At 35.6% G+C, this 115,021-nt stretch overlaps 2 protein-coding genes across 5 annotated transcripts in view; one reads left to right on the top strand and one right to left on the bottom strand.

The window, feature by feature from the left end:
• The window catches only part of LOC136754875 (solute carrier family 28 member 3), a 12,257-nt gene extending 10,581 nt beyond the window's left edge, over positions 1–1,676 (bottom strand). Inside the window, exon 1 of one of the 2 annotated variants that reach the window (XR_010817601.1) lies at positions 1,305–1,676. Coding sequence is in view for 1 of the 2 variants with exons in the window: in XM_066711074.1 (XP_066567171.1) it covers positions 1,305–1,376 (72 nt within the window). In the remaining variant the exon portion in view is untranslated. The remainder of the gene's footprint in view (positions 1–1,304) is intronic. The other variant, XM_066711074.1, reaches the window with a different exon arrangement.
• Positions 1,677–22,231: 20,555 nt separating this feature from the next.
• Positions 22,232–94,654, top strand: ntrk2a (neurotrophic tyrosine kinase, receptor, type 2a). Of its 3 annotated transcripts, XM_066711072.1 has the most exons (18): positions 22,232–22,458; positions 22,995–23,587; positions 25,134–25,208; positions 25,305–25,376; positions 25,766–25,834; positions 26,384–26,532; positions 31,358–31,494; positions 32,262–32,397; positions 32,616–32,915; positions 33,512–33,541; positions 39,561–39,607; positions 40,183–40,282; positions 59,540–59,728; positions 69,907–70,037; positions 72,407–72,579; positions 73,771–74,017; positions 88,613–88,771; positions 89,506–94,654. In XM_066711072.1, exons 2-18 carry the CDS (start codon positions 23,388–23,390, stop codon positions 89,689–89,691), a joined length of 2,400 nt encoding a protein of 799 aa, XP_066567169.1. In that variant the 5' UTR covers positions 22,232–22,458; positions 22,995–23,387; the 3' UTR covers positions 89,692–94,654. The 3 variants fall into 3 exon arrangements, with proteins under 3 accessions (XP_066567169.1, XP_066567170.1, XP_066567168.1); XM_066711073.1 differs by lacking the exon at positions 22,232–22,458 and having other exon boundaries at positions 22,910–23,587; positions 73,771–74,011; XM_066711071.1 differs by lacking the exon at positions 22,232–22,458 and having other exon boundaries at positions 22,910–23,587.
• The last annotated feature ends 20,367 nt before the right edge of the window (positions 94,655–115,021 follow it).

Here is a 115,021-nt window from a genome sequence, read left to right as displayed (position 1 = left end):
GTGGTTCTGCGTGCCGATGGATTGTGGTCCGGGGGGGTGGAGGGGTGGGAGGGTGTTGGTGATGTGCGGTTCTGGGTATCTACACGGGGCGACCGGCCCACAGAACTAAAAAATGCACTGGCCCTGCTGGCATTTGCCTATGATATCAATCAATAATCAATAGTGGTAATACTAATAATAACAACCAAAACAACAATAATAGTAATAATACTCTTAACCATTACAAAATATTTTTCTTTATATTAAAAAATGTATTTTAAAGATAAAAAGAACATAAAAAAGATATTGCTGCAGTCAAGTCTACATTTAACAAGCAGTTACATAGCTTGAAATGTTTTCTGGTTATAAATCAATATTTTTGGATGATACCGGATAACAAAGCTCAAGCAACCTATTGTTAATGAGTCAGAATCACTTTACGAAATTTTGCATGTCTTGCGCAAAGGCTATGGGACAAATAAGTGATTATCTGAATGTAATAATAATCCATCCATTTTAAATAACCGCTTCAAACAGGGCCTACCCTGGTGGACAGAGGGTGCAAGGCAGGGAACATACACCCTGGATGTGACACAACTCCACCGGGGAGCAGCACTAAATATGCAGGGCAGTTTAGAGTAGCCAGTTAACCTAACCATGCAGCATGTCTGTGGGATGTGGGCTACTAAAGAAAACATCTATAATCATTTTAATGTTTATTATTATTAGGCTTCCATGCACAAATTGCATAAAGTGACCATTATGTATTTGTACAGTAAAATAAGGTCACTTTGTTTGGCTGCACTCTAATGTCAGTCCCCCATGTACTGGTTACTATGCCATCTTAAGCAGAAGTAGAGAATTTGAAGTGCATCACACTTTACCATATTTTTACCACTGTTAATCACAATACACTTGACTGTGATTTTACAAGGAAACACTACATTGCACTTGACTGTGTTTTTACACCATACACCACACTACACTTTACTAGTCATTATATCAGGGTACACCACAGTACATGTTACTGTGTTTTACCACATTGTTATGAATAAGAATAAGAATAGTATAGTAATAACATTATTATTATTATTATTATTATTATTATTATTATTATTATTATTATTATTATTATTATTATTTAGAAGAACAACAACAACAATAACAAAATCCAATTTTAAAACTTAATTGTCACTTTTCACTTAATTGTTTCAGTTTTCTGTGAGGTGTCTGTGATCATTAAAGCTGTCAAATCATAAGACTATTCCTGCTTTCTAAATAATAGTTATAATAATGTGTACACAGAGAATCCACATTTTCCTTACCTCAAAAGCAGGATTGGTGGCTCCCTGTTTTTGATTGCTGTCTTTGGAAGGGGCTGCTTCATTAAGCTCCATGGCAATAACTTGAATAAAAAGAAGGAACAGTTCCCGAGAAACTTTATACCATGTAGAAGGGAGGTTCCAGCTTCACAGTGCCAACGCATGTAAACACAATGTGTGTGTGTGTGTTATTGTGTAATGTTGTTCTGCTTCCTGGTTCAGCTGAAAGATAGAAGTTATTTATTTAAAGGATACAATCCTCCCAAAAATAGAAAGGCTAAACATGGAATTAATCATTCTGAGGAGTTAAACTGTATAATGTAAAATTAATGGATTTAGTTCATAATCTAGAGCACCAGCAGCACGTGTATGCCCTCATCTTCATCTTACACAAGTTAATAGTTTACCAAATCATAGGTTGTCTTACCAAGACCGGAATATAGCTAGCTGATGTTGTAACTGTTGCAGTTACTGATTATAATTGCAAATTTTTTTTTAAAGTTCTTCTGTTTATTGCAGGCAGAGCAGTGCAGTTCACACTGAGCACACTAGCAAGTTTGACTTTGATCCAATTACTGTGTTTAGAGCATGTTGTGCTGACCTGAACAATTTGGAGGGAAACATTTTACTATACAGCACAGTACATAGTGCACAATGTGAATGGATGCAAAAGAAAAGATGGAAAGTGAGTACCTATTATAACATAACAAACCTTTGGAAAGAGAAAGGACGTAAGGAGCCTTTACTCTTGTATGAACCAAATTCTCTAAAGTGAGTGATATGAAAGTTTGGTGAATGTAAAGATTGTATATTAACAAAGTGGTTAACTTGGACAAAGTATCTCCTGGGAGTGCGGCATGGATAGGCGGCCAGTTCAAATCACATTTTGTTTGGTCTTCCTAGAAAAAGGGACATAGCTACTAACAGCGTATAGAGAGGGTATGGGTCACATCAGCTGGAAGAATCCATGACTTACTATGTCCAGCCTGTTGATGGTTTGGGACTTGTACTGTATGGATTGAAGACAGGAAATGGTGAGTGTGGCTCTGGGAGGGGGGAAGGAGTGCCAAACGTATTGGAACATAGCAAGCATATCTGCTTAGGAACTAGGGGATCCTAGGGATCATTGTAAAGGGTGCAAAACAGATCTCATTTGAACCATACACTGTCGCTCTGCAGAGACAGAAGCACCAGTGAGATGGATAAATTAATTGCAGATTATTTGGCAAAACATGGCCCTAAAGAGGATATATTTGAAAAAAGATGAGAAGCGGAGGAAATGGAGGCTGGAATATCTGCAAGATGTAATGCCCATCTACAACAACACTCCCCATGGTATCTCTGGATACACCATGTTATTAATGTTTGGAAGACACGGACAACTGTCCCAGGACCTAATGATGGGATTGCCAAGAGAATGTCTCCTAATGAATGGGTACAGCATCACTGTGAGTGCCCCAGTATACTTACAAGAAAGCATTGGATCTACCTGCCTGTTTAAGGGTTCTGGTTCCTGTGCTGCCATTGTGCCTGTCTGTACTGCTAAATGTGTCCCTCTACTAAGTCTCCACAGGAAACTTAAAGGAAGGAAAAAGTGACACATCTACAGGAAAATTAAGAAAATTATGATTTTGAATTCAACTCTTTCGGGATAATGGAAATAAAAAGAACCTATCTGAAAGGTGGTGCCTTCAATTGTGTAGTATACAGTGAGGGAAAAAAATATTTGATCCCCTGCTGATTTTGTATGTTTGCCCACTGACAAAGAAATGATCAGTCTATAATTTTAATGGTAGGTGTATTTTAACAGTGAGAGACAGAATAACAACAAAAAAATCCAGAAAAACGCATTTCAAAAAAGTTATAAATTGATTTGCATGTTAATGAGGGAAATAAGTATTTGACCCCTTCGTCTTAGTACTTGGTGGCAAAGCCCTTGTTGGCAATCACAGAGGTCAGACGTTTCTTGTAGTTGGCCACCAGGTTTGCACACATCTCAGGAGGGATTTTGTCCCACTCCTCTTTGCAGATCCTCTCCAAGTCATTAAGGTTTCGAGGCTGACGTTTGGTAACTCTGTTTTCTGTGTGAATGGGTACATCCTGCAATTTGCTGGCATTCAAAGTCAGTGTGAATGGGAGTTCAACAGGAAAAAAGCAGGTAAATGTTGTGTGGGACTTTAGTTAATGTGTCTATCACTACAAGAATGTATCTGTATCCTCCTTTTGAGGAGGATAGGGGGCCTGCATAATCCATTAGCAAATTAGTCCAACTCTTAGTCACAGAATTTAGGCAGTGTGTCTCAATGTACTTTTTCTTGTTTGGCCATCATAAAGTACTACAAAGCCTATCCCATGTCTTTTGTATACTCAAACAACATCATGGTCCATATACAAAAGCTTAGACCGGAGAGAGTCAGGGGTGACTCACCACACATCACCAAAAAGTCCAAATACCCACATCTAAGAAAATTCTAAAAAGTCTAAAAACCACAGTAGGGATCAGGCAATTGCTCCTGTTGTCAAATGTTTCCTTCACAAGAGCCGAAGCAGGATCCAAAGCTTGTGCTGACTGTACATCCAAAGAGGATGGTGTAGCTGCTCTTACAGCACTCAGACTCTCAACTATAGGCATGCCACCCCCCGTTGCTTGATTTGCCAATAGTGTTGCAAGCTTAAAAAAAAGGAAATCACAGAAATTCTGCTCTACGTATGTCACGTACTGTAAACCTACTTCCATTTAAATTACTCAGATCAAGTGTGACCACACTGGAACCACACTGAACTCATCCAAAGTTTATCACAACTTCCTCATCTTACCACCTACTTGATAAGTTATTTCTGATCTCCTTAAATGTTTTGAACATGTCTGAAGCTTCTTCAGCAGACTGTTTGGTGTAAGGCGTGGGGTGTAAAGAATTTAAGATTTGTAGCTACAGTGAGGGAAAAAAGTATTTGATCCCCTGCTGATTTTGTACATTTGCCCACGGACAAAGAAATGATCAGTCTATAATTTTAATGGTAGGTGTATTTTAACAGTGAGAGACAGAATAACAACAAAACAATCCAGAAAAACACATTTCAAAAAAGTTATAAATTGATTTGCATGTTAATGAGGGAAATAAGTATTTGACCCCTTCGTCTTAGTACTTGGTGGCAAAGCCCTTGTTGGCAATCACAGAGGTCAGACGTTTCTTGTAGTTGGCCACCAGGTTTGCACACATCTCAGGAGGGATTTTGTCCCACTCCTCTTTGCAGATCCTCTCCAAGTCATTAAGGTTTCGAGGCTGACGTTTGGTAACTCAAACCTTCAGCTCCCTCCACAGATTTTCTATGAGATTAGGGTCTGGAGACTGGCTAGGCCACTCCAGGACCTTAATGTGCTTCTTTCTGAGCCACTCCTTTGTTGCCTTGGCTGTGTGTTTTGGGTCATTGTCATGCTGGAATATCCATCCACGACCCATTTTCAATGCCCTGGCTGAGGGAAGGAGGTTCTCACCCAAGATTTGATGGTACATGGCCCCGTCCATCGTCCCTTTGATGCGGTGCAGTTGTCCTGTCCCCTTAGCAGATAAACACCCCCAAAGCATAATGTTTCCACCTCCATGTTTGACGGTGTGGATGGTGTTCTTGGGGTCATTCCTCCTCCTCCAAACAAGGCGAGTTGAGTTGATGCCAAAGAGCTCGATTTTGGTCTCATCTGACCACAACACTTTCACCCAGTTCTCCTCTGAATCATTCAGATGTTAATTGGCAAACTTCAGACGGGCCTGTACATGTGCTTTCTTGAGCAGGGGGACCTTGCGGGCGCTGCAGGATTTCAGTCCTTCACGGCGTAGTGTGTTACCAATTGTTTTCTTGGTGACTATGGTCCCAGCTGCCTTGAGATCATTAACAAGATCCTCCCGTGTAGTTCTGGGCTGATTCCTCACCATTCTCATGATCATTGAAACTCCACGAGGTGAGATCTTGCATGGAGCCCCAGACCGAGGGAGACTGACAGTTATTTTGTGTTTCTTCCATTTGCGAATAATCGCACCAACTGTTGTCACCTTCTCACCAAGCTGCTTGGCGATGGTCTTGTAGCCCATTCCAGCCTTGTGTAGGTCTACAATCTTGTCCCTGACATCCTTGGACAGCTCTTTGGTCTTGGCCATGGTGGAGAGTTTGGAATCTGATTGATTGATTGCTTCTGTGGACAGGTGTCTTTTATACAGGTAACGAGCTGAGATTAGGAGCGCTCCCTTTAAGAGATTGCTCCTAATCTCAGCTCGTTACCTGTATAAAAGACACCTGGGAGCCAGAAATCTTGCTGATTGATAGGGGATCAAATACTTATTTCCCTCATTAACATGCAAATCAATTTATAACTTTTTTGAAATGTGTTTTTCTGGATTGTTTTGTTGTTATTCTGTCTCTCACTGTTAAAATACACCTACCATTAAAATTATAGACTGATCATTTCTTTGTCCGTGGGCAAATGTACAAAATCAGCAGGGGATCAAATACTTTTTTCCCTCACTGTAGCTACAAATCTTAAATTCTTTACACCCCACGCCTTACACCAAACAGTCTGCTGAAGAAGCTTCAGACATGTTCAAAACATTTAAGGAGATCAGAAATAACTTATCAAGTAGGTGGTAAGATGAGGAAGTTGTGATAAACTTTGGATGAGTTCAGTGTGGTTCCAGTGTGGTCACACTTGATCTGAGTAATTTAAATGGAAGTAGGTTTACAGTACGTGACATACGTAGAGCAGAATTTCTGTGATTTCCTTTTTTTTAAGCTTGCAACACTATTGGCAAATCAAGCAACGGGGGGTGGCATGCCTATAGTTGAGAGTCTGAGTGCTGTAAGAGCAGCTACACCATCCTCTTTGGATGTACAGTCAGCACAAGCTTTGGATCCTGCTTCGGCTCTTGTGAAGGAAACATTTGACAACAGGAGCAATTGCCTGATCCCTACTGTGGTTTTTAGACTTTTTAGAATTTTCTTAGATGTGGGTATTTGGACTTTTTGGTGATGTGTGGTGAGTCACCCCTGACTCTCTCCGGTCTAAGCTTTTGTATATGGACCATGATGTTGTTTGAGTATACAAAAGACATGGGATAGGCTTTGTAGTACTTTATGATGGCCAAACAAGAAAAAGTACATTGAGACACACTGCCTAAATTCTGTGACTAAGAGTTGGACTAATTTGCTAATGGATTATGCAGGCCCCCTATCCTCCTCAAAAGGAGGATACAGATACATTCTTGTAGTGATAGACACATTAACTAAAGTCCCACACAACATTTACCTGCTTTTTTCCTGTTGAACTCCCATTCACACTGACTTTGAATGCCAGCAAATTGCAGGATGTACCCATTCACACAGAAAACAGAGAATGCTGGCACTGTAGCCTTGGGAACCAGACACTACAGAAGCATGTGGATTCAGGAGAGGAGACACAGACCCATATTCTGGATGTGTTTGTAAAAGTGCGATCATTTCCCCATTTTGCCAGTTTCCTTCCATTGTGTTTACTGGGCTATTGGTTCTAACCAGGGTGGCGGATTGGTTCGGACTCACTAGCAAGAACAAATAGTCAAGAGGGAAACTCAAATGATATGTAAATCTATGGTGCATTATTGCACTATGCCCACTTCATCAGGCTGCATGGTTGTGTGTTTTTGTGGTGTGGTCACTGGATCCAGCGGTCACAGATCATTTGAACCACCTAACCCAGTATGAGAATCGGCTCTCAGTTCATGGTCGCGTAACGATTGTTTGGGGTGTTGACAAAATAAATGAGGAAAAAGCATGACATTACATTGTGTGTATATCTATATCTACCAAATGTCTGGGTGTGCAGATCTGCAATTGATTGATTGCTCAGAACAACTTTTTATTTTTCATTTTTTAAAGTTTGACATTGCTTTTAAATCAATTTAAATAACTCAAAACAAACTACTGTCAGTGTACACTGTAATGCTGTCTAACACGTTTGCCTGTATAGAGATATTATATTTTGCATTATTTATTGGTATATAACTTCTGACATGTGTGACAATTGATAGCATTACATACGCCAACCTGTTGGTTCATCAATAACACTCAGAATTGCTGTGACTACATTATTTTCAACCTCTGCCATTATTAACGTCCCAGTCCATTTTTCATTACGGTCACAAGTTCTTGGTCAAAGGTGGCTTAACCTTGTTGTGTTGTGGTCAAAACATGAAAATGTGCCCCTATTCTGATTGGTTACTTCAGTTAGCTGACACATCGACAAAGCAAGGACGTGACATGTCATTTGCTGGCATTCGTTTTCCTGCTCCATTCACACAGACCCGTTACCAGACAGTCTAGACTAGGACCCAAGGTAAACAATTGCTGCTCTCTAAATACAGGCATAAACCCATTCACACAGACCTTGCCGACAACAAAATGCCACCAAATAGCATTTGTTTCAGTGTGAATGGGGTATAAGTGGGTCGAAGCCATTCCAATTAAATCAGATACAGCCAAAGTCACTGCTAAACTTCCTATGGGAACAAGTCTATATTGTAGACTGGGGACTTCCAACTCTGGTAAGTGAAATAGGAACTAATTTCACTGGGCATATTCCTGGAGAGCTGTCACATGCACTCAAACATTTGCTTCACATCGCGCACCATCCTCAGTCTTCTGCCATGGTGGGGTGAATTAATCGGACTCTAAAAACAGCATTCAAAATAATTGGCCATTTTTGAACAGAAATGCAACAGATCGAGTTGTGTTCAGCTGCATTTCATCATTGAAAGTGACAACTGGTCATCTCAACTTTTTACAATGCAAAGATATAGAAGACAGTCAAGCCTCATAGAAATATCACTCTTGTTCCACGTGGCTTTGAACTTTGTGTCTTTTGTGTGTGAAATGTAATTTTATAATGTCTGTGGAATGTGGTAAACAATACCATCCAACTAGTGTTTATCATTAATTTACAGCACTGCATTCAAGTTGTTAACAAAGTTATATAGCAGCTGTTGAGAAACAAAAACTCAAGAGAAGTGCTTAGAAGTTGCCAAAGTCAGATACAGGACAGATAAGAGAGAAAGCTATTTTGTTGTGTTTCTACTTTCAGAATGTTAATTCAGTCCAGTTGCTGTGTTGGTTAAAGTAACTAGATTGAAAGAAAGGACACCTAATTAAGGATTTCAAAATCATGAAAGGCATCAAACACATCAAACCAGAGGAGCTTTTCCAGATCAGCAGGGACACACAGACCCGGGGACACAAATGGAAATTGGGCTTCAAGGCATTCAAGATGGAAAACAGGAGACACTTCTTCACACAGAGAGTCTCACAATCTGGAACAAACTCCCCAGCAATGTGGCTGAAGCTGAAAATTTGGGAACATTTAAAAATAGACTGGAGAGGATCCTTGGATCACTTGTAACACCAAACGAGCACGATGGGTTGAATGACCTCCTCTCATTTGTAATTTTTTTTACGTTGTTTTCTTATGTTCTTATAGTTTTAAAGCATCTCCTGAGTTTTGAAAATCAAGTGTTCTGTAAAATGTCTTCAGCGATTGTAATATGAAAAGATAGCAGAACCCACATACAGGTGTGGAAAGTAACGAATTACAACTACTCTCGTTCCTGTAATTGAGTAGCTTTATCGTGTACTTGTACTTTTTTGAGTATTTTTCAAATTTGGTAATTTTACTTCTACTTAAGTATGTTTTGAGTGAAGTATTGTACTTCGCTACTTTTAAAAAGGCATTCGTTACAGAGCACAAACTGTGTGTCATGTGAAAAATAAATAATGTGGATGACAGACAAAAAGACCAATAAATGAAGAGCAATACATTAAAATGTCCAGCATCCCATGCACAGCCCTCAGCAGGCCAATCACAGTGTGTGTGTGATGTTAATAAAGATTTGAAGTCAGTCCTCCAGTCCAGCTTCAGAGAGGGGGGTTAACTGGCTATAGCCACGAGTATCAGTCAGTAGGGGTGTACATTTTTTAAACGTTTCATTTCAACCATCAAATTTAAAGATGGGGTTGTGATTTATTTATTTTTCTTTGCCAAACTAATCTTAACTCAAGTATCAGAAAAAAGAAAAAAAATTACAGCAGACAGTAAATATAATGGTGTTGATTCCTGAAACGCGACATTTGACATTCCAGATTTATATGAAAAAGCAATATATATCAATATATATATCCATTTTAGCCAATCAGCATCGCGCTTGTTTTGCAAATAGCACTGATCTTTGAATCAGTGACGCTCACACGATCACAATGACACATCATTCAGACATGTTGACGAAGTATCAGACAATATCACAGACTACAAACACGTACTTAATAGCAATTTGATTTTTGTAAAAAGATATTTCTGTAAAATACAGGGGACAGAATAAAACGAATGACAAAACGGAATGTCAATTGACTATAATGGGGAAAACAGAAGGACAGTCTATATCTCCAAATCCCACACAGGAATCCTAACATCTTGAATATTTTTCTTTAAAATAACCTCATGTGAAAAATAAAAGTATAATGACAGGCCTGGAATACTGAAAACACATGATAGGATTGTTCTCTCTCTCTCTCTCTCTCTCTCTCTCTCTCTCTCTCTCTCTCTCTCACACACACACACACACACACACACATTGATTTACAAGCAGGTCTCACAAATGAAATACTTTGGAAGTTGTATGGTTTGTTTAAAGGCAGCTCCATGATACCACTTCCTGCATTGACAACAAAGAACCCTCTCTCATTTGATTGGTTCATTTACTTTCAACACTAAACAAACCTTATCAGCAAACAAATGCACAATACTTAATATTTTATTTCTTAAAACCTATTGCTTTAATATTAAAATGGAATAAAATAGTAATTACATATTGCATGTCAATTACTGTGACGAAATGGATTAACATAATAATTATTAATAATAATTAATTATCATAATTCTGTCCATGTCTTTATTGCTGTTAATTGCTTATTAATATTCTTTATTAATAATATTTTTATGTAGACACTTTATTAAGGGTTATTTACAATTGTTTCAAGATATTGCATTATTTTACATACAGTTGCCCATTTACAGTTTATTTTTTCAGTCAAGGTTGAACTTGCAGTGTACATAAATGTAGATGACAGATGTATGTATAGGCAGTCAAACCTATTTGTGCTGTTTTCAGTGCGTTTTCGGTATTCCAGGCCTGTCATTCCATAGAAAGCAGCTGTCATTCCATGTCATTCCACTTTTATTTTACATATGAGGTTATTTTAAAGAAAATGTATTCAGGATTTTAGAATCCTAGTCTACGATTGGGGATATTGACCACCCTTCTGTTTTCCCCATTGTAGTCAATGGTCATTCCTTTTTAGTCTTTCCCAAATACGGCCTCCTGTCCTGACCAGTGAAGTTCCCCACAATAAACTAACAATAAAGTTATATCATAATTTCTTTGTGTTCTAGGTATGTTGGTATTGTGATTTTATTTATATGTATTTATTTAAATATCAGCAACAGCCATTTATTATTTAGAAATAATAATAACACAAACTTTAAAAAAATCTATAGAACTGTTACTTTATTGTTACATACCTCTACACTCTGACCATGATTGAGAAAAAAAATGAAAAATACATAATAATATATATATACACTCACCTAAAGGATTATTAGGAACACCATACTAATACTGTGTTTGACCCCCTTTCGCCTTCAGAACTGCCTTAATTCTACGTGGCATTGATTCAACAAGGTGCTGAAAGCATTCTTTAGAAATGTTGGCCCATATTGATAGGATAGCATCTTGCAGTTGATGGAGATTTGTGGGATGCACATCCAGGGCACGAAGCTCCCGTTCCACCACATCCCAAAGATGCTCTATTGGGTTGAGATCTGGTGACTGTGGGGGCCAGTTTAGTACAGTGAACTCATTGTCATGTTCAAGAAACCAATTTGAAATGATTCGACCTTTGTGACATGGTGCATTATCCTGCTGGAAGTAGCCATCAGAGGATGGGTACATGGTGGTCATAAAGGGATGGACATGGTCAGAAACAATGCTCAGGTAGGCCGTGGCATTTAAACGATGCCCAATTGGCACTAAGGGGCCTAAAGTGTGCCAAGAAAACATCCCCCACACCATTACACCACCACCACCAGCCTGCACAGTGGTAACAAGGCATGATGGATCCATGTTCTCATTCTGTTTACGCCAAATTCTGACTCTACCATCTGAATGTCTCAACAGAAATCGAGACTCATCAGACCAGGCAACATTTTTCCAGTCTTCAACTGTCCAATTTTGGTGAGCTTGTGCAAATTGTAACCTCTTTTTCCTATTTGTAGTGGAGATGAGTGGTACCCGGTGGGGTCTTCTGCTGTTGTAGCCCATCCGCCTCAAGGTTGTACATGTTGTGGCTTCACAAATGCTTTGCTGCATACCTCGGTTGTAACGAGTGGTTATTTCAGTCAAAGTTGCTCTTCTATCAGCTTGAATCAGTCGGCCCATTCTCCTCTGACCTCTAGCATCAACAAGGCATTTTCGCCCACAGGACTGCCGCATACTGGATGTTTTTCCCTTTTCACACCATTCTTTGTAAACCCTAGAAATGGTTGTGCGTGAAAATCCCAGTAACTGAGCAGATTGTGAAATACTCAGACCGGCCCGTCTGGCACCAACAACCATGCCACGCTCAAAATTGCTTAAATCACCTTTCTTTCCCATTCAGACATTCAGTTAGGAGTTCAGGAGATTGTCTTGACCAGGACCACACCCCTAAATGCATTGAAGCAACTGCCATTTGATTGGTTGGTTAGATAATTGCATTCATGAGAAATTGAACAGGTGTTCCTAATAATCCTTTAGGTGAGTGTATATAGTGTTAGTGTTTGCTTGGAGATCGTGTGACAACGCTTTGTTAAAAGTAACTATGTAACTTGTACTCCAAGTACTTTTTAAATGAGCTACTTTTTACTTTTACTTCAGTAGTTTTCTGTACCAGTACATTTACTTCAACTTTAGTAAAATTTAATGAAAGTAACAGTACTTCTACTTGAGTAGGATTTTTCAGTACTCTTTCCACCTCTGCCCACATATAGCAATGTGATATTTTCTTTTCTTCTTCAATGTGCAATCCATTTACAGTAACAGTAATGCCATCTGCAGCAGTCAGATCTTCAAGGCTTTGAATATGAAAACACATGGAAATATGAGCTCTGTTGCCAAGCTTACACTGCCCATTTTTATTAGATGTCTTTATTGGCTGTGTAAAAGCATGGGAGTGGTGTAGAGAGCTCTCCTAGGGCCACCCCATCCTAGATATTTATTCTTTTCTTTCTGGTTACACTCCTGATTAGTGTGTCTGATATAGGGGAGTTGTGTAAGAACCACCAGAAAACAATTAACAATTACATGCAGCACATTAACGCAATCCCTCCAAATGGGATGGAGTACATTTAGAAGAAACAACATGCTGTTGAAAAGAAATCTACCCACTTACCTGAAGAGAAAAGTATTTGAACAATACATAGTACCAGTGCTCACTTGTTGCTGTGAAACCTGGTCACAATGCAAAAATGATACGAACTGCAGGTGACACAAAGTAGCATGGAAAGATGTCTGCTTGGAACAACAAGAACAGATGGAAAAAAATGAATGGATCAGAGAACTAACCAAAATATGTGACATCATTAACAGAGTGAAAATGTACAAATGGCAATGGGCCGGACACATAGCAAGAAGAACAGATCAAAGATGGACAAAGAAAGCTTTTGAATGGATACCAATAGACATGGAAGACGACCATGTAAAAAGGATGGGAAGATGAAATAACACATTTGCAGGTGTGACATGGAAAAGAAAAAGAGAAACTATATTAAAGTAAGTAGAAAAATCTTATATATATATATATATATATATATATATATATATATATATATATATATATATATATATTATAATAAGTGTGCATGTGTAATATGTAAGGGATATTACAATGCAATGTACAAAAGTTCATGAGATGCTGGGAATAACAGCTTTTGTTGTTGTTGTTGTCATTTAGTGACCTCTAGTGGATGTTTAAATGATAATCAATCTATTCACAGCACATTAACTGTATGGACCAGGGTCTCAAATTCAGGACCTTCTGTCTTTGTTCCAGCTACAGGTCTCACTTACTTAATTATCCTAGCTATTGGACCAGTTAAACATTCCTAAATGTATTTAATAGTTGAGTTTTTTATTGTGTGCTAGGTGTACTACCTACAATTATCTGAAAACGGAGTTTTACAACCTTGGAATAGACTGAAATGCTGGTACACTCTGAAAAGTTCAGTGAGGAAAATACTAGTAATAGTATGCATGCATAATAAATACACTGATTACTGTCTAATATTGGTGTGATTTGGCAATTGTTTATTCTGTCAAGCAACGGAGCTGCAACACTCAATACACAGTATATTATTAAAACAATTCACTTTGTGGACTGTAACAATGCTAAATGTTCACTTGAATCTACTGGAAACACATTGCATGTCTCTGGGAATGACTACAGTTATGTTTAACATAAAAATGTCAAGTTATCTTTTGGAGTTAGAATATACTTTATTTAAATAATGGAAGGTCTAATGCTTTCTTGTAACTATTAGAGATCCTTCCCTTTTTGTATTATGTCAGTAGCTTGAAAGGCCGAAAGCTATTTTTATGATTGCAGACAAACAAATGTATTTTCCTTCTCAATAATTCAAACCTTGTTCATTCATTTTTTCCTGTCTGGAAAGTGTTGTATTCCTAATTTAACAGGGCTGGTCCTCATTTAAGTATTGCATCTATATATTTTTTTCCTAACTACAGTAATGTAAGAAATTTAAATAATAATAATATTAATAATAATAATAATAATAATAAGAAGAAGAAGAAGAAGAAGAAGAAGAAGAAGAAGAACATTGAGGTCACTTGTAAACATTAGATCATGAAAACAGAAAAAGCGAATTATATATTATAATATAAACCTTGTACAGAGATACTTATTTAAATATGTTTGCCATGCTTCTGTCAAAATAAAACAAACAAATGTTATTATTATTATTATTATTATTATTAATAATAATAATAATAATAATAATAATAATAATAATAATAATAATAATAATAATAATAATAATAAATTAATTAAAAACAAATCTGAATATTAAAAAAATATTAATATTGCATCAGGCATTGAAAAACAAATCCTAGGAAATGCTATAATAGTCAATGAGCACATGCTCTTGTTGAAACCTTAATACAAGAAGAGAAATTAATGTTCCTGATATATTTTATTTCTGGAAATGGTCTCAGCTATGTATATGGTTTTATTATTTATACTTATTGCTTATAGGTAAGGAATGCATTGTAGGAATTGTATTTGCAATTGTATGTTACGAGTTAGATTACCTATAGAAAACATTTGGTTGTCGATCAGTGGTAGGGTTGCATGGGATAGAAGTTTGACTTAATAAATAGATAATACCCACAACCAAATTCTAGCCAACAAGAAACATCGAGGCCACTGACAATTGAGTTTTACCAGTAGAATTGCAACCCTAACACTTATGAAAGTCTAGGTTTGCTAGGTAATCTAGCCCTAAATCTGTCATGAAGCCTTACAATTAGATTAGGCAGAACAAAATAGACTTCTAAGAGTTGTGTTTCTGTTGGCAAACTGAAATATGACGAGTGGTGGATTGGAAATACCTGTTGGTTGTGGCTAGAGTTGGGTTTCTGGCTATTGGCAAGTTAGTCAAAACCAATGTGAACCTAAGCCTAATTCTGTAAATAAAGACCATAACTTTAATCTTCCAGAGGTGTCATATGTAATATTTATATTGACCCCAAAATTAAAGAAAAATATGAATATGTAAATGAAAATGACAAATTAGATCAAATATCTATTGAAATAGAATAACTTGTATTTGTCTATGCACCAAACAAAACCACTTAAGACATATGCTGTACATCTTTTGGATTTTTTGCTGCATCTTTTATAAATGAAGATGTGCGTTGATGAAATAACTCAACATATACATTATTTAAATGGCAGTTTTCTTTTGGTTGAAAGTTTCATGAGCAATTACTTTAAGAAGTGCTCTGTCCTGACTATTGCGATTACAGAAAGACAATAGTGAGGATGCTGTTAGCCTTCTATGAATAATAGATCAACTTCACTAAGAGAGATTTGAAAGCATGCAGGGTTGTGAGCATCCTATATGTCTAGTGCATGCGTCACTATAGTGTATTTTGGTCCAGTGAATGGAGTGCGCTGGTTATTAAAAACATAAATGCCCACATTTACGACTTATGCTCTATTTTCTTATTGATTTCAATGGTACGTTTAATGTGCGGTTAAGAAGTGCTTCACATTCCTGGTCATATCTTAGAAATGATTAAAAGTATTTGCAAGGATATCTGTAGGTCAAACATCCTTATTCTTTATTATTCACATCATCGTCATCAGTACTAAGGAAAACTAAATTGTAAAGCTAATAATGCAAAACTTCTAACCTTCCTTGAGAAACATAAAGTTTATATATGCTAAAGTGCTTTTATTAAGTGGGTAAAATATCATTTACCACATCCGATTGCTGCACAGCTTTTATTCCAAGGACATTCAATTTGATGTACGTCATTCTATATTTGAAAAGCAGAAATAATAGTCCTCGGGAGAGGGAGAGGATTGAGTTGTTCTTATAAAGAAACAAACTACATTTTGGTTCACTCTTGACACTGTAGGACACTGAATCTTAATTTTGCCTATACTCCTAATCCATAGGAATCGCAGGTACTTACGCACTGGTGGATAATCACACTGAAACAGCTCAGAAGGGATAATCAAAATAAACTTGATATACATGGTGAGATAAGTGCTTGCATTTCAAGATCTGTGGTTCTTTTTATAACTCAATTAATCACCAGGTTGCCTTCAATGCCTAATATTGAAAAATACAGTGAATAGCGCCGAAGCTGTAGGACATGTTTTTGGAGTTCCGTTACCTCCGTAATTATGTTGTACTCTTCTCTGGCACCTGCTATACCCCCCTACCCCTGGCCGTCGACATGTTTCTGCCTGTATCGCAATCCCTTTGCACAACTACATCCTTCACTACCTCAGCAGAGAATCGTCTTTGTGCTATTGTAAGATATATTATGTTAAATATTTCGCAACAAGCAAACATTAGGCCCTGGGTGCCCGAGACACGATTGGCCAATGGGTCTACCTTGTACATTGGAGAGTTTTAGCATCACAGTACGTCATTAGAATATATACCCAGGCCTGGTCAGTAGTGAAATACTGCTTTGATTATTCCCATTCTTTGGTAACTCTTTCTAAATTAGTAAGGAGTGTATATTTGCTTTATAATATACATAGCTTATCATGGCTATCCTATGCTACAGACATGTAATTACTTTTATATATTCAGAATAGTTCTGTGTATTTGCACTGCCAGGCTGCAGCAGTACATTTTTTTCGCCAGGCTTGTATTGTACTAAATAACAGAGGAACCAGATCTTGGAGGATCTCTAGAGATTTTTTTGTGACGCTTGAGGCAAATCTAAAGATATGAAATTTTCATGCATGAGAATTTCAATGAGATCAGCTACATTTGAAAGGGGATAATGTACTCCCTATGTGACTGTGCTGAATGGTACAGCTCAGACTGTAATGAAAATTGTGTAGCCTAAAATTATGCATGTTTTCTTTTCTTAAAAGAGGGTAGAAAGATGTAAAAGAGGGTAAAAGAACAATGTTTTAGTCAGCCTGGATTAAGGAAAGAGAGTTTGTTTAGTTAGCTTGTTTGGCCAAGCTACTAAATATTGCTAGAGCATATGGTAGGATATATTTGGATTTTGATAAAGTTTCTCATCAATGCTTTATTCTCAAACTGAAAACTTTAGCATGCAGTCTGTTGGAAAGTATGTATATGCTATTGACAGTTGGCTATGTTCTTATACTATGATAATGTTTATGTTCCATAAACTCAAATTAAAGTATAATTTGAAAATAATTATAATTTCATAATTATATACAGATGGGAGACAAATTAAAGGAAAAAACAACATAAAGTGTCTCAGTGTGGTGTTTGGCCACCAAGAGCCACCAGAACAGCTTCAGTGCTCTTGGCACAGATTCTACGAGTCTCTGGACTCTACTGGAGGGATGAACACCATTCTTCCAAAAGATATTCCCTCAGTTGGTGTTTTGATGGTGGTGGTGGAGAGCACTGTCTAACACCGCTGTCCGCAATCTCCCATAGGTGTTCAACTGGTTTGACACCTGGTGACTGTGAAGGCTACTGACCCCTTACCTGTCTTGAGATATTCAGCTGTTACTCTTGTGGTATTCATATGATAATGCATTCATTATTTGGACCCTTTTATTGTTTGCCAATTTGCATTGCAATTACATTGTTACATTGGCTGCCCCCTTTCAATATACAAAGGTAAGTGGCACTGCTGTCCTGTCCTGGAGTTTCCTGGGTGAGTGACAGGAGTCCTGGGTACAGAGGCAGACAGGGGCCTGGCCTTCTCACTTCACTAAACTCAGACTATGCCTATGACAAACTTAGTGCTGCCCGATGAACTCCCAGTGGTACAGCAGTCTCAAGTTTTATATTACTGGGAGCCTGTTCAAATGATGCTTTGGTTTGTGGTATTCAATTTTTCATTGTCAGTTTGAGGCAAGTCCAACACTTAATGCAAGTCAGCCTTTTGCAAAAGAACTTGCCAAATTCAGAGTCATTCTTTATAATAACATAGCCCATGCATTATTTACTGCATTTGGTTTTACTTCATTATCTGTCTAATGTGCCGTTCTCAGTGAGACTTAAAACTATGAACACAAAATCACTACAGGAGCAGACGGAATCCTGAAAAATGAAGACTAATCCACAGTGAGGGGAAGAAATGTGAAAAACAGATGTTTGAAGATGAACTAACATTCATAGGAAATCTCTTCAATTTGCTGAATTGTAAACACACTAGAATGGTGAGGGGCATTGTCAGGTAAAAAGGTAAGCACGTCACATTTTGATTAACAGAGTGACAGCAAATAGCAAAAGCTTCAAAAGCCTTGTTCATACTGGCAGCTTGAAGTCACTCAAATGCGATTTATGACTCATAACTGACTCAAATCTGATTTGCTTTGTGCAGTCTGAACACAGGCATGAGCCACATGGAGTCAGGTATTTCAAGTCACATTTCAAACCACATTCATAGGTAGATTAAGTCCGATCCTAGCCATGGGACTTGAGTCAAAACCCTTGTGATGTTGATGCAATGCACCTTCTTTAATATAATTAGTTAAACAGAATATTATTGAGCGAAATACATTATCAAGTGATTCCCATTAAGCTAATATGGGCTGCACTGCTGATTTTGCAAACCTTGAATGATTCATCTACAAACAAAACAGGATGCAATTCTGTGAGTCAACCAGTGTTAAATATACTTCTGTTAAACAGCAAAAGCCATTTTCCAATTACAGCCATATAGTCATATTGTAGGTGCTCTTTAGGAACCCCTTTACAAAACAACATGTTCAGATAACAATCACACTGTGTATTCTTCTATATGCTTGTAGGTATTCAATCTTTGGTGAACACATACAATTACAGGTCAAAGATGGTAACTACGAGAATATAAAATTTTTAGACAGAAAAATACATCAAATCTCATTCATCATTTGGTTCAATTTCTGGAATTCTTTATTACCCAGGTTCAGAGCTCAAGTCCAATCTCTCACATAATGTGCATATGTTTGCTGCTCAGGATAGGTCAACCTCAACATTACCCCCCTAATGCACTGTTATTTCTCATGAGACCTTTCTTCCCTGTGTAACCCTATTATCACAGCACATGGACCTTTTCATGTTGAATAATCACATTTCCACAATAAATTAAATGTTGATTTATTTTTCAAATCATAATACATTTAAGTTTTCATAATTGTAGTCCTTCAGTGTTTCTCAGAATTATATAGTAAACAAAACATGTATTTATTTGTTTTCATATTGGAAATGCTTCTATTACTGTTAAATAATTACAGCGATGACCACTGCTTAATAAAGCTAATGCTATTATAAGATTGCAGTTATCTTATATGGGAACTGATTACGATATTGGCAATATCTTTGGTTATATTCATAGTCAAGCAGAGACCAATACAGTTTTGCTAAATCAAAGCTGGATTATGGCTAAGCATACCAGAACTTACAAAGCAATAAGATAATACATAAGAGCAAAATCACATTTTCTTGGAAAAGTTAAAAAAAATATTTAAACCTGCTATACAAGCTTATAAACTCAAACAGCCAATATCTTATCTATTTTGTGTATTTTGCAGACACAATGCAATGTGCTGTCTTTGGTTTAATATGTTCAAGTTTGATGATATCATGATTTTTCACCATTCATTATACAATCAGACATATTGTGACTGGGCTGTATACTCAGTATGTTATACATAGCTGCCACACTGGTGTGTGTATATATAGTATATATACATATCATGTGCATATGTATATATAGGGTTTCTAAAAAGGCTGAATACTTTCTCACAGTTTGGATATGTTATATCTGGGGGCCACCAACTACACTTGGTCTTATAAACAGTTTATTCTTTTTATTAAACTTATGGAGCTATAGCTTGTGACAATTTGCAGTTTGACAGACTGGATAGCACTTGAAAGCAATGCAAGATTAAACGCCCCCTTGTGGTAAACTCTATAAATCAGAATGACTGTGTGCACACACTTCATTGCAAATGAAATGTTTACGATTCTGTAGGTATATGGCAAGCCAAATTATCATTTAGAGATATCTCTAAATCATTTAAAGATATCTGCAAATATTTAAAGATATCTCTAAATCATTTAAAGATATCTGCAAATGAATTAGAGATATCTGCAAATCATTTCAAGATATCTAATTTAAAAGTACATTTAGACATATCTCTAAATGATTTGCAGATATCTCTAAATCATTCAAGATATCTGCAAACCATTTAGAGATATAACTTCCTGTATGTAGCCCAAGATTATCACTTCCTGTTAACTTGTTCATTCATTTCTATGTAACTGAATCAGGAAACAGGAAGTGATAATCTCAGCCAAAATACAGGAACTCATTTGAATATATCTCTAAATGATAATTTGGCTTGCCATTGTAGGTATCACGAAAAGAAGGAATCAAGCGCCTTCAGTGTCAACCTCTATTAACAAACAGAAACAGCAACATTAAAGAGAAGGACAACATTGATCAGCTTCATTTATTTAAGAGGGAGAATAAGTCACATAAATCTAAACACCATATACCTACTGTTCAATGCAGATTAGTTTCCAGTTGCTCTGTGGGATTGAGTTCAGTGCTGAGCAAGCAGGCAATCAATTGGACAACTGAGGTCAACTTCTCTGTTTATAACATGGCTCATTATTATTGTATGGCTAGAAGCTGTACATTTCCATCCATTTCTCCTTCCAGCGCCTCCCGTGAGGACAAAGATACATAAGAACACCAGGGATATAATAATAATAATAATAATAATAATAATAATAATAATAATAATAATAATAATATTTTCTCTTGTATATGTTAAAACAGTCGCTAGGTGTCAGGGCAACACTTGAATGGTCCTGCAGGCTTATCTCTCTCCTCTGCTAAATGACTGCGGTCCGGCGTCTGGAGCCGCAAATGAAACGGCGCATTCCCAGAAAACACATCCTCCTCGCCTTTTGGCAACCGCTAGAGCCATTAACAACAAGTGCTCTTTATTTTCGTCGTGAGGTTGGAAAATAAAGCTTGGTTTACAAGTTATTCATTGCCAAAAGATGGACAAATCCCTGTTGTATTGCTCTGAATAGAACAGAATACATTACCTACCAGACAGGGAAGTCTTGGTCTTCGAAACGTCTATCTCTCCATCTGTCCATACATCTATCTATCTATCTATCTATCTATCTATCTATCTATCTAAAGTGTGTGCTTTCCATGCGAAATGTATGAGATGATAAGCTAGATAATAAATGAAAAAGGAAACCAGTCAGAGATGTTAGATATAATATTTAAGCATATAATAATAATAATAATAATAATAATAATAATAATAATAATAATAATAATAATACAATATCTTGTACACAAAAACAACAAAAACAACAAAAGTCAAAACAACTAAAACACACACAAAAAAACCAACAACAAACAAGACAGAATGAAGGGGTTTATTAAATAGATACATTGATCAGGACTGTGACATAGGCAGTTATGTGTTGTCCTCAGACTGGTTGATTGGGACAGAAAGGGGTGCAAGACTGGCGGCCAGTACCGGTCTTGTACGTTCATCTGACACTTTTGCAGTAATGTGCGTTATTTCCACGCCGATGACATGAAAATCAAACACCACACAGGCTCTTAGCTGCCATTGCGTGGCGGTCAAAAGCAGAACTTTTAATATAACCCAGACACATGTCGCAGATGTCTTACGAGTATATGCATGAAGGTGTTAATAGGTAGGCAATACATTTGAACAAAAGCAAATCTCCACATGCACCGTTTGGGCTCTTGGTATTAGTTTTCCTGGGGCAGGTGATATTACAATTACAATTAATGCACAATGCAAATGATTAGAACTCGGAACACGAATAATGGAATCTATCAATCTATGTATGTATGTATGTATGTATGTATGTATGTATGTATGTATGAGATCCAGATGCCTTTCCACACATGAGAAATGATCGCGCTTTATCCTGTTGGCCACAGAGAGGGGATGGCAGAGGCAGTTTGAGTATATAGGTAGTGCAGTGTAGGCTTTTGTTTAATAATTATTTCCTTAGGATTCAGCCCCTCTTGTGCGTCAAAAGTCACGTCACTTTCACAGCTATTGGGCTAGGGGAGTGAGGGTGCACAACCCCGCACGATCCGCTCCTCGGTTTGCAGGACTGAGTGACTGACAGCGTCACCAGAGGTCTCATAAAGCAGGTTTTTATGGCAGCATTTTCTGTCTTCCAATCCACCGGATCAAAAGCACAAACAAACACGGCGCATCTCCCCATGCAAGGGGGCAGTGCTAGGACGTGCAGTGCGATCGGCATGGGCACCGGTTAGCAATCACTTAATCTGAGGTAAATCTGTGCGGCACCATCCGGGTTTAGCATACGGAGGTGTGCCTGGGTCTAATAATAATATATGTTGTGTGTGTGTGGGGGATGTGAGATACATGTATACCTGCACACGTTCCATTTCGATTCTGTTCGTCCAGTCTGTCCCATGCTTTTTGTTTTTGCATGCATCATTGCCTTGTAAGTGATGAGCACGTCTGTTAAACTGAAAGGCATCACTCTCCCTTGTCTAATGATCGGACACAAACACGCATCTTACCCGCGCTGCCGATGGACAACTGCATGCAGGATATGTCCTAACGGGGTCGTTATCATTCCAACGCATGGACGCAGGGGACGTGTCATGCGGGACCCCAGGGGCACACCGCTGCGGCGCCGGACGTCACCTGGGTGCGGGGGGGAGCACGCTGGCGGGGGGTCCTCCTCGCTCGCGCTCTCTCTCTCTCTCTCTCTCTCTCTCTCGCGCGCTGCCTCTGAGCCCCGCACAGTCGCGCGCCGCAGCCTGCCGTCTCATCTCTGCTGTTTTTTTCCTCCTCCAGCCCTGCAGCAGAAAAGGAGCAACAGCAGCAGCAGCAGCAGCAGCATCCTTTTTTTTTTCTTCCGTAGCGTTTGCACCACTCAGATCCACCAGCCAACCCCGAAACCTCCTTGGGGACTGAAGACAGCGAGAAGGAAGAACCGAGAGGGGGTGAAGGCAGGCGTCCTGGGCACGTTATTCACAGCTTTTCAAATTGAATGTGGTGTGACTGCCTTACTGCGGAGACGGGGGGGGGGGCAAACAAAAAGAGACAGATCTACCCCCAAACCCTCACCTCTCAACGAAAGGATTATCTGATGGTTGTTCCGCCCGCGTTTCTGACCGTGCTGCCGACAGGTTTATAAGGACGGGGGATCGTTTGACCAGATCTGGCTTGGGCAGCGAGGGATCCACTATGATCTCCTCTTGGAGGTGGCGTGGCATGGCTCGTTGGGGATTTTGTTGGGTTTTGCTGGGGCTTTGGAGGCTTAACGCCGCTTGTCCTGCGGCTTGTACCTGCAGCACCTCAAGAATTTCTTGCATCGATCAAGAATGGGGGATCGTGGCTTTTCCGGTGCTAAGCCCCGATTTAGAAATGGAAAATATTACAGAAATGTGAGTATCGTCGTGATCATACAGCATACAGTAGTGCTAGGGATATTTACCCAGTTGTACTTGAATTATTGTAGGAAACAGGGCAAATCTTACAAATGCTAATGTGCAGTGAATGTGTAGCCTGCTGTGCAGTGTTAGGATGAACCTGTATTCATGTAGCATCATCATAGGCAGCTGTATTCCTTAGTTATTAGTATAGTCATGAGAAAACGCATGCAAGCCGATGCTAGATGCGTGGTGCATGCCAAAGGGACGCAGAAGGAGAACCATTGAATCGATGCATTGACAGCTCCTTTACAAACTGCTTTTATAATCATCTGAAATGTGCTTAACGTGTCATGGTGCAAATACACTGAAGCGCAAGTGGAAATTGTCCCATCTGTGGGTCTGACAAATGTAGCGTTTCATATTCTAAATACAGAACATCATCCATGAAATGCAACATCATAGCAACACGTCTTATGTGTTCAAATATGTGTTATATATTTACATATAATGCATTGTGTGTCACAGTTCCTCCCTTTGAGGTGCAATGTGCCGAAATGTAGCAGAATGACAGTATGGATAGGCGGGTTGGCCAGAGGCAGCAATGTAACAGAAATCGCTTTGCATATCAATGACCAGTTTTTCAGACCCTACTATACCTATTCACGTTTGGGTACTGATATTTTGGGATTTACAGCTCTGACTCTTGGTTGTAGTTTATTTCATTTAAAACGACACATATGCCTAATATGAGCAAAAGAGTGGGATTATAATAAAAGCACGTTTTACATTAAAAGTGAAGTAGGCTATGGTAGTATTCAGGATGGATGCGTTACATATAAAACCCAGACTGTAGGAGCAACAGGCCAACATAAGAAACAGATTTCCAGATTGAAACCATTCTTTATGTTTCTAATAACATTAATACGCGAACCGTTGAGTAATCTGCCATAGTTTAGCATGGGATAGTCCAAAAAACACGCTCACATTCCCAATTGGTTTCACAATGAGGATGTCTTACATCTGTCAATTGACTCTAATATTAACCCCGTGTTGGAACAGGGAGACGCAGTGCAAATCTGGACCTTATTTTAAAGTTTTCACTTCAGTTTTAAAGATATTGTCAGCCTGTGGCGCAGATAAAAGGTGAAACATGGCAGCACTGGGGTATGTGAATCTCTGCCATGTATCAGAAAGCAGCAGCAATAAGTAAACGTGCTAGTGTCGGATTAATGAAATCCAAAGGTACAAAAGATAGATACATAATATAATTTAGATTTAGATAGGCAGCCTTCTATACCTTTTAAATAACTACTAATAATGACGTGTAGCCCGTTTACCACAGTTAAAGAATAGGCTACTAGCGTTTGTGTAATTCACGGTGAACAGCTTCCTTGATATAAACGCATTTTGCCGTGCGTAAATGTGTACGGATACTATTATAGCAATATATTAATATTAATATGAATTCCTCCAGTGATAATTAAGATTTCTACAGTAAAAATATCAAAATTCATCAAAGTCTTAAAACATGTCTAACGTTATTCTATGATTTTCACAGATATATTGCAAATCAAAGTAAATTACGCGCCATTAATGATAAGGATGTGAAGTTATATAGAAGCCTCCGAAATTTGTAAGTATAATACTATTTTCCATTATTATTATTAATAATAATTATAATAATAATAATAACAATTATAATAATAATACACATGTTTTCTTCTCACAGAACTGTGACCAACTCAGGACTGACTTATGTGTCACGTCTGGCGTTTCAGAACAATTCCAAACTACAATATCTGTAAGTGTCTTATTCTCAACATTATGTATTTATTTATTTGTAATAAATGAGTAATGCATATGTGTATTTTTGTGGATTAAAAAGCACATCAAAATGGGGTATATCTATGTTCAAAATGTGTTGTATTTGTGTTTGTATAATTAATGGAAATATATACTTTGTTTTCAATAGCTTATGTGAAAGGTGCCCTTACCTTCTCAATAAATATGTATGTATATATATTTTTTCCAGACAGGAAATATTTACATTATATAATCTTGGGCTCAGTAACTAAGTAGGCCTTCTTATAAGGTGTGTTTACTAGGTGTATAGCAGTAGAACATAATTAGGAGGGTTAGACAACAATATTCCTCTTAATATTTGTATTACTTTTTTAATATATATTTCAGAAATCTAAAAGACAACAAGATGTCTGCATTGTCTTGGAGGACTTTCCGGCATTTAAATTTATCATCTTTGTAAGTGTAATTGCTTTGTTCGTTCTTATATTAATCTGCCTATTTGCCTGTACAGTTATTATTTTATTATCCAAATGATGTTTGACTGTTTATAGCTGGGCACTGTTTATGGGGATGGCCAGTATGATTTAGCATAGATTATCTTTTATGGCAAACAGAAGCATAACTGCTACACAGACACTATTCTGTACAGGTTCAGTTTAATTATACAGTGATTCAAATGTGAGATGGAACAATTGCATGCAGTAAGATATAGTTACGTGGGTTATTGCTATTCATTCAAATTCAGTGTAAAATAATCAGTGAAAAAAACAGTAAATTAGTTGTTGTACATGTTGATCTTGAGCAGTATGATGCACAGATACATGACAATTGCTGTGATCCTTAGGACACAAATACATCAATAATGCCCCTTGAATGAAGTCCAGTCACTTTGGGAACTAAGCTACTTTTCCTGGTCAATGTAGAGCTTTTGTCTTTACAGCATGTAAGATACAGTACATGTATGTACAAATAGTATTTTAATTAAAAAACAACTTTGTGATTTAGCATCCTTACAGGCAATCCTTTACAGTGCTCCTGTGAAAACATGTGGATCAAACTGTGGCTGGGGGATGAAACAGAGAGCCAGGAGCTAGTGTGCTTGGATGACAAAAATAGAAAGAAATCACTTTCCAAACTGTCCTCTCCAGAGTGTGGTAATTACATTTTAATCATTCCTCTTATTAAAAGGAATACAGTGTTAACGGCTTAATGTTTGTTTAAACCCTGTAATGGAAAGATATTTGAATATACAAATGACAAATACAACATTGATTTCAAACTAACTAATAGAAGGTTTTCTCTGAAATATGAAACCAACAACAGGGAGCCATGGAAAGATAATAGTTCTAAATTAACAGAGAGCTAAAACAATAGTTGATTGTTGAATAGTTGAATAATAGGTTTTATATTGGATGATATGTAAAGTGAAGTAAGGTTTGTGGATGTTTGTGGAATCCTTAACCCATGATAATTATTTAGAAGATAATGTATTTCAATGTATATGTCAACTTAATTTATTTATGAATATACTCAGAATTAACTACAGTGAAGGTAGTGGAATTCATTTCACAGGATAAATGCTGTTATCCGTTTCAAAGCTGCAAAAACATTATTTGTTTAAGCAAGTTACTTATGATTTTTTTAAATGCGTAGAACACATTACAGTTTTGTGTTCCATCACATTTAAAGTACTATTTTATGTATAGTTATCAGCTGACAAGAGCATTATCTTAGGGAATGAGCATCTGCTTTTTTCTTTTAACTAAATTTGACCTTATTTACATTTTTATGTGTTACAAGTCTATAGCTTTATTATATTATAGCATTAAGAAGTGGTTAACAGTCAAAAACAAACACTACCTCCAAACACAATACCAAATAAAATAACTTGAAGTGAAATAAAGGTGAAAATTACATTTATTTATGCAATTAAAATGAATAAAATAACATTTTAATTGTATAATATTTCTAAAATAAGCAAAATTGGAAAACATATTCACACACTGGCATACTTTGCCATACCTTGGTCTTTATCCTGCAGTGTGCAAAATATGTTTTTGTAGTGTTGAAATGGATATCAGTATTTGTCCTATGAAATTAATTCAGCATTCTTAACTGGTAGCTTTCTTCAGATACTCCCATAACATGAAAACAGGATTCCGGCCAGGTAATTGCAAAGACCATTCTTGTGCTTTCATCCTTTCTTTTTAAGGAAATGATATTGTTGGCTTTGCTTTGTGATTTAGACTTTTGTTATGCTGAAATACAACTTCAGTTAGTGGTATGACCTGTTACTGCATCATCAGGATTACTTTCAAAGACTTATTCTCCTATTCAAAAAAACATGTCACCAAACAGACAATGAAACAGAAATAGACTCCAACAAAACAAAACAAAACAAAACAATGTTTAAGGAAAATATATACATTTTATTTATCTTTCCCACCTTTGTTGCATTTTGCTAGACTTTTATTCAGGTATAATCAGCGCCTAAAGTGCTTTTTTACCAAAATAGTTTTTTCCTTTATAATTCTGGCAGCAGAATTTCCCCCCATGTACATAAAGCTCAACCCCAAGCCACACAACCAACCCTCCCAGAATTCGCTTTATACTACGTTGGTAAGATGACTTGAGACTATATCAAGGGTAAACAAAATACAAGTTGGGTACCGATTGCAAGGAGCTTTATCTGATGGCTGGTCAATTCTTCACAAATAAGGACAAAAGTGTTTAATTCACTGCTCAAAATGATAGGTCCACACATATGCACTACAAATAGAGTCTGTAATTACTTTAAACTACAGAAGGAAGGAAAGTACTAGTGTATTATTTAATATTAGAATATCCAGAGATTTAATTACACTCTAGTAGAAGAATGTATGAAAAGGCTTGAAAATATGTCCCTGTTTGACTACAGTGTCCAATTAACAAGCATCTCTCAGATGTTAACTATGAAGGACACCTCTGACATTGAAGTCTCATGAGATCGTGTAAAAAGTAAAATATTTTGTTTTAAATTGATATTGATATTCCATTCCATATCTTTTGTATACATTTGCTGCTTTTGTATCACTCTTTTATATGCTATTGTGGGCTTTGGATAATATTCTAAAATCGCTCTCATTGTGCTATTAAAGTGAAGGTCCCACTAGTTCTAAGATCACTGTTTTATGGGTCTTTATGTGTTGTTATAGTGTATAAGTAAGATACATACCACTTTTCCAGATTGAGTCCATCATATGAGCAACTTTAAAAAATGTAAAATGTTAAACTTACAAAAAAATGGCGGATGTCAAACTTGAGCGTATAAGCTCTCTCGTTAGAACAGAAGTGTCGAGTCATAATATCCTGGATAGCGGAAAAACTACGAAACACCAGATTTGTCTTCCCCAAGGCAACTGATATTATCATGTAAATCCAGTCAATTATTTTTTTACCTCCAACAACAGAGGAGATTGATCTACTGGGGGGATTGCAAGTAAGCAAGCATGCATTCCCCCCAAAAGAAGCGAAGCAATGATATCTACAAGAAATCATTATGGTGGTCATCTAATTTATTATTATTATTATTATTATTATTATTATTATTATTATTATTATTATTATTATTATTTGTATTATTATTGTAGGTGGCATAGTCACCTCAGACTGGAGTGTTGGGACAGTGTTTATCTTAAATGACCCTTGTCTTAAATGACCTAAACATTTACATTTACCTTGCGAACACACACAGTAGCAAAACTTACTGTGCATTAGCTAATTCATGCAAACCAGTATTAGCAATCAAAGTGTTTGCTGCAGATTGCATCGTTAAAATTTTTTTTTTTGGAATGTGATTTTCTTACTTGCTTAACACAGTCAAAGGATTTCACAATATAAATATGAATTAACAAGAAAATAGAAGGGTCCAGTGAGAAAATGACAAAGTATTGTAAATAGATTTCCATTGCAACGATCAGTGATGGTGTGTCCTTTTGGTTTTTCCAGTCAAGCCTTATTTGGAGTATGTTAGTAAACACTGGAAATGTGAGAATTTGAGTTTGAATTTGACTTTTGGTTTGAGAGAACGAGAACATTAGCAAGTATCATGCTGAAACATTTTACTTTATGCAAGTATTTACATTTCTTGACCCATGTCTCCTCTGAAGAATTTCAAAGATGCTCTAACAAAATATTATTGTAATATGTTATTATATTCAAAGTATAAATCAACATAATTCTGTGATTTATATATATATATATATATATATATATATATATATAATTATATATACCTTGTTAGCTGAGTTTGGCTGTTCCTCACCCAGTTTTATTCCTCCTACACAGCTGTTTCTGTTTCAGTTAATGATTGTGTTTCAACCTACATATTGAATTGATGAACATTAGCACCTGTTTGGTATAATTGTTTAATCAGACACCAGACTATATGCCTACAAAATCCCTGACTTTGTGCAAGTGTACCTAGAAGAATTGATGCTGTTTTGAAGGTAAAGGGTGGTCACACCAAATATGGATTTTATTCTGTTCACTCACTTTTCATTTAGTTAATTGATAAATATAATGTATTAACATGTCTATTTTTGAAAGCATTCTTACTTTACAGCATTTTTTCACACCTGCCTAAAACTTTTGCACAGTACTGTATATATATATATATATATATATATATATATATATATATTTCTGCTTATCAGTACCATACTGGATTTGAGCTAAATGAAAAAGGTCTCTTTTCTTAGAGGTGGCCTATTTGTAATATGAACAAAATAAAATTGTACCAGAGATGTGCTAAGTATCACCAGGATTCACCAAATGTACTTGCATAGATTAATTTCTCTCCATTGGAATCTCCTCATCAGATTTTTCCTTATTTCTAGAAAAAAAGCTTTAGAAAATAAAGATCTTATTAAAATGCATTACAAATGTATGTCTCTTTGCAACATACTTGGATGTCTGAAGACCTTGCCTGGCGTATACTACCATAAATCATACTCGCTCAATCAAGGTCAGCAGGCTTGTGCAGTGCTTTAAATTCAAGTCTTTAGGCCAGTGTTTCCTTTTCACTCCCCAAGGCTTTTAGTATCATCATATCAACCTCTGTCCCATCAACCCGTTACATTGATGCAGTCTCTAATGTTTCAGTCCAAGGAGTTAAGAATGAATAATGAATAATTTCCTTTTAATCACTATAAATATATCTTAATGCTAGCTGCTAATTTGTGTAAACAGCACAAGAAGGGAGGCTGTACAGTGAAATAGAGGAACATAGATATAGACAAATGGAGAACAGCTGCATTACTTGCTTGCAATTATTAATAATACTTTCAGTATTGATCCTGGAATGTATGGCTGGTTAATAATAGTGTTGTGTGTGTTGTGTTCAGCATTAGTGTAATTATGTAGCGTATAGCATTCAGGAAGTATTTTATGAAGTGAAAAGAAATGTGTTGAATCCTGTTTAGCCCCTTTTCTATTAAACACATCTAAATGGAAAGAACCACAGAACGTTAAACAAGGAAATAATAACCACATAGAAATGAAAGCTAGTTATTATTTCAACAAATGAGTGTTTTACATTTTACATGAAACTTCCAAAGTTAATTGACTGCTGACAGGATGTGCTGACTGTGTGTAGAATACTACGGTACTGAAGGAAGTGCTGATAGTTTGGGGAGTTGGATTGTATTTGGAGAGAAAACACTTCAATGTATTTTTTTTTTTCAACAGCAGAATACATTGTGTTTATCCAAGTTACCTTAGATGCCCCTAAACTCTTATTAAACTTTTTTGTGCTCTTCGTTTAACTGTTAAAGCTGATGTTTCCCGTTCAGTGTACAAATGCACATAATGTGATTGCAGAAATGGAAAGCTGAAAGTCTGTTTGAATCAGTTAGAGATATTGATGTTTGAATGATTTTCTAATCAGTTATGTCATAATTTCTTTACATTCTTTCTCTGCTGTTCCTTTTAAACCTATAGTGCCTCCTGCTGTGGTTCTCAGATACTCTAATAACACTGTACTTGAAGGGGGCAAAGTGACACTTGTGTGCAACACTACTGGGGCTCCCACACCTGAGCTCATCTGGCATCGCAACCACTTAGTTTCAAAAGCTGAGGTAAAGGATCTACTACTTTATTTAAGAAATACCTGCAACCTACTTTTCTGTTGTTATTGTTAAATATTTGTCTTATTTGTTTGAGAAGTTATTGGTGAAGTGTAGCATACTAGAGTTATGGGGCATTATTTTACTTTCTGAACTGTTGCATTTGTTTTTCATTGAAGGCAAAGCCACTGTAAAATTAGTTGTACTAGGCAGGATCTCAACTGTCAAGGGTCTGTAATTCTCATAAACCAATATCATGACTGAATTATAGTGCAGTTCAAATATCTTTTACTTGAAAAATCAATATTATTAGGATTAGGATACATATTATTGGGAATACAGTGTTACAGGACACACGTTTATAGTGCAGTGCATAGTGTCCAGAATATGATTTAAAGTATTTATACATATAGTGGATATTGCTAAACTAATAGGTCATGGAGAGTATTTTACACACACTTCTTAATTGAGAATTTACACAATTGGGATATATTGCATGTGGAGTCATTTTATTTAATAAAAGGGCAGTATTTATATAATGCACATATTGGGTTTGTAATGAATTTTACAGATACCTTACACGTGCACCATATTTTGATACAGTTTAAAAGTCTTTTAATGCCCATAGATATACTTGTATTTGATAAATTATGTAATATATGACCTTGTTTATTGATGCATTGTTATCCTAATTCAACATTTTCTCTCCTATAACATTTTTAAAAAATATATATTGGGTAGCAGTTTTTTATTGAAATATTGTTTTTTCCTTTCCCCAGCAAGAAAATATCTCAGTGCAACATTCAATAATTAAACTGACAAACATTTCTTCGGATGACAATGGCAAAAAGATATCATGTAGAGCAGAAAACGTGGTTGGGGAAAAGGAATCATCTGTTGTTTTACATGTTCTCTGTAAGTAAGACATTCCTTGTGATGTTATATTAACTGTGTTTTTATTCAATTTCTGGGGGTATTTAGGAGTCTGAATATTTATTTTTTATATACCAGTTTTTGGCTGTTTAAACATAAATACATTTGAAAAAAATGATTTGGATTCTAATTAGATATATTACTTTCTAATGGAGTATGAAATCATCACAACTAACTTAAATATTCCCCCCCATGTTTAGTTCCACCCAAAATAATCTTGCTAGCTGAAGCCATGGCAGACCATCACTGGTGTATTCCCTTCAGCGTGCGAGGAAACCCCAAACCTAGTCTGCAGTGGTTCTATGAAGGAGCTGTTTTATTGGAGACAACTTTCATCAAGACAATGATTCACGAGACGTCAGAAAGTGAGCACCATGGATGTCTGCAATTGGACAGTCCCACGCATCTCAACAATGGACAGTACACCCTGTTAGCCAAGAATGCGTTTGGAACGGACAATAGGACCATTTCTGCTCATTTTATGCTTAACCCCTGGAGTGGTGAGTAAATACAGAGCTTTAACATATTTAAACAGTCAGTGAAATTATGTTAAAAAGTTAGAAAAGCTAACTGTGCAGTGCACTATACTACCTTTGGTATTTCATGAAACAGTTTGATTTAGGGGTAAAAGCAGGGGGGTTGGAATATGTCCTGTTGGCACACAGGTTATTAGTACAAACCTTCTTTTATCATTTGAAAGTAATAAATAATAATTATTATTTATATTGTTATTAATAATAGAAAACACTTACACCTATTATTACAATACATTAAAAAAGTGTTACCACTGAAAGATGTGTGGTGTGTAAATTATTCTGACTATTGTTGGTAAATGTTGAAGGGCAGGTTTTGGCAACACAGAGCAAATATTTAACTTAAGGCATGAATGTTCTATTTATGTAAAATTTATTAGTTTATTCTCATGTATAGTATATTTTCTTCTCTCATGCCATACTCTCCATTCTGGATTCCTCACTGCCAGTCTGCCTTGCCACTGGGTCAATCATTTAATTGTATGTGATAATTCTGTTGGATGTACATGGAAGTTTAGAAACCATATGTAACTATATATTTTTTATTTTTTGCTGTGCTATAGATGGACCCATTACAGACCCTTATTACTATGGTAGGTTTCTATTAAATGTTTCTTTTTACTGAATTGAGGCAAACGTATTAAGGCAATAATAGCAGTCTTAAAGCTGTAAAACAGATGCTTTTTTTAACAAAGCACCAGACAAAACAAAATTGAATGTTGTGTTGTGAGCAGTAACTTTATTTTCTAGATACAATACCTTATAGTTCCCTTTATATGTTGTGTTTTGTCATGGAAAATACTGGTTGGTCGTGATAATTTTTATAATTGCTCCTCATTACTAAGCAACAATTCACAATTAGCCCCTAGTGGATGTATGTACTGCTTAAATAGTCACTAGATCAGCTTAGTTAAAAAGAGCCTTGACTGAGAACTTGAGGTGTGACTGAATGCCTAGCAGTCAAGTCGTTTGAAATCAACCATGAATTTAAGTGAGCCTTATTCTTGAGGATTTATTCTCATTGCAGAAAAGTCTCTCTCCAAGGTGCTGAAGCAGTCTGCATGATGTGTGAATACAAAGCAAATAAGCTCTGTACTATTATAGAATATACTATAGTATACTATAAGTGCTGTGACATCAGTGTGTTCATTTGTAGAATTGATTAATGTTATACTGGTAAACAGAATCAACAAAATGGAACATATTTAGGGGAGGAGCCAGTACCCTGCACCCAATAAAAACGTGCTACATATAAATAACAATAAGAAGGATTAGTAGGACATGCAAATCAACAGATTGGAAGTTAAAAGGTTACACAGTCTTAACTCAGATCCATCATCTGGACTCTTTAGAGTTTTCCCTAGGCTGAATCACTGTTCAATCAATTATTGATACATAAGTATGAACAATATTTATTAAACAAAATTAATCACCATATAACACCATAGTTTCAAATTAATGGTGAGAACAATTAAAAATACAGACGTTCCCCCGATATGAATTTTTGTAACTCATGGGGCCTATGGGAACATTTAACATAATGTTGAAGTCAGGTGTTACGTAACCCAGGGAGCACCTGTACTTTTATCTGTATATTAAACAGAGTATGTTTAAACATTTTACAATTTTAATTGTTGAAAGAAATGAAAAAATAAAGTGTGTGTCAATGAGGCACTGAAGTTTAGTCACTTAATCTACACACCATCTTATCACTGTTGTCCACAAAACAGCAGCAGCAAGTTTATCTCTGTCATTGGCTTATTAGAACAGACCTGGGTATTATCTTTGACTAGTTATTTATTTACTGTAGGATAAGGACTTCATATGCTATAGGCTTCTTTTTAATAACGGAGGAAAAAAGTTTATCCTACAGTGATAAAACACCCCTGGACTGTATACATTTTTAGAAGATATGAGAAATACTCACAGCTATCACTTTCCTTGTAAAAGGATTTTGGCTGGACTGTCATGAACCCAGTTTTATCATCTCTTACAATTATTCTTGGGGGTAATTCCTGCCTCCATTCATATAAATAAATATCCTGAAAATGGGGAATTTACTCTATGTGTTAGATATCAGACAAATGCAGCTTGAACAAGTAACAACTTCTTACTGTAAAATACATCTACATATATCCTTCCTATAAAACAACAACATCAAAATTAAAAGACAAGTATTTTGATAGATATTTTAAAGGGAGAGCACCTTCAACAATATGAAATTCACTAGCTCAGACCATTATTACCCAGATGTCACAAGTAGGTCATAATAATTCCCAATAAGTCATATGTTCTCAGCTCTTTAAAATATTGTAACTCATTGCAACCTGCATTTTATTCTTAAAATACACAGGTACAATGAAAATAATTACGATAATAATAATAATATTATCATTATTATATAACTGACCTATGATTTTGTTTTATATTCTTTTTTATGACTTTCCTTTTGCTGTGGATGTTATTCCTGGCGGCTCACTTTCTTGTGATATGGGTAAAACTGACAGAAACCACGGGTATGTGTTTTATTTTATATTCCTTACCTCAATGGAACAGTGTATCTGTACAACGGCTCCATATAGCCATAGAACAATTTGACATATCATGTAATCTGTTATGTTAAATTTGTTTTAATTATCTAAATACATTTTCATATATTTAAAAAAGAATTAAAGCCAACATAAAACAAAGCCTCACCTCTCCCCCTGCTATCACATATGGTGTTTGCAGTCTGACATGCAAAATATACCACAATGGACACAGACAAACATGTTCGCTGAGTAACCCCAAGCTACAGCAGCAGGTCAGATAGATTCAAATACAAGATCAGCAACAGAGATTTCAAGCTGAACATGTGGGCCAACTAACAGGAGCTGTCAGCGCCACCTCTACCTGTTGTTCCTCCGGGAGCCAAACCCTCAAGAATCTCAACAAACTGAATCCAGATAATGAGGGCAGTCCCCTAACCTGTGATCGAGCAGCTGCAGTTACACTGTGGCCCAAGAAGTGCTGGGCCGCACATCTCAATGCTTTTCCATCACAGGAGCACTGGCAGGCTATCGGGTTCTGAGTAACACTGCTGGGATCAGTGAGGAAGTCAGTGGCGCTTCTTCAATGTATGGGTGTATCTACAGAGATCTATAGCTGCAAGTTCAAAAGTCAGGAGTTCCAGACTGGAATGAGACATTTGTTTGTAGAACAGTGACTAAAATGCCTCTGTCATTACTAGATATGACTGGAAAACAAGACCTGATCATAATTGACTACACTGCAAGTCTGTTTGCGGATCAGTTCTTTATGATTTTAGCTTAATTCCTTCAGGAATATTTTAAAGCTTGAAATACTTCCGGAAGCTAACCATCTTATCTGAGCAGTCTTTGGATGCAAAGACTCTCTGTTTGCTGGATAAGGTAATAGGTTTGTAAACCGAATTACTGGATGATCTGAGAAACCTGCAGGAACTAAGGGCAGGATTAAATACAAAATGTTCACAAGTTGCGAGCACGAAAAGTTGCGGAAGAGTCGCTGGATGGAATCTCTCACCGCAGCTTCTCGCTGAATTAAATCTAAAATTTAGATTGAGATACGTGTTTTGCTGGTGTGGCTTCCGAGATGGGAAGGCAGTGCGAGATGCACCGTGAGCCAATCACAGTGTTTGATATTGAAGATAAATATGAGTAGATTACAAATATGAGTAGACGAAAAATAAATAAAATAAAAACCGAAGCTGCCATTGATGACAGCTGAGTAGTTATTATTATTATTAATATTATTATTATTGGCAGATGCCCTTATCTAGGCATTATCTATTTGCGGGTGGATTAATGGTGATGTGTTGGGTGAATAAGAGATCAATGTAAATCTTTTATTCAGTGTCCACTTGTAGCAGTGTAGTTTAAAAACAAACGGTAACGCACTGGCTACAAAATTCATAGTGGTTACATTTATCATTGGAAGAAACTAGCAACTAAAAAAATAAGCCACAACTGTTTACAATTGTGTATTTCTATTGCGTGTCGAAGTGTTGATGTAATCCGAGCCCTGGACACGATGTTGTGATATACTTGTAATATGTCCGGCTGTGTGTGTTTGTGTATGTGTCTGTGTGTGCACGGTCCGACTGCCCACCGAACCTGCTTCGTGTACTGTGTGTGTGTCAATGTAACATGTATAGTTATCCCTTCCACTTCATATACTGTGCCTGGTATAAAGACAAAACGTTGACCACCCCCTAGAAGATTATCTGTTAAAATAGTTCTTATTTTTCTAAGATTATATTTTTTTCCAATCCTAAATGTATCTGCTACATTGTGCAAGTTTGCCTTTAGAAGATTATTTATTTATGTATTCATTAATTTAATCCACCCAATCTGGAGGGCACAAACCTTATACACTGGATGTGTACTGGCTTGCAAGTTATACATCCATATATGCCTGCAACTATATTCCATACATATCATCCAGACGTCTCTATATGCGTTACCTATACGTCTGAATATTCATAATAACAATTATACTGTATGTTTATGCTACAGCTGCTTTGACAGCAGTGTCATTCAATGTAGTGTTCATCTCTTAAAAGTTCCCTTCAGACCATATAGAGAGAGATGCATGAATTATTGAAAACCTGATCCAAACTTTGGTTACACAATACATAAATTAGAATACACACTGAATCCGTGGTGAGTGTATTACTTTACGTGGTTCTACAGTACAGATACACTGTAAGAAAGTATACTTAGATGGATATCTAGCTGGTATCTGAATGTGGCAACAGTGAATGCTCAACTCGAGAACTGCTGTTATGCTGATATCTTTTAACAACAATAGGTATGCTAACCTAACATAAACTGATACTGGCCGGCATTACTGCCCTTCTGTTGGATAAACCCCGTCTTAATAAGCTGTTTGTTCACTGGTGAGGGCATTTTCTCATTTTAAAATTGAACACAGCCCACCTTTTCTGTTTCATGTAAAACTTTAAACTAATGCCAAATGTATCAAAGTTTATTTTCACACCTTATTCGTGCTACTGATTTGAAGCAGCTTGGCTGTTCAATGTTTGGAATTTATCCTTAATATATTCTGTCTTATGAAATGTTTCTACTTGATATTGTAAAGTATATATGGAAGAACTGTCCAAGTGACATGAAAAGAATTGACCAATATGGTTGCATCCAATCAGTGCATTTGTTAAAAGGGACGTTTTAAAAGAAGAAGGAGAACAATAAATAAATAAATAGGTGAAGCAGTGTGAATGTAATTGAGGTGACCTTGTATTGCTCTTGTTAGAACAAGACACGGCCCATATGAAGTCCTCATCAAATGCAGACCAATGGACTATGAAATCAACCAACCAGACAAAAGAAAGGAAACACATGTGTATCCTATTAGTCTCTTGAAATCTTTGGAGAATTCAGGAAAACGTTATGCGTATGCATGAGTTACCTGACACAGACCTTGGGCCCCAAAGAAATGACAGAATTTCATATGCCAATTGCTAAAGAGAGATTTGAGGTTCACAAAGTTAAAGTATTTCAAGATGTTCTCTCAAAATGACCTGGACAACCTCAGCTAATAGAGCAGGATACAGAGTCAATGGAAAAGTCAGGATATAGGACCTTGCCATCTCCTTGAGAGTTCAAACTGAAATTGAAAGCATGCAGTAACTCACAGGGAATGATCAAGCCCCAGTTGTGGTGGTCCTTTAATCTGTTGTATCCATGAGGATTTGTATCAAGAAGTAAAAGAAAATCCAACATCATTTCTGAATTTGGTGCCAGTGTAATGCTCACATTCATGTGTCCTGCATCAATGGAGAGGAGCTGTGGAGCTGCAGTGCATTCACAATGCCCATTTCAAGTGAAATTACAGAGCATACTTTCTAATTGGTTACTTCATTTTTTAATAAGTATGGACAAAAATAATTTGCTTGTATTTGAATATATATATAAAGAATATATATATAATCATATATATATAGTTTGGTTTGTATAAAAAAAATGAAACAGAAAACAAAAGGATGCTAAGATGCATAATTTCCCTTGCTTGCAAAACCTTACTAATTGTCCTGTCTGCCTTTTCTCCTTTTCACACATATGCCAATAAAAAACATAAAAAGCAGTCCAATTTTCTCACTACAAACCTTTGATGTTTGGACAGTGAAATAGCAAAAATGTTAAAAAAATCAATAACAAGGTCCAATTCAACATCATGGTAACTGATTGCAGAATGATTAATTTAAGAGGAAAAAATGCAGAATGTTTTCTTTAAAAAGGATAGTGGAAACTGGAGCCTCGTAAGTGCCTTCATGAGTCAAGACCAAGGCAATTTAGTTTGCAGTTCACACTGTTCCCCCCAGAAATAACAGCTATTTACAGTTACATAACAGCAAACAGCTCTTAGATAGCCTCTTTGTGAGAAAATTATGATAGAAATGCCACAAGTTAAAAGCTGTACTCACAGGTTGTCTTAGGTGTCAAAAGTCATTTGTATGACTTTCTGCAGTGACTATGATTCGTTGTTCATTTCTTACATATACAAATAATTATGATGTGTTATATTTTTCTCATGCTCAGAAAATGTAACACAAGATTGTCTTCTTTTATGTAGATTATACTCCACCAGTTGATCCAGAAGTAAATGAAGAGAGTGTTGCAGTAAGTAATTATTTACATTATTTATTGGTTTGAAACATTATACATTATTTGTTAGGGTTTATTTAATGACCCAAAGAAGAAGGCCACCATGCAAATAAAGCATTAACACCATACTTGTAGGAACTGGCAGAATTATTCTGGTCTCAGGCATTCAGTCAACGCTACAAATCTGACAGGCTTCCTTTTGTTTGTTATGCACTTTGGACCTGGTGAAAGATTAAAGGAACTTTAAAACTATAGCACACCACTCTATATACTCTAAAAAATAACAAGCCGATTGATGTACTACAAATCCCACAGAAAATATTGGTTTTATGGCATACCTTTTAAGAGCTGTTCTTTAATTGAAGATGGAAGATGAAACAGGTAATGCAACTTGCTTGCCTCAACCTGAAGAGTTTTTTTAAATTATTTATATATAAATCAATGTCATATATATATACATATACATAACATAGAGGGTTTCAATATGTAAAATAATTTTGTGATTTTTTTTTTATTGTGGGACAGCCATTGAAATATATAAAGTAAAACTGTAATACCTGAAATTAATATTCTACTATTTCTTTCCTCAGGTGTACGTAGTAGTGGGAATTGCTGCTGTGGCTTTTACAGGATTTGTACTGATGTTAATCATACTCAAATTCGGAAGAAACTCCAAATTTGGTATTAAAGGTAGGAAATGTTTTCACCTTTTTAATTCCTGGGTTTTGTTTAAATACATGACAGATTAAGTTGAAAATTGAGTGGAGTTCTTAAATTAAATTAAATACATTTGAAGCACTATTAAATGCAATTGAAGCCAACAATTTGCCTCTGGGCTGGCAAAAAATAAAATAACAATGTAGTGATATTTTTTCTTGAACTTCTTGAAATATTAATGATATTTACACAATGCAGCTCAGTTCAGATAAAACAAAAGATTAGACATTTTTAATGTGGCTTTTAAAAAAAGTCTTTGATTTATTAAACATGTCTGTGTTATATTTTCTAACAAAATATTTACTAACATCATTTTTAATATATACTTTGAATTATGATTTCATAATTTCCAATTTCATACTACCTTAGATGCCAAGATTCAGAACCTGACTACTTGTTGAGGTCTGTTTTAGCTTCACAAGTTAGATGTTGAAATTAGGATATTTCATTATTCAAACAAAAAAGTAAGGTAGTCTGTCAAAAGTTGGTGATCTCTAATGAACCCAGTTTGATGCCATAAAGTTGTGTTTCTGCCTCAGAAAGAGTAAAAAAAAAATTCTGTGTCAGTGCTAAGCACTTAGTCCAGTGCTGTGATATTTAGGATGCTGCTATGCTGACACTACCATGTCCGTGAAGAGAAATTAAAGAACAAAAGGAATCTTCTGATTGGGGTTTATTTAAATAAACAGCAGTTGATAATATACACTAAATTAATCTGGGTAATAGATGCCATCATTATGTTTTGGTCAGTCAATTCAAACAAGTATCTATTTTAACAACACCCCCCCCTTCACCAGTGATTTGAAATGGAACTAGTAAAGGAACTGGAAAAGGGATTTGAAAAACTTGTGATGAGGTGTTATGTATTTTTTTAAATGTATCTATCTATATATGTTATTGTAACAGATGTTTAGCATTGAATCATAATTCTTTCACAGTAAGAAAAAACAGGAATGTTTTAAATAGTACAACGAAGACAGAGGGTGTCAAAACCCCTGCGGCCAACTTCCGCCCTCCCCCTCGTGTCAGGGGAGCTTGTTTTGGTGTAGTGGGTTTATTGCTTGTTTGGGTTGTGTGGATCAGGCGCTTGGAGGTGTACCTGAGATGGTAGTTCAAAGCTGCGGTCTGACTGTTGAAGCCACATTCGGCATATGTGATTTTACAAAATTGTTTTACTAGTCCGTGGTGGATGTTTCTGTTTTTTTGAGTGAACTTTTTTTTATTTTTTAGAGCTGCATAACTATTAATTTGTGGTAACTCTCTCTTTAATTATAATTTCATTTTCAAGTGACTTTTGAAGATTTAAATTATTTCAATATAGGAGTATCTTTGAGGATTAATTTGGAGTAAGTCCATCAGTGTTTGTCATATTCATTTTTAACTGTACCTTCTAGATTTCTCTTGGTTCTGTTATTTTAATCCAGTTTTTCTCAGACATTTATTTTGTGTTTGATAACATCTTCCCAAAAGGAGTGTAAGTGATTTTATTTCTTATTTACATTAGCAAACCTATTTGAGTATCTTTGTTAAGGGGACTATAAGGAATTTACATAAAATAGTAAATTATATGTACTGCTTCAGGCATATTTGAAAAGCAAATCAGATGCTTTAATCCCTGGTTGCAAACAATCTTAAAGGTTTCCAGAATGGCTACATTTTAATGGTTTGGTTAAGTGATTTATTTGGACTGTTCAGATTTGTTCAGATACAAAAAAGGAAATCAAGGCTTCCAAAATTGTCATCTATAATTTCTCTTATAATTTCAGATGATGTATTTTTTCCTCTTTATGTTGGCGTTAAATGGACAGATTGTCTGTTAAATTTGAAAGTGAAAAATGAGATTTCAATGGAGCATCAGGTTCTATTTTTAAATGCATGTCTATACAGGCCACTTATCAATTCTATCAGCAGAAGCCCACAATCCTATTAGAGCCAAGCACTCTTTTTGTTGTGGCTGTGTAAAGCAATCTGGATTAGATTTCACTAGCACTAAGAAATTTTCACCTTGAACTAGTAGATTTACTCCCTCTAAATTTACTTACAAGGGGAATGACGTACTAAATGGTTTGAACAGCACGGTCTGTTTGAAGAATATTGCTTCCATTGAATGACCTCTCATCAAAATGTGTTGCAATAGGACAATTAAGGGCTTTGTTTTAAAAAGCTGTGACATAAAAATAGGTGATCTTTAATTTGTATGTAATAATGCATATACACAATGTACAGCATCTGTTTAAATACAGACAAGCTCATCTGATCTCATTCTAATTTTAATAAAATGTTACAAATGTTCCCAACGATCTAGCCTCATATTATCAAACTCCAGCCATTTATGAAGGAATGCAGGGAAGTGAGAAGAACAATCCTCCAACAAAACAGCAAGGCCTAGTTAATATCAGAAACATTATTTATTTTAAAAAATAATATTTAAATCCATCAAACACTAGATCTTATATTGTACTAGCAAGATAAATAAGGAATGAGCTTCCAAAAGCTGTCCAAACATTTCTCATTTTTTTGTGGAGCTGTTTCTCTCTTCCCTCATTTATCTGTGTTCTGGAGGACCTGTGTTATTTGGTCTCATTGTTTCAAAGACAATAACTTGACAGTGGATTAGAGGAATGAGACCTGCTGTAATGCATTAGACAAAGTGCATTTTATGATCCAGCATTTTGCCAGTATTTTGTTAGTACGACCGGGTGTGTGGGTGTAAGTCTGGACAGAGGGTATTGGAAGTACACTGGAGTGCAGTAGAAGCATTCTTATTAATGATTCAGGAGGACTGGTTTCAGTTTTCCCTCTGTTCGAAGGAGTGCTGGCTGATCAATAAATCACTTTCAAGGTCACAAGCGTCTTCACATGTCCCTCAGTGTCTTCCAGAGCACTTTAGTACTTCACATGGGTAATGGTTTGGATAGGTTTTCATAGGAGCGTGACAGAGTCTTTGCATTCTGCAGAGATGAGAGGTTCTTTACCTTAGGTGAGCAGAAAAGCAAATACTCACTCATCTGTTTTTATATTGCCATGATGATTTACTGTTTTAATGATACCTTTTTTTCATGTGGAACAAGGGGCACCTTCTACACTCATTTTCAGGCTAGATTTTATCACACTTGTATTTTGGATACTGTGAGAACATCTACAGGAATGCTTTTATAGTACGTTAGAGGAGTCACAGGGCACCTCACAGCTATGCTTAGAAAAAGTGGCTCCTTAAGAGTTGATAGTGGTCAAAGTGTTTTCTGAGTGTTATTGCAGGGTAAGGTGCATAAGGCATGGTCTCCTGTCTGGAGTTTAATCTGTCATTCAAAGCACATCCATAAAATAATGTGATACAATATTGCAAATCCACAGTCACGTCTTATGCTTTCCTCATGCTTTCTCAACCTCCTTATATTACTTAAATATGTTTTTGTTTGTAAGGTTACTTTTTAAAAACTGAAACTAGTCAATTTTCTATAACATTTTTTTTTTTATAAACTGATTAATTTAGGATTATGTAAAATGGAAAATAATGTAGTAAATGAATCTTACCAACTATATAATTATATATTTTTAATCTTATTAAGGGCTATGTTTATGCTTTCATTTATTTAAATTGAGTATGCTTTCAATATTGCCTGCATGGTTGATAATTTAAACATGTTATTAATTAATTTAAATATTCTGGATAATCTTACTGCATACTTCTTTTTCTATTAAAACAAGATATGAAGAACATTTGTTTGGATCATACAAGTCCAGTCTGTAAAGTGGTGCCTTTTTCTAAACATCAGAGACTTGCTAGATAGTTACATTGATTTCTCTCCATGCCAAAAGTGGCATTTCCAAGGACATTAAAAGTACGTGCTCATCTTACTAAGTAGAATATTTGTAGCAATACAATTCATATTCTTTTTCATAGTACTAAAGCAGATGATTGTCTTTTTTTTGCACCAAACAAATCTCATAACTGATTTGGAATTTAAGCAGTGTATCAAAAGCTAATCTCCTGACATTTTGCCATTAAATAGTACCTATTGGTCAAGCCTTCAGTTTCAACTCACTGTGTTTAAAAATAGACCGATAACTAGCCTGGGATAGCTTTTCCCCACCTCAGCAAATATATGAAGTGAGCTGTACAACTGATGTTAAGTTACAAGCACATTTTGTTCTACAAAGCTCTTAGAATGTAATTAAGTGAATAGCATCTTGCTTACGAGCTTTGACTTCTCAGAGACTTACTGGAAGCCATAAGCACACATTACTGAAATGTTTGATTGAGCCTTAGTCATAGTCAGACAAAAGGGTAGCGCCGGTGCTGAAATCATCAGAAAGCAGGAGAGATGGTTAATCATCTTCTCTTCCTATTCTGGAAATGTCAAATTATGGCTTACTTACTGCTGCAAGTGAAGTGTGTTATCCAATGTTAAACTGACTTCATACGTACTACATTAATGTACTAAAAAATGTATTCGGCCACTGTTTATTTTTGAATGAATCGTCAGGTGATTGCATTATAATTGCTTCTCAAGTGCTTCTCATGGCTATTTCTGGAAAATACCTGTATAGGCAACAGTGTGGAACTGATACACACATATATATATATATATGTGTGTGTGTGTGTATGTGGTTAAGTCACAACTAACATATCGTTTACATATACATGCATAAATGCAATTTCTATTTTGTAAAAAAAAATCCCTGAGGAGAAAAAGCATATCAACTCTGCCTCTACTTTGTCTTAGCTATACTGGATTGTAGATAAAGTGTGCCCTTCATCTTGTATATATTAATGTCTTTGTGTTCATGTGGTTCTCAGCTGTTCCTGGGCCCTTTTCAATAAACATCTAATGAGCAGTGCCCCTGAACAAAGACTAAATCTGACACCCTGTGGGCTTCGGTGCTGCGCTCTGTACACACCTCTGCACACCTGCATAACTTGAGCCCTGGCTGGAGGGATATAAATCATTCCTCAGCATTCAGTAATTAAGTAACATAGTTGAGATAAAACACCATTTGTTCTTGGGTAGCTGGTTTAAAAGATGAATACTAGATGGTTTGAAAGATTGGTAAACCCTGTTTGTTCTCATTGTCAGAATGCACAAGAAGGTAAAAGCTCTTATTCAGAAACGGATATGTGTACCTCTACATTTAAGGTTTTCTTCCCTTTTCTTGAAATGCACTGCTCAAAATAGCTGCTGATGTTAAAATTATTAAAATTCTGAATATATAATTTTATTTTGTACAATGAAACTCCCAAACCAGCAGTACAACATCTTAAGTTAAAACACTTCCAAGAAAAGTCTTATAAATCAATGACATGAAACACTACGGATAATAAATCAGAGTTGTGCAAGATTTCCAAAGACTTCCAGGAAAATTTACTAAGTTGGATCATTCTGAAAATTAATTATTTAAATACATTTGAACCTCAGTCCTCAGCGTAAATACAGCTGTTGTAGCAGAATCTGTTTTTAATAATAATAATACTATTAATAATAATTTGATATAATTGTGTGCTCTGCAGAATATCTCAGTGTAATGCAGCACATGACATGCTTGTACCGAATCACAAACTTTTTCAGGGCCGTATAGCCACTTGATATTCATTTACTTTACCATCATCTGGTTTAGTGAAATATTATTTCAGCATAACTTTGATTGACAAGGGACATCATGAACCATGTGCCCACTATCAACTTTTTAAAATGCCTTCTGTTGTCTTCTGTTTAAAAAAAATACATCAAATAATATTTTGCAGTTTATTGTAAGAGATACATACAATATATTTAATAAACAAAATATATGACCAAACTAACTTTCTGATTACTGTAACAGAGTGACTTAAAATGATCAAAATCAAAGAAAAGAGTTAGCTACAACATTGACAACTTGACTTACACTTACAAATTAGGGCAGATTGAACAGTGTGCCTCCTGATTACTTCACTCACTGAAGGAAAGGAAAAGGTGTCATGAAGTTGCTCTTTAACCTTCAGTTGGTTGTGGGTGTGTGTGTAAGTGAAACAGATGTATTTTTTGTCCTGTTTAATAAGCAGCAGTTACCTGAATGATAAACTTCAAAATAACAGACTGACTCACACCAGCCGAGTCCATCGTATGTCTTTCAAAATACCCGTAGTGAAAAAAGTTAGACAAACAGAATAGATTAGATCAGATTAGACTGAAAGGATCTACTACTCAGGGCTATATTTCTGCTATACAGGCTTAATCTTCAAAGGTCTTCCTTATCTAGAAGCACTGTACAAAAAACAAACAAAAGCAAAAATATATTTGGGAAATCTTTTATCCCCTGGCAACTTATTTTCCCCAGAGGCAACTTTTTGCTACGGTTTAGTTTTGAAACATAGACCTCTGTTACTTCTCTTAAGGAAAACACAGTCCTTTTGACTATCTGGCCCATGGTCCCTTTCTAAGGAAAAGACTGTCCACTAAAGATGACTTAGTTAAACTATATAATACCATACTGGGTTGTCAGCATTTATCTTGGTATTGGACACAACATGTTGAGCCTTTGAAAATATAATCAGCTACAGTTTATTATTACAGTAAGAAATACATGTGAACTGTGTTTGTGCTAAAGACAACAACTTAGGAATCAGGAATAGGTCGTGTGCTGAATGAGATAAACCATGTTCAGTAGAATTCATGTAAACATGCATTTTTGAAGGTTGTCTTGTATATGGTTTTTAGAATAACTTAGGGTCATGATGCTATGTGGCAAACATAAGTAGAAATGCAGTTCTCTTGAGCAACAGGGTTTATGGTTCGGTTTGTCCTTGTTCAACAGAAATCAATATAGAAACTGATAAAGCACTGCAGCCCTGCAAGGAGGAAATATCTATTGAGCATTCTTGTGGAAGCCACAGGGATAATGGATTAGTACAAGATGCGTGCAGTGCATCCCTTCAAAACAGCCAGCAATAAAGGTATTTCTCATACTAGATATAATAATGCAGTAATAATGAAGCATGTTCTAAATAACACTAATAACGCATGATTACTAACACTAATACACTAATACAATCTACTAAAAATACAGATATTATTAACATAGGTATCTTCATAAAGAGAAAGATTTCAGCAATGCTTAAATGACAAATCTGTATTATACAGTACTGTAATGGAGAGTGGGGAGTCAAGGTTTCACTGGCTGAATCTTCAACATCGGGCTCCTCCAGTGAATTGAAAATCCGTGTTTTACAATGAACTGTCATGTATCATGCAATTTTACACAGGAAAAGCGAGGGTTAATATGGTACTTGCTCTATGGCCAAAGTATCTTCTTTATTATGTTATTTTCTCCTATGTTATGGACAATGGTCTGGGAATCAGCATTCACAGACTATACTGTTGAGTGAGGTAGCGCACAGTAAAGGATTTGAATATAGATATTTTGCAATTGACATTACTACACACACTTATTTGTGTTCCAATATATATTAGTATATATCTATCTATATCTAGTTATCTGTATCTCTATATAATCATCATCAGCAGGAATTCAATCCACTACTAGATGAAGGCCTCCCCAAGATGTTTGCAATTGTTTCAGTCTATAGCTTCTCTTTTCATCTCTCTCTCTCCCTCTCACTCTCTCTCACTCTCTCTCTCTCTCTCTCTCTCTCTCTCTCTCTCTCTCTCTCTCTCTCTCTCTCTATATATATATATATATATATATATATATATATATATATATAAATAGTTAGTTTACATACAAAATATAATTAATACAGAACAGTTTTTATACAATTAAAGAAATACTACAGTCACTGTTTTTAAATGGTGATTGATGACCGTTTCCAGTAATTAATGACAATCTCTAAAGATGCTGGAAATCCATACGCAGACGCATCATCATTCTTGTCAAGGGTAGGCACAGACAAATCAAGTGGATGCTATATATGAAAACAGCAGTACAATGTCAATAAAGCTGATGTTGCTAGTCTCTTCAACAAGGCCTGAAAAAACAGACAAAGGAAGAACATTTTTCACTGTTTACAGCAAGCTGTTGCCATGGTTTTCAGCTTCATTAACAGCAGAGAACAAATGTGAATCATAACCTATATGTGTGATTATGAAGTTCTAGCTGGTTGCCACTGGATAAGGAAGAAAAACATTCTCACATCACAATTCCTTGACTGAAATTAAAAATCTTTATATGGAACATTGATGGTCCAACTTACAGGGCCATTTTTTAACAATACTGATACCTTACCAAGAAAGGTAAACCATTTGCTCAAGTATATGATTAGTATCCATTTCAAAAGGAAATATAACAGGAGATATGCTTAAAGGTCTAATTGCTCGATCTTTCTGAAATAAAAGTGCTTTTCATTACTGTTATATTTTAATATACCCATCCATTTTATGTTTAAAATGTATAATCCTCAGCAAAACAGAAATATTAATATTATAATTACAGTGAAATGCTCTATATGCTGATATCTATGGTACCATGTACTATTTAGAACATGTGTCCCGTGCTATAAAATCCACACAGAATCAAATCATTCATTTTTGTTCATATGTGCTGCCTCAAAATGTGGATCTGTCATTTGCACATATTTTGTCTAATTTCACCTGTTTTGTTTATCTGACGGATATGGAAACAAGCTCACTCAATGACACAACACAGGCCAGCCGTTTTTGTGGCTATGAAAATTGTTGAAAAGACAGCAAATTATTGCACAATCCTTTCAGTTGCTAACACAGATAAAGTGGAAGCCTTTATTCATTATAAAATACATAGTACAGATACAAGAACTCTGGGATAGACTACAGAAGTTGTGTTTCATTGTGATTGCACTGACTAGATTGGGCAAAAACATTGCAGTAAATTGCATGCAAAGCATATTACTTGTTGAATTTTCTTTTGAGATGGTTTAATAATAATATGAATTAGTATTCAAATGCAAAGCAACAATAATCATCTCTCTCATGATAGAGGGGTCTTTAATTTGTATCCTTTCTATCCAACTTATTATCCGAAAGTATTTATCCAGTTTCTCAGGCATTTGAAGATGTATGGATCTGAGTTACCTTCTCTTTATGTTTTACTATGATATTGTGTAGCTTCTGTTTTCATAAGGAATATGGAAAAAAAAACATAAGACTGACAGCTTTGACCTTGTGCAAAACCTTTGACAAGAATGTTGTGCATTTAATCTTTATTTAAATTAAACACAGTTTTTGTTGGCTTCTAAACCAAAGCCAAGTTAATTTCAATTTCTTCTGAGTACACTGTCATAACCTACTGTTTGGACAATGGGCAAGACAAAATATATGTTGATGGCCATCTTTAAAACTTATGAATATTGATATTACTCTTGCCATGTTACTTTATCTATCTATCTATTTATCTATTATGGGCTTCACCAGTCATTTTATTTTCTGTGGAAGATTTTTTCACACTGCAAACAAAGCTTGTGCTCATTGGATGTGCAGTAAGTCAGGCAAGCTAAGCAAGCAGATTTTCTTCACTTAGTGAGTCACACCAAATGGCACAGGACTAAAAGAAAATAAATACATTTTCTGCTGTAATATCTGGGGGATGTTTTGACTCTATGCTTTTAAAAAGAAATTAATGCAAAAGGAAAATTCTGTTGATTTTGAATAATACAAAAAAAATCGATAATCTATTTTTGCAATATAGTCCTTTTCAGCCACTGAAATTATATCTCCTTATCAACTATTTCCTCCGACATCACTATGTTTAATGCAGTAAAACATGATTAAATATATAACCCTATTTCAAATTGAATTATTTTGATTAAATTGATTAAACCAAATATTATAATGTAGCAATTTAAGAATGGATGGCATTCCATAGAATAATGATTCAGACCAATCATTCTATGTTTGTTATGAACATTTGAAAGTACCTGGGAGATTAAACATAATTCTTACAGAAGTTAAAAATGCTTTACCCAAAGTGCAGGATTTGGTTTTGCTGATTTATTAACTGCTTGCAAAATACAAACCAGGACATTATATCATTTGTTATTGGTTTGTGTCCTGTGTGGAATAACGATTCATGTTACATTATTATGTCAAACAGTTACAAGACTTAATTGGAAATTTAAATTTAAATATTCAATGTGTAATATTCTTATCGGTGACAGTAAATACATAAAAAGACCATCAATCACCAACTTCACTGGTTTATGTGAAATTACAATTCAAATTACATTTGTAGAACTTTGACTCTAATCCTCATAGATATAGATAAATAAATGGATGGAGGAGGTGATATACAGTAATTGGATGAAAGAAACTAAAACAACAAATGATTAGGAGTTAAAAGGAGTTAAAACAGTGCAGAGAAAGTACTAAGGCCAATGAATACAGTATTGCTTTTGTTTGCATATATATATTTTGGTAAATTATTTTTTCTTTTCTTAATTTCATTTCTAAATCAAACATAATGCATATCATAACATTAGATAAAAAAAAGACATCTGTTTTAATATTTATGTTGGACAGGTCTGTGGTTACACCCTTCTATGAGATCATCTATTTGTGGTTCTCTCTTTAATGGAAATGTACTTTAAAAAAATGAACTGAACTTAACCTAAGCTCCACTCTTAATTAAAACACTTTACAAATAGCTGGGCACTTTTTTTGGTTATTCGTTGAGTTTCGACAACTAAATAATATTAATTAAACAAAAACATTTAATTCATTTCATTTCACCCTATTCAGTTTGACATCTTATTTTACCTGTCAATCCTTGTTTCCTTTATTTGTTTATTTATGTTCTGTCTGTGTCTCTTTTAGGTTTTGTTTTATTTCATAACACTCCAGTGGATGGTTTGATGAATAAGCAATGAGAGAGCCTAATTCACTGGGTGGTTGGATCTGTAAGCTACACTCTAGACAGAGGACGTGCTGCTTTAAATACTGGTCTTGTGTATATGCTGTTTTGTAATGTGTTCTTTTTAAACTAATATTGTCTTTTTGTGCCATGAATGGGGTCTGTAGCTCTCACAATAATCAGCAAATTTATTTTTATTTCAGTCATGAAAAATTGGGTAGTATGTAAATTCAAGTATTTTTTATTTTTTAATCATTTATTTTTTCTATTTTATAATTTTTCAGTACATCTAATCAAAAACAAGGTCACGAGTCATTATAATTCTTTAGGAACTGGGTGACATACATTCACTCGGTCAATAGGGAACAAACCTTGTGTGAATTGGTTAAAAGAAAGTGGTTTAACATTTCACATGCGATTATTCTATCATTTTAGATGCAAATACAATACAAGAAGCATTGTTTATATTTTCTAATATATATATATTAAACATACTTTTGTTTGAAATATAAAATAACACATAAAAAACAAACAGGCAACACAAATAAGTGTTTATGTGGACATGGATTATTAAAAACATTTTATTTGTAGCAGGCAAAAAGAAAAGTAACATTTTTATATCGTAATTGTTTAGCACTATATTTTTATATTCACTTACATTTGTAAACATATTTTTTAAAAGCTAATAAAAAATAGTACCTAAAACTGACTGTGTTGTGTAATCTCTGTTGCATTTAGTCAAATTATGTATACAGTGTTTAACCTATTTGTGTTCTGTGTGTGTTTAAATATTTTAAATGTTTATTATTATTCATCCAGATCCCTTCAAAATAAGTTTGCATGGTAAAGATTTGGAGCATGACCCTCACTCCATCTGATTTCCCAACACAAATAATTTCAAATATATTAGACATATATTAACCACATTGAAATAAACTACTTTACTGTTAATTATAAAATTGCCTTCAACTGTTTAAAACATTTTCGATGATTTTATGATTCAATTTGTTTACTCAATGTGTTAACAATAGGAACTTTATTCCACTTTATTCCAATATATTGTCTGCTGCTGTGTGTAAAATTCACACAAAACTATTTTCTGCTTCAAGTGAATTGTGTTATTTGTGATTTGTCTTGAATTTGTTTTTCCAGATGTTTTTGTACTTGGTTTTCAACATAGGTCAGTTTTGCCAAATCAGTAAGGTGTGGTCACACTTGCTGTGTCTCTAATCCTGGTAAATTCCCAATGTGGTGAAACAAAATACATACATAAGTACATATCTACGTATGTATATATATACATACATACACACATACAAAAAAATCTATTCAGTTTAAACAATAAAATAGAGTACCATTTTAAAATTAGAAAAATAGATGTTTCCAAGTATTCCAATTCAGTGACATTTCCACAACCCATTTATTAATATATATCCTATTTATACAGATGTTAAAAACAAAGTCAAATTATGAACTACACAGAATAAACAGGAAGACTGTTGAGGACCTAGGATTAACTGATACATCCTTTATAAGCTGAGTTCCAACTTAGTGCCAATCATATGACTCACTGAGTCACCAAAACCATCTGCAGCACCTGATTTACCTTATCTTAAAGGTTCCACACCCAAGGACAAAGGAAACCAAACTTAAATAACTTTGAAAAGCCCTTGAGGTTATCTCCAAGGCTATACAATTGATGGTACTGAATGTTGACAAGTAAATTCACATTGGTTTGCATCCAAGTCATTTAAAAATGCTTCACTTTAAATCTGAAGTGATAAAGCATACTGGTCTTAATATTTCCTTTCTTTGTTTGTTGAAAAAAGAGATCATCAGCTATTTTAATACAGTACTCCCAAGCTGTCAGTCTTTTGGAACCTGTGCAAACGTCTCACCATGTATCTTAAAAAAATAGACTGAATATCTGCACTCCATTGAGGTTTATGTATGCATTGTGAACAGAATGAATATTGAGAGTTTAATTTATAGATATAATAACACATAATACATAAGAGTAGTCTGTATATTATTTAACATTCACAATTCTATGTGCAAGTACTAGGGTTTGTGGGTGCAGGATGTTTACCTTCCATGTAGATGACGGACATATTAGATCTCAGTATTGAGTAAGCTTGACTTCCTGTTAATGGGTCAGTGAGAGGTTTTCCCCTGGATGTTAATGACAAATTGCGGAAGGTACCTCAGTGCATGTGTTTTACAGGCTGCAACCGAGAGAGATTATACTTGGCAGCCAGTATCTTATCAAGGAATAGTGTGGCAGCTTCCTTTCAGTCTGCTGTGAGAAAGCAATAATCAAAGATCCCTTCCTAGAAATCTTAAACAAAGGAGCCTAAACCACTGGCTGTTTAGTTCCAGTGGATGTACAACATACGCGCCAAACCCCTCATTCCAAAGTGCTAGCGGATGAACATTGTGTATCCTCCTATATATCACACTGTTCCACAGCCTCTGAATAACCCATTCCTTCAAAATATCGTAGGGAGAGTTAGGGCAGGATTAAATCAAAAATGTTGGCGCTGCAAGTCGCTCGCAGAAGCATTAGCGGCATGTCTGTGAATGGAAATCACGCTGCTAAACTATCGCAGTGTTAAATCTGACCTGATTTGCGCCGCAAAACGAACTTCTCGCAGCTCCTTTCTTGCACAATGCAAGACAATAAAACACAGCTTTCACACAGCCGCTACTACAAAACTACTCAGTCACGCTTTCATGTTTAGTTAGATGCTACTCTCTTCTGATTTTTAAAGTAAATCCCATGATGTACAGTTGTGTAGTTTGCTATTAGCGTCTGGTTAAAGTTGTAGTTGTGGCAACATTGTGTGTTAGCTGGGAAGTGGACGCTGAATAAAATATTTACATTGATCTGTTATTCACCCAACACACCATTGATCCACCCGCTAATAGATAACACCTAGGTAAGGGCACCTGCCAATAATAATAATAATAATAATAATAATAATAATAATAATAATAACAATAATAGTGTTGTAGTGATGTGTCAGCGGGAGATTAATGCTGTGGATTCACATCCCGGAAGCCACGCCCTCAGAACAGGCTCCTCCCCATTCACAGCTCCTCATTATTTAGATTTAATTCAGCGAGGTATATTCGGCAAATGTGTTCTTATTTTTAACCATTATTGTGAGAACTGATTGATCACTATTGATTGCTGCAGACTAGCCTATTTTAAATTGTACACAATCTAGTACATGGCAATACCCATCTGTGACTTCACCAATTGCTTCCGTCTATATGGGAACCAAAGATTTAATTTAATTTAGTCTAATTTAATGTGCTGTATAAGTAACATTCTGAGACATCCCTGAGAAGAACTTCATGTTTATGTGTTTTTTTCCTAATTAATTAAAGGGTTTTTAATTAATTGTGAACCTTTGATATTCCATGTTTAAACAAATGGATGAAAGATGCTATTATAATGAAGAATTCATAATCACTTAGTAAAGCTAAAAAAAATCACGATATTAGAACGTGTTTATTTCCTGCATACTTTCTGTTTCGGTCCTTCCCTCATCAGCCTGTGACGTTCAGAGTAAGAGCTCTGCTCCTATGGTTTTTGTCAAATCTGTGGCATGTTTGACTGGCAGTAATGATGACCAATACATTTATCATCAAACCATGTAGGTCATGGCACCAAGACTGCTGCTGGCATAAATGTGTCTATCAAACACTGCTCGTGTGGGCAGTTTTACAGCTAGAATTTATGCACTGCTCCCAGGATTTCCCTAACTCTAAGTAATTGGAAATGCATTTAATGAAATTGCTTGCAATAATGAGAGACAGCTAATTAAGGTGGTGTGGAATGAGAGGAATGCACCAACCTTTCTCTTGGGGATCCACAAAGCAAGTCCATGTGAAACCCACCCGAAAATTGTCTTATTACTATCATTGCCATTGTCTCCTATATGAAGAGATGGATTGTCTTTAATACTCTGCTTGTATAAGGTGCTTGACACCAAATACGGCGATACATTTAGTGTAGCTTTCATGGCGGAACAGCAGTGTAACATAATTGTGATTTTAACCATGTTAGAGGCCAGCAGGTCAGATCAACATGAAGGGAGGACAAGTGCCATGGCAAAGGTCATGCAATGAATTACTGCCTAAACAAATGTGTGCCATGCAAATGATGCATAATTGAACAAACCATTTTCTAATTAAAGTTACAATGAATTATGTTTCTCCTTTGTGTACCTAAATCAACCGAAATAATAAGAAAATAAGAATATTGATTTCCTGAAGGTGACACAGTCCCAGTACATCTGCAGCAATTTTAAACAAACAAGCCAAAGATACCATTTTCTATTTTTAAATCAGGATTATAATATTAATTCCAGCGCTTGCAGTTTTGCTTAGCCTTACCATTCATCGCACAGAGTTGGTTAGGCTGAAAATATCACTTACAGTATTGAAATCCTATGTCGGGCTGGGTATTCTGTTTCCTTCAAGCGTCTTATCATAGTGCTCTATTTAATGCTCAATACTAATTTGTTACTCATAAAAAAAATCAATATTTTGTATCATTTTTTGCTTAAAAAAGTGCAAAATGTTTAAAATATTCAAAGGTTTATATTACTGCTCAGGGGATATGACAAATTGGTTTTGGAAGGTAAGGAAAAAGCGAGTCGAACTGTATTTGTGAAGGTTTCACTTCAGAGTTCACCCTCTTGAGCAGTTTTCAGGTGAATTGACTGAATATGTGTTTTTGACTATTTCATTCTTAGTTTTTATTTATGGATTTTAAGTACTTTTTTTTTACGATCATAACAAGGTGTTAATATAATTTAGTGCTATAAAAATATACATAATTTGAAAGGCAATTCTGCTTTGCTCTTATAAAGACCTATTTCCCCCGATCTGCAACCACTCGTGCAATTCATGGAAGTTAGTGGAATGTGTGATGAGTTAATAATGAGCTTGTAGAGCAGTGACCAGAACCCCCAACCCAACGCAAAAAGAAAAGTAAAGACAGAAACACAATGGGGCTCTTTGAGTTGTGTGCAGGTGCAGGTATGCAATACAGAAATTAAAGAATTTACTGTATGAGATAGACAACATCTGTGCACAAGGCTGACTTCCCTATTCTGACAGGATCATTAGAAAAATATAAAATGTTTCTAGTGTAGTTCTTGTGATCAAATGAGTCCAAACGTCAAACAAATATATTTGCCCAATTATTAATTTTACATTTAACTTATTAACAGGGGTTCTGATTATCAGTGTTCGATTTACCCCAATGTTCTTCAGTAAAGAAGTGGAGCTGGTGAAGTTAAACTGACATAGATGCAGAAAAATGCAGATGCTTGGTTTGACATTTTTAATCATTAGAGCAATATAGCTTTAAAGGGTTTGCGTCTCTTAACTTTTATTTGTTGCCAGCATAGAAGTTTCTCTTTGCAAGTCAGTAAAGAAGTTATCATACAAGATTAATTGTTCATTAGTCGTTATTGCCTCTGAGCACTGTGGTGGGATACATTAAGTAATAGAGTTAACCTTTACATAACTGAACATTACAAATCTTCACTGTATGTATACTGAATACAACCAAGCCATTATATAGTTAATCAAGTCCTATGCATTGATTGATTATGTATCATTCTAATGTGCATTAACTAAGGGATTTAAATACCACCACAACATGTGCATCAATTAACTCCATCCATAATTTATTTGTATTGATAGTAAAATATATCTTTGGTTATTTTTAGTACAATGAGAACTATAGTTAGTGATCATTTAAATGTGACTGAAGACACCATCAGCATCAGTGACACTGTGATAAGCAGATCGGTGACCTGCCTTAATCTCAGGAGAGACCTACATTAAGTACTCCTTAAAATATTACCCTTGGACTCTTGTAATGCATCGTGGACACAGTAAGCAGGTTTTTGTACGATGACTGTAATAATTGCTCTGTTGTATGAAGCTATTTGACTTGTGTAAATGAAATGACTTAAAGTGTTACAAAAGTGTTTAATATTTTGCAGAGGGGAATGGGATGCTTATTTGTACATTTTTATTATTTATTTTTTAATCAGTATAAAGTATTCATTTTGTGGCTGTTTACAGCATTGATGTACTGCACATTGTATTTTAAGCATTTTGGAAGCACATTGCAGCGTTACCATAATTCACCCACAGAGCTACCGTGGTGACTGTGCTACTCGCTCCCTCGTGATTTAATTATCTTTGGCCTCAACCAGATCAAGAATTGATGGGTTAATGGGTCAAGGTTTTTTACATGAACACTCCACCAATTCAAAGCTATCAATTAAAATGGTAGATTTATTTGGTTACCATTTGTCTTTATTACATTTAATTCCAAAGCCTCTGTTAATGGAAAGTAATGCAATTATCCAAATAGGGCTGGTTGTGATATTTCATGTATGTTTTAAAGCCTTGTTATCAATGACACACCATGAATGAAAACAGAAAATAATCAAGTAGACCCTTTCACATTATTTATAAGTATGCTTTGCTTTAGATTAATTCAATTATTTATGTATTTATTTTCACAGTGTATGAGAATATGAAAACATTCAATATTAATATTATATACATTTAATCTTATTTCATTAATATATCTTAACATAAATGCCGAAATAATAACAGGAATGTGTGTGAATGCACATGTGTATGAATTTGATCATGTTATCGACTGATTTCATTAAAAACTTTGACCCAGCCACTAACAGCCAACTACAAATATAGGCTACTTGATAGGAGTTATATTTATGAGTAGAAGAACGAAGCATCTGACAAGAAATTATGGCACCACTGGTTTACAAAGGTTTATAGTTTTATATTAGCTGATGAGTGAATGTTTTATTGCAATTGTGTAAGTTTGTTTTAGTAAAACAAAGATAAATGTACAATTTATATATTATATATATATATATATATATATATATATATATATATATATATATATATATATATATATACATATATAGCCAGGGGCAACAGCATGTGTTTAGAAACTGAAGGAATGCTCTGTGTCCCATTTCAATGTATTCAGAATGTTAATGAAAGGAAACTAATCTGGAAATACAGTTTGACATACCTTAACAAGTTCTGTGCTTTCATGACTCTGTTTACACAGTTCTTGCTCTAGCATGTTTATCTTTCAAATTGACACCGGTAATGTTTTGATTATGTTTAGTTTCAGCTGCAATCGTTTTCATTACACCTGGATGAACTACCGCAAAAATGCAGTTTGAAACTTTCCATTCTTCTTGGATGTACAAACCTTAATTGGAAAAGCTGATGTGTATCAAAGCTCGAATGTTTAATCCTAAGGCCAAGTGTAATGCTCCGAGGTGCTTAACTGCTCACAACACTAGTCTAAACGGGAAGTAGAGTAATTCAGAGGACAAAGTTCCAAGATGCAAAGCGCAGAGATTGAGTGAAAATAGAAAGCTGTTGTGGAAAGGTGCTGCACATGTTGCTCTGCTTTTGTTGCTCTGGGTGCGAAAGAAAAACAAACAGTTGTATTTGGTAGACACAAGTCAGATTGTAGTCAGTTAAATTTTCTTGGTTGTCTTAAAGTAAACTTGGAAATGTCAAAAAATATTACAAAACTTAGAGTACGCTGACATTATTTATAGTGAAAGAAATTGTGTAAATTGTTGATTCGATCCATATTTCCATTTTATTGGTTGGCTTTAGTCAGACTTGGTCTACCACAGTTATAAACCTGACCTGCAAAATGTTAAATTCAATATTTTCCAACAATGAAGACAATATTAATGATCCTGAAATTATTTGATTTCATATATTACACACATATATTGGAGGTGATTATTGAAAAGCTGGAGTTTTATTTTTTCAGAAAGTTCTCCAGAAAATTAAGGTTTACTTACTGGTTCATAACAAACACATGCCTCTTTAATTCAAAAACAGAAGCAATATATGCTACATACTTTTTATATGACTCAAGTCTGTGAAACAAGTATGGCAATTTATTTTTAATAGAGACGAATCTGTATTAGTTTATCATTGTACATTAAATTTGGTTTAGGACACCTGCCAGAAAGCATCTACGATGGCATGACTAGACTTGAGTTTTCAGAACACTGGAAAACAATGGTACTATTGAAATCATTTTTTTCCTGGGATAATTTACAAGCATAAACTACATAAATCCATAATCAACAGAACTGAATGACACTATAGACTAGTGTTCTGAATTATTATAATTTATGTTTATTTCTTCTGAAGCCTCTTATTTTCCTACAAAAACCTCAAAGCTGAATGCTCCAGAGATTCAGTTGAAGAGAGTGGTGCCGTGTGAGATAAATCATTGTGAACCCGTTGTCCGAACTGCCATTGTAAAACACATGTCTGAGACTCCCATTCATTTTGTTTCAGGACCTTCTTCGGTGATCAGCAATGACGATGACTCAGCAAGTCCTCTTCATCATGTGTCAAATGGCAGCAACACTCCTTCTTCTTCAGAGATGGGCCCTGACGCCGTCATCATTGGAATGACAAAGATCCCCGTCATTGAAAACCCTCAGTATTTCAGGAGCACCAACAGTCTACTCAAGTCTGACACTTGTGAGTATGAGCAGCAAACCTTTGCTTAATTGGAGGCCTTGTGAGGTTGTTCCTCTTGTACAAAGCTTATTCATGCTGAGGTTGCTGTTGTCCTTGGAAACGGCTTGCTTTAGCCTTGCACATATAATACTCTCAGTTTTGTGTGGGCATTTCACTTCAAATGCTGTTAGATGGACGAGCGGTTGTGTTAGGTGCCTGTGGCATGCAGGTTTTAATACTTCCATGCAGGTGTGGCTGTGGTTTATAAATTCACACTGTACTGTACTGTAGATAGAACTGAAAGCAATCCTATATTTAACTAGAAACTGAACCTTACACTTAGTGGAATGGTATTAATGAGGAATTGGTCATTTCTGGTGATTTTTTCTGGCTAAACTCCAAATCTGCAATACCTGGTGCTGCTATGGAGATCTCCCAGACGCCATCTTAGATACTGTACTTGCTCTCGCATGACGGTTACCATAGTGACTTTACTGTTACTGCCACAGTGATGACATTGGGATGGCTCCTGAGCTTCGCTTTCTTGAGCTAGACAGAGTGAACGCTGCTTTATGTTCTCTGTTCAGAACTCTGTTGTAGATTATTTTGATAAATCGTTCAATTTTGATAATTTACAGGAAGATGAACCAGCAATTCAGGAATTGTTTTCTTAATGTATGTTTTTCCTTTGAAAATGTTTCTGGTTGTATGCAGAAGTAATTTATTGATGAACCAGAACTGTATCTCAGAATCCACACAACAAGCAGAGAAACAGCTTTTTACACATTACATGTATTGTTTTCAGTTTCCAGTAACAAGATCAGTAACAAAAAAAAAAAAAAGTCTGGATTACAAAAGCAACACTAACATGTTACTCTGAATGAACTGTGTTATTAAAATAAATTCCAAGTAATTAAACGTGGGTATTCTCACTTTTGAGCATGTTTTGATTTGTTTAGTTTTTGATATCTTGCCTTCATTGTCTGAACAAGGTTCATAACACGTTTGTTTGTTTTTGTTGTAATATAATTATTAGTTTTGTAACAGTGTGGTTGACCTCTGATGAAAAAAAAACTGGAACAGCAGAATTGGAGTAATGGGAAAACTTGATTGGTCAAATTGAATAACTCCTCGTCATTATTATTATAATAAAAGAGGCAGATTTAGAATACGGTACATAATAATAGTAATTCATAAATGAATTAATAAATACATACATTCATACATACATACAATTGAGCTACTACTGTGAAAAGACACAATTTACATAATTCTAATAGATTTCCAGCCAAAATATCAAATCCAAACATCACCTGAGCATAAGGGTACATAATAAGGCCATCTTTAACATTTTAAATCATTAATTAAAAAATGGTCCAACTCTCTATTTGCAAGTATGCAAGAAGTATAAATCTCATCTCCTCTGATTTCCTGTATATGAGAAGAAGCAACGACAAGGTTATCTGGAGTCCGTATCTGAGTTACCATTTACTGTAGGTTTTAGTTTGAACTGGGTGTACAGTGGCTGTTATGGAGTCCCAATGTGGTTGTTGCAATAACCACACACTGGCATTTTATTTAAATAGGAGCTAATTGAACTACATTGAAGTACCATCTTCTTTAAACATGCGCTACCCTTCTAAAATAAATGTATCTGATATACCAGGCAGTAGATGTTTGTGATCAGAGGAGGGCATTTCAGGTAAAAAGCTCTCTGACCCAGTTATGCTAAAGTGGCACTCCTCACGCCACATGTATTATTTAGTCGGGTTGAGATGAATTAAGGGTCAAAGAGCATCAGACACCCGTTAAGATGCTCATCCCCCCCATGTTCTCTGCTGCGTAGTGAATTTTGTGTGAAGAGTGGGGTTTGTGCAAATTTATCAGATATGCTGCTTCAGAAATAGGGTGGGAACATCGCCGAATAATGTAGATACATGCCACCCTGTACGAATGAAATCAGACAACATACTAACAAATATTGCTTGTATGCATGCAGACATTGTACAAATCAGAGAAACATGATATTTAAAGGTTTTTATTTCCCACATTCCATCTGTCTGTCTAGAACAATGTTTGGGGTATTTCTTTATTCCTGCACACAGTATATTGGGTTACATAGATAGATAGACTTTACTTTATTAATCCCCAAAGGGAAATTAATGTGTCCTTGATACCTTTTTATGTAAATGGTAGCAAAGTGCATTGTGCAATTTTGATTGACTGCTGTAGTGGATGTATCACCAAACGTCTGCATTGGTTAGCAGCACATGACTGGGCTGGAATGAAATATATGTATATTGCAAATAGATATTGCTTATTGGTGACCAATATTTATTGGTTATCAGGATATTTGTGTTAATCAGCAAGATTTGGTGTGGGCTAAAAATGTGCATCTGTATGCAGTATGACAGCTATTGTACATATTGTCTTACACCCCATGTAGTCAGCACAATTAGTTGTGGTAATTTGTCATTGAAGACCTTGCTTACAATCTATAAACTGTTTCCGGTCTCTTGCAGCTTTTTAATTCTGTTTTGCTTTTCGAATCAATCATTAATTTCGTTTCGATAACAGGTCCAACAGCTTTGTTTCCTTCTGTAGGTCTTTTTAAGGTATCAAATATACAAGTGATCTGTGAAAGAAAACAATGCTAATACTGCTTGGCACTGTTTATCAGTAATTACGTTAGTGGTGACTTCTGGCATCTCCAGATTAACATGATGGTGCTGTAGTTCACACCACAGATTGATGTCTGTCTACAATGATGTCCGTCACTACAAATACCATGCTGTGGGTCAGTGTCAAGAATCTTACTATTTCACCTTCTAATCAAAAAGATCTTTGACACTTTCTTTGATGGTCACTGTTGCCTCTTTTAGTATCAGAAATCTACACATTTCAACAAGGGTGTACATTTCCTCAGTTCAGTAAGGAATTGCTTAAGCACTGTCTTCATTGATCTGTGGTGTAAATCTCCAGCAACTCAGTAAAACCAAGGCCTAGGGTCGGATTAAATCAAAAATTTGACCCACCCGCTAATAGCACACTACAAACCTGTTCATCATAGCGGCTACATTTATGATTAGAAGAAAGTGGCATCTTACTAAAAATGAAGCCGCAACTAAGTACAATTCTGTAGTTTTTTATTAGCGGGTGGGTCAAAGTTTTGATTTAATCCGGCCCCTAGACTAAAACAAAACCTTGCCCCAACCGCAAATCAGAAACTACAAATGTGTTCCCAATCGCAGTTGAATGTATTGTCAGAAACCGCTTTTTACTATGTATGACTACTTTTGTACCTTTACTATGACTATGACACCTTTGTAATTTGTGATTAGTGGGCACGTCAAGGTTTTGATTTAAGGCTCTTAATTAACTGCAATTGTTACACTCACTTTGCGAAAGGAAGGGAACATCAGAATTAGACAACCCCAAATACCCTTCTGCCACGTTTTGCAATTGATTAACCCACCCCCACTTACGAAAGTTTGAAACTGCAAAGAGTGCAGCTTCTTAAATTAAATTTTATACCAAACATGTGTGGGCTGTGTAAAGGAATGTGAAGTACCTAATTGACTTCAGGCATGCTATTTAGATAGACAAATCCTTGGTCTTAATCAGTAGCAAGGAAAGTGTTAAGATAACAAACATGGATGACACTGTTGCTTGAACCACTGATGGAAACAATAGACTCAGATTTGTAAGCAGAGTCAAACAATAAAGGTACAAACTCTTGCAGGCAAGCATCTGTTCCTGGGTTATTGCTGATCTGTTCAAATACAATTGTCATTCAATTCAAAATACAAATTTCATCTCCTGTACATGCAAGAGCATGGCAGCCTTAAAACATTCCCTCTAATTTTAACAGCTGTCCAAACTTGCACAGAACGCAGTATAGTATACATACTTTTATGGTAGATGTTTTTCTTTTGCTGTTGCATTTGAAACCATAAGAATCAGAATATATAATCCTCCCAACACTAGGTATGAGTTATTAGGCTCTGTTTACCCACTAGTGATTGAAGTGTTTATCAATTAAGAATAATATTACTGGTAATGATATAATTAAGTATGGATTACATACATCTAAGTAAAGTATTAAGATGTTGAGACATGACCTCTACCAAACAAAAAACACAGATAATTACTATGCCTTTGTAAAGCAGGTCCTGAAATGCTTCATGGTCTACTGACTGTTCAAAGGCTTCTTAGTTCCAAATCTATGACACATTTTGTGACTTATTTTTTCAGCACTAGAAAACATGACCAAGTTTGTTTAGTAAGATTTACAAGTGAATGAGGATGAGAATAAGATCCAGTTTAATTTGTTCATGAAAACTAATGTGGGACCAAGCTACCCAGACAAGTAAGAGATGTTTACTCTCTGGGATGCTTCAGGAAATATTGAATGTCTGGGGTTGATTAGTTACTGTTATTTACCTAATCATTTTAGTTCCAGTGGTTACAGAGATTTACTTTCATGAAATACTGAAATATATATCATACTGGTACTTGTTCAACAACTGTTAAATTGCTGCTACTAAGAGATATGTTACCTGAGAAGACGATTTGAAAAATAAGAAACACACATATGATGATATGTAGTTTGCTACTTATTTAAACATAAATAAAAACATAACCTTTACAACAGAGGTTCTCTATAAAATACTACTTAAGCTCACCCATTTATCTACCTCTTTCTAAGATTTCACAGTCATGTTTTTTCCTGATAATCAATTAGAAAGGATAGCACTTCTCATGTGATCTCCTGTCAATAATTGTGGCCTTCATTTAATAAATATGGTCATAAAGCAAGAAAGGACAGCTTTACAGTATTTGCAGCTATTGAGGATTTGAAAATAAATACAGTAAGTAAATGAAGTTTTCAGGATGAGAGTTATAGCATTGTTGAAAGCCCAAGTGACACTGTAATATTTGAGAAGTAAATCAATGATTTCTATTAGGAAGTAGACTGTATTTTTTTATGGAGGCCAGGCTGACAACAAATAAACAAGACACTTATGTCCAAACATACCAGTGCATCTTTTTATTTTATACTGTTGTTCTGTTTAAAAAAGTAAGGAAAAAAAAAGCCATTAACAATTTTACTACAAACAATTATGTTTTTCAAATATCATTGTTTGTATTGTATAAAGGTGCCAGCTCCCAGATATTGTTCTTTGCAGCAGACATTCCTCTGACGTTAGGTAACTTATTGCAATAAAAAGTGTTGGTGAAGGACTGTGGGTGGGAGGTTTTTTTCCCTTACATACCTGTAAAAACCTATATACAGTATGCATGCCAACGTTTCTTTTTTGATTGGGCAACACTTCAGCACTCACTTATATTGTTCTGATTTGTTTTGAACTTCTAAAAAACACTGTTGTTCAAACAATGTACGTTTGGTGAATCATTAAGATGTCCCTTATCACGATAGGATATACATTCTAAGATGTATGTTTGCTAAGGCATTTTAGCTTTTGAGTTTGCTGGTGTAAATGTGTTTAATAATGATGTTTTCTACATTAAATATACGCGTTAGAATATAATCAGTTTTGTCAGTTACTCTTTTTGATTTATTTAACTAACACTGACTATTTAAAAGCTCCCACACAAAAAGAGGCCCAGTAGACAATAAAGTTTTAATGTATACACATTTAAAGCCAAATATGTATTCTATCATTTAGATTAAAGTTTGAAGCAGAATCATTTCTGTCTGATGTTGTACGTCTGCTATACATTTGAGTTTGACAGCTTCTTAATTTCACATGCCTGGGTAGCTTACAGAGATCTCTGCTGCGTTTACAGCTAAGCAGGATCCCTGACTGTAATTAAGGGAATTGCGGGTCATGTCAAGTGAGCGTTGTAGCCCTGACTCCGGACTAGTTGTTCATCTGACTTTTGTGCCTTTAAAATGGTGTTTATTGCCCCTGTAAATAAAATAAATGGAAGGGCTAGACCCAGTGGCACTCTATTAATGTCATAATTGCCCAATTGCACTGGTCTTTTGGGAGGGTATAAAAATCAATAAGGAGATGAATATTTGAGAAAGTGCTTTTGTTTGTAGATTTATCCTCAGTGTATTATGATGATGATGTTGATGTATTAATTGCTCCTAAATATTTTAGAATAGGTTTTGCCACTCGGTGTTCTTTTGTAAATAATAATCCTCATTAACATCTGTTAAGAAACAACACATCTGTTAAATTACACTACTCCACGCACTAAACTGTAAAACAAAAAGTGAAATGAAAACAGTATATCACTTAGTACATCATTGTTTTGGCCATTTCCCTAAACAGATTTAACAGAGTACAATTAGGGGGGTTAAATGAGATGTATACACTGTTTATGTAGGTTACGGTCCATTGTATAAAACAATGTGACCCACTGATCGTTTCTTAACCTGCTCTCGGCCTCTTGCTGTGTGACCCACAGGCTGGCTGGTTTACCTCAGTGTGGATCAGTCTGCCAAGCTGCGAAACCAAACTATAAAACAAACAAGCTGAGAGCTGGGTTGGCCTAACCTATAAATAATTTACCAAAAGACATGCCCGTAGGTTACAAATCTTTTATTTTTTACAACAATCCCTGTGGTGCAGTTCATTAAATGGCTCTCCAGGAGGAAAAGGGCACTGTTCAGTCTGTATCTCACCCTAGCTTTAGGGTAAGGTTACCTTACACTGTATAGACTGATACGACACGGGAGATCGGTGCCCTTTTCCAAAGTTTACTTCTCGTTGTCTAGGGGATACTGACCTGTATGTGTTAGACTGATTTGCTTTCCTAATTTCCATAGCAACAGAAAAGGAATGGGAGTTTTTGAAGAAAAAACTAAAAAGTAGAGGGAATCTCAGAAAGATGCATTTTTCTGTCATTTATGTGTTAGTTAGGCTTTTATGCTGCTGAACTATTTTACATAACAATAGCAGCACTAATGATGGTCTCTGCAAACATGATTTATATGGGCTCTATTAGATGAACAGGTTGTTTCTGATATACATATAGCATTGTTTTTGTATGAATTAACTGTTGAACTTATTTTATTTCTCCTAACTTTAAATTATCTGACACATAGAAATCGGACTTCTTTTACCTTACACAAGGCAGAAACAAGAAGTGCCGTAAATGTCATGTCTGAATGCTTTCTGTTCTCCATCAAAGACCCCCCGCATAGATGTATTTTGCAATGTTTAAAAACAACTGTTATTACTCTGAAAGTATATTGTCTTATCTGCGTCGAGTTGTATGTTGTTATTATGTCTTGATGATGGCTGTGTCTGATTGTGTGTTTGGTTTTGCCCCTTTCTGCTCCTTGTAGGAGGGATTGGGATGTGAAGTAAGGGTCAGAGACATTGCAGTGGTCTTATTTCTTCCAATTTAATATCAACCCTAACTGTTGTGTTGACAGTGTTCTTACAGATGCAGTCTTTTATTTTATTAAAGCAAAAGTTGGCATTTCAATGTCTAAATATCTTTACACAATTTGCACAAAAGTCTAGGAGATAGTTTAGAGGGCAGTGTTAGACAAAGGCTTGTATTGATATTAAAATATATGTATACTTGAATAGCCTACTTATTATTTATGAATTTATTTATTTGTGTTTTGATTTGTTTTTCTTTCGTTGACATCTACTTGGTGTAAGACATTGTATTCACTGGATAATAATAATAATAATAATAATAATATTTTGAATTGAGATGTCCTATTGAAAGTAAGCTGTAAAGAAAAAAAAACACTATTGTAATTATCAAAATTTCAAAGTGAAATTCAAGCACCCCAAATTCAAGCTGAAAAACAAACTGAGAAAGAGTGAGACAAAATTAAGATACATGTCAAGTAAGAAATTTTGCTTACTATGAAATAACCTGTCTATTTTGTGGTTTTAATAATAATAATTTTGAAGCAGGGATGTTTTTTCAGGATCTGCAGATGTTCCCTTTGCTGTTTTTGAATAATGGTTCAGGAAGTAGCATTGTTCTCATGCATTTAAAATCTAGAGATGGAATCACATATTCAGATTTGGTATTCTTTTAGCAAATTGTTACAGATTCTTGTTCACCTCAACCCATTTTGACTTAATTGTATTATTATTATTATTATTATTATTATTATTATTATTATTATTATGTAAAGCTCTCTGAGATAATATGTGTGAGGAATGCAAAAGAGGTTTAACATGTTTTGAGTTTTGAATGGTCAAATAACCTCCTGGGAGACTTCAACAAGCAGCAACCTGTTTAAATCTTGCGCTGAAAAGCTGGCACAAATATTCATATAAAACACGGCCTCCTGAAAAAATCCCTGCCACTCTGATCTTGTTTTTAATAGTGAAGCAGAAGCCATTAGTGTAACAGAAGTTCAAACTGATCAGAAGAATATGTTGATTGATTTTCTTGATTGATTGGTCAGCTGATAAGACTCTGAAACATTCAGGCACAGAATAATGTTATCAAAGGAAAATGTGCTCTGCAAATTAACAAAATAAGTTCCTCAAAGAACTAAAAGCTTTTCTGTATCCTTGCCTTTCCTCCCCCCAACCCGTGCCATCGATTTTTTCATAGATGCAGCTTATTTAGCAGCGTATTTAGACATTTTGAAATGTTCCCTTGACTTCTTTGGAGTCCTGATGATAGCACAATGGCAGCAACAGTGATGATATCAAATTCAAATCTCCACTTGAGTCTGTTGTTGACTTTAGCTGTATACATCTCATGTTTTCAAAAAAGAACTGATGTTTCCTGCCTGTTCACTGTTCTCAAAGCCATCACTCACCACGAAAGGCAGCCATAAGTAGGTAACCATTGATTTATTGAATTTGCGGTTAAAATTTTATGCACACAACCATAATCTCATACTTAGCACATTGTTACATAAGTCATTCCTAGTGCTATCTTCAGGTGAATAACAACCATCCAATTAAAAGTAAAGGAGTTCCAAAATATTCAGTCAAATGTTTTTGTGTGTGTGTGTTTATCCATTTTAAGTATTAAGAAGACATCTGTACTAAAATGTTGGCACGTTTTAATGTAAAACTTTAATGCTAAATGCAATACGGAGTTTTGCTTTAATGGCACCTGCAACAGAGATGTTAAAATATCAATTTCCTCAGATGTACCACTATTGCTATTGATCACGACTGCCTCTCTGCTGAACATAATCTGCCGTGTGGAGTGTGTCTTTTCCAATTTACCCATTCCATCTTCACAGATCAATTCAAATGGCTGCACACTCTGTGTGAGTATCTTTAGTCAAATTAAATAAAGAAACTCCATCTTTGTGTACTCCTGCAATATGCTGTAACAAAAGCAGGGGGCATTTTTAAATCCATAAATTCACTTTACAAACTAGGGGTATACAGATAACAGCCTGTATTTCAATACATTTATTTTTACTTTTTCTTTTTTTCCAGTGCAATGAAATAATCTTGCACAGAGTAACCCTAATCAAAATGCAAACTGTACACAATATTGTATACATTTACAACACTTAGTATTTCTTGGTATTCCTAACTAGGTATTTTATGGCGTTTGACATTTAACAGATGTCGTAATTCTTATATGATGTCATATATGCACACATACACACACACATGCTGCAAAGCCAGAGCCCATTGTAAGGTGTAGTTGAAAGAATTATGTCAGTGTGAAAAAGGAAATAAAATGAAGTTTACATTTTTTGTTAAGACCACACATATTAAAAAGCATAGTAGGAATATTGGAAAAAGGGTTTCATTTGATTGTTGTCCGTCATTCGAGAGAGAGAGAGAGAGGTAGATTCTGAGAGGTAGAACTACGGGAAAGAGATTAGTATAAAAGGAAGGAGGATTTAGCTAACTTTAGAGGGAACGAGTTGTGTTAAGTGAATATACATGTGTACAAGCATCACTGTCAATGCTTTGGCAACACAATTCTTTGTCATGCCAGTTTGTGAATGTGAATCTGCAGTAAGATGCTCTCTTTCTGTGTTTAGTTGTACTTAAGAGCAGAGGAAAGAACCCAGGAAAGCACTGCCAGCATGCAATTGCTCACAGAATTTTAAATAACTGACACGTAATAGTGATTTTTTAATTGAACATAATTTCCTTTATTGCAACGCGTGATTCGTTAAAAAATATATATAAAGATATATTAATATTTTTTACAGTCTTTTGAAAAGGAGAGGGAATGATATGGTTTTGCTCTTTTTTCCACAGTTGTCCAGCACATCAAGCGCCACAACATTGTCCTGAAGAGAGAGCTGGGAGAAGGGGCTTTTGGGAAGGTGTTCCTGGCTGAGTGTTACAACCTCTGTCCCGACCAGGACAAAATCCTGGTGGCTGTCAAGGTATTTGGCTATAGAGTTTCCATTATTAATTCAGTGCTGGGTCTGCAGGAGCTTTATGATAAATCATATTTAAAGAGTCCTGCACATATATTGCATGTGGCTGACTGCAGGCTAATGGAATGTCAGGAGGCCATGCTACATGATCTCAACATTGGCTATTGAAAGCCCAGACAACAATTTTTACTGATATGACAAGTTTAAAGGGGCCACAGATTCCATGACCATCATGAAATGTGATATCATTAAAGACGTAACTTTCATTAAAAATACATGTAATGGCAGATTGGTAGCTCTTTCTCTTACCCTCCTCGGTGACATGTGGTCTTGGTGTACTTGAATGATCGATAAGTACAGTAATCTGTCCTCGTATCAGTGCAAGGTGACTCTACAGCTTACATGCACTTTACTACTCCCAGTGTAAATGCCGAGTGATCTTATATTCTAGGTCTCCATTGACAGTTTGATCCTATTTGGTATCATATTTTGTGTCATATTATCCTTTTTTCATCCCTCATCTGTAAACAGCTGATGTTTGGAGTTTTTGCTGTTCTGGGAGATATACCTAGATTTAGGAAAATGGCTAAATGATATCATACTATGTGTAGATAAATTGCCTATGATTTTCTATCAAAAATGTAACAGTATATCATACTAAAATAGTATTTATTGTATCTTAATATCAATACAAATTACATCAGCTTTTGAAGAAAAAGATACAGCATAAGAAAAACTATTATAATACATACATACATACATATGTGAGGTCCAGACAGAAGTTGTATTTTTATTTCTATTTTAAATCCCCCCTTATTAAATAAATGCTTTTTCAGTATCTGTAATACCATTTGTTTAAATACAGTCTACTTCTAACTTCACACATGTGTTTGGAGATGTTTCAGAAGCATACATTTTCAGCATTCAGGTCTCACTTGAGTAACTAACAGAATGACCTTGTGGTACAATAAGAATCAAAATCAAAAGGATTGATTTCATTGCCCTATATTTTAAGGGAAATAGTTAAACTACAATTTTTAAAGAGGAGGGAATAAAAAGAAACATCAAGCACAGCAGACTAGTAGGCAATTAATTAATTTGTAACACTGTATCCCAAACCTTTATTTTGCATTGACAGAAACAAAACTTAAACCCACTATCACTTGTGTGTGTATCAGAAATGCTTTGTAAAACAGGGAAAAAATAAAAAGGTTCATGTTTCCGAAGCTAACCTCAGCATTTTTCCCTCTAAATTGTTAATATTTGCAAGTTCAGCAATTACTTATTTTCCAATAAATCATGAAAGGTGACTCCAGGATCTGTAACTGAAGCCAATAACTGTCATCAGCTATTAAAAACATACGACTTAGAAATTGTTGGGTTAACTAGGAGGAGTGTTAGCATTTATCTTCCTTTCTTTTTATATAAAACAATTGCCCTTACCATAAAATTAGTACATTCTGCAATTACTGTGCCATGACAGTTATTGTTATAGTTTTTGGAGTGTTGTCTGGCACACTGGACTCTATGCCATTATGATATAGTAGAACAGATTATAATTCATCATGATTAATCACTAATTAGCTGTAAAAAGCAAAGTTGATCAGTAAAAACAAAAAGAAGTTGCATTCAGCAACTAGACATTGCGTGAAAAGAACAATTGGGAATTTGATTCCCCCAACAGAAATGCAATAAGGAGAGAGGTATTTGCATTGCAGTGTAATGCTGTATCTCCAAAGGAACTACAGATTCTTGGATGCACTTTAAAGGAAGGAAAGGAGTTTGATTATCTGATGAGACAACCATTAAGGACGTATCCAGAGATTTGGGTTTATTTTTGTTTCACAGGATATTTGGAGCAAAGTGTTCCATTAGTATAGTTGGTTATCAAAGTCTTTTCCATCACTTTCAGATGTCCAAATGTTTGTTCAGCTGGGGATCTTGGATTCCTTGGTTGTGTTATATATCCTTATCCTTGGTTATATCCTTGCTTGTGTTAATATATGTGAGTGTTATATTGGTTGTTTTCAGGTAGTGTTTATATGGTATGATCAGTGTCTTAAAAGTTACATAGAAATCTGATCATATTATACAGTACCATTGACTGGAAAAATGTTCATTCTTGCCATTTACTTTTAAAAATATTGGGATAAAGAAGGTAAAAAAAGCATTTGTAAAACAGATGATAATAAAGATGATTAAGGTGTATTTAGAAAGTGTGTTTCCACAATTTTGCACTTCAGTGTATGTGTCGGTTTCATATATGGTGTAGATTACTGTCATCCTATGACAGATATAGTTTGCAAGAATAGGAATAGAATATATTGAAATCAGTATCCATTTTGACTTTTTTTTTTTGTATATTTTTCTTTTAGACACTGAAGGAAGCAAGTGACAACGCCCGAAAAGACTTCCATCGGGAAGCAGAACTACTGACCAATCTCCAGCATGAACACATTGTGAAATTCTATGGTGTTTGTGTGGAGGGAGATCCCCTCATCATGGTCTTTGAGTACATGAAGCATGGAGATCTGAATAAATTCCTCAGGTATAGCATTTCACAAGTGGTACCAGCTTGATATCCACATATAATTGTTAGCTTGTCTTTCATCATTACCTCTATGTATACTATATGGGGAGGTAATGATGAGAGACGAGCTAACAAGTGATAAAGAAAAAAGGAGCATTTCATTTCACAGCTGTAATCGTGTCTTAAGTGCTACTCTAAAAAATATGAATAATATAATTTAAACCATAAAAACATTACTGTAAATAACAACATACATACTTTTAAATAAGACGTTACAGATCAGACTTGAAGAAAAGATAAAAGACTTGGAAATATTAAGTTAGGATAACAATGTAACACCAATGTTGGGATATCCTTTTTGTATTTAAGATTTCTGATGAATTACACAACAGATGTAAGATCCATCAAGATGTCATATTAGTGTTTCCTCAGCAATTCCACAACATTTTCAGCCTACTTACTGTCATTTGTGGGGATGGAACTTGATCCACCTAAATGGTTATTTCATTTTATTTGAATTGACGCTACTATCATTAGCTCAAAATGTCTTAACCAATTCCAGAACATTTAAATTGACTGTAGGCAAAATATTTATTGAAGCAAGCTTTCTGCACTCTGAAGGTTGGACAAAGCTATATCATTTATTTAAATTATAATAATATTCCACCAGACAGGTTATTTCATAGTAAATACGTACTTTGTCTTAGCTTCCTCATTCCCAGTACGCATCATAATGGATGTACAAAGAAATTGTAAGAGAAAAAAACTCAAATGTAAATGGCTTTCTAAGTGAACAATAGAAAGGATATGGATTTCGAGATCTATGTTAATCATTGCAGTTCTTACTTAGCTGATGACCTTGCCCTTTAAACAGTAAAACACGGCTCAAGTATTTGAAGTTTGCATTCTTGAAAATTCCGATGATTTAAAAAAAACACATGATGCACCCCCCCCCCCCATTTAAATGATGTGTCCACCCACAATACATTCTGTTTCATCAGATCAGTTTCACAAAGATAAGTATTTATAAAATTAAGTCAAATTGGATCTGGTCAGAAAAATAGTTCAGCATTCCTGAGAATACCTCAACCTGTATGATTGTAACATCAACTGTTCAAACACCAAAACAATTAGTTGTGTAGTTCAGTTGTCCGTTTAATACCAGACGTGACCAGATTCATCAATGTTTTGCTTTTGTCTTTCCCACAGGGCTCATGGTCCTGATGCTGTGCTAATGGCCGATGGGCAGAATAATCGTCCAGCAGAACTGACCCAATCTCAGATGCTGCACATTGCTCAGCAAATCGCAGCTGGCATGGTGTACCTGGCTTCTCAACACTTCGTGCACCGTGACCTCGCTACAAGGAACTGTCTGGTGGGAGAGAACTTGCTAGTGAAGATTGGAGACTTTGGGATGTCGAGGGATGTGTACAGCACTGACTACTACAGGGTAAGTGTATGTGTCCCAGTCCTTTGTCATATTTACTTATCTTTGAATGCATGCGGGGGGGGGGGGGGTTATTTATGAACTACATTGAAATCTTGGTAGGAATTCTGATAATGGGTTGCAAATGACAAGTTAGTTGTAATGTGGAACATATGAATAACTCTCTAATAATGTACTAATTGACAACCAGTATCAAATAACTGAATGTTATCAACAAATGATTAGTATATTCAGACTGTATATATGTATGATTCTGCCCTCATTGAGTTGTGTATGAATCATTGATAGTGGCATTTGCTACCACTAAACTAATGTGTTACTCGTTCACCAGTTCTTTCAGTTGTTTGAATCAAAAGAAAAAATAGCACCTACAATTGACATTATTCTAATGTAAACAATTGACCAAAATGATTATTTTTAAGTTTGTATTAATCTCTCATCCCATTTTATTTTGGTGGTTGACTTTACCAAAAAGTGTACATTTTTTCAGCGGTCATAATAGTTCAGGGTGAAAAGGACCCATTTTACCTGTGACTGACACAGCGGTTTTGTTACTGCTTTATATTTTGGTTCTTTGTCTAACCTTCTGGTGAAAAGGACATGACCCAAAGCAATAGATAAGGCATCCACAGGCCCTGGTCTTTGCATTTATTGATAATTATATTTGCTGGCAATGAGCCACAGGTAACACAAAATGAAATATCAGAAAACACAAAGTTTCACCCTTGCCCAGACACTTCTATTGTTACAGTTATTTTCACTATCACTGTTCTGTAAGTAACTTGTCCTTAAATAACATCCTCCCACATTTTGGCAGCTGTGCCAGGGAAAACCTCATTGTAACTTTATAGCTGTCCCTATTATGAGGGCCAGATGTATTCTGGGAGCTGTGGTCAGAGTACACCCCCAATATTTATTTACTTAAGCATGTATGTATGTATTAAAGGGAATACAAAATGGTACATGGTTCAATGTTTTCAGTATGTTTTCTGTAATTTTATTAAGCCTGTCTGCTTTGGTATTTTACAGTGAGCTGTGGTTGCGTGTTTATTTACATAGTAATAGGTTTCGTTAATAATTCATACGGCAGGGCCCAATCGCTAAAAGCTTGCAGTGGTTTTACAAACACGCTCCACCTTCTGCTAATGTGATTACCAGAATTAGCAGCTGTGTGCGATCCGTTAAATTACCTTGCTAATTGTTTGCAACAAAGAGTGAATTCAAATATTTTGCACATGGTTCCTAAAATGTGACGACGATAACTATGTGTTTAGCAACTAAGAAGTATGAGTTTACACAAATAGTACTATTAACTTTAACAGTTGTATTATTGTTGTTTATAAATTAAAAACAAAACATTTGTTCAGAGTGATGGTTTTTCACATTTTATTTTAAAACTGTGCATGTAACATGTATTTGTTAGTAGTTATGGCTATATTTATTATATTTACGGTTTATTTTACATTAATGATTTACATTATATGTTGCCTTAGTCCATGTTATGTTCTTTACAATACAGAAAAAAACAAGCAAAAAGGGACTATTTTAGCCTGAGTTGAATTCTGCCACTTTACAGGAATAACAAAACAAAGATCATGCACTGATTCAGCTTTTTGGTGGTGTTATATTTATGTGCCATGAAAAATATCCTTGATCTTCTATAGTCTGAATGGCAAGTGTAAATAGTTATTACAAAACTACAACATTTTTACAGCATAGTATAGGTAGTTAAATATTTTATGAAAGACACTATTAAAATATCATTTTAATATAAGCCAAATAAGCATTTTTTATAGAACACGCTACTAATAAAACAGGTCACCATTTATTATTGTAAATAATACAAATACTATTTGTTATGATCAGCACCTTAAGTGACCTTGGTCATAATGTAATAAGATAAATAAGACATTTTAGCTGGTGTATCAACATTCATTCTGGAAATTATAATCACAAGACATTCATTTTTTAGATTTTACTTTTTTCCATTTATTTAAATGATAATTAGTTGAGAAAAGCCATAAACAAACAAAAGCTCCTACAAAAATGTATAAACTGTCACTCTGTGGTTTTCTTGCACTATTTATGCTCAGAATACTAAAACATAATGACATGGTAATATCTTTCCAAGCACAACTGTATCTGCCCAAAGACACAATGAAATTATAATGACTTTTCAAAATACCGCTGCCTACCTCCGTCCAAAAGCGATTGACTGACAGGTAATTAGGTACTTTTCGCCCCAAACTGCTCTGCTGACATTCTGCAAAGATACAATCAATAGAATGTTTCCTTTTAAGCAGTTTTATCTTTCCATCCAGATTCAGATATATATCAAAAATAATTATCTGAAATATTGCTTTCATGATTAATGATTTACTATACCTGTGGAAATGTACTGAGAGGATTTATTTTTAAAACACAAAAAAACAAAAAAATAACGAAAAAGAGTCCTTTTCAATCGCTTCAATCTAATAGTAGTAGTTAATAATAGTAGTAATAGCAATAGTTCTAATAAAGACACTTTGTTTTGTGTAGAAGTGGTGAGGAGGATGTCCATAGTCTTTTCACGAGCTATACAAAAATAAATGTCCAGTATAAAAAATAATACACTTAATAATACACAATAATACACAAACAATCATAGATAGTAGTGGCAAGTTTTTCTAGATATAGTTGTTTTTTCTTCTGCATACCTGCTATTCTTACATTGCAAATGATACATATCTTGATTTTGTATTGTACTTTTACTGTTTATTTGTACACTACCCAAGGTGTTGAGGTTTTTGCTGCACCTCTATGTCTTTAATCTAACTCTTGGATTATTGTGATCCTTAAGAATCCAAAAACCAAAAACCACAATGTTTTTCTCCAGTGTTCATGAGTACACCCATGTTAGGATGAGATGTGGTAAACTACAGATTATTTAGTTAATATTTAAAAAGTGACCTATGTGAGTGATAAGCAAATGATAAGCTTATGAAAAGGATCTGTTCTGAACTCAAGAAGGACATACCTTCTGAAACAGTCTTGTGGTGGTGTTTTGTGGGGGTGTGACTTTAGATGTTGATGTCCTTCTGTTACATGATAAATATTTGTCCTTGATGATTTATCAGGCACAAAAAGGCTATTTACTGTAAAGCTATTAAAAAATCTCAGGGTTATGGATTCCATTAAGTGGTAGGCTTCAATATTCTGGAAAATTGTCTCCTTTTGAAAATACAAGATCTCAATTGCTGTTCTTGTTATACATACATATTAAAGCAAGACACTAGTGATAACTTGGATTAATGTAACTGACCACTAAAATTGAGGAATGTTTAAAATCTCTCTCAATTTCTAATGTGAGATGTTGTGACATTCACTAGAGTGGAGGTATTTTTTAAAATGCCTTCCCTTTCATAACCTCAGCATCTGAGAGTATAATCTGAGAGTCTGAATGCTGAGATATTATATACCTCTCTGAGCTTTAGTCAGCTGGCATTGTTCATTTACAAAATCAAATTAGCTCAAAAATGCAGTCCCTTTCACTTTGGTTTAAGTTTTATGCAAGGTCTTACATTTAATTATGCCTGTACAAATGGTTTTTTTTCCCCCCAAATTGTTTAACAAAGCTTTAGTAGTTAACTTTTCCATAGACAATCTGATGTTTGCCTGCAGGATTGTGCTGTCATGTCATGTTGCGTTTTGTGGGGGCATTTTGTGAAGAGAGTGCTGTGCTATAAGACACTGGGATATTGATGGGGATAGGGATATTCTGTTCTTCTGTGCTACACAGCTGTGCTGTGCTGATTTAACCTTGATAGTGTCTTCTGGAATCAACAACAGATAAAAATGAATTACGCAAGTTTACCTTGATATTAGTGTACACCCTTTTTCTTTTCAGACTTTTTCATTTATATAATGTAGTTCCATTTTTATGTTGTTGAAATGCAGTAATATCAGTGTCATATTCTTTGTCCAAGGTCGGATTATTTTATTATTTGTATATGAATATTTTTACAATAACTTCTAAAGTCCAAATTCTAAAATAATGTTATACACAATATTAAATATTTAATATTGCATAGGAATTTTAAGATGTGTCATTCAAATTAATGATTATGAATTAAAACAAAAGGTTAATAATATATATATATAGCTTTTACATCCCACATGCAATAACTAGTTTGTCCCACACATCTTTCAGCATTACATAAGAAGTTTTAACAAAAGATGTAAACCTTTTGAACTGCAGTATACTTTACAAATTCCTGTTTAGCAACCATTTCTAAACCAGTGCAGGTTAAGGGTAGTGTATTACCAATTCACAATGAATAAGGACAAGATTCCAGCCACACTGCTGCTTGGTGGGAGGAATGTGGGTGGTGGTGGTTTAACTCTGTCTTTTATTTTTAGTATCTGAATATAGCCTACAGGAATTCCCACAATGAAAAGCACAGAACTGAGTACAAAGGATGAACCTGATTTCCACAAAAAAAAGAGCGAGAAATGAAAAAAATATTAATGAATAACTACAACCATTTACATCGGATTTATATTACCTTTTGCTTTTCCCTGCATCCAGAGGGGGCCAAAACTGAGTGTCCTATTTAGTTTAACTTACAAATAAAAATATGTTTTGTCTGATCAGTCAAATGCCGATGTTATTTTCTGCATCAATACATTTGCATCACAAATATTAACTCTCAAGTATTCAAACAGAGAATGATACAAACAAAGCCTCCGTACACAGGTAAAGATATTCTGTGACATTTTTTTAAATGCCTGACTAGGAGGCAGGAGTGGTGAGATTGACCCCTATTGTGAAAATGCTGGGGTGCAAAAAAAAATATGTAACAGGATCTAAACCTTTTATCATAGCAGTAACATGTTTACTTGGCTAGGCATCAGTACTTTATGTTTTATACATTAAATGGCAACTGCTGTGAAAAAAAAAATCCATCACTTCCGTCTCAGTTATGTGTTCTTTTTCAGATTTTGTCTCTTGAATAATTTTCCCTTTTTTGTGCCCATTGCAAACGCCTACTATTTGGCTTCCTGTACTGTTAATAACATATATTTTTCTGAGCTGACTAATGTTTGATAAGATTTAACACTTATGCATCCATATGACTGTCAGATACATATATCTGTTATAACCATTAAACTCATTATGTTTCAGATAGTATGCTTTCTGGATTTATACCTAAAAATGTATCAATAACTCATAATTGTCATTATTTAACTTCATACAACAATTTCGTAACATGTTTGTTTTATATAATACTTTTAAGTCTCAATCAGGTAATTCAAATTTAAATACAGTAAAAAACATTGAATAAAGATTAAACATTATTATTATTATTATTTTTTTTTTTTTATTTTATTTTTTTTTTACCATATATGCTTCTGAAGAGACTTCTATACAGAGTTGTTTATTACTGTTCAATACTATTTTACTATATATTACCTGCTTTTTTCTGGCAAATGTTTTCAAATTGCATTGACAAAAAACATTATTATTTATGACAACTGTAGAGACAACTGTAAAAGCATTTGGTGTGACTAAAACGGAATAAGTAACATGATATGCTCTTAAAACAATAACTGCTTTGGGAGAAACAGATATACCTAGATATCAGTGTCCTTGTCTATTTAATTAAAATGCTCCTATCTAATAAAGATAGGTTTGAAGATATCCTCTATCAGCTGATGGCTTGAACCATGCAGTAAAGTATTATTCAGTATTATTTTTATTAGAAGACATACATAAAGGTATGCAAGGTAGGATCCATTGTGCAATGGGTTAAACCTGCTTCACTCTCTCTTTCTAGCACTATTAATTTTAATTAAAGACAAATTCATTTCCTATTGCAATGTTATTGGATATTTTATCTCCAAACAGCAGTCTGCCAGCCTGAAACCCTCCCTTCCCTAAGAAATTCACCAGTGGAATACACTGTAAATGTTGATATGGGGGTTTTGCGCATTTGGAGGCCCTGTTTCCATGGCAGCAAACCTCGGCTGCTAGGAGCAGGGATATATCAGACGATTCAGAGAAAAAAGTCATTAAAGTGCTCCGATTAGTATGCAGTGCCATGGCTGCATAGCAGTGTGCTCCGCAAGAGTAGTCTGTGTTTCATGGCTTTCTGCAACAGAAGGAAGGATATAGCAGTGTGAGCTGCTTCATGCCTTCCCAGGAATGTCAGAAAGCAGAAGGAAATACAACATGGATGCTTTTTCAAGATCTTAATCCCAGATTAATCAGGTTGTGATTAGGATAACAATAATAATTATAAGAAGCTACCCCGATTGGAAGGGCAAATGAAAATATCCAGAAGCTTTTGAAGCATTTGTCAAAGCATTAGAAATGTAAAAATGACAAATTCTATTTTGAAATGTGTTTAAATTTAAATGTATTTATTAGAATATGTATATACAACATTTTTTCAGTTTCCTAGTAGGAACACATAATTTGTCAATAATAGAGTGAAAGAAATTGCACTGATTCCTGGAACAATTTATATAACATACTGATATCATAATGCCAGTTACATGATTAAGGCATACAATTACTTTCTTTGAGGTTTACTGCCAAATTCAGTACATTTTACAAATGCCTACATAATAGTCCTTCCCAACAATATCTGGGGAATTAATTTTCAAAAAGCAGAAAACCTGGTTGCAACCATTAAACAATGTATAAACATTGCCCAAGCAGAAAGTTTTTAGGACCACCTGACAGAAGCAAACCAACAAAAAGTCTGTACTTTACCCATAAAGCTGCCACCTGAGCCATACATAACACAATGGAGCACTTGATATTCTGCTGAATATCATTGCAGATACATCCCTTTTTATGTAGGCTTTGTGGAAAAGGAAATTTCCACCAAACACTGTAGTGTTAAAGGACCTCCAGAAAGAGCTTACAGGTGTGCACATTTTAAAATCTCATCTCTACCTGATTGTGATGAATGGCAAGGGACTGGTGGCTCTGATTCAGTGGTTTGAAAGCTGTGAAGTGAAAGTCTATCAAACATATAATAAAGTTGTAGAATTAATTATTGCAGAATTAGCACAAGCGGTACACAACAAAGAAACCGCAAAAAACAAACAGTGTAAAATCATTTCCAGGAGGTTTCTGAAAAACTGACTAATTCCGACATCCCAGAACAGTGCAAAAAGAAACCACATTTTATTCAACCAGCTCATAACTTTCTGATGGCAATAAGGATATTGGACCCTCAGTAAGTATGTAGTTTGGATCTGGAATCCCCCCCATTATATTCCATTCCAGGATTGGATGTTGACTGTAAATCAGAAATGGACAAATACATTTTATCAGTTGTCAGTTGTCACCAATTCTATAGATGCTGAAAGTGTTTCAGGGTTTACCAACTGATAATGCTTAAATTTAACAGCTAAATTGAATGGAAGGGACATTTGTTTCCATTAAACTGTAAGTGACAAATAGTGTGCTGCTTGCAAACAACTTTGTATTATTATTATTATTGTTATATGTTATCTATGGAATATATATGTTACAACACTGATTTTATGACATCTCTATTTTATGTCAATTGTTCCAGGAATGAGTGCTGTTGACAAATGATGTATATTTAAACATTCTAAGAAATAATATTGAATAAGACGTGTTAGTAATGTAAGTACATAGCTGCTGCCGCTTATGCGCCAATGTGTGTTAACAGAATTACTATTTGAGTTGATTAAAGGAATCGGGAGATTGTTAATCAATGAGAGGATTAATTAAGCAGACGGCATGACCACCTTGCCCTGAGAGGAATGCAGCCTGAGAAAGTTGGTTCTGTAAATTGCAGGGCCCTAATCATGGCCATTACACATCTATGATGCAGTTCATGTCTGTTAAATAGACAACATGGGAAAAGTATGACCATCATTTGCTCATTGTTTAGTTTAGTATTAGAATAATTTCATTTGTCAAAAGAAAAGCAGAAATATGTATTTGATTCTAAGTCCAGCAAAGAATGAACATTAATCCAAAAGAAGGTGATGGTCATAGATTTTTTAACTTGAAAATTAGCTTTCTTTTTGTGGTAGTTGGGACAGCAAGTAGTTGTTTAAATGCTCTGCGATAATCAGATCAGATGGGATCCAGAGTGTCCAAATCTCCATTCTCATCTGGAGATGTGTGGTGGAAAGTGTGCTACCATCCCAGGAGACCTGTTCCTAATGCTGTTACTCCACTTATGGCATTTTAATAGTATCGGTGACAATGAGAGAGAGAGAGATAGAAAATTACAGGACATAGGTTGCCGATTTAATAATTTATTGTCAACAAGTACTTTTGGTTGTTTTTGATGCTTGATGTTTGTTGTTTGTTGTTGTTGTCTTTGTTCTTCAGATGTATGATAATACATGTGTTTTGCAAGACATATGGGTACAATATATTTATATGTATTTAATGTGTATATACATTTACAATGTTATATATATATATATATATATATATATATATATATATATATATATATATACACACTCACCTAAAGGATTATTAGGAACACCTGTTCAATTTCTCATTAATGCAATTATCTAACCAACCAATCACATGGCAGTTGCTTCAATGCATTTAGGGGTGTGGTCCTGGTCAAGACAATCTCCTGAACTCCAAACTGAATGTCTGAATGGGAAAGAAAGGTGATTTAAGCAATTTTGAGCGTGGCATGGTTGTTGGTGCCAGACGGGCCGGTCTGAGTATTTCACAATCTGCTCAGTTACTGGGATTTTCACGCACAACCATTTCTAGGGTTTACAAAGAATGGTGTGAAAAGGGAAAAACATCCAGTAAGCGGCAGTCCTGTGGGCGAAAATGCCTTGTTGATGCTATTGGTCAGAGGAGAATGGGCCGACTGATTCAAGCTGATAGAAGAGCAACTTTGACTGAAATAACCACTCGTTACAACCGAGGTATGCAGCAAAGCATTTGTGAAGCCACAACACGTACAACCTTGAGGCGGATGGGCTACAACAGCAGAAGACCCCACCGGGTACCACTCATCTCCACTACAAATAGGAAAAAGAGGCTACAATTTGCACAAGCTCACCAAAACTGGACAGTTGAAGACTGGAAAAATGTTGCCTGGTCTGATGAGTCTCGATTTCTGTTGAGACATTCAGATGGTAGAGTCAGAATTTGGCGTAAACAGAATGAGAACATGGATCCATCATGCCTTGTTACCACTGTGCAGGCTGGTGGTGGTGGTGTAATGGTGTGGGGGATGTTTTCTTGGCACACTTTAGGCCCCTTAGTGCCAATTGGGCATTGTTGAAATGCCACGGCCTACCTGAGCATTGTTTCTGACCATGTCCATCCCTTTATGACCACCATGTACCCATCCTCTGATGGCTACTTCCAGCAGGATAATGCACCATGTCACAAAGGTCGAATCATTTCAAATTGGTTTCTTGAACATGACAATGAGTTCACTATACTAAACTGGCCCCCACAGTCACCAGATCTCAACCCAATAGAGCATGTGGTGGAAAGGGAGCTTCGTGCCCTGGATGTGCATCCCACAAATCTCCATCAACTGCAAGATGCTATCCTATCAATATGGGCCAACATTTCTAAAGAATGCTTTCAGCACCTTGTTGAATCAATGCCACGTAGAATTAAGGCAGTTCTGAAGGCGAAAGGGGGTCAAACACAGTATTAGTATGGTGTTCCTAATAATCCTTTAGGTGAGTGTATATATATCAGTGTCTATAATAAGTCTATACCCCTTTCAAAATTTTCACCTTTGAACATTTGAATATCCCCTGGAATACAGTCAAGATGATTATTAAGAAGCGGAAGGTGTATGGCACCACCAAGACCCTGCCTACATTAGGCCGTCCCTCCAGACTGGATTACTGATCAAGAAGGACACTGATCAGAGAGGCTACCAAGAGGCCAATGGCAACTCTGAAAGAGCTACAGGATTTTATGTCCAAGACTGGTAAAAGTGTGCATGTGACAACAATATCCCAAGCCCTCCACAAATCTGACTTGTTTGGTACTCAAGAAAGCCCACCTTGAATCCCATTTGAAGTATGCAAAAAAAACACTGAGGAGATTCTGCAGCCTTTTGTTGTCTGACATAACTAAAATTGAACTTTTTGGCCTAAATTCAAAGCATTCTGTTTGGCACAAACCCAACACAGGACATCACTCAAAGAACAGCATCCCTACTGTGAAGCATGGTGGTGGCAGCATCATGTTATGGAGATGTTTCTCATCAACAGGGACTGGGGGGAACTGTCAGCAAAGAAGAGATAATGAATGGAGCAAAGTACAGAAAAAGAATTGATCATTTCTCTGCAAGAAAGCTGACATTGGGTTGGAAGTTCACCTTTCAGCATGACGATGACCCGAAGCACACAGCCAAAGCTACACTGGAGTGACTAAGGAACAAAAGATAAATGTCCTTGAGTGGCCCAGTCAGAGCTCTGACCTAAATCCAGTCAAAAATGTGGGTCATGACTTGAAGATTGCCGTCCATCAGCGCTCTCCAAGGAACTTCACAGATCTTGGACAGTTTTGTAAAGAAGAATGGTCCATTATTGCCAAATCTAGAGACCTATCCCAACAGACTCACAGCTGTAATTGCTGCCAAAAGTGTTTCCACCAAGTATTAACTCAAGGGACTGGAGACTTATCCAATTATGATATTTCAGTTTTGTACTTTTATTTTTAATATATATATATATATATATATATATATAATTTAATTTTTTCCACAATGAATCACAAAAAAATCATATTTTAAAAGCATGAAACTCTGAGGCATTGTGTGAACTAAATGTGAAGAAAGTTCAAGGGAGTGTAGACTTTCTATAGGTACTGTATATACATATTTGTTAGTTTTACTTTCAGATTTCAGAGAACTTAATTCAATCTTGATCCAAATATTTTTGAACTCATGTGGATTTCAACAAATATTCCTTAATTTACCATGGACCTATGCAAGTATACTCCTTAATTAAATCATACAATGTTTTAGATACACCTGATTAGATAATAATAAGTAATAATCAAATTAAATAATTGTATGTTTTAGTGAAAAAATGTTTTGGAAAAGGGTTAGTGGGTGGTGTTTCATTAACACATTCCAAGAGATGATTCACTAGGAGCAGATTGTGCTTTATAACATTCATTTTTTATGGGTAACTGGTATTCTCTCCTCTATGCAAAAATATATGTGCAGTAATGTTTTTACTGCCATACTTCTGTTATATTACACTGTTATTATTTATATTACACAATATTACATTTAAATTAATATCTAAGTATATCCTTTATAGATCTAATATTATGTCAATTTTCTGTTGTTTTACAAAAAATAACATATGGGATACATATTTTAATTTTCTATTCAGATTCTATCTAACCATCTATATGTGTGTAAATATAAATATAAATATATATCCCGTTTGTCAGATATGTCATGTCTAAAATGAATGCAGTATAATTTTTAAACTGCCATTTAAATGCAAATTCTGTAATCCCCTCACAGAACCACTGTTCCTATAGAAACAGAGGGCAGCAGAGTACAATATAGAACAGAGAATCTTTTTCTGTAGCAAGTAGGTAGACTGTCACAATATGGTGGCTTTCCTGTGCAAGTACATAACGGGGGCCGTTCTACATTGCAAATGGCATCCGCTCCTGACAGAATATTTCCCCAAAGATTGTAAAACTGATTAATAGCATGGAGGCAACATTTGTTTCAACAGAACAACTAATACATGACAATCATATGCATTACAAACAAGTCTAAAAGCACTGTGTCTTAATATTTTATGAGACCAGAATCTTAGTAACAATTAATCATCTTTTAAAGACACTTGGCCTTTTATTCACATACATGTTTCAAATGTCTTATCCTGAAATGGAAACATCAATATTTAAAGCTAATTACATCAAAACAAGGGTTAACATACTCTGTGGCTTTCGGTTAAAAATCTTGGCAGCTGGATCAACATAAAACAATAATTAAGACAAAGTGTTTTGGAAAACAAAAATCGTGGTTATAGTAAAGTAGTAACGACACTATCCACATTTTATTATATATATATATATATATATATATATATATATATATAAAATATATAAAGCAAATTAGACAGATATTAATGTTAAATAAATAAACCCTTAAAATGGTTTTATGTTTTCTATATATGTATTTTCTTTCAATGCAACACTTTTCATAAATTAAAATAAAAGTATTAAAAAATAGAATAAAATGAAGCTGCCTTTTTTATCAGCTTTCAAATATGAGTTTTATCACATAAGTATTATTAAATAATGATCAGGAAAGTGTAAAATGTACATATAAAATCAGCAGTGTTGGGTAGTGGTGAGGTCTCTGGACTCCTGGATGGAGGGTTGTGGGTTCAATCCCAGGTGGGGGACACTGCTGTTGTACCCTTGAGCAGGGTACTTAACCCAGGTTGCTCCAGTAAAGACCCAGCTATATAAATGGGTAATTGTATGTAAAAGGTAATGTCATATCTTGTAGCAATTGCAAGTTGCTCTGATTAAGGGTGTCTGCTAAGAAATATAATTGTATATACATATATTGTGATGCTGTGCTGGGAGGGGTGGAATGCACTGTCCTTCCCTGGATCCCAGGGGAGGTGAGTTAGCGGGGGGAGCACATGCCGGGCTGCGCCCCCCGTGAGTGGATCCCTGGCTTGATAAAGTGGGAAGTGGACTGCTTCCTGGTGAGGAGAGGCAGGGAGGAGTGCTGTGGAGAGTGAGTGCGAGCGACAAACAACAAACGGTATCAAACACGGTAGAGATCTTTTAACTTTGGACTTTGACAATGATTAGGATTGTGTTTTGGACTTTTTGCTGTATGTGTGTCATGTTTTATTAGTATATATTTAGCGAGGGACCTGTGTCACATCGAGGTGAACTAGGTTTGTTTATGGCTTGCTGTCTGTCTGTTTCTTCTGATTCACCTTGCGCACTGTATGTAATACATCATCACATCCTATCACCATATCCCTGCCATTGTGTTCACCTGTTTTCTTAGACCCTGCCTATATATATATCAAGTGCAGTCCGTGAGCATCCCTCCACAGTGCCACTATATATATATGGAAAAATTAAGAGACCACTGCAAAATTATAAGTTTCTCTGGTTTTACTATTTATAGGTATGTGTTTGGGTAAAATTAACCTTTTTGTTTTATTCTATAAACTACTGACACCATTTCTAAAAATGTAGAGATGCTGAAAAATTGCAGTCGTCTCTTAATTTTTTCCAGAGCTGTTTATATATATATATATATATATATATATATATATATATATATATATATATACACACACACACACATGCACACATATTGAAAGGCTCAACTAAAATAATATTTTAATATTAAGTGAAATAGGAGGAAACAAAAGCAAGTTTGGCATTCCAGACGTATCCTCATGTCATGTCTTTTTTGGATTGATAAACCACCACATACGATTTCAAATTGTAATCTGCAAATTAAGTTCATACAATTTGAATGAGAAGTTACATATAATAAAAATATACATATTCACATTTGAAAGAAAGCTAGTATGTTCCCCAGAAAACTGACATTTGCTTTCCTTCCACAACCTCAGCCATCATCTATAAACAGATGATCAATGAAAGGAAGTGAATGGGACAAGATTGTTTGAGCAGAAAAGATTTACAGACTGGAAGTACTTGTCTGTTAAAATTACAGAATTAATATAAAACATTATAGTGTAACAAATTCTCAAGATAAATGGCTGGTTCCTATTACAGTTGTGTTTATTTGACAATCTGTTTACTTGCTAACTGGACCTACACATTTATTTCAGACACGAGAGTTCGGTTGTGTCTTCCTGTGACATACATGTCATAAATGGCTGGAGATTTTTGAAGCACTTGTTTATAATCTGCATTTTCCTGTTATGCAATTCCTTAAATGTTTCACATCCTGTTTGTTCTTCCTAGTTCACTGTTTGGATAACATATGTAAACGGACCACTCTAGCTAAATAAAATAACATAAAATAAACAAATTTTAAAAAGCTTCTAAAAAGGTATACCTAAGCATAAAGTGAGGAAATGAGTTGGGGAAGTATATTCTATTGGCTTTAGTAAAACCTGTTTCAATTTTGCTATGCAATACAAATTGTTCTCTCTCCCCAAGGGTGAGCTTTATGGAAACTTTTTAGAAACAATACTGATGTCTGAATAAGTGATAGTAATAGGGACTCCCACTATATTGCTCCATGAACAAGGACATGTAGATGATCTACAAACTAGATAGAAATACTGACAGGCAACACAATCAAAATCCCTGTTAAATGTAATGGTTAAGTAATTTGAAAGATGAAGATTATCACTTGCACTGGGCCTCAGTGTGTCTTAAGTACAGATAAGGTCTCAGTAAAGATATTTTATACTCTTGATGTATTAACACACCTACCTGCAAAGTCAACTACAATACAGATATATAGATTCTATAGATTTAACATATCTAATTAAAAGGTGTTATTTTTTCTTAACTTCCTTGGTACTACAAATCATGAAAATGTGTTATTTATGGGTTTTTTCTTTTGTTTATTTCTCAAGGTTGGAGGCCATACAATGCTGCCCATCCGCTGGATGCCTCCTGAGAGCATTATGTACAGGAAATTCACTACAGAAAGCGATGTGTGGAGCCTGGGTGTTGTATTATGGGAAATTTTCACATATGGCAAGCAGCCATGGTACCAGCTCTCTAATAATGAGGTTAGTGCATAAGTAAACACACAATTCTAAAATAGAAATTGCTATAACTAAGAATTTGAATGTGAAACTTCCCTCTCATACTGTTTTTTGGTCATCTGATCACCTAAAAAACGTTGAGTGTTACTTCAAAAAAGAGTGTTTAGCAGGCTGTTAACTATTTGTCCACACCTGTAAAGGATAGCTTCAATAATATTTACTCTTCTTCTGCCCACTCAGAGAGAGCAGTGTTTTTCTAACTTCTGTCAAAGCTTTCTCTGATTCTCTCTTAATTACTTAATTGAACAAACTTCTTGTTCACTATCTGCATACTATTTCTACACCTAACGCAGATGATGATTGACCTATAAAACTCAAGGATACAATTTGAAGAACACTGCCATCATATGGGATGGGACAAATCATCTCCAAAATGTTAAGCCAGTTGCATATCATATTTTTCCTAAGCAGTCATTATATAAAACACATGAGAAGTGTGACATTACATCAGTGATACTTACTCCTGCTCCTGGAGAGCCGCAGGGTCTTCCGGATTGCATTCCATCCAAGCACTTAATGAATTAATTGAATTGAAATAATCGGTCTAAATTACCACTTGTTCTTGGTCTTTAGCCCTTGCAGAGTTGAGGTTGCTGATAAAGCCTGCAGGGTTGTGCCTCTCTAGGACCAGGAATAAGTATCACTGTTTTGCATTAGTTGATAGAAAATAACTCTCCCAACTTCTTATCCCACAACAGGTGATTGAATGCATCACACAGGGACGAGTGCTGCAGCGTCCGCGCACCTGCCCCAAAGAGGTGTATGACCTGATGCTGGGATGCTGGCAGCGGGAGCCGCATATGAGGCTGAACATCAAAGAAATTCACAGCCTGCTTCAAAACCTGGCAAAGGCTTCACCTGTATACCTGGACATCCTGGGCTAAACTCTCACCACGGCCTCTCCCTCCGAGTGTATGGAGTACCTTGGGTCTGTGTGTGTGTGTGTGTGAGTGTGAAGACGTGTGTGCGTGTGTGCGTGTGTGTGTGTGTGAGTGAGTGAGTGCGTGTGCGTGTGTGTGTGTGTGTGTGCATGTGTGGGGCATATTCGTGAGTGTAGCTGAAATCCAGCTCTTATCTCTGATGGCGTTAATGAAGAAGGCGAGGAGAAGCTTTTTCAAAGGGCAACCTCCATAAATTCTCCCATGTGCAGGCGCATTATTGACCAGTGTTATCTCTCTCTTTCTCTTATCGATCCTGCTTCTGCCTCATCGTAACTCTGCATAGACAAAAGGCCTTATATCTGATTGTGAGTGTGTTTTTTTTCCTCTCTCTTTCTTCCTCTGAAGACACTCATATTCGCCCTCTGTAATGAAAATTGCCTTCTTGCATTCTTGCCTTCGACTGGGATGAATAAAGGGAAAACAGACTATACGAATCTGCTGTAAATACCCACAATTATAGGGATTCATCTAAATCTTGGCTTTTACTTTTTCGACTCAAGAAAGGACATCTTGTAGTATGATTACAATGTACAAAGTTGAAAGCAAAACTTTTTTTTGTTGTGTCACAGATCAAAAGAAAGTCAAAGTATTGCGTGATTCCATGTCTAGGACAAAGTAGATTGGATATTGCCTTCTGGAAGACTCTGAAACAGTAATGTCCCTAGGAAATATGCAACATCTACTTTGGTCTTTTGACTTTGGGAGCTTTTGCATAGTCCTTTCATTCAAAAGTTTCAAGTGTTTTGTGAACAAAACAACAAGTAAAAACAAACAAACAAAACAAAACAAAAAATATATAAGATGAAAGCACTAGACGCCAAACCAACACTGTCTGTTATTATGGCCACAATCTCCTGACAATCATTTTGAACTGAAGGCTTGGATTTAATGCACAGTATTTATTTCAGGGTCAGCCACTGAAGGCAAGGGACTTCCATAATACAGCACTTGTAAATGCCCTGACAAATTATCCAAATACGTGTTTGTCGCAATGCATCTTTTGACGTTAATTACCTTATTTTGTGGTGCAAAATTGAATTTGGCATGGTACTTTATGGTTTAATGCCTTTTGTGCAAGTCACTGCTTGAGTAACTTACTCTTTAGAAAACAAAGCTAGCTATCCATAATACAGTAACATATATTTAATTAAGCAAGCTAATGGAGGTCTTTAGCTGAAGACAAATGGCTTTATGTTGTTGAAATGTGATGGGGAAGATAGAAATTCTTAAATATGGAGATTCCAGATTTTATATTCTGTAGAAAGGAAGTCAGGACTGATTCACCCATGGATGTAGAAACCACATTCATAATTAACATTTGATCTATATTATATAGAAACATGTTTTTTTAACACCACACTCGTTTCCATGGTTATCTCTTCCCAGAATCCTTCAGTCAGTAATTTGTTCCTGATGGAAAGTGCATGGATCCACTGCTGCACAAGATGCATGCCTGTTGTGCTGAAGTTTAGCTCATTGCCACACAAATCTCCTGTATACAGACACTTGGAAATTTAAAATCCAACACTGGAATCTGTTTGTGATAGTAATTTGAAAATAACCCAAACCTGTCAGAAATGCAGCTTTCTTAAAACAAAAAAGACTTCTGCTGGGAAAGATCACCATACTTCATTTTGAATGGCTTGAAACCTATGTTTAAAGTATTGCAGTCATACTGTATTGTTTGATATTTTTACACTGGATGTCCAGATGATAATGTATTAATTTAACAGTGTTTAATTAATTGCAGCACCTTTTTTAATATACTATTTTTTTATATTTAATTTATTCAATGAAAGCACTTTGCCTTTTTTCTTTCTTAAATACTATTTAGTTTGTAATTCGCACAAACGCAACATTTGGCCTTTTATTCAACGGTCGGTTATTGACTAATTCCAGGGTTTAATGCCAATTCATATTTGGTGGCATTTCACTATTTCAAAATACACTATTTAAAATACTGTATGACTGTACTGTAAAATGTACACCTATATTACTAAATAAAAGCACATGTACGCCATTACGTATATGTTAATAATTTTACAGGTTAATATTTGATGGTTAAGGACGAAGGTGTTAAAAGTACAGTTGCTTTGAGTAGGGGACGATACAAACCAGTTACCCTTGTACTACCACATACAGTAATTTACATGATGAAATATATGGATTTTATATGGATCCAGTGTTTTTTAGTTAGCTGTAGTTATTCTTTTCATTGTAATGTTACATGGCCGGAATCAGCAGGACTCTGCCCATTGAACGAAGCAGACAATCGGACATTATTTTCTTTGACCTGCACTGTATAATAATTGTTATTTATGGCATTACAATGATACTATGAAACATTTAATATTCAAGTGATTAAAGACTAGTCTGACTTGAAAAGCATGGGATTTTCAACAAGACACTGTAAAAAAGGCAAGGGGAATTGACAAATACCAAAAACAGTTAATTTTGTTTGAAACCTGAAATTGACAATATAAGCAAAGCTTCTTGATAATGTGACAGTTTTGGGACCAGGTGATTGTTGTTTAATACAAGGTATTTTAAAGCAGATTTCCCCATCTTGTGAAGTTGCAGACATCTTAAAGTTTTCAGAGATTTGTGTCCCGTATGGAACAGCTCTACACAATGAGAGTAGAAAGTCAATTAGTTCAATCATCAGTCAATTATTTTTTGAGTACTCATTATGTCTTCAATCAGATGTACTTGTATATAATTATACTCTTTGTGAATGTGCAATTTCCCTGCTGGATAACACCATTGTTTGATAATAAGGAAATTAATTACATCTCTGTGGCTCAGCCCCATTCTCTACCTGGTAAAGTTAAGATGTGTATTCAAAAAGGAAAAATATATAAAAAAGAAAAATACATATGTAAGGACTACACACACACATACACACGTTTGATTTCAGAGTGGGCTAACAACATGTATCTGAATTAAATATTTATCTTAGCTTTCACTCGGTTTAAATTTCCTGTTCTCCTCCACATCCCACCGCCATCATCATCAAAGAGAATGTAGAGTTTCTATTGGGGATTGACTTTGTTGTACAATTGTCATGTATTGTGTGTCTGTAGATATGCAATTAAATTGTATATATACATTATTTGTTTTCTTTTTATTTTAAAAACACTCCACACTAGCAACACCCCTGGCTGTACCAGGTTAATAAGACATCCTAACTTCAGAGCAGACTTGATGTAGGCAGTCCTGTACATGAAAAAGCCCCGCTGGTGAATACAGTAGTTGCTGCTAATCCGACATGTAAATACAGATCTGCAATTTTATTTATACTAGAACTACATCTCATATTTCCTGTCCTGTGTTGCAGGAGATGCTGTATCCAAAAGAATTACTGTTATCATAAAAACTACAGATTTTTGTAAGCATTATTGTTCTCCTTCTGTTATATAGTATAGTTAAAACAAAGATTAATCATGCTAAATGTAGACAAATGTAGACAAATCTGGACACCTTGCAAAGGCTAGCAGTTTGCTGGCTACATTGAGGATATTGCATCTTTGAGATGTATTATTATTATTATTATTATTATTATTATAAATAATAATAATAATAATAATAATAATAATAATAATAATAATAATAAATAAAATTGCTAAAAACATGAATGAAGTAATGTATTATATCCTTTAATTGGTATTTAGCACTTTGCTTGACCAGGGCTGAGATAAAGGTTTAAGGGTCAGGTCTTAAAGCCTTAAAAGTATATTCTGTCCAGAGAACATGGTTACAGGTCCAAGGTGATGCAAAATGTGTGACAGCAGATGAAAAAAAATTCTCATGGTCCAGTGGCAATATATAAGGCTATTATTGAGCATCCTGATGTATCTTAACCAGCACAATGCTTATTAGGCCAAATATCTGTGATAAAAGATGTTTGTAAATGAATTAATACATATATTGAATGTCCTGTCTTTGCATTTACCATATGTCAGATACAATTAAATAAAATATATTAGATATTAAAGAGAAGTGTATCCCTTTGTATCTGATACAGCACAATCCTAATCGTAATATATTAAGGAATAAAGTGTCATGCACTTGTATGCTTAAGCAAAATCAGTATGTATAGAAAAGTACGTTTGCAATATGTGGAGGGGGGAAGAATCAATTATTTTGTTTTGTTGCTCCCAGATTTGGAATTAACTACTTTCTAAAGTGACAGGCTTTCTTATTTTTTGTTCACGAGATGGAGGGAGGTATATTAATGTGTTCTGTTGTTGTAAATGAACATGGGATCTCTGTTATATAGTGTGTGTTTTTTTGTTGTTTTCCTTTTTCTCTCTCTCACCATCTGCCAGGTGTCCATGAGATTTTTAAAGTAGTCTTAAAACACATAAACTAACAGAATAGCTGACATAACACAAGGCATTGCCTCTGTATTTACTGCCTATGCCAACAGTCTACATATCGAAGGGAGCATCACAGATTGGAAGAGCAATCGTCTTGCCCCACGCTCTGGTATTACTTTTATTTATTTTTTTCTTAATATTTTTCTTTGAAATGAAAAACTGTGACTTGGCATAACGAACAATCTTTTTTTGAATGTATCTGTATATTGTGTTCTTTAATGCTTTTTTTAAATGACAAAAAATAAAACATAAAAAAATCCAAAAGGCATTACTATTTACATACATAGAAGGTTACAGATGCTGTACTTTACATATGTGATGTCTTTGTGCTACAGTTTTAGTAGATCTTTTCAGTGTGTTACAGGCATTCATCGCTGCAGCTATCCATTGCATCTTGGCTGATTTGTACCTAATGCCTGAGTATCGGTATATTATTATTTGTGTACCATGTGACCAGCTTCTCAAAATGAAATGGAAAAGTCTCTTGTTATACAGTGTATTTAATAAAAGTGTTATGTCTTACAATACATAGTGTCTGTAAAGAAAACTCTTTTCAACAGCCTAGTGATTACAAACATCTTTACTGAGGAGGAACCAACACTTTGTATATCTATTTTCTTTTCATCAATGTGCTTTTCTCTCAACACTATTACTCTGTATGGCATTGCAAGTAAAAAAATACAACTGCAACACTTCAGTTTACAATAGTAATAATGTTGTACCTATTTTATACCTGTGAGATACTGTACGCAAACTTTTGTGACACTAAGACATTAAATAAAGGTGCACCAAGTTGTAGTGCAAACGATTTCCCTGATGAACAGTCAGTTTAGGAAGCACAAAATGTGGTGAGCAGGTGTACAGATAATCTCAGCATGTTCTGAAAGAATGCAAACAAGATGACAATTTTCAAGTGGATCTGAGTTTGGCAGATCTAAAGCAGTAGAGATTCAAGATCATTTTCACGGCATGTTCATTGCAATGACGTTCAGAAAATATTTCATTAGGAAGGAAGTATTTAAATGGTCCATTCAACCAGGGCCATTCTTTTAGCCATCTGTGTTTATGATTATAAGTAAAATCTGGTATCCTAGGAGACTGAAGCAATGAGGGGATTCAAAAGCAGACTAACCCCATTGTCACAAATCATCTGCCTTTCAAGGCCCCAAATGATTTTTATTTTCTCAAATTCACAGTGGTTCCTGTTAATGCTGACATCTTTTGGCTGTGGCTCTGGCATGACTGTGATATGTACAATGTTATCATACTGATTTTTTTAAATTCAAACAGACATTTCTCTTTGATATGTTCTGATTCACAGTTGGTCCTCTTTAGCTTGCATTTGGATAAAGGAAGTTTAGGGGAAATGGTTGTGAATATCTAATGTACCTCTTACTTCGAGAATACTTTGCTACAATCTAAACCCCTGATATTGCCAGCCCTTACAAGATGGAATGCCTTTGTAAAACTGAACACTTAAGTCAGAGCCATGTGCGTATTTACAATACGTGAATAGGAAGTGGGTGTGTGTTATTCTAAAACATGTAATGAAAAATCACACAGGCATTCCACTGATACTAATATTCTTTTAAATTATTGGTGTAACACAGCTCATTGTGTAATTCCCAATTGTTCCCAATGTTCCTGTGCCTGTAGGTGCATCTTTGGGCTTACTGGGTCTGAATAACTTGTGATTTGTCTATGAGCCTCAGTACTGATGGAGAAGATGTCCCAGGGCATGGATGTATCACGTATGAATGGTGATCAGGGAACAGCTATGGAGCCCAATTATTCTTAATATGACATTCAGCCTCACCAATGGGATATCCGTGGAACCAGATCAAAATATAACATTATTTTCATAGAATGAATGCATTAAAACACATGTCCTGCACCTCCTTACAATATATTACAGTCAGTTTTAAGTGATAAATAAGGTGCACTCCTACAATCCCTCCCCGTAGACATAGTTATTAAGTTTCCTAACCCAGAACCAATTTTTCTAACTACCTTGTCTTGCAAAGTATTGGATTGGGTGAACTACACTTGTCCACTTCTGATATCCTCTTTGGAAGACACTGACAAGCAAGTGATTTTCTAAATGCCTTTACTTCCCAAATTCCTTAAAATCTTGAGACGAAACCCAGAGGCAGTTACTCTTGATCAGAGGCTGCATCACTTCCCGCCAATTATGTGACATTACACTTTGTCTACAGATTTGTTTCCATGGCACCACTGCTAAAGAAGAACAAATCAAGTGTACAGTACATCAATACCTGTACAATAAATGTAAGGAGGGCCTTTTTACAATACATTATTCAGCTCTCACCGGGGAGTAATTTGTGAAAAAGCCTGTGACCAGCTCTGTTCCATTTAATTATGGAAAAGCCATGTTTCAAAATGAAGATCTGTGGTCCTCCTTATTATCAGCCGGCAGATTAATGAGGAAATGTGTGGAACTGCTAACCAAGGCTAAAGGTAAAAGCTTATCAGATACAACATTCAGATATTTCTCCCATACAATCAGGTTGATATATAGACTGTTTGCCTATTTAATAGATGTATTTGAGATGTGTGTGCGTGTGTTCTGTACTGAATAGCATTTAATTACTGTATCTCATATCACACATTTGAGAATGAACCATTTGGTTAACTTTTAAATCTATTTTTAATCAGTGGAAATTATCCCTTTAGGACATAGAATAAACTGAAGTGGAAATTGAGATTTGTGAAGGGCTAGACCGGGCCTAGTAGAACACCAGGTGAGCTACACTGAGACAGCTTGGATGTCAGTCAATCTGAAGGGGAAGTGATATGCCACTCCAAAACTGATCTAATGAATAATTAAGCAATCAACAGCCAGCTAATAATACAATATACCTTCATAATGAACATTTATTATAGCCATTCTATGACTGATATCTTCAGGGATAAAAGTTAACTTGAAACCTGCTATGATTGAGACTGTGCCACAAGATTAACACCACGCACACACTAAAATGAAATGCTCCAAAGAAAGGCCGGTATTGATTAAATATGTGATGTCCGATGGAGGTTGGTATCAAAGATCTATGATTGATAAATTGAACCATCTTTCCCTCATTCACTCCTTGACTATGTAACAGTCCAGCACCATCTTTTGAAGAACTAATAACTTATTAATAGTTATTGCTACAAAGTGATCAAACAAAACTAATTTGTCAAGGAATATTGTTTAAATAAATAATCACAAAAATTACATCCTCCATGAAATTAAAACAAAACAAAAAACATATCCTATAATTTTTTAGTTTTTTTTTTATTGTTTTGGAAATTTTAAATTGTATAACAATATTAGTACCCACAAGTAGTCTGCGACCATTAGTGATAAATGATAGATGAAAATTTGACAATAACTGCATATATTGTACATTCCTGGTTGATTATTATTATTATTATTATTATTATTATTATTATTATTATTATTATTATTATTATTATTATTATTATTATTATTATTATTATAGGAGAATAGGATAACCACAAAAATGTGAATACCCTACTGGGGAAAGAGCTCAGATTCAAATCTTAAGGGTATGTGCTGTGTCTCTTAAAAACATCTTTGAGTTAAGGTTTCTGGAACGAACAAGAACTAAATACAACATACATTCCCAGAGAGAGTATCCATAAAGACAATATTAGATTTATTTGGCAATTTGTCAAATACATGAAAAAAGAACGGTGGGGGAATATTTTTGCACTGACACTTTTTGGGGTGAACTCTGCATAAAGCAATCTCTGATAAATGATAGTATCATCAACAGGGTTGTTTCTTCTAATTACAAAATTGTGTGGCAAATCAGTCACATAAAATCATGAAAGGTACATGTTCTACAACATCTTAGGACTTTTGTATCCTTTCATTAACCCTCAGAAGAAGACAGGTTTGCATTCCAGATCATCTCCTCTGAGGCTGTTCCTGGCTCTTGTCCCCTTGAATATATTTCAGCAGGGTAACATAAATGATCACAGTTCACTCTAATAACATGAGTTTGGATGATCCTAGGTCTCAGTTTGACCTTGCCTGTAATTAAAAAAAGGATATGGGCCCGTTTTTAATATTCTAAACAAACATCTGATTAATGTCTTTTAACCATTTGGAAATTGGTTACGAGCTTTCAGTCAAAGCATTTAAAACATCTTACGTATGCTGCGGTAGATGTATTCACACTTCAGCTGGAATAATGTTATTTAGTGATTCGCTTGAATAAATATTATTATTCATACAGACAAAAAGAGTCATTTGAACATTGATCAAGCCTAAAGAATACTACACAGATTCCATGATTGAACCAACTCAGTTAAGACAGGGGGTGTTTAAACATTTGACTGGCACACATTCATTTCTCAGGAACCAGCCTTTTCGACCCTGATTACTTGTGGACAAGCAAGTAGCTTGTTCAGTTAAGGAATCCTTGGTCTTTAAGAGCTGAAGGTTACCGATGTTCTTGAACCAAACAATCACTTAATTACAGCAGCTCAGACAGGTTATCCAAACAGAACTCGGGCGTGGCTCCAGAATAAACAACGGGAAGTATAACATGTCTGCTTCAGCTTCAAAAAATGTGTCAAGATTTGAAATCATTTTGGATGCTACATCCCACCCTAAAAGTAAAAACAGACTCATTTTCAAGCAGTACCAGTACTTCACTCAAAATCATCTTTAAAGCTTCCTCTTTAGACAGCTCTTTTCAGTACAGGAACTCCCTTATAACTCCCATTAATCATTGGCATGCTTTTGTTGTATGCACATCCCTCTAATTTAGTGGACATCCAATCCTCTGGTTTTCTTTTGTTTCAACCCATAATCCACCTCTGCCTTATCATTTGCCAAAAGATCTGTGGTGCCAAGTGCTGAAAACAAATGCACTTTGAAAAGCTCTGGGAAAATGTCCTTTTTACAGATAATAAATACAGGACAATTAACAGTTTTCATAAAAATAAAAATAAAAAGATATAATCAACCGAAGAAAAGTGTTCACTCTTCACATACCTTATAGTTAACAACATAAAAACCAAAACACGTTTACCTTTGCAGTTGTGACAGATGCTCAGCTGAATTTATTTCCCCTCTACTTTTAGAAAATACATATTTTGCCTAAGCATTGAAATAGCTTAAATGTTTTTGGAATAGATATCTATACATGTGCATATCCTTATAATGTGAAGTAATATGATTATGTTTACACTCAGCACTATAGAGGTGTAGTTCTCAACCTTATACAACTTGTATAAGTGAAACCATTTAAAAGGTCAAATTAAGCAATTATTACTTTAATGAACCTGGCATCGACAAAAACAACAGGACAGTGGGTCCCCAGGATCAGAATTGAGATCCACTGCAATAGAGTGCCTTAGTATTTGAGAGTATAGTAGTATGACAATTTTCTAAGCTTTTTGCTCAATTTTGTCCTTGCTCCACAAAAAAAAGTATCATAAAGTTTCAAATTAAAATATTTGTTCTTTCTACATATATGGTTTCCCTTGCTCATTTTAATCCTTTAAAGTTTGTTTTTCATGAAAGCAAAACCGATATTTGCGCTGAAGAAAAGTTCATCTCTGCAACTGATTTGGAAAAACACACCCACTCTAAGACACTTACATATAGCACAAAATAAATATGGCATGTTTGTGGTATAATAATCAAAGAGTTCTAAAATATAAACACAGTAAATTACATGATTCACAATCAGTCTTGTAAAAACAGTCTTCAATCATATGTCTATCTTTTGAAAATTAGACAAATGTGATTTTTAGGCTTCCAAAGAACATGAGCATTTTTGATAAATCACTCAATTAGTCTAACAGTGGTATTCTCTGTTGTCTTCCAACTGTGGAAACAAAGATTCTTATTGTACAGTTATGTGACTTAACCAAAAAAGAAGAATAAAAAGGAACTGCATACTAACAGCATTAAACATGCATATAAAAATACATTTATATGACCTGTATTTCAAGAAAGGTTATGGTTATTATCAGAATAAAAAAAACATAAAACACAAACCAGCACAACAACCTTTCTCGTTGTGACCTAGTTACAGTTTTAGACACATATCTATTGTGGGTTTCTGCATTTAATTTGGTCCTCATGGCAACAAGAGGTTCTTGAAGACCACAGATGCACTGTGTGTTGCTGAAGCAGTTTTTTTGGCTGTGGAAGTCTGGGCATATGTTTGAAAATAAGAGATTTCCTTTCTTGGGCACCAGTCTATTACTTTCCTTGAATGAACCTTTTCATTGTAACATGAGAGATATACAAAGTGAACACAATGTTGTTAAAATTGTGATAATATTATGGCATTCACCTCACCTCTATTTTCTTATGATCGGTGTTTTAATTAAGGGTAAATAACTAAATCAATAATACCAACAATAGCCAGAAGAGCAGCAAACCCTTTTTGATTGTTCATCACAAATAAGTGATTGATTTTTTAGTAAATCATACCTGAGAACAGTCATCATAACTCAAATACCAAGACATATGCCACACAGCTATACACCTGTACTCTTTATGTATTATTTTCTACCATTTATAGCCCCTCATTATTTATTACTTCTCTTTATAACATATATAAAGGTTTAAAGTAAGGAGATACAAATAAAATCCTGAATAACATAGATCAGGCTGCACTTTTATGTGCTATATAGAAGATGCGGCTTATAAAGTAGATCCTGTAGTTATAAGAAATGGGCATGCTCATTGTTTAACATTTCAATATCATTCTTCTACAAATTCTAATTTATTTTAAATCAATAGGAAACTTGGTCAACTTTTATATTCATAAAAGCATAGTACTATACATGCAGTATGAATTTTTTTAAGCTACTTCTTGTTTTTCATGTGTTTCATGTGCTTTCAATCTCAACACACTTGGACGATGCCACACAAACCTGCCCTGGATGTGCCCTTTTGTGGATTTAATATGTAAAATGTATATTATGACAGGTGCTTTTCATGCCAAAATCAACGTTTCAATCTGGTTTTTAGGAAATGTGCACATACATTATCCTGTTTTATAGCTCCCATTATGGCCATATATTTAGTTTTTGTTTTAATGCATTTACATTAAAAACATTATAACTTCATGTTCCCCATTTCAATCAATCAAGCTGTAATGTCTACAACTAGCTAACAGACAGAGAAGACACTGAATTCAAATGTTTATTGATTTTGTATGCTTGAGGCCATTCGTAGTGTTCGTACACAAAAAAGTTGATTAATATTTAAAGAGTAATATGATGAAATCACAGTAGGTGTTTATTTTGAACTGCCCTTTTTAGTCTTTAGCTGAGCAGAACTGAGGCTGGTATTTACCTCTATGAGTTTCTCCAAATTATTTCATTTTTATTGTGATAGAGGCTAACAGATATTTTTGTATTATTATCATAATTTTTTTAATAATATATTTACAAAAACATTTTGATTTCAAAGAGCACATTTTCCTAGGGATGAGTACCTCAGTGTTATATAAATTAACATACAGACGGGTGACAAATTAAAGGAAAAAACAACATAAAGTGTCTCAGTAAGGTGTTGGGCACCACGAGCCCCAGAACAGCTTCAGTGCTCTTGGCACAGATTCTACGAGTCTCTGGACTCTACTAGAGGGATTAACACCATTCTTCCAAAAGATATTCCCTCAGTTGGTGTTTTGACGATGGTGGTGGAGAGTGCTATCTAACACGTCAGTCCAAAATCTCCCATAGGTGTTCAATTGGGTTGAGACCTGGTGACAGCAAAGGCCATAGCATATAATTCATATCATTTTCATACTCATCAAACCATTCAGTGAGCCCTCATGCCCTGCGAATGGGGGCATTGTCATCCTGGAAGAGACCTATCCCATCAGGATAGAAATGATTCACCATAGGATAAAGGTGATCACTCAGAATAACTTCATAATGATTTGCAGTGACCCTTCCCTCTAAGGGGACAAGTGGACCCAAACCATGCCAGGTAAATGCCACCCACAGCATAACAGAGCCTCCGGACCCCCTCACTGTAGGGGTCAAGCAGTCAGGCCTGTACCGTTCTCTTGGTGTCGTCACACATGCACTCGCCCACTTGTCCAGAACACTAGCCAGTTGAGCGTCTTTGTTACTGAAGGTCCTGCCATTCGTGCCCCAATAATGACCCCTCTTTCAAAGTCACTTAGATCCTTTCCTCTTGCCATCTTGATCCAAAATCTATGTCAGCTGGGTCTGCTCAGCATTTTTACACATGCCACAGAGCATGATAGGATGTTAATTGCTTAATTGTATCATGCAGTACACCTCTTTTGAGGCATCTGCATTCGTTATGTTCCTCCACTCATATATTCAGGTTTTTCCTTTAATTTGTCACCCGTCTGTATATCAGCATTGGTCATATATGACGTATTATGTCACTAATCGCCTAGAATAAGTATCTGTAACATATTTTAATTATTAGGCTGCATAATTGTTATTACCATCAATATAATATTAAGTCCTTTTGTTTACATGCCAGGATCCCTAATTGATTAAACATGCAGAAGCAATCATTTATCCGCATAAGAATACATTCTCTATTATTATTATTATTATTATTATTATTATTATTATTATTATTATTATTATTAGTGAAGGATATCATGAGGTTAGCTCCACACTACACGGGGCACCAACTAACTAAAACCTTGCAAAACCCCCCTTATATATATCCCCAACTATGCGTGACTACTGGCAGTTCCAACCCTGCTGCCGGTAGCACACCTATTCCCGCTTATTCACCCTGTGTGATCAGACCCAATTAACCAATCATGTAACACGATGAGATCATGATAGAGACTCAATTTAGCAGGGGCCCCTCCTACAATCACAATCACATATTCCAACGCCATTATGCAAGAGGAACTAGTCCCCAACAGGACTAATCATGTACGTTTTGCCCTATAACACCGCACGTAGTACCAGACAAGGGCGCAACCCCCTGACATGCTATGATACCATGTTATTAATTCCTTGGGTGTATTAGAAAACAAAATGCATTTTGGAATAACATTTTATTTTCATGGAATGAAAGATATTAGGCATCCAGCAGGTGGATTTATTCTAAAGGTGCTGTATTTATCTCAGTGATATATGAAAATGCTCTGGTACTCCAGAAAACACAACATGCTTGCTTTGGGCTCATTTAGCTATGAAACAATGAATGAAGTCACAACACTTTTAACTTGCTAAGTTGTTCAATTCGTAAGTACACAGAACACGAACATGCTTTTGTTATCCCTGACAAATGACTGAATATTTAAAAATAAATAAAAAACTTTCAAGCGCCACTTTGCCCAACTTGTTTCCAGAAAAACCCTACAGTGTTCAATTACCCTGCTTCTCTCTCAACTTAAGAAAGCAAATTAATAGCAGATGCCAGTTTCTATTGAGACTTACTTAGTGAATGCTAGCTGCTCTTGCTTATTGGAAACCTTTTCAGAATGATTCCTTTTCCATTCCGTTACCATGTCAACATTTGTTTGATGCTATTCAGCCTGGAGAATGTGCTGTAGAAATGGATGTAGTCAAAGCTCATGGTTTTTTTATGATAAAATGAACAGTGTTTCGACAAGCTGTATAAGTGTTAAAAAATAAATAAAAAATGTGGTATTTCAGGGGGTCATCCAAGAAGCCTCATAACTTGTTGTCTTCAGGGGAAAAAAAACAGCTATGACTAGTCTGCTTTTGATTTAGTTTTAATTAAGGAATCCTTAAGAGATACACATCACATAATGGAGGTTCTTCAACACATGATCAATTATGTGTTGTGTTTCCTCAAGCTCAATTATGTCCCTGATGTGTCTATAACGCTTTTGAGAAGCGCACTTGCTGGTAAATTCTCAGTGTGATGGGTAGACTTTGGAGTTTGGGTGCTCTTGTGTAGCTGGTGTGTTGTGTGAAAGAAGTGTACTTGTACAGACATGATTCAGGAGGCAGCTGTCAGTGACCCTGTCCCACCACGGACTTTTCGTTCACAGCAGAACAGCTACCGTCATCCCTGCTGACCCTTGTCGTGTCAATCAAATTAGTCTAAGCCTAGACAGGGGCTGATGTTTGCTAGTTTAAAGGCAGTCTTCTCTACAATGATGTGGTCTTGGCTAGGGTAAGTTATCAAAAGCCTTCTGTATTCAGGTCTGTACCAGGTGAAAATAGTCTGAATCATAAAAACCAAGTATGTGAAATGCATGCCAGTGATTTTAAGTTGTATGTATACTGGAAAGTATTCATGGCTAGTTATATTTTATGAGAATGTAGACTATTTGGTTATGCATTATCCTCTTCCCCTTCTGGTTCAGCTCTATCTGCTCAGCTTCTGGGCAGACAATCAGCATGTGGGGAAGGAGAGCAGGATTTGTAAAATGGAGAATGGAGGCTACAACAGATGTCTGCTTAAATTGCCATTGGGAAAAAGCTATTCATATGCTTTTGTATGGCAGTTATTTTTTGTAGCCAGATCATGATCAAGAGAGACGCTCTCTTTACCGTTGCTAGTAATGCAATTTTACACTTTTGTACGTATGAAACAGATAACAGAAAAGGCACTTGTGAAAAGTAAGATTATAGTATTGAGAGAGCTATCAGAAACATTTGTAAAATCAATTAGATTTTGTGCTTTGAGATTTTACAACACTGAAATATTCCTGAGAAATATATTATCCCTCCAGGTTTTTCCCCCCCACCATGTTGGAATGGAGTCAAACCTACAACAAACTTACAGTTTCAAAGGGAGCTCAGATGTCTTTCTAGGATGACAAGAGCTGTACAATGAAACGACTGTTCTCCAAATGGATAGTATAGACCGAGATTAAGTGGAAAGTCTTGGGGGAGTCTGAAGTGTTGGAGCTCAACATGCCTTCACAGGAGCTACAAATCTCTCAGCTTCCTCGAATGCACGGTTACATCCCCGTCTCAATGAAGAGTTCAGAATTAGTGCACATGGCAAAAAATGTCTGATGAACCACAATAATATAAGGAACACTATTAGACAGGTATTGCAAATACATTTGTATAATTACATTAATCTGGGAGACAGTACAATTATATCAAATTATATAACTTCCTCCAAATGTGGAACATACTTCAACAAATCAAGTCAAAACCAAATGTATTTATCTAGGAGCAACCTCATTCACAAGGATATAGTTATAATGTAAATGAAAACCTGAAGGAAAATGGTGCTACAAATTTCTATAAAATGAAGAAACGATTCACATAGTATAATAATTTTAAAATCTTTGATTGCATGTCTAATCATATTTAGGCACTGCATGTATAAAACCAGAAACACATTGTGCTGTATTTGATTGGTTTCCTGATATTTAAAACTACACTGATAATTAACCATGTCATATGAACATAAACTGTTGAAATGTACACTCAACAGAGCATATTGCGTATATCTTTAAGTCTTAGGTTCCCTGTCAGCAGCACTCTCGCCTCACTTCACAAGACACTGCATGTGTGAAGGCTTCCTTGTGCTTACAAACAGTGTCCAGTTTCTTGGTAGTGATGTTTTGAACGTCTTCCAGGACATTAAAGATAAAGTTAATAAAAAAACATGTTCAAACTTCTTGTCAGGAACATGAAGATGGGAAATGTTTGCAGCTCTCCCCTTCTTATGGTCATCCTGTTGGTCAGGAACTGCTTTAATCTACTTAAAACTATGACAAATAATGTGGAATGAAAGGCCTTTGGACCACACCAGAGACAGACAGGAATGAATAACAGCAGGGATGAATGGATGAATGAATAAATGAGGCCTCAGAAAAAAAGAAAAAAAAAGAAAAACATCCCTAAAACCAGGACAAATAGCACAAAAAAGGGAAGTGACGTAAAACGGAGGTCTGTGCCAAAACATCAACAAAACAAAATGCCAGTCGATGTGGAAACTTTGCTGTTAGGAAAGGGGATAACAGAACAGGAGGAAACAACAGCGCACAAAGCTGAACTCTGAAATCTCAGCTGAGACCAATAGAGGGACAACCACCAACATTAGCATTAGGGGATTATAATGTCACATGCAAGTAGAGGTTTACAAGAGTACAGCCATTCAAGAAACAATAGAGTTTGACACAGGATTAATTGCTCATAAATAAAGTTCTAATGAAAGAGAACTTCGAATAACATTCACACAGACCTCAGCCATGATGCTGATGGAAATTCCCCAAAAGAGATACATAAATACAGTCTCGTTAAGCACATTTTGAAAATTCATTTATTTAAATAAGAGCCCGATAAAAAAAGATTGCGTTCCTGTTTTGCATTGGCAGTCTTTCGGTCTTTTCATGACTCAAGAAGGTCTTTTTTTGGAAGAGAGAGTCCTGTTACAGAACCCTATGGCTTGTGGCACCTTGCCATCTTCATTGAGTAGAGTAAGTATTTTGGAGCCTCTGTTCATTGATTTGCAATTTCCTTTCCCTTCACACGAATTCAGTTTGCCTTTAAATTATCCAGATGCCAGTGTTTATTCTGAAAGTCAGGGTTTTTATGTGCTTATGGCCTGAAACATTCTTGGTCTTCATGGACCTTTCATTGCTGCTTGGGTTAGTAGCATGCATCAATTCTACTTAAACCACAGAGCTACTGCCACGGCTGTTATTTATGACATGTTTGTAACAACAAAGCACACAAGCTACCCTAAACCTACTGATCCTGTTTTATTACATCCTCAACTGGCTTTCGGTCTAATCCCCACTTTTAGGACTTTTTTAGTTTAGTATTTAGTGCATTCTGGTTCTGTGCTGTCCTAGTTAAAGGCCTGGCATGAAAAAAAGTCACTTTTCAGGAAAACTGTTTCCAGAATGGTATTTTAAGAGATTGGGACAATGCAGCTGGGCTTCCACTGAAATGTAACCATGTGACTTCAGTTTGCATGTTCTAAGAAAGAAAAAAAGATAACTAGTGAAGAGGGACAGAGAAAAGCTTCCATGAACTAAGATACAACTGACCACTGCATTAAATGTGCAGCTACATTTTTTAGTCATTCAGTCCTCATTCCCTCGTTATTTTTATTATTTTTTTGCTTATCAAATTTATTTTCCTTTTAGAATGCTTGGTTAGAAAATGACTCTATAAAAAGAAGCCACATTATTTAGGACCAGTGAGGTTTCATATAGAATGAACCAAGGATATATATGAGGAGAAAGGGTTAATATCTCTAGATTGTATTGTCCAATATGTAAGTGGGTAGGGTATTTCCTATGCACAATGGAAGTCTGAGGTGGCATCTGTTGGTTAAAGAAGGAATTACATTTTTCTCATCATGAGACAGACTGGAGTCTACTGCATTAATAAATGGTATCTTTAATTTGAAATCTTATCACGTTCTCAGTGTATACACTTCTCAAGTACATAATTTCTACAAGAATGTAAGTATTTTTTCTGTATTTAGAAATGAGAAGTAGTACGAAATGTTTGGAATATTTGAAGAATAATTACAATGAGGGGTTATTTATTGAATTTATAAATGTAATGAGTAACCTACATGTTGTGAAACAATACATATATTTATATTTCTCCTATAAAGCCTCAGGTGGAAGCCCATATCTCACATTTAGCAGAATCCTCACTGTATTAACCCTTACTTGCCTAAATCACTAGAGATTAGAGTGGTTTCATCCGTCCCCAATCAAAATAATTATATTCTATGCGAAACATGTCTCAACAGCTAGATGTTTCTTATTCTTATTATTGCGTTCACAAGATAGACTTATAATTTTGTTTTATTAGAGAAAAGATGTTAAAAAGTAATCTCCAGTTACCTAGTTGTGAATAAGTTGGGAATGCATCCCCAGTTATCTGAAAAAGAGAATACTACCTACAGGGGGTTAGGCCATTGCAGATGCAATAGCTAGCACAAACCCAGTATTCAAAGAAACCAGCTTTACCTCAGCTGAAGGAAGCAGTTCACAGTGAGCCTTGGAAAGTGCATGCAGCACTACATCGAGGCACAACACTGGAGGAGAGAGAGAGTGGGGAGGGTGGAGATGCCACACTGCCTTCAGAAACTGGGAGGCCAGGAAATATGTGGACATGACAACCGGAAATGGCTGCCAGATCAACCTTGAGTGTGGATGTGGACTTGCCAGTATTCAGCAGCTCCCTCATACAAAATGTAAGTACTGCCGGCAGTACTACAATCTCATAGGGGGAGCTCTCGCTGACTGAATAGTCCCCACTACAGCATCTGAGGACCCCAGGGCTCCCACTCAGGGGCTGGAACCAGAATTGCTCACGTGCCAAAGCATGCCCTGTGCTTGGGAAGGAGGTCTGTCCCCAGGGGAAGCTGCAAGGTGTCCCCACTAAACACAAGATCAAGGGCCGAGAAACAAGGTATGCAAGGCCACCAGGCAGTGACTAATGGCACTGTTGCTCCTTCCATCCTGACCTTCTCCAGCAAAACCGGCCACACAAGCAGATATACTTCCTGTGTGGTGGAATAAACAGGACATATCAACCAGAGCCACCATGGAAGCCAAACGCATGATCTGGTAGACAGGACGATAGCACAGTGCGTGATATCTCAAGCCCTCTCTTTCAGAGAGCAGTTCAAGAGCTTCAGAACCGAGATGGGGCAGACTCTTTGCACAGCAAACACTTTTCCAGTGGGCACCACGGCGGGAGTCAAGAGTAAGACTCTCCACATGGCCTGGGTTCCATCAGGAAGCCCAGCAGTATGGGAAGAGAATGCTGTAGCAGCCGGGAACAAATATAGCCTGTATTAGTCAGGGGAAAGCTACTGTGGCAAGTGTCACCCCTGCGAATATTACAATTTATTATTACAATAAATTTCACTTCAGTGCCCAGCGATGGCCTGGCATCCCATCCTGGGTGTATTCCTGCCTTGCTCCCTATGCCTGCTGGAATCGGCTCTGGCATCCCCGCGACCCTCACCAGGATAAGCGGTTTAAAAAATGGATGGATGGATGGATGGATGGATGGATGGATTTCACTTCAGTGTTTCACTAGTAAACTGCTTGTACAACACTATCACTGAGTTAAATACATATAAAACAGACGGAAGTAAGAAAGCTTTTTGTCTCATGCGTCTAGAAGTGTCCTGGGTGGAAGGCAAAAAGGGGCAGAAAGGCTGTGCGCCGTACTAGTTAAAGCAGATATAGGGAGGGACAGCATACAGTAAATTTTGCTTCAGGGCTATTTATTTAAAGCTGCACATTTAGTAAGTGGAGGTGTAGATAACAATAATGAGATCAATATGATTTTCTATTACCCGGAGTTTTGGAAATTAGCCTGATTATTTAAATTCTGGGGGAATTAAAAAGCGGGGTACTGGAGCAAAAAGCTTTGATAGTGACCTATCATCATCTGTGGTATATTCACATCAAGTTTGGGTCACATGATTTTCACCCACTTTTTTTGTCCCTTGAAGTCTTTTTAATGTTGTAGGCTGCTTGAAATTACCTTTAAAAGAAGCTAACCTCAGCAGAATGACAAATGAAGATTTTATTATCAACATTAATACATTAATAAGGCAGAAGGTCAACTTTATATTACCTGTTCAATATAAGTGCATATATTCTTGGCAGCTTTGTTTTCTTTTGAATTCTTTTAGAGATGCATTATAAATGTTACTGGAATACGCCATTTCTATTCTACCTTTATTTCCATAACCACAGTACATAAAAAAAATGATGATGATGATTTACGTTGTAAGTTGCCCTGGATAAGGGTGTCTGCCAAGAAATAATAATAATAATAATAATAATAATAATAATAATAATAATAATAATAATAATAATAATAATAATAATGAGGTTTAAACAACTAATTATACAGCATGGAAATTAAAAAAAAGAGTCTGTGACCAGAAGGTCAAGTTGATCCAGGTTGTCTCTCTCAACACAAATATAAAGTAAGCACTTATCTGATGGAACAATCTTACACTTTAAGTCATGCATTTACAATGACACAATGTAAATGAATACATCAAAATTAATATCTACATACACCACCCAAAAAATAAATACCACAAAATCTAACCTTTTCTATGTTTTTACCATAAAGGAGAGGATGACCCACTCAGCATATCCTGCAACTACATTGTATACATGTATAATGTATATTTCAGTAGTTTAAAAGCATTGTTTTTGTATTGCAAAGATATATTCCATCCACTAGCCTAAGAATTAAAAATATGTAAAAGAAATAACAACAACTAGCCAACGTTATACTGTATTTGTAGTTCTTTGCTAATGTTTTTATTTTTGTTCATTGCTGTGTATGTGGCTGCCTTGTAGAAGAGCAGGGGAGATCCAGAGCAATATGAAATAAGCAGATGAGATCATTATTATTGATGGTAGTAATTGCTGGCTTAGAAAATACAGTCTGGAGGTCTGGAGTGTTGCACTAGTGTTTTTCAAGTCTCTTGCTACTGTAGCTTAAACATTGAACTTTTTTATTTTATTCCATATTTGCTTACATAATATCAGTTTGGTCGATGCATTAAGTGCCAAGAGAGCCTTCAAATGCTCTTGTGTGATGGTGTTTATTTCTTCTCTGCCTGAAATGATTTCTTCTCAGCCACACCGCTGTTAGTTTGGTTATGTCTGGAGCATCAATTTAGCTGTTTAGCATTCATGCCAATCCTTTACAAACAGGAATTAGTGCCAGCTGCTGTGACTGGGATGTTATAATGTAAACTCCTGCCACTTTTACCCAAAGATTCCTGTATTGTAAATAAACTACCAAAGAGTCAGAAGTCTGACATGACCTTTTAACACTACTGACCTAAAACTGAAGTGGAGAACCATGGATGAAGACAAATATGCCAATCCCTCACCACTACACACAGTAAACCTAGATATGTTAATAAGAAATAAAAACGACCTGGGTAGTGCATCTTCACCCCTGACCCTTCTCATACCAACTTCCAAGGTCTTGGTACCCTGTACAGAGCCTGCTGATGACTCCCTGTACGACACCAAGTTCATTAGCGGCTCCAGTCTTACAAATTCCTTTCTCCAGACAGACAGAACTCTTCAACAGTGTTGTTGTTGACCCATGGTAGGCATCTGGCATACTCAATGCCCCAGTCTCTCCTCTAGCCAGATAGGAGTGTACAAATTAAAGCTTGTGACACCACCCGTTCATTTGAATATTTAATAAGACCATTTGTGCATATAATACACCCTTTACAAATGTTTCATATAAAAATCCAAAAATCCCTTAAATATGCACATACATACACTCACCTAAAGGATTATTAGGAACACCTGTTCAATTTCTCATTAATGCAATTATCTAACCAACCAATCACATGGCAGTTGCTTCAATGCATTTAGGGGTGTGGTCCTGGTCAAGACAATCTCCTGAACTCCAAACTGAATGTCTGAATGGGAAAGAAAGGTGATTTAAGCAATTTTGAGCGTGGCATGGTTGTTGGTGCCAGACGGGCCGGTCTGAGTATTTCACAATCTGCTCAGTTACTGGGATTTTCACGCACAACCATTTCTAGGGTTTACAAAGAATGGTGTGAAAAGGGAAAAACATCCAGTATGCGGCAGTCCTGTGGGCGAAAATGCCTTGTTGATGCTGATAGAAGAGCAACTTTGACTGAAATAACCACTCGTTACAACCGAGGTGTGCAGCAAAGCATTTGTGAAGCCACAACACGTACAACCTTGAGGCGGATGGGCTACAACAGCAGAAGACCCCACCGGGTACCACTCATCTCCACTACAAATAGGAAAAAGAGGCTACAATTTGCACAAGCTCACCAAAATTGGACAGTTGAAGACTGGAAAAATGTTGCCTGGTCTGATGAGTCTCGATTTCTGTTGAGACATTCAGATGGTAGAGTCAGAATTTGGCGTAAACAGAATGAGAACATGGATCCATCATGCCTTGTTACCACTGTGCAGGCTGGTGGTGGTGGTGTAATGGTGTGGGAGATGTTTTCTTGGCACACTTTAGGCCCCTTAGTGCCAATTGGGCATCGTTTAAATGCCACGGCCTACCTGAGCATTGTTTCTGACCATGTCCATCCCTTTATGACCACCATGTACCCATCCTCTGATGGCTACTTCCAGCAGGATAATGCACCATGTCACAAAGGTCCAATCATTTCAAATTGGTTTCTTGAACATGACAATGAGTTCACTGTACTAAACTGGCCCCCACAGTCACCAGATCTCAACCCAATAGAGCATCTTTGGGATGTGGTGGAACGGGAGCTTCGTGCCCTGGATGTGCATCCCACAAATCTCCATCAACTGCAAGATGCTATCCTATCAATATGGGCCAACATTTCTAAAGAATGCTTTCAGCACCTTGTTGAATCAATGCCACGTAGAATTAAGGCAGTTCTGAAGGCGAAAGGGGGTCAAACACAGTATTAGTATGGTGTTCCTAATAATCCTTTAGGTGAGTGTATAGCTACTTCCAGAACAAGTTGGTCCTTCACGTGAGACGTCTTCTGTGAAGTTCTGCTATGCACCATATTCATGCAACCAATGTCACATGGCATTTTTTGAGCCATTATATATGCCAGAGTTTATTGACGATCAGGAGTCATTCTCTCTTGGGTCTGAGTTAGCCTTTTGGACTACTTTTCTGAGTCGTGTTTGGTTTCCTCTATAATCAAGTGGGCATCAAGATGACTTCCATTAACTCATATAAACTTCCAAAGCTTTTGAAAAACTGCCAGGTGACCAAAAGGCTGTGCAGAATTACATTTACAGCATTTCTTACAGCATATTTATAGGGTATGAATAAACGTTAACATGGAACATTTAGAAATAGATGTAATTATTTTTGGCAGGTACAGCTATTGATACAGATGATATTGATAGGCATAAATAAATCACATTGTGAACAGTGTATGTAAAAAAAAATATATAGAATATACACCTGCATTTTATTTGATGAGCTGGATTTTATTGTTTAACTTAAACTGTTAAACAGCTGGTTGCACTATGAACTCTCTTACAGCTATGACATTGACTGGGACTATACGTTCATACAATAAAGAGTTAATGCTGTCCAGAACAGCTTGTACTTATCTTGACTTGACTTAATTTAATGCAGACTAGGATATAAAAAGCTGTAATAAAGATCAAACCTAATAATACAAAGTTAATTAAAAATTATGCAGTCAATGCTATACATTATCGAGGACACTAACTATATAATGGAGGCTGAGACTTTTTTCCCTCAACTGTTACACCATACAATATTAATTTATTTTGTTATATGTCCTTTAAAGTAGAATTATACATTATGTACTACTTACTCTTAAGGCAAACCTTGTGTAAAGGTATGGCTTCTATTTAGCTTCAGAATAAGCTGGACCTTCAAGTATAAATACATTTATATGCAGTGGGATGTAAATGTATCAGGGCATTTCTGTAATTTGTTGAGTTTAGTATAAATCACAGAAATCAATGTAGTGGCAGTCATAAGTTTGCACACCATCTGCCTAGAACACATAAAGTTTTCTATTGGCTAAATCAGATATCAACCAACACTATGTCATTAATCAAGAAATGCAGTTTGATAAACAACATTTATAAAGGTGAATAAATCACCAAACTGATTTAAATTAAGTGTCTGAATACTTTGGTCTACAGCTGTACACTATCATCTAAATCTACAAGCAATGAATCTCTCATTAATTAAACTGGCTTTCCTGTGTCTTAGAATTATGTTGGCACCAGTCGCCATGTCCATTGAACCAATGTCTGTTATGGCATTAAGTTCTACTCATTGAATTATTACTGGGGTGAAATACACACTCCTATACAAGTCAGCCCTCAGAGGATTTCGTATTATCACAGTGATTCCAGTCTGAACTGACTTGAAGGAATGGGCATACACTGTCTCTAAGTCAATACCACTAATGGAGGTGTCGATATCCAGGCCCACACTAATCTCCTCTAAATGTGAGCCTTGCCTTTTCTCTGCACCTGGGCATCTGGGAGTCCACTTTCCACTTATTTCCCCAAACCTGTAAACAATGTTCTATTTATTTTTTATGTTTTTCTTGTACTGAACAGATTTCCAACGTCTCAGATCAGTACTTTTCTGCCAATGGGCAGCATGCATTTTAGAAAAGAGTTTCCTGCTGAGGTGCTACAACTGTGCAATTGAACTAAAAATAATAATAATTCATGGCATAGTTAATATAACTGGCCCATATCCTACTAAGCAATAATTACCAGAAAATGTCAGTAAATTGAACACTTGTTATCAAGAATAAGGCACAATAAATCTTCAAGATAATATTACATTATGATAAACTAGTAAAGAACTACAAAACATGAGGGAATCAACTTCCTATTCTTTAACAGGACAACCCCCCCATTAAAGTATATTTAACTCAGCATTATCTGGAAGGCAGTTTGTAAATACATGATTCCCACAACACATTGTTGATGTATGGATTAGACCCATTTCAGAGAGGAGTCAACAACTGCTGCCAAAATTTAAAAGCACAAGTTTGTCACTATATGAGCCATGTTTAACACTGTATTATTCTGTCAAATTCAGTAATTCAGAAAGATTAGAGATACATTGAGGTTATCAGTTTATTGCACACCTGGAAACCAAATTACGAACTGTTTGTAGAATTGTGAAGTCAATCATCTAGATGCTCATCATTTACATGTTAATGACTTTCCATTTAAACAGTTACATTTTAAATACTGCATTAAGATATCAGTTATGATGGATGAAATTTATTTTAGACTTTGTCATTCTGAAAATTGGTTGAGATACTGCAGCCATGCAGGAAATGGTAGATGTAAGAATAAAATGCAATGCTCCACCACATTTGCACACACATACATAGTATAGTGTCCTGCTACTGTGATGTCACTGGGCACATT

This window comes from Amia ocellicauda, chromosome 8 (assembly GCF_036373705.1).
Source record: "Amia ocellicauda isolate fAmiCal2 chromosome 8, fAmiCal2.hap1, whole genome shotgun sequence".
Lineage (NCBI taxonomy): Eukaryota > Metazoa > Chordata > Actinopteri > Amiiformes > Amiidae > Amia > Amia ocellicauda.
Note: the sequence above shows the minus strand (reverse complement) of the source record. Positions and strands in the feature narration are given on the sequence as shown.

Excerpts from the sequence above, each read along its gene's own strand:
- ntrk2a (XM_066711072.1), top strand. The coding sequence starts at position 23,388 with ATGATCTCCTCTTGGAGGTGGCGTGGCATGGCTCGTTGGGGATTTTGT. Across the intron at positions 25,835-26,383 it reads CATTTAAATTTATCATCTTT|CATCCTTACAGGCAATCCTT; the intron begins GTAAGTGTAATT and ends TTTGTGATTTAG. Across the intron at positions 26,533-31,357 it reads ACTGTCCTCTCCAGAGTGTG|TGCCTCCTGCTGTGGTTCTC; the intron begins GTAATTACATTT and ends TTAAACCTATAG.